Source organism: Hyperoodon ampullatus, assembly GCF_949752795.1.
Source record: "Hyperoodon ampullatus genome assembly, chromosome: 17".
Classification (NCBI taxonomy): domain Eukaryota; kingdom Metazoa; phylum Chordata; class Mammalia; order Artiodactyla; family Ziphiidae; genus Hyperoodon; species Hyperoodon ampullatus.
The window spans coordinates 25,567,337-25,711,515 of NC_136930.1; the positions used below are offsets into that span (position 1 = coordinate 25,567,337).

Below are 144,179 nucleotides of genomic sequence, written 5' to 3' on the forward strand. Positions count from 1 at the left end.
CTTTTATTTCCTTTTCATGTTATATTTCATGAGCTAAGACTTCCAGCATAATGTTAAATAGGAGTAGAGAGAGAGAGGGTACATTTGCCTGTTCCCAATCTTAGTGAGAAAACATTTAGGTTCTCATCATAAGCATGATGTTAGCCATAAGGTTTTTGTATATGAGATTTCACTATAGTTTTTTTTCTCCCTCCCTTCCTTACCCCCTCCCTTTATTCCTTCCTTCCTTCTTTCCTTCCTTCCTTCTTTCTTTTCTTGGTGGGATTATTTACTACGTTGAAGTTACCTCTATTCCAACTGTTCTGAGAGTTTGTATTATTAATGGGCTTGGAATTTTGTCAAATGTTCCTGTATCAATTGACTGTTTGCAAAGTAGATTATAGTGACTATTTTTTAGATGCTGAACCAGCCTTGCATAACTGGAATTGATCACACTTGATTGTGGTGTATAATTCATTTTATACATCACTAAATTGGATTTGTTAATATATTGTTGAAGATTTTGAATCTACAATCGTGAGAGATATTGGTCTGTACTTTTCTTGTAATTTATTAATCTGTTTATGGTATTAGGGTAGCAGTGGACTCATAGAATGGATTAGAAGAGTTATATCTGATTGTACTTTCTTGAACATTTCATGGAAAACTGGTATTATTTCTACCATAATTTGGGGGGGTTGAATTCACCAGTGAAAACATCCAGGCATAGCAATTTCTACTCTGGAAAGTTGTAGATTACTGATTTAATTTCAAACAATAATGCAGACCATCTACTTATCTTTATGTAAGTTGTGATAATCTGGGCCTTTGAAGGAACATGTTGCTATTATGTAAATTATCAAGTTTGTGGGCATGCTGTTATTCATAGTATTCCTTTATTATCCTTTTAATGTTTGTGGTATCAGTAGTGATGAATCCTTTATATATATATATAACCCAAACTTCTCTGGCAGCCTTCTTTAGGTCAGAGATGTAAGTAACAAAGAGTTCTGCATCCCATCCATCTGTGGGTCATTGGGTTCTGTCTTATAATCCATAAAATCTTTTTTTTTCCTGTATTCATTTTTCTTTCCACTCTTTCTGAAACTCCAACTAAATATATACTGTACTGTTTTATACAATCTAACAGGTCCCTGAGGCTCTGTTCAATCTTTTCAAACTTTGTCTTCTTGGTATTTATCTTCAAGCTCACTCCTTTCTCTGTTGTCTCTTAATTGTTTTAAAATTTATACAGTGTATTTTATATTTCATATAGTGTACTTTTATCTCTAATTTTTATGAAATTTTAAATAATATTTTCTATTTTATTGAGATATAATTGATGCATAACATTTTATTAGTTTCAGATGTATAATATAATGATTCAGTAGATGTTACATCACAAAATGATCACCACAATAAGTTTAGTTAATATCCATCATCAGACATAGTTACAAATTATTTTTCTTGTGATGAGGACTTTTAACCTCTTTTAGCAATTTTCAAATATATGATACGGTATTATTTGCTATAATCACTATGCTTTGGATTACATCCCCAGGATTTATTTATTGTATGACTAGATGATTATACATTTTAATCATCTTCACTGATTTCACACAGCTCCTACGCCTGCCTCTGGTAACCACCCATCTGTTCTCTGCATCTATGGAGTTTTATTTGTTTGTTTTGTCCGTTTGTTTGTTTTAGATTCCACATATTGGTGAGATCATACTGTTTTTGTCTTTCTCTCCCTGATTTATTTCACTTGGAATATTGCCTTCAAGGTCAATAGGTCCATTCATGCTGTTACAAATGGCAGAATTTCTTTCCCTTTATATGGCTGAGTTATATATAGTATATGTTATATATAATATACAATCACATTTTTATTTATTCATCTATGGATACTTAGGTTGTTCTTATGTCTTATCTATTATAAAGAATGCTGCAGTAAAGATGAAGGCATAGATATCTTTTCGAGTTTTTGTTTCCTTTGGATGAATATTTAGAAATGGAACTGCTATATCATATGGTAGTTCTATTTTCAATTTTTGAGAAACTGCTATATTATTTTCCAGTATGGCTACATCAATTTAAATTCCCACCAAGAGTGTACAAGGATTTTCTTTCTTCCACATCCTCACCAACACTTTTTTCTTGACTTTTTGTTAATAGCCATTCTAACAGGTCTGAGGTGACATCTCATTATGGGTTTGATTTGCATTCCTGTGATGACTAGTGATGTTGAACAACTTTTCGTGTGCCTGTTGTTTATCTGTATATCTTTGAGAAAATGTCTATTTAACTCATATCCATTTTTAATTGGATTTTATTTGCTTATTTATTTTTATTATTTCTTTTTATGTGCAAAAGTAGTTTGATGAAATTCCACTTGATTTTTACTTTTGTTACTTTTGTTTTAGCTGATGAATCTAACAAGTCTTATTCAATACCAATGTCAAGAAGTTTACCACCAATGTTTTCTTTTTTTTTTTTTTTTTTTTTTTTGCGGTACGCGGGCCTCTCACTGTTGTGGCCTCTCCCATTGCGGAGCACAGGCTCTGGACGCGCAGGCTCAGCGGCCATGGCTCACGGGCCCAGCTGCTCCACGGCATGTGGGATCTTCCTGGACTGGGGCACGAACCCGTATCCCCTGCATCGGCAGGCGGACTCTCAACCACTGCGCCACCAGGGAAGCCCCACCAATGTTTTCTTCTAGGAGTTTTATGTTTCAGGTCTTATGTTCAAGTCCATTCTGAGTTAATATTATGTATGCTGTAAGAGAGTGGTCCAGTTTCATTCTTTTGTATGTGGTTGTCCGGTTTTCCCAGCACCTTTTATTGAACAGACTGTCCTTTCCCCATTGTGTATTCTTTGCTCCTTTGTAGTAAATTAATTAACCATTTATTCATGGGTTATTTCTGTGCTCTCTAGACTGTTTCCACAGATCTGTGTGTCTGTTTTTATGCCAGTACTGTACTATTTGATTACTATAGCTTTGTAATATATTTGAAATCAGGAAGCATGATGCTTCCAGCTTTTAGTCTTCTTTATCAAGATTGCTTTGTCTATTTCAGGCCTTTTATGGTTCCAAAAAATCCTTTGGTTGTTATTAATGTGGAAAGATCATTGTCCAAAATACACACCTTAAAACCTCAAAGGGTTCATAGTAGATAGAAACTCTACCTATGCAATATATTTGGGAAAGTATTTAATCTAAAATCTAATGTAAATAAACACGAAAGTATTCACACTAGAAAGTACTAAGACACTAACACATTTTAAAAATTACTATAAATCAGAGTATTTTAGAAAATAACCCAAAGTCAAAACAATCAAATAATTATATATTAATGTGTTTCAACCAGTAAGGAGATGAAGGTTTGACAAGTATAATTATATTCAATGTACACATTTTTTGTGGACAATATTTAAGATTCTTTGAAAAGTATATTGTTGATATTTCAAAAATATTCCAGATCTTTTCAGTAACAAAATAGTTATATCTAAGAATTTAATAATATTCTGAAATAATGATACCTGACTTTGTATAAATTTAATGTAAATGATTTTATCTTTTCCCTATACCTGATAAGCTCTCTTGAATAATGATTGCTATATTTGGCTTATTTTACCAGATCAAGCATAGGGGAGTTGATCATTGTTATTCCATATGATGCTGGAGTATAAACAATTAGTGGGTTGTTTTCAAAACTGAAGTGTAGACCTGTAGCAATCACGTACAGAAGTTTAGCAGCATGGATTGAAATCGACTAAAATATTCTGCCAAAGAGTTTAATATTAGAGCTACATGAGCCTTGACTACTTCCATTCATAAGATATTTGTAGAAACTTTCCCCTTATTCACAAGGAAGAAAAGTCTTGAAACTCTGATTTAATTTCAAGCTTCAGTTAGACTCCAAACAAAATATGAAATTGAAGTCACATCATCTTCTTACTGCTGAGATGCTCACACAGTGAATATCCCACATTCCCCTAACTATTTTGGGGGTGAAATCCCTGCAATCTATATTCTATCCATGTAATATTTGTAGTGATTATGTGCCCACTAGATTTCTGATGGCTTTGATTATAAGGAATTTGTATTAGGAATTTTTATTATGATATCTCTGAGTTCTATGTCATTTTTTTTTTTTTTTTTTTTGTGGTACGCGGGCCTCTCACTGTTGTGGCCTCTCCCGCTGCGGAGCACAGGCTCCGGATGCGCAGGTTCAGCAGCCATGGCTCACGGGCCCAGCCGCTCCGCGGCATATGGGATCCTCCCAGACCGGGGCACGAACCCGTATCCCCTGCATCGGCAGGCGGACTCCCAACCACTGCGCCACCAGGGAGGCCCTCTATGTCATTTTTGATGACAAATTAATAGGCAACTGATTTCTTGTAAATTTTTCATGATTGTCTAAAACATAGTAAGCACTCAGTGAAAACCCTTTGAAAGAATAAATAAATATATGCTTAGATACCAACAGAAAGGATTCATCAATATCCCAGCTGTTTCCAAATAAGCTGACAGAGAGATTGATTCTAAAGAAAAACCTATTTGAAGGTACAGAGCTGATGCTAGAATGACGAGTAAGGTGAAACCTTATGTTTCTGTGTGATTCTGTACAAAGGATAAAGAACGGGAGCTGCAAGTTATTGGATTGAAATAATATCCAAAACTTATGAGTATATGCAATATTTATAGGAAAAAAAATCCCATAACTTTTATCAAATTCTGAAACAGATGTATGAAATATTTTAAAAAATCATTAAGAACCATATCCATGGAATATTTCCCATTTCTCCACTTCACATTATGTTATTTTATAAATGTCAATTAAAGATTTTGTTTTTGATTGAAGAGGAACATATGTGATGATGCATAGAACATTAAACAAAAGAGGTTGGAAATAAGATTTGTATTTTCCCCAAATTTAATTATATTATTTGAAACCCAATCTTAAGTTTTTAAATGATTTTATTTGTAAAACACACATTTAGTTGTTTTCTTGGAGATTTTTACTCTGACATCCTATAATTTTGATGTTGGCAAATTTTTAACAGTAAATTAAAAAAAAGAATAAATGTACATTATAGTGTGAATAAGCAAATATTCCAAGAGATTTTATAGTATATTCATATGACACTTGTCACTGTCCCCAGAAGTGAAGTAGCAATGATGATTAATGTTTATCTACATATGTTGGGCTTCTGTTTATCTCTGGTGTTTGCTGCAAAATATCAGCCTTAAAACATCAGGGAAAAAAAGACTGACAACTTGGACAAATTATTTTAAATAACGGACAAATTATTTTAACAATTTAAAACAACGAAAGGCCTTTACAAAATGCTACAATCAACACAGTGGTTCTGAAAAATAATCTAATTACAGAAATAAACTAATTTAAAAAAAACTCAAAAGATATTTTCAAAATGTTTGCTGAGATGCTATTTTCCTACATAATGTAAACAAGACAAATGATCTACATGCATTTCAAGGATGTTTTGAACTCAGAATCATAAGCATGGTTAATATATCATCATTTCTCCACATCCTGAACTCTTTGTTTCCCCTGTATAGATCTTTATAATTTTAAATCTGTAAGTGTATTTCATTATTATGAAAAACTGTGAGGTAAATAGGAGGATAATTATTTCCCTCACACTTTGTTTCCTATTGTTATTGATCAGGAGATCAGAACTCAAAGAAAATATGTAATGTTTTTATTGTCAAAGAGTAATGAAGCAGCATTAAAATTAGGATTTCCTCACTTTTTAAGTTGAACAATAATAGGAGATTAGCTTGAGTTTTTGAATAATTATTAAAAATATGATTATCCAGGTTATGGTTATCAATCATATAAATGGCTCACCAAAATTCACACATTTAATCTTATTTTCCTTCATTAGTGATTAGGCCAGAGAGTCTTTGTAACTTATACATTGCCAAAGAGATATAAACAGTGTCAGATTTGTGTGTTTCTTAAAAATACTTTATTTAACTCTTTTAGAGGGACAAGTTTATAGAATTATCCTTTGTCCTATGTCCCTTTGCTCTTCCCACTTCTTGTACCTGAAATGCAAATGTAAAGCCTGATATGAAGCAATCTTTTTGTGACCACATGGATGGGTATGAAAGCTAATACATTAAATGTGGTGAAACAGAAATATTAAAATTTAGATGACTTACCCTAAGTAAGCATTAGCATTTAAGTAGAAAATCATTGCAGAAATAAGGGCCAGAAACTTCCAAAATTTAGTAAAGTACATGAAATTAAAATTCTAGAAGCTCAGTGAGCCCAAAAAGTGTAAATAAGAAGACAGCTATACCTGAGACATCATAGAAAAACCTCTGAAAATAAAAGTTAAACAGAAATTCCTGAAGCAGCTAGAAAAAGAAAAGGATGTGTTAACATAAGGAGCAATGATTTGAATGATCATAGACTTCTCATCAGAAATGATGAGGCAGAAGACAAATGTATAATATTTATATAGTGCTAAAAGAAAATAACTGTCAACCCAGAAATCTATATCCAGTGAAATTATCTATCAAGCATGAAAGTAAAATATTTTTTTTTCTGATAAAAGCAAAGTACAACAATTTCTCTTCAGTATAAATATACTACAAGAAAAGTAGAGGAAATTCTTCAGGTTGAAGGGAAATAATATCAGGTAGAAATTCAGATGCTCAAGAAGGATTGAAGCACAATGAATATGGTGACTATCTGGGCAAATTAATTAAATTGAAAGGAATTAAATAATTTCTTTCAAATCTAAATGAATGTTCAAAGAAAATATATGTAACATTTTCTTGTGAGACTTATAGGTTAAGAAAATGTAATACTTGTGACAATTCAAGCATAAAATTATGTCAGAGTGCATAGGTGAATGGACCTATATTGTTTTTTTTTTCCAGTTTATTGAAACTGTTGACCAAAAACAAACAAACTGCTAGATATTTCTCCAACAAAATTGGATCAGCAGATAATTGTAGTTCAAAGTCTACAACCATGGCATGCCAAATCTAAGTCCGCATCGCAGCAGAGAAAGGAGAATGCTTTTATTGAGGGGAAAAGTAAGTTGGGAAACCTAGAATAAACAAAGTTTCCACGACTTTTTATTGGCTTTGTCCATGCCAGGAAAGAAGAGTCTTTCTTCTTCCTGTTGGGCTCTACTATCCTTGCAGGGCATGAGAGCTCCCCTTTCTGGTCTCTCAACATTATTTAATTGAGGTTTCTGCTTGTTAATTATTTTACATGTCCTCTTTTTGATCAATATCTTTCTCTGAAAGCATCACTGATCAAGAGTCAGGCTTTCTAGTTTGAGCAGATTTTTGTCTCTCAATGCCTTTAAGGATGTTTTCTGGGTATAATGTCTCATGCTGGAGGGATAGTGCACAGATTGGTAACCTATGAGGTCACATTCAAGTAACAAGGAGGGGTAGGAGGGAGAATTTATGGGCACTTTTTATCCAAAGTCCATATGTTACCAAAATGATAGACATTGGATATTATCTGAAGCATTACATCATTATCAAAGGTTTTGTGATAAAACTTCTAATAGGCCTGGTCCAGTTATCTGGATGTCATGTGCTTCAATTATGGGAAACCTTTACATTCAGGTCAACAGATGATGTGCTGATCCAGTCAAAGTTTGGTGATTTCTTTATGTGTGTCATGTGAAGCCATGTCTATTCCTTGGAGTTTGGCAGCACAAAGTTTGGTTAGCAGTACTCAATAGGGACCTCTGCAGTGAGGTTGAAGAAAGTTCTTCTGATGTCTTTCTCAGTAGACAAAATCTCCAGGTTGCAAGGTACGATTATTAAGGACTTCATCTCCCAAGAGTTCACAGTAAAAGGTCCTCTACTGAAACATGCTTATTTTTAATAGAAGAAATTAGGCCTTTGTAATATTGAAATATCCCTCTTTCTATTAGATGTAGGTCAAAATAAGAAGGAGCCAAGTGCAGTGGGCATCCTGTGAATGCTTCAAAGAGTGAGAGTTTATGAATTTCAGGAGGGGTAGATCTGAGATTTAGAAGAACCAACAACAATGCTCTTGACCAAGGTATTTGAGTCTACAAATTTCGAACCTTTAATTGACTTTAAATAATGCCATTAGTGTGTTCAACTAAACCAGAGTATTGAGCATGGTAAGCACAGATAAAGTGTTGAAAAACTGGCAAAACAGCTCAGAACTGTGAAGTTACCTGGCTGGTAAAATATTCAAGAGGAGTTCACCAGGTAGGGATTGCTTTTCAAAAAGGACTTTAGCCACAGAAGAGGCAGTAACCTATTTGCAAGGGAAGGCTTCAGTCCAGTATGAAAAAATACAGACCATAATGAATATTTATATCCATTAGACACAGGAAGTTAATTGTCCACTTAGTAGTTTAAAATGTCTGGAACCAGCATGAATAAAGTTTTCTGGGTTGTATTTTGGAGAGGTGGAACAAGTGAGGTAAGCACATTTTGCAGCCTTGTTAATGTTTTTCCACTGATATCAATTCATTAAGGCTATCATTTTGTCAGTAAACCGATGGTTTAATGCATATACAGTGGTGAGGAGTGGAAGTTTTAGAGTCACCAGTAGGACTGGGGTGTTATTTGGTCCAAACCAGAACTTTCTCTTTTTATTAAACCAACAATTTTTGAATTTCTAATAGTTTCTTTTCTTTTCTGAGGTCAATTGTTGGGTCTCTCTAGTCAGTTTTTCTAAATTATTCTTTGGGAAAATATCCCTTTGGACCATGACAGAGGTATGGTTTCTGTTGGTCCCTTTAAGGGAAGCATTTGTTGTGGAAATATGAGCAAGGCAACTTCATTTAGCTTCCAGAGAGTCAAGTTTAGAATACACCAGAATCTTAATAATAGCTAAAATGACAGGTAAAAGTATTGTGTCTAATAGTTCCTAAACATCAGGGCAATTTTTAATTTAATTTCCAGTGGAAATAAGGAAGCCACATTGTTTCCACAACATTCCAAAATTATGATTTACTCCAAAAGCTCATGTACTATCAGTATATATATTGGCAATTTTGTCCTTGGCTAAAGTGCAAGTCCATGTGAGAGCATGTAATTCTGATTGTTGCACTGAAGTAGTCATAAGAATACATGCTGCCTCGACAACATCAGAAACAGTTGCAATAGCATGACCACCACAGTATTTGTCACTGTTACTTTTTAAATAAGAGCCATCAGTGAACCATGAGAAGTCAGTGTTATCCAAAATAATTTCTTGTAGATCATCACAATGAGTCAGGAGGTGGTCAATCCATGTTAAGCAGTTCTCAGGGACTTCACTGGTGATGGAGGGGAAAAGAGAGACAGGGTTAAAGTTATTACAACATAAAAGACTTACATGAAAAGCAGTTAATAAAAGGACTTCATAGGAAATAGGGCAGCTGACTGAGAAATGTTGAGTGTGGTAAGAATTCAGGAAAGCTTCTACTGCATTAGGTACAAACATGGTTAAAGGGAATCCTACAATGATTTTCTCTAAGGCAAGGGGTATATCCTCGTGTCACAGGGTCCAAGTTGCTGGCTATAGTACTCTGTGGATCTATGGTACTACCATGGTTTGCAATGAGTACCCAAGGGCATCCCCTTCCTTTTCATAAACAGAAAGGAAAAAGGGAAGACTCTCAGTAAAATTCTGAGGCATTACTGTTCAGGTGAATATTTTTTCTTCCCAAGTGAAGGCAAAAATGCATTGGCTAGCTTCATCAACTGGAATACTAAAGAATGAAATGTATAAATCAGTTACAGTATATAATTTGATTCTGGTGGGAATGAATGTTACTAAGGTATGATGGTTAAGGACAACATACTGTCGGGATAACAATGTTGTTCATTGCTTCAAGGTCCTAGAAAAACCCTTGGCCCTTAGATTTTCTCACTGATAAAATAGGGGCACTACAGGGGCTAGTACAAGGATTAATGAGACCTTGACCCTTGTAATATTTTATGGATTTTATGCTTTGAAGGAAGGGCTTATTTATTTATATTGCATTTAGTAATTCTGGGAAGAGATTTTGAGGGATATGTTTGAATGTATTGATTAACTTTAGGAAGAGGTTTTGAGGGATCTATATGAATATTCATGGGAGGTGTGCTGTGAATTTTGCAAAAGGCAGTTGGAGATTTTGCTCATAAAAAAGGTGGTAGCTAATTCAACAGGGACAAATGATCAATGTTTCCAGTATCAGCTCTACTAACCATCAGAGATTGAACAAATAAAAGATGTTAAAGTGTCAGTTAATTTACTTGGTTTTCCCCTTTTGGGAGGAAGAAATTCCAGCATGATAGTTCCCTAAGAAATCTTACCCTAATAAATGGGTAGGAGAGGAACAAAGAAGAGTAGGGTGTGTACCTCTCAAAGAGCCTAAACAAAAGGGAACAGGATCAGAGATAGGACTTCTTTAGGTTCATTATTGATCACACTATTTGAATTATTTTAGGACTCTGAAGCAGGGGCTATTTTAATAGTAGTGGGATTGATCCCTGAGAGTGTAGCTCAGGTGTCAATTAGGACTGGAAGAGATTCATCCACAATCTGGAGAAATGTTTCTCCAAGTTGATTAAGAGAGAGGATTCAGAAGAGTCCCTGTGGTTCCTCAGATCCCCATCATTGAGCATTGGGAGGACATAGGAAGGGCTGGTTAGAGGGCTGAAGACATCTAAAGCATGTAAATTTGAAACGATCTCTTCCAATGTCCTAGCTGTTTGCAATAATAGCCAGGAGGATTTTGGTTTTGTTTAAGACTCTTTATTTGCTGGAGTTAAAGCTTAAGAATTCTGGTGGTCTTCCTTTAAGGTGACTCAAATAGAGTTTGAGATCTAGTTTGCCAGATAACTAAATCTGAAATTGGATATAGTTTCCCATTCCGTCCTTATCCTTTTTACTAATGAAAAAAATTCCCAGTTTAACCCATTAATAAACAAAGAGTTAAAAGCTGCCTAGGTGGAATCAACATCATAATGAAGACCAGAATTTTCTTTAAAAACAATCTGAATTTGATTGTAATATTCGTAAGCAGTTTCATTAGTTTTTTTATGTCAAAACCAGAATTTTGTTCCAATCAACAGGCTTTGGAAAAGCCCTAAGAATTGCTTGATGTAGAAATCAATCATCACCTAGCAATTACCCATGCCTGATTATATGATGAATTTGCTATTTGGTCTCCCAGTTGTAATTCTAGAAAATTTACAGGATTTTACCAGTTAATGGTTCTCATCCAGTCCTGGACCTGGACCTCACCAACAATCATATGTACTATCTAATATAAGTCCATGAAACCAGGTTGATAGTTTTAATGACTATGCTAAAATCCTCAGCAAATCTATGAGAATCTTCATTTACTTTGGGAATGTCTTTGACTATGGATTGTGATTCAGATTTAGTTCAGGGAATATTAAAAATTAGGGGGTTAGCCTCTGAATTCTTAGAAGACTTAATTTTAAAAGGAGAGTTCCTGACAAGTTCAGAGGAAAGGGGAGTGGGGAGAGTTTCACAGAAAATGGGACACTTGGTAAAATAACTTGTATGGGGAATTGAGGAGGTAGAGGAGAACTTAGGGGACACAGAGGAGAAAGAAGAATATGACACCAGAAGAGGATGGATTCCAGGAAAAACAATAAGATGGTACAAGAGGCAGAGCCTGAGACAAAGAAGACAAAGAAGAGCATGAGGTTCTGAGAGCCATTTTATTTTTCTTTAATTATTTGTTTGCCTCAGTTAATCTTAAAATCTTAATTTACAGAGAGGCAATTTTAGACTCCTATAACATTGGGAACCTCAATGTACCAATCAAAGTAAACACTCCACTCAGAGATTTTAAGCTATTGTAGTCCAACTCTGTTTTAAGAAAATTAAGTTTGGGGATTTCAAAAGTTCTCCTATAATGACCACAGATATTCTAAACTACTTTTGGTCAGATCAGTTCATTTAGTTAGAAATCCACATAAGGAAAGATCTGAGATTTTAAACATAAAATTGGTCAGAATCCCTGGGCAGTGGGGTGCCCTCAAAATATTTAGATAGCAGATTTCATTTCTCAGAAGTTTTTCTCTAGAGTGAAAGAATAATTTTGAAGCATATTAAACAGCTTACAACACAAACAGCTCAATTCAAACAGCTTGCAAGCTAATACCAGCCAGTTCTATGAAAACAGAATGTCCCTGGAGGATCTAGACCACAGGCTTTTCAACCAGTTTCCATAGAATAGCTCTATTCTGATAGAATGGTTCACTGGATGAATTGGCATAGTTTCAGTGACACAGCCCCTGACCCTGAAGGAATGGGTGAAGAAATGGCTTCTAAGCAAGCTTTGAAAAAGGCTGATCTTAAAATTTAGACCAAAGTGCCACAAAAGTACTTACATACAGACCAAGGCCTTAACTAAAAAGACAAAACCCTAAAATAGATCTTAAGTAAAGCCTTCAGAGCTTTGAGCAGAGAATGCATGAGTTTTTTCCAGGAGAAAGATATACCTTCAAACTCTAGTTTGGTAAGAAAAGCAGTGAGTGCAATGGGATCAACTGTTGGTACCACAACGTGTTTGGTCATCAGCCTTGGAGCCATGGAAGATCTTCTCTGGTACTAGTACTGGTTACCAAAATGTTGATCTGAAATAGTAAGATATTTCCCTTGAAAATATGTGTTTATAATTGGCATCAGCAGAAAATTGTAAATCAGCATTGAACAGCAACCATGGCAAGACATGTGTAAGGTCCAATGCACTGCAAAGGAAGGAGAAGGGAAATAAGTTAGGAGGGCAGTAGGAAACAAAAAGTACATGCCTTTTCATTGGGTGAGTCCTTACCAGGAAAAAATATAAGTCTTTCTTCTTCTTGTTGGTCTCTTATAACAAAACAGGGCATGAGAGCTCCCACTTCTGGTCTCCAAAATTTACTTAATCAAGGTTTCTGTTTATATAATTAGCATATACATTGTTTAAGTTTAAGGTGTACAATATGATGATTTAATATACTTATATATTGCAAAAATATTACCACAGTAAGGGTAGTTAACATCTCCATCAACTCACATAATTACTTCTGTGTATGTGTGTGTATGTATATGTGGTGAGAATTTTTAGGATCTAATCTATTAACAACTTGCAAGTGTGTAGCAGAGTATTATTTTTTGTAGCACAGTATTTTTAGTTACAGACATCATGCTATAAAATAGATTCCAAAAACTTTATAAATGAAAGTTTTTACCCTTTGACCAACATCTCTTTACATTTTACAAATGTGGTTTATGGAATATTACTCAGCCATTAAAAAGAATAAAATAATGCCATTTGCAGCAACATATACAGACTTAGAGATTGTCATACTGAGTGAAGTAAGTCAGACAGAGAAATAGAAATATCATATGATATCACTTATAAGCAGAATCTAAAAAAATTGATATAAATTAATATACAAAACAGAAACACACTCACAGACTTAGAGAACAATCTTACGGTTACTGGGGCGGGGGGAGAGTGGGGGGAAGGGATAGTTAGGGAGTTAGGGATTGACATGTACACACTGCTATATTTAAAATGGATAACCAATAAGGACCTACAGTATAGCACAGGGACCTCTACTCAATATTATGTAACAACCTAAATGGGAAAATGATTTGAAAAAGACTTGATACATGTATATGTACAACGGAATCACCTTGCTATACACCTGAAACTGTCACAACATTGTTAATCAACTATACTCCAATATAAAATAAAAAGATAAAAAATTAAAAAATAAATGTGGTTTAATATTAATTTTGAGCACATGCAAAAAGGGTAAGAAATTATATCATCTTGTTTAGAGCAATCACTCTCAATCTATTATAACAAGGTAAAATAAAAACTCCAATACACAAATTAAAAGAAAATTTTATGAGGCCACTATCACCCTGAAACCAAAACAAAGACACTTCAAAAGAAGAAAATTGTAGGCCAATATCTCTGATGAATCTAGATACAAAGATCCTCAACAAAATGTTAGGAAACAGAATTCAACAGTATGTAAAAATAATCATAAACCATGATCAAGTGGAAATTTTTTCAAGGATGCAAAGATGGTTCAATATTTGCAGATCAATCAATATGGTACACCATATTAACAAAAGGAAAGATAAAAATCATGTGATCACAATAGATGCAGATTTGACAAAGTTCAACATCCATTCATGATTAAAAACTCTCATCAAATTTGGAATAAAGGGAAAATATATCAACATAATAGATGTTATTTATGGCAAACACAGTTAATGTCATACTCAACAGTGAAAAGCTGAAAGCTTTTTGTCTAAAATCAGGAATGAGAGGATACCCACTCTCACTACTTCTACTTAACATAGTATTAAAAGTCCTAGCTACAACAAGAATAAAGACACAGACATAGAGAATGGACTTAAGGACATGGGGAGGGGGAAGGGTAAGCTGGGATGAAGTGAGGAAGTGGCATGGACATATATACACTACCAAATGTAAAATAGATAGCTAGTGGGAAGCAGCCGCATAGCACAGGGAGATCAGCTCAGTGCTTTGTGACCACGTATAGAAGTAGGATAGGGAGGATGGGAGGGAGATGCAAGAGGGAGGAGATATGGGGATATATGTATTTGTATAGCTGATTCACTTTGCTATAAAGCAGAAGCTAACACACTTTTGTAAAGCAATTATACCCCAATAAAGGTGTTAAAAAAAAAGTACTAGCTACAGTAATCAGACAAGAAAAAGAAATGAGTCATCCAAATTGGAAGGAAATAATTTAAAATTAAATTTTTTTAATCTGCACTATTTGCAGATGACATAATACTATGTATAGAAAATCCCAAAGTCTTCTCCAAAAACTATGAGAAATAATACATGAATTCTGTAAAAATGCAGGGGAAAAGATAAATATACATAAATTTATTATTTTCTATACATTAATAATGAACTATCAGAAAAAGAAAGCAAGAAAACCATATCATTTAAAATCTCATCAAAAATAATAAAATGAATGTTGATAAACTTAACAAAGGAGGTAAAGACCTATACTCTGAAGACTATGATACATTGATGAAGGGAATTGAATATGATAAAAAGAGATGGAAATATATTCTGAGTTCTTTAATTGGAGGAATTAATAATATTGTTAAAATGTCCATACCACCCAAAGCAATCTACTGATTTAATGCAATCCCTATCAAAATACCCATCTCAGTTTTCATAGAACTAGAACAAATAATCCTAAAGTTTATATGAAACCACAAAAGGCCCCAAATTGATAAAGTAACCTTGAGAAGGAAAAACAAAGCTGGAGGTATTACGAGTCCAGATTTTAGACTATACAACAAAGCTATAATAATCACAACAGCATGGCACTGGCACAGGAAGAGGCACATAGATCAATGGAACAGAATAGAGAGCAGAATAGAAATAAACACACACATATGGTCAATTAATTTATGACAAAGGAGGCAAGAATATACAATGGAAGAAAGACAGTCTCTTCTATAAATGGTGCTGGGAAAACTGTAAATGAATACATGTAAAATAATGAAATTAGAACATTTTCTCATGACATATAAAAAGATAAACTCAAAATGAATTAAAGATCTAAATGTAAAACATGAAACCATAAAACTAGGTGAAAACATAGGCAGAACACTCTTTGATGTAAATTGTAGTAAATATTTTTTTTGGATCTGTCTCCTAAGGCAAAATAAATAAAAGCAAAAATAAACAAATGATACCTAATTAAACTTAAACACTTTTGCACAGCAAAGGAAATTGATAAAACATAAAGACCACCTACTGAATAGGAGAAAATATTTGCAAATGATATATCTGTTATGGGTTATTTTATAAAATATATAAGCAGCTCACACAACTCAATATCAAATAAACTACCCAATTAAAAATGGAAAACCTGAATGGACATTTTTCAAAAGAAGATACACAGATGGCCAACATATGAAAAGGTGCTCATCATTGTTAATCATCAGAGAAATGCAAATCAAAATCCCAATGAGATATCATCACAAACCTGTCAGAACAGCTATCATCAAAATGTCTACAAATAACACGTTAGTGATTTTGTGGGAAAAGGGAACCCTCATACACTGTTTTGGGGAATGTAAATTAGTGCCATTGGAATGTATAACAGTATGGAGGTTCTTCAAAAAACTAAAAGCAGATCTACCATATCATCTAGGAATTTCACTCCTGGGTGTATGTTTGAGGAAAATGCACCCAATGTTCATAATATCATTATTCAAAAGACACATGCACCCTAATGATCATAACAGCATTATTTGCAATAACTAAGATATGGAAGCAACCCAAGTGTCCATCAACATATCAATGCATAAAGAAGACGTGGTATACACACACATGCAAACACACACACACACACAAATTGGAATATTACTCAAACATAAAAAATAATGAAATTCTGCCATTTGCAACAATGTGGATGGACCTAGAGGTTATTATCCTTAGTGAAATAAATCAGAGTAAAACATATACTGTATGCTATCATTTGTATGTGGAATCTAGAAAATAGAACAAATGAATGATTTTAGTAAAACAGAAACAGACTCACAAGTAAAGAGAACAGACTAGTAGTTACAACTGGGGAGAGGGAAAGAGGAGAGGCAGAATTAGGCATAGGGGATTGAGAGGTATAAACTGTTATGTATAAAATGGACGGGCTACAGGGATGTATTATACATCACAGGGAAATATAGCTTTTATTTTATGCTTACTTTAAATGTGAATATAATGTATAAAAAGGTTCAGTCTCTTTTATGTACACCTGAAACTTATATGATGTTGTAAATCAACTATGTTTCATATTTTAAAAATTCACATAATCCAGGAGAAAACATGAAATTCTTTTTGTGATTATTTTGGTTTTCATGTGTACAAACATATCTGAAGGGGAGGATAATTTGCCCTCTCCTTTTCTGATAGAAATATTCCTTAGAGTTTGTCTTGGCCATTTACTAAGCCTAGTATTTTAGAAAATACAAAAATAACATGATGATAGTAAATATCCTTAAATAGAGTGAGGAATGATTAGTAGCTCATCTTTCAAAGTATTTATATTTTTTAAATTGTTGCATGTGTGTATGTAATTTGGATACATATTCCTTTGTCTTGTTTCCTTTTAAAATCAAGATGTTGAATTTCATAAGCTGCCTTTTAAATGTATAAATTTGAATATAAGATATACATCTTTTGTCCTATCAATATGTTAAATGATAGAATAAATTTACCAATTTTGTATTAACATTGCATTTCTGAGGTAAAATTCACTTGTACATTGAGAATTTTCACATTTTACTGTTCACTTTTAGCTAATTTTGTCAGATATTATTTTTTAATAATATTATACCATGTTCCTTTAATAAAATGTATATATACCAAATATGTTACGTGGTAATCTGATGTTTAAGCCCTTGAATTTCTTCTTTGAACTTTTTATTTCTAAAAGGTCATATTTCTACAAATTTCTTGAGCAAATATTTATCCAACTGCTTAGTTACATTATATAATTATTTTGTTTTATGCTCTAATTCTTTTGATGTATATTCTTCCCCTCTCATTTGTTCTTTCCTTTGTTTTTGCATTATCTATGGTATAGTGAAATTTTCATTGCTTTATCAGTTATTTTTGAAAGATGGTCATGACTTATTGCATGGCTCTTAACCAAAATTTGTTCAGAGAAAGGGGTCAGAAGCTTGAGCAAGGATTTGCAAGGATCACGTGTATTATTTCAATGAATCTTCTTAACGCATTTTGTCCTATAGGTCAGCGTCTGCTTCACACTAGTTGACAAGTCTTCCTGTTCATGGCATAACCCTTTTGTCAAAAGTCTTTAAGTGTCTTAACTCTACTTCAGCTTTTAGCAGCTGCAGCATGAATTTCTACTTCATATCTCCTTCTTTTATACCCTGTCACCTCAGTTAAATTGAAGGGTTTAGCAAAAATAGTTGCCACCATTCAATCCACAACTCCACACAGAACAGCAAGAGTTTATTTGTTTCTATCTTCAGGTTATTTTATCAACATATGGAGAACTCTGCTATATATAACCAGCAGAATAGTGTATTTATATTCAGCATTGTCCATAGATTTTGTTCAAATAGAAGTGCATTTAAAACCTACTTTTATTAGTTTATAGTTTGACATTGTGACTGGTTCCTAGTTTTATTGAACTTTGAACTTTACTTTTTCTCTCACCATTTTATTAAATTTATTATTTGCTTGGTATTCAGATTGGTAAATACATTAAAATTGTTTATATCTTGAAATTTTAACCACATATTTTTTTGTGCATATTTGTGTGTGTGTGGTATGTACTAATTTCTTTCTTATTTTGTATTTGTGTATGCATTTGCTAAAAAATTAAAAAATGAAATGTTTGCAGAACCATCACAATACTCTCTTTTCTTAAAATTTGCTGGACTCTTTTATATATAGATAATATAGATATGAAATTATTTTATGTACTTTATCTTCCCTACCAACTATTGTGCTCCTTTTTTTTTAAATTTAGAAATACAGGATTATATTTTGGATATTTAAGGAAAATACATAAATAAATAGACTTGTTTTCTGAATTTCTTGCTTGAGGGAAAGCCACATCATTCCATTAAATGCCATGGGGGACAAAGAAGTCCAACTTAATGTTGTTGTCATGTCTAAGGTCATAATTTTAGGTATGATCCCTCACAGTGGTGAAGCATCCAAGAACAGCGTCTACTTCAACAAATGTCTTAAATGGCCTTATAACTTATAACCAAATAATTGGTATCAGAATTCACTATAGTCAGATTCTGACAAATATAAGAACATCAAGAGACACATCTATGGAAGTGAGACAGGCACTTCAAAATGCACCCCAAGACAATACCCATTACTTACCAGGACTATCTTACTTGTCCATCTCACCATACAATCTAGAACCCCACCTTGACACATATTTATAGCTTTAGTGTTCACATAAAAGTCTTACTTAATTTGAATCCATATTCATTCACTCATTTAAAATATGTTTACGAGTGTTACTGTGCATCAAGTCCTGTTCTGGGCAAAATTAACAGAACAAAATTCCTACCATCATAGAGTTTATAATCTGGTAGGGGAAGGAAGAGAGTAAGGACAAAACAAATACATAATATGTCAGATTATAAGCTCTATGAACAGCAAAATAGCTGCAAATAAATCCATAAAGAATGCAGGGACCCCTATTTTCTAAAGAGTGTTCAAGGAAGGCCTATGTGATAAGGTAACATTTGAGCAAAGATTTGGAAGAATTGAAAGTATGAGTGATGAGAATATCAAGGGATGACCTTTAAAGATAAAAAAAAAACAGAATTAAAAGTTTTAGAGTGTTTAGTATATTTAAGGGGTGATAACAGTAGTATCATGGAGCCAGAGTGGAGTAAGAACTTTGGATTATATTTTGAGAGAGATGAAAAAGCACTGGATATTTTAGCAGAGATGTTAGATGGTATCAAGTAGTCACTCTCATTGCCATGAGGAGAACATGTATTGTGAGTGAGGTACAGAAAATATTGTGTGTGTGGGTGTGTGTCTGTGTGTTTCTGTCTGTGCAGTTATGTGGGCAATAGGAAGACTATTACTATAATAACTCAGGAAAAGGAATATAGTGATTTGGAATGTGGAGGTGATGATGATTGATAGATTTTAAATATATTTCAAAGTAGAACAATCAGAGATTTGTTTTGAAGGATACTTTATAGAAGAAAAAGAGTCCTCAAAAATGACTAAATAGTGTTTAAACTAAACAACTAAAGTAGCAGGCTGCCATTAATGAATATGGAAGGTTGAGATCGGAGCACATTTTAAGAGTATGAACCAAACAGTCATGTGGAGTAAAGATATACAAGTTGGCAGTTAGGCAAAGGTCTGAGATGAATACATTGGTATTGATTAGTAACTTATATGATATTTATGGTTATGAAATAAATGAAACTACCTATGAAAGTGTATGTATATAAAGAAAATAGGAGGTCCACAGTGGGTTCTAGAGTGTGCCAAAATTTAGTTAAAAATTATGAATAGGGTCAAAAAAAGAGCATGAAAGTCCAGTGGAGTAGAAGGTTAAACAAGAGAGAATGGTGTCCTCAAATTAAAGTATGTTTCTAAGACAATGGAAGGATACTCAGAAGAGTTTTGCTGGAAAGGGAACATGGAGGTTTGAGAGTACCCAGAATAGAAGGGGGATCACAAAAAGCTTTTATGTTTTGTTTTGTTTCATCTTCAGTTGGGTGACATCAAACCCTGTTCATATCTTGATGAGGATGACTCAGTAAAGAAAGAGAAAAGCAAATTATAATACAGAAAGCACTGAGCAATCAAAAATACAAAGTGAATTAATATCTTGGCTATTGTGAACAATACTGTAATAAATATGAGAGTGCAAATATCTCTTCAATATCCTGTTTTCATTTCCTTCGGATATGTAACCAGAAGTGGGATTTCTGGGTCACATAGTATTCTATTCTTAAAATTTTAGGAACCTCCATAGTGTTCTCCATAATGGCCAAAGCAGCATACATTCCCACTAACAGTGCACAAGGTACTCTTTTCTCCACATCTTCAACAATATTTGTTATTTTTTGCTTTTTGACAATAGTCATTCTAACAGGTGAATGTCTCATGCACAGCATAGTAATTATAATCAACAATACCAGAAAACTACTAGTGCTAATCAATGAATTTGGTAAAGTAGCAGGATACAAAATTAATGCACAGAAATCTCTGGCATTCCTGTACACTAATGATGAAAAATCTGAAAATGAAAACAAGAAAACACTCCCATTTACCATTGCAACAAAAAGAATAAAATATCTAGGAAGAAACCTACCTAAGGAGACAAAAGACCTGTATGCAGAAAATTATAAGACACTAATGAAAGAAATTAAAGATGATACATATAGATGGAGAGATATACCATGCTCCTGGATTGGAAGAATCAATATTGTGAAAATGACTCTACTACCCAAAGCAATCTACAGATTCAATGCAATCCCTATCAAACTTCCACTGGCATTTTTCACAGAACTAGAACAAAAAATTTCAAAATTTGTTTGGAGTAACAAAAGTCCCAGAATAGCCAAAGCAATCTTGAGAACGAAAAACGGAGCTGGAGGAATCAGGCTCCCTGACTTCAGACTATACTATAAAGTTACAGTAATCAAGACAGTATGGTACTGGCACAAAAACAGAAAGATAGATCAATGGAACAGGATAGAAAGCACAGAGATAAACCCACGCACATATGGTCAACTTACCTTTGATAAAGGAGGCAGGAATGTACAGTGGAGAAAGGACAGCCTCTTCAATAAGTGTTGCTGGGAAAACTGGACAGGGACATGTAAAAGTATGAGATTAGATCATTCCCTAACACCATACACAAAAATAAGCTCAAACTGGATTAAAGACCTAAATGTAAGGCCAGGAACTATCAAACTCTTAGAGGAAAACATAGGCAGAACACTCTATGACATAAATCACAGCAAGATCCTTTTGGACCCACCTCCTAGAGAAATGGAACTAAAAACAAAGATAAACAAATGGGACCTAATGAAACTTCAAAGCTTTTGCACAGCAAAGGAAACCATAAACAAGACCAAAAGACAACCCTCAGAATGGGAGAAAATATTTGCCAATGAAGCAACTGACAAAGGATTAATCTCCAAAATTTATAAACAGCTCATGCAGCTCAATAGCAAAAATACATACAACCCAATCCAACAATGGGCAGAAGACTTAAATAGGCATTTCTCCAAAGAAGATATACAGACTGCCAACAAATACATGAAAGAATGCTCAACATCATTAATCATTAGAGAAATGTAAATCAAAACTACAATGAGATATCATCTCACACCACTCAGAATGGCCATCATCAAGAAATCTAGAAACAATAAATGCTGGAGAGGGTGTGGAGAAAAGGGAACACTCTTGCACTGCTGGTGGGAATGTGGATTGGTACAGCCACTATGGAGAACAGTATGGAGGTTCCTTAAAAAACTAAAAATAGAACTACCATATGACCCAGCAATCCCACTACTAGGCATATACCCTGAGAAAACCATAATTCAAAAAGAGACATGTACCAAAATGTTCATTGCAGCTCTATTCACAATAGCCCGGAGCTGGAAACAACCTAAGTGTCCATCATTGGATAAATGGATAAAGAAGATGTGGCACATATATACAATGGAATATTACTCAGCCATAAAAAGAAACGAAACTGAGCTATTTGTAATGAGGTGGATAGACCTAGAGTCTGTCATACAGAGTGAAGTAAGTCAGAAAGAGAAAGACAAATACCGTGTGCTAACACATATATATGGAATTTAAAAAAAACATGTCATGAAGAACCTAGGGGTAAAACGGGAATAAAGACACAGACCTACTTGAGAATGGACTTGAGGATATGGGAGAGGGAAGGGTAAGCTGTGACAAAGCGAAAGAGAGGCATGGACATTTATACACTACCAAACGTAAGGTAGATAGATAGTGGGAAGCAGCTGCAGAGCACAGGGAGATCTGCTCGGTGCTTTTTGACTGCCTGGAGGGGTCGGATGGGGAGGGTGGGAGGGAGGGAGATGCATGAGGGAAGGGATGTGGGAACACATGTATATGTATGACAGATTCACTTTGTTATAAAGCAGAAACTAATAAAAAAATAAAATAAAAATAAAATAATTGAGGGCTTAAATATCCAAAAAAACAAACAAACGAAAAAAAAAAAAAACAATACTTCAAAGTTGCTAAGAGGTCAGATCTTGGTTATTCTTACCACACACACACAAAAAAAGATAATTAATGTGACTTATTAGAAGTGTTGAATAACGCTACGGTGGTAACCGCATTGCAATATATAAATGTAACAGATCAACACATTTTACACCTCAAACTTATAAAATGTTATATGTCAATTATATCTCAATAAAAAAAGTGAATAAATAGGAAGAAAAGAGTCAAATGTAGTGTACATGTATTTCCTCTGTATTCTCAACATACCTGGGAACAAATCCACCACCTAAGGCTGAGTAGAAGCAAGGGAAAGGAAACACTGTGGGGGGAAATTTTCCATTCTAAATGTAGGAAAGTTAGTTGACTAAAGAAAATATTAGTTTGCTTCCATGGCCTGGCTAATGTAAATAGTGCTGCAATGAACATTGTGGTACATGACTCTTTTTGAATTATGGTTTTCTCAGGGTATATGCCCCATAGTGGTATTTCTGGGTCATATGGTATTTCTATTGTTAGTATTTTAAGGAATCTCCATACTGTTCTTCATAGTGGCTGTATCTATTTACATTCCCACCAACAGTGCAAGAGGGTTCCCTTTTCTCCATACCGTCTCCAGCATTTGTTGTTGGTAGATTTTCTGATGATGCCCATTCTAACTGGTGTGAGGTGATAACTCATTGTAATTTTGATTTCCATTTCTCTAATAATTAGTGATGTTGAGCAGCTTTTCATGTGCTTCTTGGCGATCTGTATGTCTTCTTTGGAGAAATGTCTATTTAGGTCTTCTGCTCATTTTTGGATTGGGTTGTTTGTTTTTTTAATATTGATCTGCATTAGCTGTTTATATATTTTGGAGATTAATCCTTTGTCTGTTGATTCATTTGCAAATATTTTCCCCTGTTCTGAGGGCTGTCACTTTGTCTTGTTTGTAGTTTCCTTTGCTTTATAAAAGCTTATAAGTTTCATTAGGTCCCATTAGTTTACTTGTTTTTATTTGCATTACTCTAGGAGGTGGATCAAAAAAGATCTTGCTGTGATTTATGTCAAGGAGTGTTCTTCCTATGTTTTCCTCTAAGAGTTTTATAGTGTCTGGTCTTACATTTAGGTCTTTAATCCATTTTGAGTTTATTTTTGTGTATGGTGTTAGGTAGTGTTCTAATTTCATTCTTTTACATGTAGCTCTCCAGTTTTCCCAGCACCACTTATTGAAGAGACTGTCTTTTCTCCATTGTATATCATTGCCTCCTTTGTCATAGATTAGTTGACTATAGGGGCATGGGTTTATTTCTGGGATTTCTATCCTGTTCCATTGATTTATATTTCTGTATGTGCCCATCGACAGATGAATGGGTAAAGAAGATGTGGTACATATATACAATGTAATTTCATTCAGCCATATAAAGGAACAAAATTGCTTCATTTGTAGGGATGTGGATGGATCTAGAGACTGTCATACAGAGTGAAGTAAGTCAGAAAGAGAAAAACAAATATCATATATTAACACATATATGTGGAACCTAGAAAAATGGTACAGATGAACCGGTTTGCAGGTCAGAAATAGAGACACAGATGTAGAGAACAAATGTATGAACACCAAGAGGGGAAAGTGGTGGAGGGTTTGTGGTGGTGGAATGAATTGGGATATTGGGATTGACATATATACACTAATATGTATAAAATAGATAACTAATAAGAACCTGCTGTATAAAAAATAAATAAAACAAAATTCAAAAATTCAAAAAAAGGAAAATATTAGAAGTTCAGTCAGAGCTGAGGTTTATGGGAATGAACTTAATGTAAGACAAATTAACATGATTTCATTTTTTTCTGATCACTTTCTGTTATTTGAATGCTGACTCAGGCAGACAGATGATAGATATATAGATAGATTGATTGATAGATAAAAATCCCATGGTACAGCTGCCCAAACACTACTACTTTGTCCCTTCCTTAAGGTCATATTTGACTCTGTCCCACATGAAGCGTTTTTCCCAAGCTGCCCTGTTTTCCAGATATTTCAAAGCAGTTTCCAACTCAGAATCTTCTATTACCCTCAGTGGTTTATCTGTGGCATTGTCAAAGGTCTTTTAGACCACACCTTTCTAATTCTACAATTATCTCAAATCTTATGCAGATTTCAGGATAAAACAACTCTTTTACCTCATTCATGCTGTTAGTTCTGATATCTCAAATGAGACCATGATGAATACTAAAAGGAAAGTTTTATTTTAGAGATCTGCTTTTCCAGTTGAAACCAACATTACACAGAATTACCTTATTTTCAATCAGTAAATATAGTAATATTATTGACATATTTTTATTAAATCACCTAGTGCTCAGAGGATTCACTGTGGATATTACACTTTAGGAAGATGGTTTGGACATGAGATATTACTTCTCTCTTTCTCTCTCTCTCTCTCTCTCTCTCTCTCTCTCTCTCTCTCTCTATATATATATATATATATATATATATATATATATATATGGAAGGAGCCAGGTTTTAAAAAAATATTTCAATATATAATAGAGGTAAAATATTCTATATTAGTGATTATTATTAATAATATAACATTCCAATTTTTACACAATTTAATTTTGGGCAGTGTGAAAAAGTGTATCTTAATAATTCAAATGAGTAAAGATAAAATCATCTAGCCTTTCTTAAATTAAAAATTATCTGAAGCAGATGTGTTTGAATATGTTCTTTCAACTTTGTTAAATTGAACATTTAGAAAATAAATTATTAGCACTATGAGCAAATAAAATAATGAGAACATCTTCCTCAATAAGATGAATATCAGTTAAGTATGAAATTGATGTTATTATTTCTGCTAATAGAATCTTGGGACCCGGTGATATTAAACTATAAAATACCTATTACTGCAGCCTCTATACTTATGGATATGTTTAATTCTATGTCTTGAATAAAAGACCAAAATTTGTTTTAGAAGCATGTGATTTATGATGTTGTGAACTGGAGAAATGTAATAAAAATAATATTCTTAAATTTTGTTTTGTTTTTAGTCTTGTGACATTCAGCAGAAACATTTCATTGTTTTAATAGTTACATTTTTAAATAGCCTGACTCTTTTCTTTATAATGGCATCCAAATCATTGGAAGCCAGCCAGTTCCAAATGTTTGTAATTGTTGGAAATGAATATTTTAAAATGGAGAAAGTAGATAGCTAAGGAGAAAGGCAATAAAAGTATCTTGTAAGTACACTTGTTTGTGTGACAACAAAAGCTGAAATCAAATTTCAATTCTTTTGCAATTTAACTACAAAATTATTGTAGTAATGCCATAATAGGTGACCTGTCATTGCAACTCTTTAACTGCTAAAAATATGTGACCTTCTGTAGAATTCATTTTGTCAGCCACTTTACATAGCAGGCAGATTAGAAAATGAGATTTGTAGTGTTATTAAAAAATTTCAACTTCTTTGACAGTTCAGAAATATAAAGATCCTTCTGTTCATAAGAGAATACCTCATAATCATATTCCAGGTAATGAGCTTTCAATTAATCATATGTATTTAAACACCCCTTAAAATGAAACCTCCCTCCGTCTTTTGATTTTATCACTGTATATTCAAAAATTAAAATATTTCAATTATTTTTAAAATGATTCACTTTACAGAGACTTGAGAGAGAAGCTAATTTTCATATTCTGGTTTTATTCCATTGTGATCATTGAAATAATTACATAGGAGCAGTCCCAGGACAGAGGTGTTTCTTTGGTTGTGGGAGGAAATAAATGACTTTTTGTCTATTTGTGCCATATTAGCCTAAAGTTAAATATCTGAGGGGTGATATACAAATGTGCATATTTTTAGAAAGAACCTTGGTCCTTAGATCATAGGCCTCACTCCATAAATAACTAATTTGACTTAAACACCACACAGTGCTGTTACATAATGAAAATGCATTGTATATTTTTCTTAAATAAAATATTAAAACAGATTGAATCAATTTATTTGCTCTACATTATATGTCTTCACTGATTTTAATATTCTATCATAAAAACTATCATTCTGTAAATTATTTTGTTTTTTTTCAGTAAGATTCCATTAAGTATTTACAAAATTTTTATTTGAATTAGGGAATTGTCATATTTTTCTGACAAGACACATAAGCTGATGGTTGGTTTGACAATGAGCACTTTTTTATCTATCATTCATTTTCCATGATGCATAGTACATACAAATAGTATATAAAGAGTTTCAAATGATATTTACTTTCCCTGAAATGATCCATATTCCTAAGTGTGAATATAGCTGAATCTATAGCTTCAAGCTTTTGTTGAATTGAAAGTATGAGAAAAAGCAACAATCATGAAAACAATACTGTATTTAATATTTATAATAATTTTTAAATATTTTTATTTTTCCAAGTCTATCAGATTATATCAAGTTAAATAATTATAATACATTGTCATTTAAAGGTTTGGTAAAATAACTTTGCTATATTTCTCAGTTAGAAAACAGTGAATAACCCTAAAGAGATAATATGTATTCTTTTGAAAATAGTTTTAGGTCTTTTCTTTCAAGAATAAAAAGATGAAAACACTTATTTTGTTGTCATTTTATTATCAAAATTAAATAATGAATTTTGACTTAATACTACACTGTGATTACTTTGTAGGGAGGAGGGCATGTATTGAAATGGGTACAACATTGAGTGCTACTGCTATCATGGAAGTTCTTTAGTTCCCATCAACTGATACACATAAATGAAATTTCCAACTAATAATATCTAAAAAAAATAAAAATGAATATACTGACATTTTTATTCTAGCAAAAGGTGATAGTGATCCATAAACCATCCAATCACCTCATTCAAATAGGCATTTAAAATAAAACATATTTTATACTTAATTCTTATTCATTAATATTTGCTCTATTTATAATATTTGGTTCAAATATTTACTAATAGTAATACTAATGATAACTCAATCCACAAGAAATTCTTTAAATACTAAATCCACATAATAACAAGCATTAAAAAGAAAATATTAATAAATGAATATACAACTCTACATTTTTTGGCAAGAAATATAATGGGGAGACTAATTAATTGTTTATCATCACAAAAATACATTAAATAAATATGAATTTCTATGAAGTAAATTAAATGAAAATAAAGTTTAAGTAGTATATTAATGAAGAGAATATTTTTAATAAGTTTTAGAGATATGAAATCATTATTGTATATGGCCTTCAATATAATTTATTTTTTATTTATTTAACATTTTATTTTATTTATTTTTTTTCCAAAATTATATATATATATATATATATATATATATATATATATATATATATATTAGTTTCTGCTTTATAACAAAGTGAATCAGTCATACATATAAATCTGTTCCCCCACCACTTCCCTCTTGCGTCTCCCTCCCTCCCACCCTCCCTCTCCAACCCTTCCAGGAGGTCACAAAGCACTTAGCAGACTTCCCTGTGCTATGCCGCTGCTTCCCACTATCTATCTACCTTACGTTTGGTAGTGTATATATGTCCATGCCTCTCTTTCGCTTTGTCACAGTTTACCCTTCCCCCTCCCCATATCCTCATGTCCATTCTCAAGTAGGTCTGTGTCTTTATTCCCGTTTTACCCCTAGATTCTTCATGACATTTTTTTTTCTTAAAATGCATATATATGTGTTAGCATACAGTATTTGTCTTTCTCTTTCTGACTTACTTCACTCTGTATGACACACTGTAGGTCTATCCACCTCATTACAAATAGCTCAGTTTCGTTTCTTTTTATGGCTGAGTAATATTCCATTGTATATATGTGCCACATCTTCTTTATCCATTTATCCAATGATGGACTCTTAGGTTGTTTCCAGCTGTGGGCTATTGTGAATAGAGCTGCAATGAACATTTTGGTAAATGTCTCTTTTTGAATTATGGTTTTCTCAGGGTACATGCCTAGTAGTGGGATTGCTGGGTCATATGGTAGTTCTATTTTTAGGTTTTTAAGGAACCTCCATACTGTTCTCCATAGTGGCTGTACCAATCCACATTCCCACCAGCAGTGCAAGAGTGTTCCCTTTTTTCCACACGCTATCCAGCATTTATTGTTTCTAGATTTCTTGATGATGGCCATTCTGAGTGGTGTGAGATGATATCTCATTGTAGTTTTGATTTGCATTTCTCTAATGATTAATGATGTTGAGCATTCTTTCATGTATTTGTTGGCAGTCTGTATATCTTCTTTGGAGAAATGCCTATTTAAGTCTTCTGCCCATTGTTGGATTGGGTTGTATGTATTTTTGCTATTGAGCTGCATGAGCTGTTTATAAATTTTGGAGATTAATCCTTTGTCAGTTGCTTCATTTGCAAATATTTTCTCCCATTCTGAGGGTTGTCTTTTGGTCTTGTTTATGGTTTCCTTTGCTGTGCAAAAGCTTTGAAGTTTCATTAGGTCCCATTTGTTTATCTTTGTTTTTAGTTCCATTTCTCTAGGAGGTGGGTCCAAAAGGATCTTGCTGTGATTTATGTCATAGAGTGTTCTGCCTATGTTTTCCTCTAAGAGTTTGATAGTTCCTGGCCTTACATTTAGGTCTTTAATCCATTTTGAGCTTATTTTTGTGTATGGTGTTAGGAAATGATCTAATCTCATACTTTTACATGTCCCTGTCCAGTTTTCCCAGCAACACTTATTGAAGAGGCTGTCCTTTCTCCACTGTACATTCCTGCCTCCTTTATCAAAGGTAAGTTGACCATATGTGCGTGGGTGTATCTCTGTGCTTTCTATCCTGTTCCATTGATCTATCTTTCTGTTTTTGTGCCAGTACCATACTGTCTTGATTACTGTAACTTTATAGTATAGTCTGAAGTCAGGGAGCCTGATTCCTCCAGCTCCGTTTTTCGTTCTCAAGATTGCTTTGGCTATTCTGGGACTTTTGTTACTCCAAACAAATTTTGAAATTTTTTGTTCTAGTTCTGTGAAAAATGCCAGTGGAAGTTTGATAGGGATTGCATTGAATCTGTAGATTGCTTTGGGTAGTAGAGTCATTTTCACAATATTGATTCTTCCAATCCAGGAGCATGGTATATCTCTCCATCTATATGTATCATCTTTAATTTCTTTCATCAGCGTCTTATAATTTTCTGCATACAGGTCTTTTGTCTCCTTAGGTAGGTTTATTCCTAGATATTTTATTCTTTTTGTTGCAATAGTAAATGGGGGTGATTTCTTGATTTCATTTTCAGATTTTTCATCATTAGTGTACAGGAATGCCAGAGATTTCTGTGCATTAATTTTGTATCCTGCTACTTTACCAAATTCATTGATTAGCTCTACTAGTTTTCTGGTAGCATCTTTAGGATTCTCTATGTATAGTATCATGTCATCTGCAAACAGTGACAGCTTTACTTCTTCTTTTCCAATTTTGATTCCTTTTATTTCCTTTTCTTCTCTGATTGCTGTGGCTAAAACTTCCAAAACTAAGTTGAACAAGAGTGGTGAGAGTTGGCATCCTTGTCTTGTTCCTGATCTTAGTGGAAATGGTTTCAGTTTTTCACCATTGAGGATGATGCCGGCTGTGGGTTTGTCATAAATGACCTTTATTATCTTGAGGAAAGTTCCCTCTATGCCTATTTATGCAGGGTTTTTATCATAAATGGTGCTGAGTTTTGTCGAAAGCTTTCTCTGCATCTATTGCAAGGATCATATGGTTTTTCTTCTTCAATTTGTTAATATGTTGTATCACATTGATTGATTTGCATATATTGAAGAATCCTTGCAGTCCTGGAATAAACCCCACTTGATCATGGTGTATGATCCTTTTAATGTGCTGTTGGATTCTGTTTGCTAGTATTTTGTTGAGGATTTTTGCATCTATGTTCATCAATGATGTTGGCCTGTAGTTTTCTTTCTTTGTGACATCCTTGTCTGGTTTTGGTATCAAGGTGATAGTGGCCTCGTAGAATGAGTTTCGAAGTGCTCCTCCCTCTGCTATATTTTGGAAGAGTTTGAGAAGGATAGGTATTAGCTCTTCTCTAAATGTTTGATAAAATTCACCTGTGAAGCCATCTGGTCCTGGGCTTTTGTTTGTTGGAAGATTTTTAATCACAGTTTCAATTTCAGTGCTTGTGATTGGTCTATTCATATTTTCTATTTCTTCCTGATTCAGTCTTGGCAGGTAGTGCTTTTCTAAGAATTTGTCCATTTCTTCCAGGTTGTCCATTTTATTGGCATAGAGTTTCTTGTAGTAATCTCTCATGATCTTTTGCATTTCTGCAGTGTCAGTTGTTACTTCTCCTTTTTCATTTCTAATTCTATTGATTTGAGTCTTCTCCCTTTCTTTCTTGATGAGTCTGGCTAATGGTTTATCAATTTTGTTTATCTTCTCAAAGAACCAGCTTTTAATTTTACTGATCTTTGGTATCATTTCCTTCATTTCTTTTTCATTTATTTCTTATCTGATCTTTATGATTTCTTTCCTTCTGCTAACTTTCAGGTATTTTTTTCTTCTTTTTCTAATTGCTTTAGATTCAGGGTCAGGTTATTTACTCGAGATGTTACCTCTTTCTTAAGGTGGGATTGTATTGCTATAAACTTCCTCCTTAGAACTGCTTTTGCTGTGTCTCATAGGTTTTGGGTCATCGTGTCTCCATTGTCATTTGTTTCTAGGTATTTTTTTATTTCCTCTTTGATTTCTTCAGTGATCACTTCGTCATTGAGTAGTGTATTGTTTAGCCTCCATGTGTTTGTATTTTTTACAGATCTTTTCCTGTAATTGGGGTCTAGTCTCATAGCACTGTGGTCGGAAAAGATACTTGACACAAGTTCAATTTTCTTAAATTTACCAAGGCTTGATTTGTGACCCAAGAAATGATCTATCCTGGAGAATGTTCCATGAGCACTTGAAAAAAATGTGTATTCTGTTCTTTTTGGATGGAATGTACAAAAAATACCAATGAAGTCCATCTTGTTTAATGTATCATTTAAAGCTTGTGTTTCCTTATTTATTTTCATTTTGGATGATCTGTCCATTGGTGAAAGTGGGTTGTTAACGTCCCTTAATATGAGTGTGTTACTGTCGATTTCCCCTTTTATGGCTGTTAGTATATGCCTTATGTATTGAGGTGCTCCTATGTTGGGTGCATAAATATTTACAATTGTTATATCTTCTTCTTGAATAGATCCCTTGATCATTATGTAATGTCCTTCTTTTTCTCTTCTAATAGTCTTTATTTTAAAGTCTATTTTTTCTGATATAAGAATTGCTACTCCAAGACTAGATATCAATTCCAGGAAAAGAGCTGTAAAAAATACAAACACATGGAGGCTAAACAATACACTACTTAATAACTAAGTGATCACTGAAGAAATCAAAGAGGAAATTTAAAAATACCTAGAAACAAATGACAATGGAGACACGACGACCCAAAACCTATGGGATGCAGCAAAACCAGTTCTAAGAGGGAAGTTTATAGCAATACAATCCCACCTTAAGAAACAGGAAACATCTCGAATAAACAACCTAACATTGCACCTAAAGAAATTAGAGAAAGAAGAACAAAAACATCCCACAGTTAGCAGAAGGAAAGAAGTCATAAAAATCAGATCAGAAATAAATGAAAAAGAAATGAAGGAAACGATAGCAAAGATCAATAAAACTAAAAGCTGGTTCTTTGAGAAGATAAACAAAATTGATAAACCATTAGCCAGACTCATCAAGAAAAGAAGGGAGAAGACTCAAATCAATAGAATTAGAAATGAAAAAGGAGAAGTAACAACTGACACTGCAGAAATACAAAAGATCATGAGAGATTACTATAAGCAACTCTATGCCAATAAAATGGACAACCTGTAAAAAATGGACAAATTCTTAGAAATGCACAACCTGCCAATACTGAATCAGGAAGAAATAGAAAATATCAACAGACCAATCACAAGCACTGAAATTGAAACTGTGACAAAAAATCTCCTAACAAACAAAAGCCCAGGACCAGATGGCTTCACAGGCGAATTCTATCAAGCATTTAGAGAAGAGCTAATACCTATCCTTCTCAAACTCTTCCAAGATATAGCAGAGGGAGGAACACTCCCAAACTCATTCTATGAGGCCACCATCACCTTGATACCAAAACCAGACAAGGATGTTACAAAGAAAGAAAACTACAGGCCAATATCACTGATGAACATAGATGCAAAAATCCTCAACAAAATACTAGCAAACAGAATCCAACAGCACATTAAAAGGATCATACACCATGATCAAGTGGGGTTTATTCCAGGACTGCAAGGATTCTTCAATATATGCAAATCAATCAACGTGATACACCATATTAAGAAATTGAAGAAGAAAAACCATATGATCATCTCAATAGATGCAGAGAAAGCTTTCGACAAAATTCAACACCCATTTATGATAAAAACCCTGCAGAAAGTAGGCATAGAGGGAACTTTCCTCAACATAATAAAGGCCATATATGACAAACCCACAGCCAGCATCGTCCTCAGTGGTGAAAAACTGAAACCATTTCCACTAAGATCACGAACAAGACAAGGTTGCCCACTCTCACGACTCTTATTCAACATAGTTTTGGAAGTTTTAGCCACAGCAATCAGAGAAGAAAAGGAAATAAAAGGAATCCAAATCGGAAAAGAAGAAGTAAAGCTGTCACTGTTTGCAGATTACATGATACTATACATAGAGAATCCTAAAGATGCTACCAGAAAACTAGTAGAGCTAATCAATGAATTTGGTAAAGTTGCAGGATACAAACTTAATGCACAGAAATTTCTGGCATTCCTATATACTAATGATGAAAACTCTGAAAGTGAAATCAAGGAAACACTCCCATTTACCATTGCAACAAAAAGAATAAAATATCTAGGAATAAAGCTACCTAAGGAGACAAAAGACCTGTCTGCAGAAAATTATAAGACACTGATGAAAGAAATTAAAGATGATACAAATAGATGGAGAGATGTACCATGTTCTTGGATTGGAAGAATCAACATTGTGAAAATGACTCTACTACCCAAAGCAATCTACAGATTCAATGCAATCCCTATCAAACTTCCACTGGCATTTTTCACAGAACTAGAGCAAAAAATTTCACAATTTGTATGGAAACACAAAAGACCTCGAATAGCCAAAGCAATCTTGAGAACGAAAACTGGAGCTGGAGTAATCAGGCTCCCTGACTTCAGACTATACTACAAAGCTACAGTAATCAAGACAGTATGATACTGGCACAAAAACAGAAAGATAGATCAATGGAACAGGATAGAAAGCACAGAGATAAACCCACGGACATATGGTCACCTTATCTTTGATAAAGGAGGCAGGAATGTACAGTGGAGAAAGGACAGCCTCTTCAATAAGTGTTGCTGGGAAAACTGGACAGGGACATGTAAAAGTATGAGATTAGATCATTTCCTAACACCATACACAAAAATAAGCTCAAACTGGATTAAAGACCTAAATGTAAGGCCAGGAACTATCAAACTCTTAGAGGAAAACATAGGCAGAACACTCTATGACATAAATCACAGCAAGATCCTTTTGGACCCACCTCCTAGAGAAATGGAACTAAAAACAAAGATAAACAAATGGGACCTAATGAAACTTCAAAGCTTTTGCACAGCAAAGGAAACCATAAACAAGACCAAAAGACAACCCTCAGAATGGGAGAAAATATTTGCCAATGAAGCAACTGACAAAGGATTAATCTCCAAAATTTATAAACAGCTCATGCAGCTCAATAGCAAAAATACATACAACCCAATCCAACAATGGGCAGAAGACTTAAATAGGCATTTCTCCAAAGAAGATATACAGACTGCCAACAAATACATGAAAGAATGCTCAACATCATTAATCATTAGAGAAATGCAAATCAAAACTACAACGAGATATCATCTCACACCACTCAGAATGGCCATCATCAAAAAATCTAGAAACAATAAATGCTGGAGAGGGTGTGGAAAAAAGGGAACACTCTTGCACTGCTGGTGGGAATGTGGATTGGTACAGCCACTATGGAGAACAGTATGGAGGTTCCTTAAAAAACTAAAAATAGAACTACCATATGACCCAGCAATCCCACTACTGGGCATATACCCTGAGAAAACCATAATTCTAAAAGAGACATGTACCAAAATATTCATAGCAGCCCTATTTACAATAGCCCAGAGACGGAAACAACCTAAGTGTCCATCATCGGATGAATGGGTAAAGAAGATGTGGCACATATATACAATGGAATGTTACTCAGCCATAAAAGGAAATGAAATTGAGCTATTTGTAATGAGGTGGATGGACCTAGAGTCTGTCATACAGAGTGAAGTAAGTGAGAAAGAGAAAGACAAACACTGTATGCTGACACATATATATGGAATTGAAGAAAAAAAAATGTCATGAAGAACATAGGGGTAAGACAGGAATAAAGACACAGACCTACTAGAGAATGGACTTGAGGATATGGGGAGGGGGAAGAGTAAGCTGTGACAAAGTGAAAGAGCGACATGGACATATATACACTACCAAACGTAAAGTAGATAGCTAGTGGGAAGCAGCCGCATAGCACAGGGAGATCAGCTCGGTGCTTTGTGACCGCCTGGAGGGGTCGGATAGGGAGGGTGGGGGCGAGACGCAAAAGGGAGGGGATATGGGAACATACGTATATGTATAACTGATTAAATTTGTTATAAACCAAAATAAATAAATAAATAAAAAAGAATTGCTACTCCAGCTTTCTTTTGATTTCCATTTTCATGGAATATCTTTTTCCATCCCCTTCTTTCAATCGGTATGTGTCTCTAGGTCTGAAGTTGGTCTCTTGTAGACAGCACATATATGGGTCTTGTTTTTGTATCCATTCAGCCAATCTGTGTCTTTTGGTGGGAGCATTTAGTCCATTTATATTTAAGGTAATTATTGATATGTATGTTCCTATTCCCATTTCCTTAATTTTTTTGGGTTCTTTATTGTAGGTCTTTTCCTTCTATTGTATTTCTTGCTTAGAGAAGTTCCTTTAGCATTTGTTGTAAAGCTGTTTTGGTGGTGCTGAACTCTCTCAGCTTTTGCTTGTCTGTAAACATTTTCATTTCTCCATCAAATCTGAATGAGATCCTTGCTGGTTAGAGTAGTCTTGGTTGCAGGTTTTTCTCCTTCATCACTTTCATTATGTCCTGCCACTCCCTCTGGCTTGTAGAGTTTCTGCTGAGAGATAAGCTGTTAACCTGATGGGGATTCCCTTGTGTGTTATTTGTTGTTTTTCCCTTGCTGCTTTTAATATGATTTCTTTGTGTTTAATTTTTGACAGTTTGATTAATATGTGTCTTGGCGTATTTATCCTTGGATTTATTCTGTATGGGACTCTCTGTGTCTCCTGGACTTGATTAACTATTTCCTTTCCCATATTAGGGAAGTTTTCAACTATAATCTCTTCAAATATTTTCTCAGTCCCTTTCTTCTTCTCTTCTTCTTCTGGAACCCCTATAATTCGAATGTTGGTGCGTTTAATGTTGTCCCATAGGTCTCTGAGACTGTCCTCTGTTCTTTTCATTCTTTTTTCTTTATTTTTCTCTGCATCAGTTATTTCCACTATTTTATCTTCCACCTCACTTATCTGTTCTTCTGCCTCAGTTATTCTGCTATTGATCCCATCTAGAGTATTTTTCATTTCGTTTATTGTGTTTTTCAACGATGCTTGATTCATCTTTAGTTCTTCTAGGTCCTTGTTAACTGTTTCTTGCATTTTGTCTATTCTATTTCCAAGATTTTGGATCTTGGAAATAGAATCTTGTATCATCTTTATTATCATTATTCTGAATTCTTTTTCAGGTAGACTGCCTATTTCCTCTTCATTTGTTAGGTCTGGTGGGTTTTTCTCTTGCTCCTTCACCTGCTGTGTGTTTTCCTGTCTTCTCATTTTGCTTATGTTACTGTGTTTGGGGTCTCCTTTTTGCAGGCTGCAGTTTCATAGTTCCCGTTGTTTTTGGTGTCTGTCCCCAGTGGCTAAGTTTGGTTCAGTCGGTTGTGTAGGCTTCCTGGTTGAGAGGACTAGTGCCTGTGTTCTGGTGGATGAGGCTGGATCTTGTCTTTCTGCTGGACAGGTCCACGTCTGGTAATGTATTTTGTGGTGTCTGTGGACTTTTTATGATTTTAGGCAGCCTCTCTGCTAATGGGCGGTGTTGTGTTCCTGTCTGGCTAGTCGTTTGGCATAGGGTGACCAGCACTGCAGCTTGCTGGTCGCTGAGTGAAGCTGGGTGCTGGTGTTGAGATGGAGATCTCTGTAAGATTTTCGCCGTTTGATATTATGTGGAGCTGGGAGGTCTCTTGTGGACCAGTGTCCTGAATTTGCCTCTCCCTCCTCAGAGGCACAACACTGAATCCTGGCTCCTCAAGTTGGGATGATTCATTGTCTATTCATGTATTCCACAGGTGCAGGGTACATCAACTTGATTGTGGAGATTTAATCTGCTGCTTCTGAGGCTGCTGCGAGAGATTTCCCTGTCTCTTCTTTGTTCTCAAAGCTCTGGGTCTCAGCTTTGGATTTGACCCCACCTCTCCATGTAGGTCGCCGGAGGGCATCTGTTCTTCACTCAGACAGGACAGGGTTAAAGAAGCAGCTGCTTCGGTGACTCTGGCTCACTCACACCGGGGGGCAGGGAGGGGCACAGAGTGCAGGTGGAGCCTGCAGTGGCAGAGGCTGGCGTGATGTTGCACCAGCCCGAGGCACGCCATGCGTTATCCCAGGGAAGCCGTCCCTGGATCCCTGGACCCCGGCAGTGATGGGCTGCACAGGCTCCCTAGAAGGGGGACGTGGACAGTGACTTGCACTCGCACACGGGCCTCGCGGCGGTGGCAGCAGCCCCAGCTTCCCATGCCCTTCTCTGGTTGTCCGTGCTTTCAGCCATTGCTCGTGCCCATCTCTGGAGATCCTCCAAGCAGTGCTCTTAATCCCCTCTCTTTGCGCACCAGTAAACAACAATGGAAGAAAAAGTCTCTTGCCTCTTCGGCAGGTCCAAACCTTTTCCCGGACTCCCTCCCAGTCAGCCGTTGTGCACCAGCCCCCCCAGGCTGCATTCACGCCGCCAACCCCAGTCCTCTCCCTGCACTCCGACTGAAGCCCGAGCCTCAGCTCCCAGCACCATCTGCCCAGGCGGGCGAGCATACCAAACTCTTGGGCTGGTGAGTGCCGGTGGCACCGATCCTCTGTGTGGGAATCTCTCTGCTTTGCCCTACCCAGGTACGTAGGGAGTTTCTTGCCATCTGGGAGGTCTGATGTCTTCTGCCAACGTACACTAGGTGTTCTGTAGGAGTTGTTCCATGTGTAGTTGTATTTCTCCAATATAATTTACAAAGTCAATATTGATAGTATTTCAGGTACTCTGTTTTTTCAATAATATACATGTTTGATGAAATATTTTAGAAATCAATTTGAAAATTTCAAAAAATATTTTTGTGTTTATGTAAGTAAAGGAAATTTGAAAACAACAGGTATAAAGTGACAAATTTAATTAGCTCTCTACTTTTAGTTGTGATAGAAAATTGTCTGAGTTGATTTTTAAATATCACATGAATTTAAATTCTTAAATAAAAATTATTACATTGTGGAGAAACCAGGCGAAAATGCAAAAATTATGTATGGCAGGGAATGCTAATACTCTTTGATATCTATATGTTAGCTGAACTTTCCAAGTCTTGCACTTTTTGGGGGACCAAGTGATTAGTTTTGACAAGTGAAATATAAGTGCCACTTCTGGGCTGAGGTAATAAAGGGCTGATTTGCTTTTTTCCATTTCATGCTTTCCTTTTTCCAGTGACCTTAAGGGCCATTTGTCAGAGATGGCATAGCTTCATTTTGGCGGAGAACCTACAACCTAGAGAATACTTTGTGCAAGAAATAACATTTGTGATATTAAGCAACTTTGAGTTTAAAATGTTTATTACAGCTGTGTGCATTATTTAGACTAATATCAACAATGGTAATTTGAAGTGGACTATCCAAATAGGAGAACTGTATTTAGTGTTTGATCAGTGAGCAGCAAGGAGAATGTTGTTATAGCCTGGAAAGATGAAAATCCATATTACTTATACTAAATTATTTGGTAAACATACCATTTATTATAACTGGTGGAACTGAAAGTCTGATATGGAATGTGAGACAATGAGAAGAGTTACTAATGACTTGGAGTTTCTTAGCTAAAGCAAGATGTAATACCTATTTATTGAAACCAGAAACACCAAAAGAGGCACAGTTTTGTGTTGGTGAATATCAGGAATTAAGTCTGGGTATATTAGGTTTAATGTACTATTTAAACACCCAAAGAAATAAAGTTCAGGGATTATGGCTTAGAGCTTTCAAAGATGTAGAGGTTGTAATATGAAGGAAAATCAGTGAAAGAGACTAAGAAGGGGCAGTCAGTATGATAGGAGGATAAAACAGAAAGAGAAAGAGAGAGAGAAATAGGAGACAGTGTTATGGACGTATATTTTAATGATTTTTGATGCAAAATCAGTGAGAGATAAAGGGTCTTATTTGAAACTGGAAGTAAGAGACAAAGAATTTCATATATATTAATGTGGGGAAAATAACAGTATATTTGTAGTCTGGTGGAAATATTCCAGTAGAGAGAAAAAAATTAGAGATTCATAAGAAAAAAAGTGTATTAGAGCAATTCCAAGTGTAGCCTGAAGTTTCAGATATAAGGATTGGCCTTAACTACATGCATGGAAAGTTTATAATAATACAGAGGAGGTAAAGTGTCTGGGTGAATGCAGCTGAATGTGGGGAATGCTGGAAACACTATTATGGTCTTCAAACTTGATTTTAGTTTAAAGATACCTTAAATGCTTAAATATTTGACTCTGGAGTAAATATTTTCACACATAGTTTGCCCATGTGGAAGGCAAAACAATTCAATGAGGCCCCAAAGGAAACAAAGAGTAGAAGGTATATTAAGAGAAATTTCAGTAAACCATGCAAAATAATATTATACTAATTAAAACTGATATGGAATTCAATGGCTTTGGAAATAATTTAATGCTATGTGTTACAGTGAGATTTGTGCTTAATGATCTCTATATTTCTTTCTTATGCACCAAACTCTTTCTGTGATTTTGATACATGGGAAATATTTAATAATTTAAATATATTACCAGTAGTTTTGTCTAGGTTGTTGCTGAGTGCTTTGCTAAGCCTTATTGGTTTCTTTAATCCTATATTCATTTTTAAATAGTTCCTTTATTAATGGTTCTTTATTGAAATATTTGGGTCTTCCAAATGTCTTTTTTATCAGAAACTTAACAGTTACATTCTTTATCTACTAATTTTAAAGAATTCTCAAGTTTTCAATATTTTCTGCTCTTCGTTCTCTGGTGTTTTCAATAGCATGGTAGGTTAATGAATTGAAAACATTATCAAATTACGTAGCTCCACACACGATGGCAATGTTGAGGCCTCTGAGAAACTGATAGTCCCTCACTTGTAGTATAATAAATTGCATTACCACAGCAACCCAAACCTATATTTACTTTCCTCTGAACATTTAAACTAGAGAGCTTTCATCAAAAATTTTTTTAAATTGAAATTTGGGTATATATTCAATAATAATTTGAATATTTCCTTTGTGAACTACAATATAAAACAAATTAATACAATAAGACAAGGATACATAATCAATTGATTCATTCTATGTTGACATTATTATTCCCTTGATGTATATGCTTTACATAGAATTATCAACAAGGTAATAATTTAGGTCATTTTTAAAGTATTTAATCAAATTATTCTCTTTTTTCTCACTAAAAAAAGGATTTGATATTACAAATGTTTTGCTGCTTACCCACATAGTATCAAAAATAATGAATCCTAGGAAAAAACACATTTTACTGGATTTTATAAAGGCTTCTGTCAGGTTGAGAGGGAAAACAATGCTAACAGTAGCTATTCTATTCTTACAGTATTCATTTCCAGTTCAGAACTTTTTAACCTGATGCATTTTATGAGAAGAATTTGAAGAAAAGTTTGGTGATAATATCTTTTCTAACTCTAAAGCAGAAAAGCCACATGTAACTTATGGTTACTTCTAACTCAGACACTTATTTTTTTATTCTTAAGTTATTCAGTCCAGAAACATTACCATAAAGAAACAGTAATAAGCATAAAATAAAGATTTTTGTGCATTTTTCCTGACATAAGAAGGGTGGAATACTGTATTCCTGCTGATGATGCTAAAATATTCAGTTTTTCTCATTCCCAACAACAACAGATAAGTTGAATAACATAGACTCAATACAGTGAAGAAAATTAAAATAAATGAGCTAGAGAGAAATTAATTGCCAGCAAGTTGGGAAATGGAGGCTAACAGAGAAAAAAATGCCATATAATTTAGCAAAGTAAAATCATGGAGAGTAGAAAGAAAGGAGTAAATTCAATGAAAACCTTAAATTAAGGTCAATAAACCCTACAGTGAAAAGGCCAAAATGGAAAACGAGTCTCTTTCAGACAGAGTTTGTGAATAACCTCCAAAATACATAATGCCTAGACAGTGACACTTCGGGTAATCTACAAACGTGGGATAAATAAGGGCAGTCTTAATGTTGCTTTAGAGGAGAACAATTAAACCAAGAATGAGACAGAAAATTAGATGAGTGGAATAGATGCATTCCTTTCTCTGGAATTAGTAATCAGCTCCCGATGGAGATGGACCTAGAGATCAACATTCATATAAATACATATAAGGTATCCTTGACATACTGGAAATTTAATTTATGCTCAATCAGCTTAGGAAATTCTTGTTATGTTTTATCAATATTATATATATATATATATATATATATATATATATATATATATATATATATATATATATATATATAAACTAACTTTAAAAATGTCATTTTGAATTTCTAGTGGGAAAAAATAGCAGTAGGTAACAGTAAGTATTGTCAATTTCTGAAATCTCTGAAAAGACGGTGGTCTTACCTTTTGCTCACTGTCCTTGTGCACAAGCAGGATTCTTTCATTACTTAATAGATGATTCTTATAGAAAACTTTAATTACCTAACAAATTAAGAGAAAGATAGTCATCAATTACTTAATTATCCAGCAGGTAGAAAAAAGAGAAGTTTGGAGTCCTCCTGGATGTAAGAATAGTAACTGTGTCTCAGTAGATATTAAATCAAAGGGGAAACAGGTCGAATCAATTTTGTGAGCATGCAGTTTTATTTTGGAATCTTATTGTAAACAGTGGTTAATAAAGTCCAACATCTCCCCAAATATGTGGATTTCTTATAATAAAAAAAAATCTCTTAGAACTCTGAGAATATTTTTTCTGAGACTATATGCATTGTGGATTCTATATATTTTAGTTGGACACAAACCAATCTGTAGTAAATTGAACACTTAACTTATTTACAAAAATGTCAGGACTGCAATACAAATAAATATAAAGCTAACAAAACATTTACTCTGCTCTCACTTTCATCATCATGATAGGAAAATATAACATACTATCATATTCATATATGCAAATATATTCATTATATGAATTATATCAATTAGTAAATGCAAAATTAATAAATTCCACCATATGTTTTCTGTATTAGTCTCTCGGATTCTAAATTGATATGACCTCGTGTTTAAGACAAGGCTTTACTCTCATTCTGTCATTAAACAATGTTAGTGTGCCATAAAGACTGACTCAGAACCTGAAGTTATTTCAACAATGTGATGCCAACATTGGAGGCTTCATGAAGGGCTGTCAGCCCTCTCTCCTGGAGACACTCACTTTAGCATCACTTCAAATTCAAAATGATCTAAAATTTAACCAGTTTCTGAAAGTCACAAATTAGTCATGAGAAAATATGGATGAAATTGTATCTATCACTATTGACCTATTCAGTCTACTCTTGCTTTCTATTTTCTTATTCTATTGTTTTCTCCTTCATTCTATATATCTATTTCCTATAATGAAACAGAAATTATTCTGAATAAATGGATTTGGTGACCTGATTTGGGTCAGATTTGCATTTTATATAACACTGTGGTGGAATTTTTATAATAGGACACAATGAAATCAGATTTGTTTCCTTTAGTGGATTTATAATTTGCTAACACTGGTATTTCTTCCCTGATAGCTACTGCAGAAATCTCATATATGCAGAGCTAGCAGACCAATCTGAAAAATACCAAATATCATGACAGGAAACTTTGAAACATAGACATTCTCTGCTCCATTAAATTATCCTTCAGTAAAAAGTAATATTTTGCTCTCATGCAAAAGCAAGTGAGATATATTTAATTCTGCCTTGCATATCTAGCAATACTGATCAGAAGGCAGTCAAAAACAATGAGGAAGCTAATTAGACCAAATAAGTAAAACAAATTCAACTATCATTATTTTATTTTCTCTCAAGTTCATCAAAGAACGTTAGATATTTAAAATGTAATTCCTTAAATTTCAATAGATTGCATAGGATGGTAATACAGATTCACATTCAGGAAATCACAAAGTTTTATTAATTTATTTTCTTTCACCCACATGACCAGTGTTTTGAGAAGATTTCACTTCAATGTGAATCTCAGAATTTCAAAGTTTTAGATTTGAAAATGGGAAAATAGGAATATATATATATATATATATATATATATACATACACACACACACACACATTCCAACTGGTGTAGTCAAGTGAACTATTAAGACAGCAGTAAAAAATTGACATTGGCCTTGCTTGCCAGTTACAATTAAAAATTTATAACTTGCAACATTTTTCATACTGAGTAGTTATCTTGGCCTTTAAGATATGGTTAGTCATAGTTGATATGGAGTACTATTAAGTATTTGGCTGATCTTGAAAGATAAGCTTGAGAAATACTAGCAACTATGCAAAGTTACACTTTTCAATATCTAAGAAAATTTGGTAATGAATATTATTATTTTGTATAAACATATTTGTCTTTTTCACTTATAATATAAGGCTATTTCAAAAACTAGCTATGTTGAAGAAACTGGGATCACATTTTTTTTTGACATTATCAATACACATTATAATTTTACTTCATTTTGTTTTCTGGTTCATCTTAGACTGTTATGGACCTGGAATTTGCCCAAAACCTGTATTCCACAAGAGTCTTGCCCCTTTCTGATGGCCGCCTATCTCTGCTGGACATTTTTCTCTCTGTATCATTTCCCAGTAGGCCGTAGCTCTGCTACAGCACAGTGCTAAAGCTGTGCTTCATTGCATCCTTAAAGTTTGGCCCTCTGCCTCTACTATCCATGAGCATATTATTTTACTGAACTGAATAGTAACTATAGGCATTGAAAATGCATAATTTTATCCAAGATTGTTATTGTAATAAAATAATACACCTAGTCAGCCTATGTTATATGTTAAAATATTTTTATAAAGTTTTTATTGAAATGTCAAAGGTTTCTCTTCAAAGGTATTGTGAAGTTAAGAATTGAAGGTCAAAATAGTTTTTATTCTGAGCATCAGTCTTTTAAAACCCTGTTATCAGCAAGATCTCTTTTAAAAATAAAGATTGAAGGTCACAAATGTTATTTGATTGTGCTTGGAAATATAGAACAGTGTATGAGATTGGGAATTTTTTTTCCCTCTTCATTGCAGTCTGATACACTTGTAGTTTTGAAAAGCCTGTTCCCACAAGATATAAATGACCATTTCTTCAAGGTCATTCAAATAATATTTAGTCTTTAGTAATGAAGACAAAAGAAATACACACAAAGACAGAAGCATATTTCAAAATAACTTTACAATCATATTCAACTACTGTATTAAATAGCAAGCTGTGTTTATTGTTGACAAAGCTAATACCCCTTACTATCGAAAGACAAAACTTGTTCACACTTCCATAGGTCCTTTACATAGTATTCTTACAATATAAGAACTGAAACATTTTCACTTTTACCTCTGTAAGTTGTTAGTCAGAAATATTGATGCCTAGAAATGTTACTATCATCATTGTAACTCCAAAATTTAATTTCAGACTATAAAATTAGTAATGAAACAAAACCATTAATGATTAGACAACTCAGCTCTCACATTTCTTTTCAAATTGTTTGACACAGTCATTGAGTTTTTTTCTGCATGAAATGGATTGAATCTAAATACAATTATTTCAAGAGGCAAGTTGCATTTCCAACAGATATTTTTCATCATTATAGATCAGAATTTTTCTATATGCAATAATATTTTAGAGCACTGTATACCAAAGATGATTGTCTTAAATAACATTAATATTTTGTCTGTGCAATTGAGAAAATGTAATGTAATATGTGTAAGTGACATGGCAAAAACACATAGAAAATGAAAGGCCGCATCTTAAATAGAATTCCATATCTGGAAATTCTTGATCATTTAATTTTTCTACTAGAATTCATTGACTTGTATCTCTCTAACTCAAAATAACAAAATAAATATGACCAAAGTAAAACTCCATTTACTGGTATTTAATAATTCAGAATGACATGCTTCAAAAATTGTTGATCTATTCAATGAATATTTCCTTAGTGAAAGGCTTATTTCATATTAGTGAAAGCAGATTATGAGATATTAAAATAATACACTGTGCATGACGATAATAGGTACTTCACAAGAAGGTACTGAAATATTGAACTGTAAAGTAAGAAAATAACTTTGCCATCACTCATTCTTTCATTTAATCATCAAAAATTACTGGGTGTCTTTCATATACTAATCACAGTGTTTTTGATGGTGAAAAAATAGATAAACAAGTGTTCATTATCATTAATGTTTATAATCTAGAAAAAGAGACATACATAAAAATCAATACAACTAATGCAATGTGGTAAGTATCTATACGTTTTGTTGGGGGGAAAAAAGAAGGATGAAAACAACTTGAGATTATCCAAGAACCTTCAAAAATAGAAGAATTGGATCATGCAACATGAGCAGATTTTCTACACACTGATGGGGTTATTCAGATTTTTAGAGCCCACTATCACGTATCAAGTAAAAGTAGTGAGGGTCATATTTTTATTAATCAATACTGAACAGAGAAAGATATTAGTTTATCTGAAATCAAAACATTCTTCCAGTAGGCCTACTCAAAAGTTAACAATTTTTTTATTTGTAGATTCGTTTTATTTTATATTGGAGTATAGCTGATTAACAAAGTTGTGTTAGTTTCAGAAATACAGCAAAGTGATTCAGTTATTAATATACATGTATCTATTCTTTTTCCAAATTATTTTCACATTTAGGTTATTACAGAATACTGAACAGAATTCCCTGTGCTATATGGTAGATCCTTGTTAGTTGTCTATTTTAAATACAGCAGTGTGTTTCCATACAAGTTGTAATTTTTTTTGTTCTAATTCTGTGAAAAATTCCATTGGTAATTTAATAGCATTTGCATTGAATCTGTAGATTGTTTTGGGTAGTATAGTAGTCTAGTCATTTTCACAATATTAATTCTTCCAATCCAAGAACATGTATCTCTCCATCTGTTTGTGTCTTCTTTGATTCCTTTCATCAGTGTCTTATAGTTTCTGGGTACAGGTCTTTTACCTCCTTAGGTAGATTTATTCTAGGTATTTTGCTCTTTTTGTTGCTATGGTAAATGCGAGTGCTTCCTTAATTTCTCTTTCTGAGCTTTAGTTTTTAGTGTATAGGAATGCAAGAGATTTCTGTGCATTATTTGTATACTGCAACTTTATGAAATTCATTGATTAGCCCTTGTAGTTTTCTGGTGGCATCTTTAGGATTTTCTATGTAGGATATCATGTTATCTGCAAACAGTGACAGCCTTCATTCTCCTTTTCCAATACGTATTCCTTTTATTTCTTTTTCTTCTCTGATTGCCATGGCTAAGACTTCCAAAACTATGTTGAATTATAGTGGTGAGAGTGGACATTTTGTCTTATTCCTGATCTTAGAGGAAATGCTTTCACTTTTTCACCATTGAGAATAATGTTTACTATGGGTTTGTTGTATACAGCCTTTATTATGTTGAGGTAGGTTCCCTCTATGCCCACTTTCTGGAGAATGTTTTATCATAAGCGGGGGTTGAGTTTTGTCAAAAGTTTTTCTGCGTCTATTGAGATGGTCATATGGTTTTTATTATTCAATTTGTTAATATGGTGCATCACATTGATTGATTTCCATGTATTGAAGAATCCTTGCATCCCTGGGATAAACCCCACTTCATCATGGTGTATGATGCTTTTAATATGTTGTTGTGTTCTGTTTGCTAGTATTTTGTTGAGGACTTTTGCATCTATGTTCATCAGTGATATTGGTCTGTAAATTTTTTTGTGTGTGTTATCTTTGATTTTGGTATAAGGGTGATGGTGGCCTTGCAGAATGAACTTAGAAGTGTTCCTTCCTCTGCAATTTTTTGGAACACTTTGAGAAGGATGGGTGTTAGCTCTTCTCTAAGTGTTAGATATGATTGCCTGTGAAGCCATTTGGTCCTGGACTTTTGTTTGTTGGAAGATTTTTAATCACTGTTTCAATTTCATTACTTGTGATTGGTTTGTTTATATTTTCTATTTCTTCCTGGTTCAATCTTGGAAGGCTGTACCTTTCTAAGAATTTGTCCATTTCTTCCAAGTTGTCCATTCTATTGGCATATAGCTGCTTTTAGTAGTCTTTTATGATCCTTTGTATTTCTATGGTGTCTGTTGTAATTTCTCCTATTTTATTTGTAATTTTATTGATTTGAATCCTCTCCCTTTTTTTCTTGATGAATCTGACTAAAGGTTTATCAATTTTGTTTATCTTCTCAAAGAACCAGCTTTTAGCTTCATTGTTTTTTGCTTTTGTTTTTTATGTTTCTATTTCATTTATTTCTTCTCAAACCCTGAATAGCCAAAACAATCTTGAGAAAGAAAAATGGAACTGGAGGAATTAGGTTCCCTGACTTCAGACTATATTACAAAGCTACAGTAACCAAGACAGTATGGTACTGGCAGAAAAACAGAAATATAGATCAATGGAACAAGATAGAAAGCCCAGAGATAAACCCACACACCTATTATCACCTAATCTATGACAAAGGAGGCAAGAATATACAATGGAGAAAAGACAACCTCTTCAATAAGTGATGTGAGGAAGACTGGACAACTACATGTAAAAGAATGTAATTAGAACACTCACTAACACCATACACAGAATGGATTAAAGACCCAAATGTAAGACAGGACACTATAAAACTCTTAGAGGAAAACATAGGAAGAACACACTTTGACATAGATCGCAGTAAGATATTTTTTTGACCCACCTCTGAGAGTAATGAAAATAAAACCAAAAATAAACAAATGGGAGCTAATGAAACTTAAAATCTTTTGCACTGCAAAGGAAACCATAAATAAGACAAAAAGACAGTCCTCAGAATGGGAGAATATATTTGCAAAGGAAGCAACTGACAAGGGATTAATCTCCAAAACATACAAACAGCTCATGCAGCTCAATATTAAAAAAAAATTAAAAATATTAAAAAAAAAAAAAAATCAAAAAATGGGTGAGTGGGTGAGGGCTTCCCTGGTGGCACAGTGGTTGAGAGTCTGCCTGCTGATGCAGGGGACTGGGTTTGAGCCTGGGTCAGGGAAAAGCCCACATGCCACAGAGCAGCTGGCCCTGTGAGCCATGGCCACTGAGCCTGCACGTCTGGAGCCTGTGCTCCGCAATGGGAGAGGCCACAACAGTGAGAGGCTCGCTTACTAAAAAAAAAAAAAAAAAAAAAAAAAAAGGTGGAAGACCTAAATAGACATTTCTCCAATGAAAACATACAAAAGGTCAAGAGGCACATGAAAACATGCTTGACATCACTAATTATTAGAAAAATGCAAATCAAAACTACAATGAGTTGTTACCTCACACCAGTCAGAATGGTCATTATCACAAAATCTACAAACAATAAATGCTAGAGAGAGAGTGAAGAAAAGGGAACCCTCTTGCATTGTTGGTGGGAATGTAAATTGATACAGCCACTATGGAAAACAGTATGGATGTTCCTTAAAAAACTAAAAATAGAACTACCATATGACCCAGCAGTCCTACTACTGGGAATATGCCCTGAGAAAACCATAATTCAAAAAGAGACATGTACCACAATGTTCATTGCAGCACTATTTACAACAGCCAGGTCATGGAACCACCGTAAATGTCTATCAACAGATGAATGGATAAAGAAGATGTGGTACATATACACAATTGAATATTACTCAGTCTTTAAAAGGAATGAAACTGAGTCTTTTGTAGAGACATGGATGGACCTAGAAACTGTCATACAAAGTGAATTAAGTTAGAAAGAGGAAAAACAAATATTGTATATTAACACATTTATGTGGAATCTAGAAAAATGGTACAGATGAACCTATTTGCAAGGCAGAAACAGAGACACTGACGTAGAGAACAAATGTATGGACACCATGGGGGTAAAGGGTGGGTGGGATGAATTGGCAGATTGGGATTGACATATATACACTACTGTGTATAAAATAGATAAGTAATATATTTATATGGCACATATTTGCCTTATAGCACAGGGAACTCTACTCAGTGCTCTGTGGTAACCTCAATAGGAAGGAAATCCATAAAAGAGGTTATATATTTATACATATAGCCATTTCACTTCACTGTATAGCAGAAACTAACACAACATGGTAAAGCAAAAATACCTCAATAAAAACATTTTGAAAATAAATAAATAAATAAAGCAGTGTGTACATGTCAATCAAAAACTCCCAAACTTCAAATTCTCCCAAGTTACCAAATTTTAAAAATAGTCAATCTACTCTCATTTCCTGTTCAGATGGGTATGGTCATATCAATATTCAGTAGAGATATTCCCAAACTCTGTCTTGTTTTTCCTTATTCCAGTCTCTCCCCACAATCATCTCTCAAAGAAAAATTATCTCATAGAAAACTCTAAAATGTTATAATTTATCCTTTACAACCAAGTTAAGAAATATAGAATTTATCCTATAATAAAAAGAGTTAGACTCAATGGAGGCTTCTAAAAAAGGTAACACAGTAAATTGCTTATGGAAAGTGTCACCAGGGAAGGTTTTTCTCATGTGTAGTGAATGATTTTGACTTTCATTTTACATGTTATCATGTTTAAAATTATGTATAATGTGCACACATTACATTTAAACAAACATGTAGATAAAAATTATGTGAATAAATAAATTTAATGTCTGCATCTTTTACATCAAATTCACAAAAGAAATAATTGATTGGTTAACAGTAACCAAAAAGGGTGATCTCTCTGAATCTTAAGGGGACCATGAGTTATAAATACAAATACGTAGTTCCTGTTTCATTAGAATCTGTAAAACAATGGGACTAAGCAGCCTCGTTTTAGGAACCTTGAACAGAGAGACAGCGAACAAAGTGAGTTTTGTGTATCTAGGTCTCAAGAATGTCAAATGACAGAAGCAACCAACAGATGTGGATGCTCAATGGTGTTAAGGAAAAATTAAACCAGAAAATATTGTTGCCATAGGGAGTTAGACTTTTGTTTGTTTGTTTCTTTCTTTGTTTTGTTTTATTTTTAACGTCATTATTGTAGTATAATTGCTTTACAATGCTGTGTTAGTTTCTGCTGTATAACAAAGTGAATCAGCTATATGTATACATATATCCCCATATCCCCTTCCTCTTGTGTCTCCCTCCCACCCTCCCAATCCCACCCCTCTATGTAGTCACAAAGCCCCGATTTCATCTCCCTGTGCTATGCAGCTGCTTCACACTAGCTATCTGTTTTACTTTTGGTAGTGTATATATGTCCATGCTACTCTCTCACTTCGTCCCAGCTTACCCTTCCCCCTCCCCGTGTCCTCAAGTCCATTCTCTACATCTGCATCTTTATTCCTGTACTGCCCTTAGGTTCTTCAGAACCTTTTTTTTTTTCAGATTTCATAAATATATGTTAGAATACAGTATTTTTTTTCTTTTTCTGACTTACTTCCCTCTGTATGACAGACTCTAGGTCCACCCCCCTCACTACAAATAACTCAAATTTCATTTCTTTTTATGGCTGAGTAATATTCCATGGTATATATGTGCCACATCTTGTTTATCTATTTGTCTGTCGATGGACACTTAGGTTTTTTCCATGTCCTGGCTATTGTAAATAGTGCTGCAGTGAACATTATGGTGCATGTCTCATTTGAATTATGGTTTTCTCAGGGTATATGCCCAGTAGTGGGATTGCTGGGTCATATAGCAGTTCTAGTTTTCATTTTTTAAGGAACCCCCATACTGTTCTCCATAGTGGCTGTATCAATTTATATTCCTACCAACAGTGCAAGAGGGTTCCCTTTTCTCCACACCCTCTCCAGAATTTATTGTTTTTAAATATAAGTTAAAATACACTCTGTGGACTAATGGAAATATTTCAAGGACACATTGAAGAGGATACAGATCCTCTGCTCATAGGCAGGAGTTAGAGAGAATTTTGAAAATTACTATTATTGACTTAATTTTATTCACAGCTTGCTAAGGCCTCCTAAAACTGGATTGTTTATCTAATCTCACAATTTTTTTTAAAAGGATAAGCATTGGAAAAAATGACTAAACATCAATCCAATTTGTCCCCCCTCTAACTGTAACAATATTGACTCCTTATATCCTTCAGGATAAAATATGAAATACTTATAGCACTTCCCAATATGATGATCTCTGTTCTGTCTTTGATCACTTTATTTAAACATCTCATGGCCTCACAGTCATCATAATCCTAACAAACAATATGTCATCATATTAACTTAAAAATTATAGTGACCATTTTATACAAATAAATGACTACACTTTTTGCAACACCATAGCTCTTAACAAACTTGGATTTCAGAAATAACTGAATATGGATTTCAGAAATAACTGAATAACTGTCTTGTACCATGATGCAGTAGAAAAAAAAAAACATGAGTTTTGAGATCAAAGCAACCTAATTTCAAATAATGACAGAAAAACTTGCTAAATCTGTAAATATATAAAAATTAGCCATCTGGAAAATGGTGATAATAATAGGGAATTTCTAAAGTGGTTGTAAAGGTGAGTGTTGAGACACACACATATGCACATAGCATCTGTCACTGTGTTGGCCACCCAGTATATATTCAAAAACCTACTGTGCCTTATAATCTTTCTTAACTTAAGCATTAGCCTCAAATGGATTCTTAAGGCTGCCCACCAAATGTGCAATATTTCCCTGGTCCATTCCTACCCCATCTCTCCTTTCTCTTCAATCCACAACACCTCTCTCCCATCCTCAGAGTTGATGAGAAAAAAAATTTAACAAGACATCTTCACACCTGTCTACAGTAGTACATACATACCCTATGTACTCTCTTGTTACTGTGGTTGCAGCATTGAGGTAATTATGTTACAAGAAAAGACAAAACTTTCTAATTGTGTACCAGTTCCTTACTGGCAATTCAAAGACATCCCTTCAGTAATTGTACTTCCTCCTCTACATCATAAATTGTCCTGTTTCTGAATTCATCTAAACAGCAAGCCAACATGAGAAATGTATGCCCATTACAAAGAAATACTGTTGACTCTACTTCTCTTTCCATTTTTATCCTGTACATTTACTTGCCCTTAAAACCACAGTCCTGAAAATGTTCTCTACACTCATTTCCTCTCAACCATGCTATCTTGATATCAATTAATGAGTTTTTTGCCATATCCTCTCTACTGAAACTGGTCTTTTCTAGCCCATGCTGACCTTCCTTTGGTGAATCAAATAGCCAATTCTCATTTTATATCTTATGTGATTTTCAGCAGGATTCAGTTGATCACAAATTTCTTCTTAAAATATCGTCTTCATATGGCTTCCTATTGTGGGTGTGGGGGAATATTTGTTTTTGCTTTTATTTTTGCTTTTGTTTTGTTTTGTTTTTTCCTGACCACAATGGGCTACTTCTTCTTAGTCTCCTTTGGTGGTTCTCAGTCCGAATCCTAATATTGAAAAGACCTCATCTTTAAACTTCTGATTCAGTCAACTTCAGAATCCTATACACAACTGCCTGATGACACTTCCATTTGAATTTCCAAGTGTAACCCGTAATTCATCTTTGTCCAAACCAATGTTCTGATCTGACCCCAGCCCCTAATATCCTTTTTATGCAGTCTTTCCCATTTCTGTGGTGACAGCTCTATTTCTTCAAATACCTAGTCCCAGCATATTAGAGTCATCCTTGACTCCTTTCACACCATCATCCAATCTGAGAGCAAATTATGCTGCTTCTATGTTTAAAATGTAACCTTACAAACATTGAGGACATTATGTTAAGTGAAATAAGTTAGAGAGAACAAAAACTCTATGATCTCACCTATATGTGGAATCTAAAAAAAAATAAAATCACAGAAATATAACAGATTAGTGGTTTCCAGGGCAGAAGGTGGATGAAATGGCTGAAGGTTGTCAGAGTGTACAAAATTCCCCTTTAAGATAAATAAGTCCTGGGGATGTAATGTATGACATGATGAATATAGTTATGGATACTTTGTTGTATATTTGAAAGTTCCTAACAGAGCATATTTTAAAAGCCCTCATACACATATACACACACAAATTAACTACACAAGATGTTAGATATCTTAACTAACCTGATTGTGATAGTTATTTTTCAATTAAGTAAAATTACTGTGTTGTAAGCCTTAAACTTACACAATGATATATGTCATTTATGCCTCAATAAATCTGGATAAAAATTAAAATAAAAATGAGTAAACAAAATAAAATAAAACCATAACTTTTCACCCCACCTACCATGATTTGTCACCATCCTCTCTCACAGTGGATTAGTCTTGTAACTTCTTAATTAGTCCCTATGGTTCCAGTCTTTCTTAAAGTATATTTCCAAGACAGAAGTTACCTGGATCTTGTTATAATGAGAGGGAGAATGTATTATTCTTCTAATCAAATTATTCTAAGAGCTTCTCATCTCACTGTAAGTCAAAATCAAAATCACACAATGGCCTACAAACCACTTCAGAAACTGATTCCATTGTACATCTCTATTCTTCCACTATTTACTTAAATAAATATCTTATTTCCTCTCCACTTTGTACTTGCTATTTTCTCAGCCTGGAATTTCTTTATTCCAGTTGATCCACCAAACCCACTCCCTCACTTCTTTCTGGTCTTCACTTAAATGTCGGTCACTCAGTGAGACTTTCCCAGACTACTATATTAAAATTACATCCTACCTAACTAATAACATCCATTACTCCATTTTCATTTATGTTTCTCTAAGGCAATTATCATTATCTAACCTGCTCTATATTTTACTTACTCATTTGATTAGATATAAACTCCTAATAGAATTTAAACTCTACAAGGGTAGTGATTTATTACTTTTAAGTTCACTGATGTCATCCATACCCTACAATGTGCCCTAGCTTGTAGGGGATCTGCTGTAGATATTCATGAAATATATTATGTAAATATAAAATTTCAGTCTTTCATAAAGTTTATTAAGAAAATCACTAATCACTGTGCAAATATACTTTAAAAATTCATGGTGTTAGAAGGGTTAATATACTTTCTATTTCAGAAGTGACATCAGATATTCTGTCCAAGACCACAGGACAACTTAGTAGCTGAGACAAAAATCTGAACTCATGTTTATGAATTCCTATTTAGGGATCCCTTCAATGCTAGAAATTTTTCTATTAAGAGTGAAAACATTTCAAAAGTTCAGAAAGCATTGATAGGACTTAGAAATCTTAAATTATTAATAGGGAAGTATCTCTGTTTCAATTTGGAACATAAATTGGAGTTACCTTTAGAGCATTAAAGTGAAGATAATCATTAGGAAATATGGCTCTGGAACTAAGGATGATGATAAAGACTGAGTGTCAGGTGGACGGTTTAGATTTATGTTAACCTTGCACAGATTTGATTAAAGAAATAGAAGCAAAGTAGATCAGAGGAGTCAGCATCAAATGAGAAAAGAATAAAGTCTTAGATGAAATTATCAGCTACATTACAATTTTAGAGATAGTCAAAAAAACTATTGACCAGAGAAATAATTAAAAATTATTTAGTTACAGGATATCTAAATGTGGAGAGTTTCAGGAGGAATTGGCTATGAGAAATACTGAATGCTACAGAGAGGGAAATAAGATGATGCGGACAATAGTGGTCCAGTGGAATGGTCGTCAGAAATCTTGAGTTGGTTAGTTTGATGAGGAAGATGAGAGAATGGATTCTACATATATATCCAAGACTTTCAAGTTATTGCCTGTGTTTTTTAATCATTTTATTTTGTAAATGTCCTTTACAGCTTATGGTGTGTTATGGACTGAATGTTTGTGTCACCCCAAAATTCATATGCTGAAATACTAACCCTCAATGTGATGGTATTGAGAAGTGGGAGATTTGAGAGGTAATTATGTCATGAGGATGGGACCTTCATGAATAGGATGAAAGCCCTTATAAAAGAGACCTTAGAGGATTACTGCTCTTATGAAAGAGACCCTAGAGGGCTTTCTTGCCCTTTCCACTACGTGAAGACATGACAAGAGGTCTGCAACTCAGAAGAGGGTTCTCACCCTGATCTCAGATGTCCCACCTCCAGAATTGTGAGAAATAAATTTCTGATGTTTATAAATCACCCGGTCTATGTTGCTTTGTTATAGCAGTCTGAACTGACTAAGAATATAACTACCTAATTCCCAAGTCAAAATTTGGAGTTACCAGATTCTTAAAATTGCAAGAAAATTAGTAAGTAAACCTATATTGTAAAAATAAAACTGTAGAAGGAATCAATCATTTAAAAAGAATAGACACAAATAAAAATAGAACCATATTATTATTTATTTAATATAATCATAAAAACTCGGTAAAACTGTCAGGGAGATTTTGTGTCATTAATTATTAATACACCTATTTGCTATGATCAACACTTTTAGAGAATAGACCATTCTTGATAGTATATCTACTTAAGACAAGAATTCATTAAACCAGATCTAATGCCTCAGCTGCTTTAAAATTATCCCAAGAAGTGTCACAATAAATAATTATTTTACATTTTAATTGTTAGACAAGTTATAAATGAACAATTTATTTCATTAATAGAAAGGACTTAATGTTCTTCCCTTCTGGGATATGGAGAGCTCATCCAACAAGGTTATTAGGATTTAAAAATTCATTGTTAAATTTGTGAACAACCTAAAAACTATTCCAGATTCACATTCTATCTATTTTGGGGAGAATAATACAACTGCAATTGAGTTTAAAATTCTATTGCTATAAACACTTTCGTTCTGCCTCACACCCTCATTCATCATTAAAATGATATAATTTTGCATGTGAAAAAATGAATTCCTATAAAATTATATAACACCATAATTATTGGGCCAAAGTTTTAATATATTAATAATTCACTGTTAGTACAATTACTATAGGATATTTAAGTTTTGTATAAGTGTCAAAGAGCTAAAATCTATCATTTTCTTCCCTAGTATTAAATAGTGATTAAAAGTGACTAAAAAGGCAGCCATTATTTTCATTATAAATAGCATAGATAACATTTTCAAATCAACATTTTCAAATCATTCCAATATAATATTCTTTTAGTTTGCTAGAATTCCAAGGTAATAATAGAATGTGGTAAAATATTTCTACTAGTAGAATCTGACTAAAGTATAAGTGAAAACAATCATAAAGCAAGCAGAAATTTGACTGGCAGTTATCTGGCTTTGAACCTGAAAACATTTTAATGCTAGCAATTTTTGCCTATTTGAACTACTTACTTAGGTCATTAAAAATAATTTCAAAATCTATTGAAATATATAATTTACTTCCTTTTTTAACAGCTGTCATAAACACCAAATTCCTCTATGTTTTTTTAATGGTAATATATTGCATATAATTGAAATATAGTTGGTTGGAAAATTAGACATTTATACTCATTGAATTTAATAATACATTTTTCACACGAAGATCACACTTATACCATCTTAACAGTTTATTGATTTGCTCATGTAATTGACTGGTTTACAATACATATGTGTTCCAATGTTATAAAAAGGAGATATAAAATTATGCAGATGTGGTGAGGAAAAGGTTAACTGTATTTCTTGTTACCTTCTGGAACAAAGAGAAATGAAGCAGGTAATGTCTGCCAGTTTGGTTGAAGCTATACTTTATAAACTGGAATGGTCACACTTTAATTAATGGCTATGCCCTGCATTTAGTAGAAGGACTAGGAATTTATATATAATGCATTCATCATGCTTTCACAGAAAATGAAAACCACAAGATAGTATAGAGAACACAATATATTATGAAAAGCCAGGTAATTTTTCTACAAAGGGTGAAGAGTAGGTTGTGTACCCAGAGCTCAAACTTCTGCAACAGTCCATACATACAGCAAATGACACTGTTTCAATTATCATGAATGGCTCCTTAGTGCAATTAATCTTTATGTCATTTAGTTGTCTTAAGTATAAACCATAGGCTTTTAACCAAAACAATTACATAAGTGTACTAGGGAAAGTACAAGCTGATTGCATGATTTGGGGGGTGGAACCAAACATTAAAAACTAGTTCATTGACATTTTCAAGTAATGATAGGAACTATTGGAGCAGTTTGTTTAAATGATTTCATGAATAAGATTTGAAACACTAAACAACCAATTTAAAACTTTTTTATGTTACTTAATTTGAAAACATATTTTATAAATGTCTCTTGAAGATATAGTTTATATTATAAATAGACCACCTCATTTTAAAATCAAACTCCTCATTAATCAGTTTTAGCCCTAATACTCACTCTTATTAGATAATAAGAAGCATGTTCAGGGTATGGGGCAAGGAGAGAATGTTAACCAAAATTCAGTTAAGAACATTTTCTTATTAATCAGTGAGCACAAAAAATTCAGCAAATCATTTATGAATCAAAGAATGGGAATTTAGAAGGTCTATATCTGGCCTTCTCACAAATAAGGGAATCAAGAATGTATCACTAGCATTTTTACCATGAGCAATTAGAAAAATGGAATTGTCATCTATTTTGATCGGGAATATCAAGACTGTTTCTGTACGGAATATCAGGAGGTGAACTTGAAGTAAGTCAGGGATATTAAGTTTGAGATTCCACTTAGTCAAGTGAACATATCTAATAGATAATTATACATGCAATTTATGATTAAAGTGAGAATACAAAATTACTGATGTATATATTTAGGAGTTGTCATCATGCAGATGGTATTTAGAGCCGTGAATTGCATAAGATCACCAAGAGACTAGTGTAGATAGACAAAAAAGAAGATTCCCAAGGTCTTTTTGTGCTAAGAATTCTTAAACATGACAATCTACTAATAAAGGAAAATGAGAAGAAATGGCCAGTGAATTAGTAGGGAAAAAAGAAAGAAAGAAACACAAATTATGGTGTCCTGGAAGCCAACTAATTAAAACATTTCATGAAAGAAGAGTTCAACCAGATCAAACAGGTTGTGGAACACAGAGTGACCATTGGATTTTGAAATGTACAGGTAGTTTGTAACCTTAATAAGCCTGGTGGCAAAAGTTTTATTGGAGTGGGTTTGGGGAACTATGGAAGAAGATAAACTAGAATTGTATATGTGGATAATTTTTTGTGGAGTTTTGCTATCAATCAAGTGAAAGAAATAAGGTAATTGTTGAAAGGGAAAATAAAGTCAAGAGAGGGTTTTTGCTGTTGTTTTCTTTTGTTACCTAGTTAGTTTTAAATATGGAATAAATAGCAGCAATTTTGTATGAAGATGGGAAAGATTCAATCAGTAAAGGGAAAAGAATTGATAATATAAATAGCTCGATGCAGTGTAGCTGCATTAGTGCAGCTTCATCTGATGAATTCTTCTAACCATATAAGTGAAAATAAGTGACTTTTGAAAGGTGAATTAGGTTAATATTTTCTTTTAACTGATAGTTTATTTTGTTTACTTTCGTTATCTTTACACATCTAAACTACCATTTCCCCATGTGGCAGTTACATTTTTTGGGTGATAAACCAGTGAGTAAATTCTCATTCCTCTTACTGCAGTGACTGTACCAGGTAAACCAAGCCTAAAATAATTGGTGCATGGTATACCCCTGCGTAAAGGGATTAAGTCTAATCATTGTTCATTCAGTGCAAAGCTTGTTCTGCATAAGATGGTCTGTTAATTGGAGATCTGTAATTGCTGAAGCCATTTGCTAAAGTGGGAGAAGCCAATCCGAAGAAGTTGATACAGGTGGATCACAAGCTTAGAGAATTTTAAACAAATCATGCCAAAGCCTTGAGCAAACTGTGCCTAGGAAGTTTAATTATATGAGTCAAAACATTCTCTCAATTGTTTAAGTAAGTTTGAATTGAGTTTTATTTTACTTGGAATTAAAATTACCTTAAATCAGTGATGGGCAGAAAAGCAAACCCCAATTTATATAGTGAGCACTTGTTAATTATGCAGTGATGGTGATCCAGGTAAATTGCTCTCTGAGAACAAAGCACAATGTGAACTGCTAATTATGCCTGAAATAACAAAATTTATGACCATTTCTTACAGTCATATTTTTTCCCTACAGCGGCTAAAGGGACTGAGAAAAAGAAAGTTGTTTCTTGGCTGAGGATAAAAACACATGAACAAAAAAGAGAAGAGTTTTATCTAGTAAAGAAACAATTGATTGCCCTGGAAGGCAAGAGATACAGGTCATAAACCTTACTTTTCCATTCTGCTTCAAACGTCTTTTTTTGGTAGATCTTTTAAGTGAAAAATTTAACTAGATGACTTTTGATTCCATTTAAATTTAAATAGACTTTGACACTAAGTAGGGTCTTGTTACTTATTGCTATTGATTTTCATTAATAAGGCACTGCTTTTAGCAAATTCTAGTATTAGCATAGTTCTACAACTATTGCATGATCTAAGAAATAAGGAAAATAGCTTGCAGATGTACATATAGCTTTCAGAGGATTGACACTCAAACACTTAATTCACTAGATGTTATTAACAACGTATATGTGCTCAAATCTATATAGTACGTGGAATTGAAAACTGAAGGAACAAAAATTCCTCACTTAAAGAAGTTCACAGCCTAATAAAATATCAAACATACAAGCATTTAAAATATTCCAAATGCTTTGTGTACTAGATGTATTTAAAAGAAGCATGCTGGTCATAATTGAAAGAACACTTAACTTCTGCCTGATAAGGTCAGGTTAACCTACAAAGAGATGGACGCATTTAAGATGAGACAAAATATAAGTAAACATTCATTAGGGGAAAAAAATCAGGAGGAAAATTGTATTCGTTGTCATTAAACTGTACTCTCCTCCAAAGCATGATAATGACAGTCATAGTTTTATCTCTGAGGAATAGCATTGCAATGGTCACAGAGTAGATACCTCATAATTGTTGCTTGAAGAATACATGGATTGCATGGAGGGTGATTTAAAATGCTAGAAAGGGAGGGGAGAAACAGGGAAAATACCTAAGAAATTTAGAAACTATTGTGGAAGAACTATGGCTATTGTATGGTGCTGCAGAAAAATAGAAGGTTGAGTGTACTAGGAAAGAATATTGTTGTATTAATGAAAATTTATGACAATGCATAGTTACGACCTGTCAGAACATGAAGGTTATGCCATGGAGAGTCTTACAGAGTAGGTTAATTAATGTTGATTGTATCGTTTAAGTAATGAGTAGCCATTGGAGAATTTTGAGAAAAGATGACATGATCAAAAATGTTTCTTACAATGACTACATGCACAGCATTCTGGAGTGCATTAGAATGGTAGAAAGGTTAAAGGAGGGAAGAACATTTAGGAAATTGTTGCCAGAAAAATTATCACCGTCTAAGCTACAGCAGTGGCAGTGAATCTATGCAGAAGGGAAGAAAACCTGAAGTGTCTACCAATTTAATAGATAGTAAAACAGATGGAGCATGTTGATTTATTGCTACAGTGGACAAAAGAGATGGAAGCTTTAAGATGACTTCCAGATTTTCAACTCGTACAATTGAGTCGATAGTATATTCTTTACCACTGTAAGTACAAGAAGCGATGCACATGCATGAGAATTGGAATTCTATTTGGAGTTTAGGACATAAATCAATAATTTATCTAAAATATTTCAGAGGTGGATTTTCCAAAGTAGAGATGCTTTCATAAGTCCTGAAATTATTTCACCAGTGAAATCTTTTTGACATGATAAGAAAGAAAATCATTTTAGGCTATTTGTGCCCCTGGAGTGCTACAAGGCAAAGTTTACAGAACAGTTTTAATTCTGCTAATTTTCAACTGCTTTTAGTATATACTCATTCATTAAAAAAAAACCTGCCTGAGAAAAGGCTCATCATCCGATAAAATGCAGGAGTCTTCCTTTTATGCTCCATCTTCTTCAGTTTAAAAAAAAAAGCTTATATCTTAGTGACTAAAATGATAATTTGAAATATCAATGTTGGAGTTGAGGAAGTGAGTGATAATCACTGAATAACAAATTGTTGTGAAATACATGTGGTTTCCAATTATTTGCATTAAAAAGAATTCAAGGAATATATATTAAAGTTTCAGCATATAGCACAGAAAGAGATAAATAATTGAGTGATATTGTCATAAAATCTTTTGAATTTTTTCTACTTATTATTTTCAACCAGACTTGTTAGCAATTACATTATTTAAATCAAAACAGCTGATGATGCTGTATTCTGCCTTATTCTTGCAGGAGGCAATAACATTTAATAGGTAAATAATTTGAAAAAGAGACCTGCTCATCACAATAATATGCAGTTTCATAATTTTATACTTATATTCAATAATTATTTATCAAAAATGTAATATGTCTGATGTATAATAATTTTAATGATGTCTAATTCCAGAAGATGCATTTAAGATTCTTAGACACATACACACACACACAAAATTCTTAGACACATCTCGTCAAAGGACATTAAAAAATATTTTCAATTTAAATTTCTATCTATACATAGAGGATATAGTTGTAGGGATAGCAGTAAGGATAAGTAATAAACAGATATTGTTGAAGATGATAATAAAATAATCCAAAAAACTTTAAGGTATAAGAGCATATTATATTAGGAAACAATTATTTGTAGAAAGTGCAATAAAATTAAAAATTTAAGATAAAAAGAAAATGGTGTAAAATATTCAATTTTCAAAGAACTTTATTAAGTAATAGTAGTATTATCAATCTGGCATTTAGAATTGAGCTTGTTCTTTCTAAAACAACAAATAACTATACTGTGAAATACCATCTCCAAAAGTCTATGAGCAGTGTTCCTATCCCATTTATTTTTATCCCCTATCACAATTCTTACTAAGTGTCTTAGTTATGTATTATTATGTAACAAATTATCCAATTACTTAGTGTCTTCAATTAACAACGATTATTATTTCACAGGTACTGTGGGTCAGGAATCTAAGTACATCTTAGCCAAGTCTTCTGAGTGTGGGTCTTACTGATGGAAATCAACTCAGAACTTGACTGGAAATGGTCCACTTCCTAGCTGACTCTTCTCTTTGTTGGATAGATTTAGTTTCTTGTGGGTTATTGGACTGAGGGCTCAGAGGCTCACAAGCTGTTGACTGTCCCTCTGTTCCTAGCCATGTGGGGCTTTCAAAGATCATCTCACAACATGGCATCTTGCTTCATCTGATCAGGCAAACAAGAATGCATAAGACAATAACAGCAAGAAAGAGAGAGAGAGAGCCAGAAAGTCACCTTCTTTTGTAGCTTAATCATGAAAGTGATATCTCATCTTTTTTATTGTATCCTATTGGTTAGAAGCAAGTCATTAGGTCTAGCTCACACTTAAGGGATGAGCACAAAGGCAGGAATACTGGGAGGGTGAGGTCATTGGGAGACATGACTAAAGCTGCTTACCACACTATGTCCTCAACTGATAGATGTTTAAATGAAGTTAACTCAATAAACATTGATTGGGCATCTGTCATGCACCAGGATGGAAAGAAGCAGAAATTAACATAACTTTATTCTGAATCAAATGCAATCTCTACATTTATTTAGTGTAAAAAATGTTACAGTGAATCATTTTGGCCCTAGACATAAAATATTACACTAACAGAAAAGCTAGACAATACAATTGGTTTAGAGACTTCATATTATCATATCAAATTACCTTTGCCAAAAAGGTGGGAGAATGTTCATGGTGCCAGTTCTTTGGGGAATTTTTTTTAATTTATTTTTTATGATGAATAATTAATAGATATGATTATTTTAATAATGTTATAATAATGAGTATAATAGCTAATGTGTACTAATATAATTAATATAATAGTTAATATTTGTTAATATAATACATACAATAGCTAATATTTATTCAGTACTGACTTTGTGCTAGGCACCATGTTAAGTACGTCTATATATATACATTTTTTTTAACATCTTTATTAGAGTATAATTGCTTTACAATGGTGTGTTAGTTTCTGCTTTATAACAAAGTGAATCAGCTTTTGGGGAAATTTTAAATCCACAAGAGACAGCCAGAGAGGTATCAAACAGTTAAGGTTTATTTTTTTGGGAGGAGGGGCCTTTTTGCACCATGCGGGATCTTAGTCCCCCACCAGGGATTGAAGCCGCATCCCCTGCAGTGGAAGCACAGAGTCTTAACCACTGGACTGCCAGGGAAGTCCCTTGAACAGTTAAGTTTTAAAGTAAGAATTATCCACAATCTAGTAGGTACTTCAGCAATTATATTTCAGTGTCTTACTTAATGGTTCAGTGGTTCTAAAAGTGTGGTCCAGGTACTCTGAAAATTTTTTCATGGCTTCTTCCTGTCTAAAATTATTTCCATAATAATATGAAGACATAATTTGCCTTTTTACTCTCATTCTTTAAAGAATATATAATAGAGTTTTTCTGTGATCCAGTTGACGTGTATTGTCAAACATTAAAGATAATAGGCTAAATATTTTGAAAGATAGTTATCTTTCACAAAAACATTTATGTTAACATGTAATATGCTTGCTATTTTAAAATGAAAAAATAAATATGTTACTTAAATTTCTGTTTTAATTTTTAATATGGTAACTATTGATAAATGTAATTGACATAAACTAAAGCTCTTTGGGTTTGTTAATAATTTTTAAGAGTATAAAGGATTCTAAGACCAAAGTTTGAGAATAAATAAATTAGACAATTCTTAAAGAACCAATGGGTTTCTAAACAACTTAGATGAAAATCACTGTTTTGAGAAAAATAAACTTATATTATTAGATTTATTTTCTTATAATACAATGTGCTTTAGTTAAGTTTAAAATTCAGATGTTATCACTTCAATAAGCAAAGGTATTATTGGAAAGTGGCAATCATTTTTTTAAATAAGAAAATCATTTTGAGTGTGAATATAATATCAGTGCCCCTCATTAATCACAGCAAGAATATTTACTAAATTAATGTAACTGGAAATATTTAAAAAAATATTTTCCTATCTGAGTAAGACTATAAAAGCAAGATCATAATTATATAAGAAAAAACAGTATGAGGGCAAAGTATAATGACTTCTAATGAATTTTAGGTGTACATTTTTAATAAGGCTTGCACTTTATCTTCTAAAAAACTGTAAGGGCTATAAAGGGAATTGGGGGCAGAATTATACTAGTTTACTCTTCTGAATATACACTACTTCTTCACCATATTAAAAAAAAATAAAAAATAAAACCTCCAGTATCTCTCGTAATATATATTTGGAGGATTCTTTTCTTTAATAATAAGTTTTAATGATATGCTATGGTAGAACATTATCGTCAATTGGTATTTTAAAAATAGGAGCAGAGAAAGTCATTATACTTAGCAGAACGGTAGTGTTTCATTGATGGAATATAACAGAAAAGACCCAATGACAGATAAAAAGCCTAAGTTTTATTTCACTTTATTAAGAGCCACTGAATTTAAAATGGGAACAGGACCAGCAACAGATAACAAATTACAGCTCAAATAAATTAAAGTGTTAATTTTATATTGCTCTAGTCACAATTCCATTCAAGATCATTCTCATTTGCCTCATTCCAGGATCAGCATATATAATTTCATTATGCATCATAAATGTGAGAATATTTTTTTTGTGAAAAATCCAGTTTAATAGTAGATGAACCTATAAAATAATACTTGCCTCCCTCAAGCACCTAGTCCATAAAGCAAAAATTACAGTAGGTAAAACTCATGCCATTTGGCCTTCAATTCTGATTAGAATATAGAAATTTACAAGAGATCATCATTGTCACACTAACAAATAAGAAAAACTATCTAATTAAAAAAAAAGTGAGCTAAATATGCAAAGAAACTTAAATTGCAGAAGAGAAGTCCATGATTGCTGACTATTGTAAACAAGGCTCAAAGAGGAACCAACACTATACAGATTAGGGTAAAGAGTTACTGGCATTAACTTTTAACAGATATTTAATAGCCGTGTTAAGACAGGCCTGACAGATTAGAAATTTGAGGAGCCCCAAATACAGTAATTCACTAACCAGTTCTTTCCTAGGGGGCCTTTACCAAGTGAAGAGCAGGAACATATCAAAAGTAGAGGCAAGAAAGTAGGACGAAGAAAGAACCCCCAGGAACAGGAGTCTTTGCAAAACTGAAGGTCAGCAGATGGCCGAAGGCTTTGAGTAGAGTAGGAACTCTGAGAAAAATAACCAGAGGAATATCTAGTTGTTCCTTGCAAGTGCAAGGCAGTGGCCTATTTATAACTGTAGGCAAGTCAGAAGAGCTAATGGAAACTCACCAAGGTACATGGGCGTCTTTTCTGAATGCACAACAGTGGCTCACCCAAGGCTGGGTGTAGTATGGGAAAATTGAAATAAACTACCCAAAATGCAGTGGTACTTTCTAAGTACATGGCAGCAGTCTGAAAGTGACCAGGGGTAGAAAAAGGCAACTGAGAGAGATTCCCCTAAGAGGAACACAGGGACTTTGCTGAGTTCACAGCAGGGGCCAAAGAAGGTAATGTAAAGACCCAGATAACCAAGAGAAATACCCCTGAGCACAAGAAATCTTCAGTACCTTAAAGCAGCACCCAACAAAGGCCGTGGAAAGGCAATGAGACAAAGAGAGAATTTGTAAAAGTACCTGAGCAACTACAAAAGGGAAGGAAAGAGAGATCACTGTAGAGTCACCAGTACTCAGATTCCAATCTTCGCCTAAAAGAAAATTTTGATGCCATCTCAAAATATTTGAAGCTAGTTTTTAACTAAATCAAAATAAATACAAAAGTAAAAAATACAGAACTAACTTAATTATAAGTTAAATTGATTTATTCTTTGACCCATACAGCCTGACTCTCTTTCTGTGTTGTAATATTATTCAAATCTAATTCTGTTTTCCAGGGCATTTAAAATTTATATGAAGCTTAAAGAATGTCTCTTCAAAAATTACTTAATTAATTGACTTTCACATTGCATTTGAAAAAAATCTAATAGGGAAAACCTAAGCAAATAATGGAAAATCTGAGTGAAAAAATATCACAAGCAGGCAGTTAAGAAAATTCATTATGTCCTAGACCAATTCACATAATCAATACATTTATACTAATTAATAGTATTAATAAAGTATGTCTTTGAAAAACTAATAATTATTATTTTTATTGAAATGTATTAAGCTGGGCTTCCCTGGTGGCACACTGGTTGAGAGTCTGCCTGCCGATGCAGGGGACACGGGTTCGTGCCCCGGTCCAGGAAGATCCCACATGCCGCGGAGTGGCTGGGCCAGTGAGCCATGGCCGCTGAGCCTACGCGTCTGGAGCCCGTGCTCTGCAACGGGAGAGGCCACCACAGTGAGAGGCCCGCGTACCACAAAAAAAAAAAAAAAAAAAAAAAGTACTATGCTGTGGAACTGGGTTAGATTCTGTCTTAGTCCATATTAATTAATATTCTCTGGCCACTCCCTATATAAGGAATTTTGACAAAGTTCTAGCCTCATATCTATAAAGTTTATACTGCTTTAAAATTACCCTCATATACAACACAGTTAATTATAAACCCACAAAACCAAATTAGTAAAAATGAAATATATTGGATATACCAAAGTAATTCAAATTCCATCAGGCTTTTGTTACAAGACTTTTTGGTCAGTTTCTTGAAAAGTATAATTATAGAAATATAGAATGTTGACACGTTTAGTTCCTTGTTGCAACACCCATATTCTGCTTATCATTTTAATGGCAGGGAAGAGAAAATCCAGGGCAAAACTGACTTTTGACATTGTGACTCGTTATTCTACTTTCGATATGAAATAATCATTTATGTGATTTTATAAGCCTGTAGTAGTTTCCTGTGCTGCTGTAACAAATTATCACAAACGTGGTGGCTTCAAACAATAGAAATTTATTCTCTCACAGTTCTGAAGGCAAAAAATCTGAAATCAGTATCACTAAGCTGAAATCAAGGGCCACAGGATTCCTGGGAAAATTGGTTCCTTTCCTCTTTCAGCTCCTGATGGCTACTGGCATTCTTCAACTTGTATGTCTGCATCACTTCAATCTCCACCTCTAATTGCCTTTTCCTTCTTGGTGTATAGTATCTCTCTGCCGCTCTCATAAGGTCACTTGTGATAACACTGAGAACCTTCCTGGATAGTCCAAGATATACTTCTCATATCAAAATTCTTAATTTAACTACATCTCTGATGACTTTTTGGAAAGAAAAAAATATGATGATGTTTACAAGTACCAGGGATTATAACATGGATACCTTTTGGGAAGGCCTTTTTTCCCCTGTCCCATTTTCCCCATTCTCTTACTTTCTTTCCTAGGATCACTTCCCAACTAAACTGCCTGGAAGCGAGTCTTGTTTCAAGGTCTGTTTTGGGGATAAACCCACCTAAGACAGCTAGTTTGGCTAAGAGTATGGACAGTTTCTACTATAACTGGAGATAACGCAGAGTGTGGACACAGGCACAAGAGGTGGAGGTGTGGGCAGAGGCCCTGGTATTTCCCATCTAATTGTTTCTGTTTTCTCACTGAAATAGGAAGAAAGTGATACTGTGTGTCTCAGGATATGTTGGAGTTTAGAGGAAAGAGGGGACTAGTTTAAATGGTCAACTTCAATAGTGGTAGAAAAAATGGGTTGGTAAAACATGGAATGATTTCTCAGAAGCATGAAAGGCCTATGCAGCATCAGTGATCATTAATCATAAGCATAATCTTAATTATATTTCCTTTAGATCTAAGCTGCTCACTATGCCTGGAACATTCTATAATTCAATCCTTTTCTAGTATTTACCTTTAAATGTCCTTTTTTGTTTTTATGTCACTTATGATGTTTATAAATGATGTGGTATTTTCTCTCACATCCACAAATCTCTGGAAATAAGAGACAGCAGAACACTGCTTAAAGAATTGTTTTAACAAACCCTTTTACCTCCTTTTATTGTATGTAACTAATAAAGAAGAATAATGGGGATATTTGGAATATTTTAAAGGTTTTATTTTTGAGCTGCTTTAGTGGAGGCATTTTTTTAAATTGAAGTATAGTTGCTTTACAATGTTGTGTTAATTCCTGCCATAGAGCAAAGTGATTCAGTTATACGTATATACACATTCTTTTTAAAATTATTTTTCATTATGGTTTATCACAGGATATTGAATATAATTCCCTATGCTATACAGTAAGACCTTGTTGTTTATCCATTCTACATATCATGGTTTGCATCTGCTAACCCCACCATCCCTCCCCCACCCCCCCTTGGCAGCCACAAATGTGTTCTTTATGTCTGTGAGTCTGTTTCTGTTTCATAGATGGGTTTATTTGTGTCATATTTTAGATTCCACGGGTAAGTGATATCGTATGATATTTATCTTTATCTGGTTACTGCACTTAGTATGATAATCTCTAGGTCCATCCATGCTGCTGCAAATGGCATTATTGCATTCCTTTCTATGGCTGAGTAATGTTCCATTGTGTGTGTGTGTGTGTGTGTGTGACTGTGTATATAAACACACACACACACACACACACACACACACAATGGCTTCTTTATCCATTCATCTGTCAATGGACATTTAGGTTGTTTCCATGTCTTGGTTATTTTGAATAGTATTGTTATGAACATAGAGGTTCATGTATCTTTTTGAATTAAAGTTTCGTCTGGATATATGTCCAGGAGTGGGATTGCTGGATCATATGGTAATTGTATTTTTAGTTTTTTTAAAGGAACATCTGTACTGTTTTTCATGGTGGCTGCAACAACTTACATTCCCACTAATAGTGTAAAAGTGTTCCCTTTTCTTAGTGGAGACACTTTAAAATCTACCACAAGGCTTATTACTTCATAAACTTCAATTTATTTTATGTTTCTTTATGTTATTTCTCTCACATTCTCATTATACTGCTATATAGGCTTATGATGGACTTTCAGATAACATATTCCAAGACAGCAAGTCTCTCTCACCATTCGGAGTCTCCCAATTTCCTTTTGTAATACTGGTATCATAAAGGTAATATATTCAATTAAAACATCATGTTCCACATTGAAAATATGAAGAAAAAACATGTTAATTTGATATTTAGTAATTTAATGCACCATTATTGCTTACCATGGTGTGCTAAATACCATAATAAAGATAAGTATAAAAATAAATATGACCAGGCTCATCCTGAGTGATGCCTTAATGCTAAGAAAGGGCAGAGGATTTAGGAAATGGAATGCACCTCTAGTTATGAATTTGTGACTTCATGTATTAGTATAAACTTATTTACTGTCAAGGACACTCCAGAGCTGTACATATTATTTGTTGGTCATTCTATAAGGTATATACTCTAAATACATTTGGTCAGTCATTGATTGAAGAGTAAGATCTTCTTTAGAAGTGATATAAAGTTTCCACATTCATTTTTAATCTACATCATTTTCTTCCCTTTATATTCAAGCATATTTCAGAGAAAGTTCTGAACTTTATCAGAAAATGTGGAAACATGTATTGTATCTCATAGTACATTAAATCAATATAGAACTGGGTATAAGGTTTTCTTTACATTCAACCAATGAAAGAATTTTGTATGTTCTTGGATGTTCCTGAGATGGAAAGTGGGTTCCCAAGAAGATTCTCTTGGTCTAAAAGCCTTGCAACCAATGAATTTGATTAAAATGATAACAAACTATAAAATCTTCCTTTTACAGAGGTTGTATGCCCTTTGTGTGTCTTCTTCTATTAATAGATTTTTTTATCACTCTTTGTATCAGCTCTTATTTATTACTTGCTTGTAAAAGTATGACCATGATAATATTGCATATTTCAAATAGCAAATCTTACTGCCAGGAATAGGTACTAGAAAGAAAATCTACAATTACAATTACCCAAGCAATAATACAAAAATAAAATAAATGGTATGAAGGTCATCTGCTATTAAGAACATATATAATGTTTGATGTTAGTAGAGGATGATATATTTGAAAATTATATTTGAAAAGTCTGGTTTCCTCTTAGATTTTAAATTAACTACCTTGTATTTTACATTTTTCTTCATGGCCTTAGTATGTACAACCCAGAAGTCCATTCTCTGATGCTCATAAAGCAGTTATTTATTCAGGAAGACTGTAGTTGGGCCTTATATTCGTCTTCATAACAAACTCTATTCTTGTTATACTTCTAAAAAATCAAGTGATTTTAAATAAATGTTGTAGGCTTCCAGTTCTTGCAACATTAAGCCTAGGATATTGTACCAATTTGGCAAGGGCTGATTGTTCCCACTATTGTTTCATGTTCAAAAAGGCTTGGTAAGGATCATTATTAGGCTTAGGGTGCTAAGAATATCTAAGTTTAAAAGATAAAGACTGACTCCCTTATTATGCTCATTGAATTATCCTTCCACACCTTATGACTATTTAAAACTACAAAGGTATAACTATTTACTATGTTCTATTCTTTTTCAAAAAGCACCCTAAACATGAGTAATTCTAAGCCATCACAGTACAATAATTTTATAATTATACAGATATATATTATTTTGCATGATAAGCTCCATTTTAATATTTAACATCACAATTAATTGTTCAAGGTTCATTGCCCCACAAAATAATAAATTTAGCCCCATAAAGAAACTATACATTTAGATAATTGTGCAAATAGATTTCATTTAATTATTCTTAAAACTGTTCAAGTTCACAGCTCAGTTAACAGGTGATGGATTGCACATAATTTGTTCCGTTTTTATGGATTATAGACTAGAGATAAAATTACCTCAGGAGACTTTTTTTTTTCCACCCATGGTTTCACAATCTGTTATTCTAAATGTAAACTGATTGAACCAACAATTCCCTTTTGTCACAGCAGCTTTCTGGCTTTCAGTGTTTTTCTGCTTGTATAATTACATATTTTAAGAAGATATGTTAATCAGTAACCATATTCTGAAGTCTCAAGGGATCTAACAGAAATTTGTTGCAGACAGTATGTTTTAACCATTTTAGTCAGTACTCACAATTATACACTTAGGTTATTTATTTGGTACAAAAGTGGGTTCACAAAATCTTTCATTTGCTCATTTCCAATCATCTAGTCCTTTACGATCATACATAGACTCACATGAATTTTCAGTTGGGAACAGAGTTCAGAAATCTTATAGTATCATCAATTTATTTTAAGCATAAGGAAATTGAGACTCAGGTTGGGGGGAAGGAGCAATATGTTAATAGAAGACTCATTTCAAATTTGAAATTTCTCACTTACTGGATAGGTTGTTGTATTGACTTCTCACTGTTGCCAAAACAAGTAACTACAAATGAAGTAGCTTAAAACAATGCAGATGTATTCACTCAGAGTTTTGGAGATCAGGAGTCCAAAATTAAGGTGCTCCTTCTGGAAGCTTCAGGAGAGAATCTGTTTCCTTGCTTTTTCTATCATCTAAGGGCCACAAGGAATCCTGCAAGGAAGACAGAATTTCCCATTAAAAACATAAATTATGTATCACAAATAGTCATGTAAAAATAGAGAATTTTAAAACATGAAGGAAGCTCAGGAAGAATTGGAATATTTTCTCTATTTTACCTCTTGGATGATGATTTGAAATAAATATTGTGATAAAAATTCTAAAATGCAGAACTGTTCATTACCATCTGGGGAGGAATGGAGTTTCATTAAAGTATATGGATAGTATTGATATGAGAAAAAGAGTCCTAGCCTAAGCAGTCAACATCCTCTGAACCAAAACCAAATGCGTGAACCCAATCAAAGAAGTAAGAGTCTGTAACCAAATCTAGAGTCTGCCTTTAAATCCAAAACAGTTTTAACAAAATGACTATAATACAGTCCCCCCACTCTACCCAAATATATAGAAACTACTTTCTGATTCAGACAAAGTTGTTCTCAACTCCCCCTTTGCTCTTTCAATGCATCCTAGTCCCAACAACACCATGTCCTTACCCTTAGCTTCATCAAGTTCTTTCTTTCTACAGTCATTTGGAGATGATATGCCTAGTGTGTAATAACCCATTTTAGGTGGGAGTGGAACACTGTAATTTTTGGAAAACATGTACTAGAGGGAGTAATAGGAAAAAAGTAGCCCTGGAAGCAAGGGAAGATGAAAACTATGGTCATTTTAATACTCTCTTACAAAATGAAGACTACCTATCTCTCATGCAAAGAATAAAGCAGGGGAAAAAACTAATCTGTTTATTGTAACCACAAGTCATTTAATGTACCATTATTATTTTTTAAAGAGATGAGAAATATATATCATAGCAAACAACCTAGATTGTCCATATGGCAGGGAAAAACATCCTAGGGAGAAATTTACACCCTCTTTCAGAAGTCTGTCAACAGTTACATGCCCAGGTGAAAAGGAGAAGCTCTTCAACATGGAGGATTGGGGAGGAGATGTCCTACCCTCAGAATAGTGTGTGTGTGCATGTGTGTGTCTGTATGTGTGTGATTAATAAAGCTCCACTTTCTTTCCTTTGTTAATATTTGCTGGATTACATTTACTCTCCCCTTTTAGTTTAACTTATTTTGAGCTAGCTGTCCACCATTTGCAATTTAAAAAGCATAGTCTCCTTTATCTATTTGTGAATGTTGTCTCCTTATCTATCTGTGAATGCTCTATTTAAAAAGCTTAATCTCCTTTATCTTTTATGAAAAATCCTCACTTGCTAGATAAATATATTTCTCAATGTCATTTTCACTTAACAACATATTTTAAAACAATTTTGTGATCTCCACAGTGAAAATATAACATCCTCTTATAAATTCAATTGTTCATAGGTTGATAAGAAATTCTTCAACTCTGACAATGGAGTGGTTTTAGAGCCACATTGGTCTATTAACAATCTCATTGATTTCATATACTTCACTATCACTAGAGAGAAGGGCTGAGGACTAAGTATGGTTGGTGGTTCATGACCTAACGCTGATCTCAAAATCTTGTTTAGATACTGTTTCAAATAGATATACTCCCTGGAATTTAAAATTTACTGCCTAGAGACAGTAGTCTGGAGACTGACATATTTTATGCAAAAATGTAAAGAATGGATAATTATATTTAATGAACTTTCTTTGCCAAAGACATAAATAGCCCAAGGATAACATTTCTTAAGCTATTTTCGGCTTTTGCATTATTGGAAAATTCTGTAGTACTGCAGATGGCAACTTAAACTATTTGCCACAAATCTTTAAAAACAAAGTGTTTGTCATTGCTCTGCTGACAGTTGAATGAATATGAAAGAGAAAATGCAATTATATTTTGCAAATTCAATGAAGGGAATTCTCAGAAAACTTTCCATTTAGGCTAATTAAGTAGAAGTACTTATGGCTGTATCAAGTTCTACTAACAACTAACTTAGGTAAAGGTAGATAATATAATTTTGCATTCAAGTTTATGTCATGGAGACAGGCTAAAGTGACTACACCTTATTGGACTGCAGATTAAAATTAATGATTTATATTTCTTCAGGAACTTTTTTCAGTGTTTCTGTATTTATTGTGACCAAGAGGACCTCAAAGTTCCCTTCAGCTTCACTAAATCTTAGACAGGTCTCTTCCTTCTTATAGGTTCCTGACCTCTCAATTCTTAGAGCATTTGCTTTATAAAACCTGCAATTGCAAATTCTTTCTCTTGCTTTTTGAGATATAAATCTTCTCCCAGCCTCTTCCCAGTTTTATAACCCAGGAATGTCTTTCTCAAGAACCTTGGAATCATCCATTAAAAATACAGTCATCTAAGGAGATAATGCTCTGATCTCACAGTCTCTGTAGGAAGGTAGCAGCTTGTAAGGAATAATTAGCAAACAATGATGGCCTAATCACATTGACCAAGTCTTCTCTAATGTCCCACAGTATTTTTCAGTTAGCTTACCTCAGGGTTTAAAAAAACATACAGCCTTTTGTTTCAGGGGAATTGAGTTCAATCTCTCTTCTCTATTTCAATAGTTTTAAATGAAGAATCCCTTGCCTGTTTGACTATATAGTGCATTTTTTTTTTTTTTTTTGGCAGCTGAAGAAGCCCCACTATTTCAACTACAACAAATGGCTCCATAGCGATAATAGTTATATGCTAACTTGGATGCTCTCTTGCATGACACATTCTTCCTCCCTCATGCAACCTAGTCAACAGTTCTCAATTTTATTTTAGAGATTTTGAATAACTTTTTAAAAGTCACAGTTTTGTGGAAATGAAAATGTCCATTCTGTGGATGCACAGAATAACTCAAAGGAAGTATCCCATGTTAACATGTGTTCAGGAATTTCAAAATTGAAGCTTCACCCAAGTGTACTGATGCAGCACTATGCTGCCAAAAGTCACACTGGTTGTCCAAACTGAATACCAGCCTTGAAAGCAAACATACGCTTGGCTGATTTGAATTTTTAACTTCTTTCATCACCTCAGTTCACCTTCTAGCTGAAAGTGCTAGTAAAAAGAATAGATCAAAAATGCAGGCAAGAAGATGAGAAAGAGAGCAAGAAATATAGACAAAAATATATTTCAAATAATATAATATATTTAAAGAGAAGAAACAAAAGCAAGTAAAAATAAGAATTAATATAAATTTTAGTTTCACACAAATGCATTATTTTACTTTTCTTTTCTCTTACACAAATATATCCTTAGTTAAACAGAGTATATGCTTTGATGAATGCCTTTAAAAGTTAAAATAGAAACTAGAGTAGTTGAGGAAAGAGAACATCTTGGAATTTTATTTAACATATTACTTTTTTGCTTAATTGGAAAATAATCATTTAGTTGTTATGTATTATTGTTAATTCCAGTATCATTATTAATTACAGCACTGAGTTATTGAAAATAGACCCTGAGTCTGAAAGTTGGCTGTAATAATTACTTGCTTATGCAAGTTGCATATGCTTTTTTATTTACTTTCCTCTTCTAAAAAACTTATGCTCCTTTTCCATCTTTGTATCCAGTGCAGGAATAGCTATGAAACTTTCAATAATGAAGGAAGTTAAAAATATTTTTTAATTACTATTAAAGTTCCTGAAATTTCTTTTGCTTCTATTGATACTTTGGCAGATGCGATTTAGCACATATTATGTGTCTTCCTCAACTTCTTTCATTATGCCCTCTGGGCCACACCCTTGAAGCTTCAGTGTGACACTAAGACCCTCTGTAACCTTTTTCTCACTTAACCATAATTTGTACTCCAACTTCTTACATAACAGAATAGAATCAGAGAGAAAGAGACACAGAGAGAATGAAATAGGAAAATTATATTTAATATATATGTATATACTTTTTTTTTTTTTTTTTTTTTTGCAGTACGCAGACCTCTCACTGTTGTACCCTCTCCCGTTGCAAAGCACAGGCTCCGGATGCACAGGCTCAGCAGCCTTGGCTCATGGGCCTAGCTGCTCCATGGCGTGTGGGATCTTCCTGGACCAGGGCACGAACCTGCATCCCCTGCATCGGCAGGAGGACTCTCAATCACTGTGCCACCAGGGAAGCCCTAAAATATTTTATAGTTAAATTTTATTTTATTTTATTTTATTTTATTTTATTATTATTATTTTTTTACTATATCCTAATGCTTCCATCTGGTAGGAGAAAAGAATTTCCTGGATTCATATACACACAAACACACACAACTCAGACACACACACACATGCACACACCCACTGTTTTAGTAAATAAAATGGAGAAAGGAGTAGTTTCAGTATAAGACACATATGTCAATGTGAGATTTGTGACAGGAATTCTTTGGTATTCTGAAAACAGGGCTCGGAGAACTGAGAGAAATAAACAAGTTAACTGTTTCATGAAGGGAGTACATTTTAAAGATTTTAAACTGAATTCTTCAGGATTGAATGATATGATTTATGTTCTAAGGTTAGAAAATTATTGCTTAGATGCAACAGAAACTTTGAAAAAGAAAAGAAATGGTAGCAAAATGAAATGTGAAATAAACAAATATCAGCATTGTAAATTTATATGTATTGACTATACCTAGCCCTAAGCAGAGAAGGAAAATTAATACTGAAAAAGTAATGCTTCAAAATACACACCTTTGCTGTGACAAATATGGGACTAAATAATATTTTTATGAATACTATTGACTTTCAGGGTTCATATGAGATGAAGTACTTTCAACGAATGTCAAATAAGTGTTACTATAATATATGTGCAAATTAGTCAATAAGTGATGCTATTCCCCTTTGTCCTTTGGGGAGCAAATTTTCTATGAAGAAATTTTACATTTAAAGAATTATGTCCAATATACTTAACATTTTTGAGGTGGAAATTGGTATAGAGATAGTGGAACACATATACATAACACAGTATTCCACCATTTTCCAAGTCAATTTGGTTAGGAATAAATGGTTGGATTCTCCATAGTTAAGAATTTGCAATATCTGTGCTGCTTGTAATTTTAAAAACAGGTAGCATTGTTGCTGAAACTATCTACATGGAAAAATGAACCCAGCAATTTATTTCTTTAGAAATAAATAAATAAACAAGTGGTACACATGGCTAAGAAAGAGTAGGTTATGTAAATAACTCAAGTAAAAATTACTACACATCTCTCAGCGTGTTTTTGGTAGGAAATAATTGTAAAGATATAAGTAAGTTATAAATAAAAGTAAAATAAGGTGTATTTTAAACATCCCACAGGAAAGTCTCACATGTAACATCACATAGAAAAATAATAAGAATAGTAGTTTACTACACAAATTAAGAGTTTATTGACCAGCAAACTTCACTGACTCCTTCTTATTGTGAACATCAGTTTCCTTTTGGGTCCTTGTAGTAGCATCAGTTTGCTTTTGGGCCCTGCCCTAATTCTTCCAAATATCTTAAACCACCCAATCAGAGATTGTTAGAGCTAATAAAGACTGTATATGTCAAATAGTCCATACAGTTCAGGCTACAGTTAGGACAGTAATGTGGAGAGCTTTAGGTTCAGATTAATATAAATAATTTAGGAATAATCTAGGAAAGCCAACAAGGTTTATGGACTCCTGTTCCAGTGAAATTTCTGGGATGCTATGCTGCCTCATTTACCCTATGATCTTGTGTATTTCTCTTTGGAGGTTTTTAATTGTTGCAAGAAAGAGACTGGTGAAAGAAAAGGTTGTTGAAAGCAATAAAACTGTATCACCAATGCCCAAGAAGGTGGGTCAAAAACAAGTGAGAGTAAATCAATACTAAAGCTAAGTTAAACAAGACACAGGCAGGAGACTATTAATGGATGCTTTAGTCAGTTTAGAAGTTCTTACTGCAAAGAAAACAAAACAAATACAGAATGAACACAAATAAGGAAGAATAAACATTCTAGAACAACTACATTTCTAAGGCAAATAGTTTTTAAAAACAATTCTAGCTGTTTAAAACAGGGTTAACTAAGGTCATTTCAAAACACAAAATCTAAAACTTGAAAAACCACAACAATATGTATAAGTGGATTACTAAAAATTTGTCAGCAAGCAGAAATGTGTCTTTTGCATCATAAATAAAATGGATTGTATAAATAGTGAATGCAACTTGATGCATGCACCAGTTCTATATGAATGTGTTGTTATAAAATATTGTCAAAAGCTTAAGTTGAATGAAAATATAAATATTTAAAACATAAGACATACTCTAATGATACATTGATTTCTTTTCAGGTTGATAATTCTTTTTTATTGCAGTGTAGTTGATTTACAATATCATGTTAGTTTCAGGTGTAAAGCACAGTGATTCAGTTATAAATTTATTATATATATATATATATATATTCTTCTTCAGATTGCTTTCCCTTGATACATTGATTTTTAAGAGCCATGTGTGATCTAGTCAGAGTGATTGTATAAATTGATGTAATAGAAATTTCATTGGCCTGCATATCACAAAACATGTATTCTAAACATACCTATCCAGCAAATGAGTTACATGCCTTGAATAATCAGTTAATTTCTGCTACATTCTGCTTTTTATTTGTCCATAAAGGAGTCTTGCAAATATTTGATGCTTAATCTACACCAGAAAACATGGGGAGGCTATATTTGTTGTTTATAAACTGAGTGCTGTGGGACATTGTGGTACCTCAGAAAATAGATAGGGACACCTAGGTATATTTAAAATTTTCAAGGAAAAACATCTACACCTTTTGCACAGCACACAAATTAATATTACCATGTCCTTTTGACATAATTATTTTAAAAAGGAAATTCTTAAGTATTTCTTTTGGCTGGGGGACGGTGAAAAAAACTATCAAGACACTAGGAAACTAGGAGATCTGAGAATTTGTAAAATATATGATCTTTGCCTTCCTATCCAAATCCAAACCTGAATGACTAATTAAAAGTTGATTTAGGGGCTTCCCTGGTGGTGCAGTGGTTGAGAGTCGGCCTGCTGATGCAGGGGACACTGGTTTATGCCCTGGTCCGGGAAGATCCCACATGCCGCGGAGCAACTAGGCCCATGAGCCATGGCCACTGAGCCTGCGCGTTCGGAGCCTGTGTTCCGCAATGGGAGAGGCCACAACAGTGAGAGGCCCGCGTACTGGAAAAAAAAAAAAGTGGATTTAGTTGTTTGGAATGCAATATGTCCATTTTAAGTGAAATATTTGCATTTCTTCCTAAAGTTGGAAAATTAACACTTTGGCTTTATTTCTCAAGAAGCAAGGTTTCTTTTTTAAAAATTACTATTGCAAAATTAAGAAAATGCATTTCAGGTAATTAAGAGAAGGTACATATACACAGGCAAGTAATTGTTACAATTATAGCCATTAGTTACAGTGCACCAAATGTGATTGACCAAGAAATTTCTAATGCAGATAAAAGCAAGCTCCTTATTTTAAATAAAACTATAAAAAGAAAGAGGAAATTATCAACATATAGAGCAGTATTGATTTATTTTTGTTGTTCAAAGTAATATCTTTGTTATGAAATATTTCTACCCAGTTTTCCTCAGTAACCCTGTCCATGCTGTTAGGATCACTGTGGATGGTACAACACAGCTAAGAGGTTGGAAGTCACATTATACCACTCCACCATGCAGTTGCTTTGGAGGTGTTTGTTTTCTTTTGTTTTACTTTTTTTTTTTAATTCAGAGTTTATTTCCAGGTTTATTGAGGTATAATTGATAGATAACATTGTGTAAGTTTAAGGTGGACAATGTGATGGTTTTATGCACATACGTATTGTAAACTGATTACTACAATAAGGTTAATTAACACCTCCATCATCTCACATAATTATCCCTTTTACTGTGGTGAGAACATTTAGGATCTACTCTCTTAGCAATTTTCAAGTAAACGTTATGGTATTAACTTTTGTCACCATACTGTATATTAGAACCCAAGAACTTATGTATCTTATAACTGGAAGCATGTACCCTTTGACCCTTGGCAACCACAAATTGACTATTTCTATGAGTTCAGCTTTTTTAGAGTCCATATATAAGTGAAATTACACAGTTTTATCTTTCTCTGTCTGATTGATTTCACTTACCATAATGCCCTCAAGTTTCATTCATGTTTTCACAAATGGCAGGATTTTCTTCCTTTGAATGATTTTTTTCTGTTTGGGAGATTATATATATATATATATATATATATATATATATATATATATATATATATATATTCCATTTTTGTAATCTATTTATCCATCAGTGGACACTTAGGTTATCCATGTCTTCACTATTGTTAATAATGCTGCAATGAATATGTGAATAGGTGTGAAGTGATATCTCATTGTGATTTTTATTTGCATTTCCTTGATGTTTAGTGATGTTGAGCACCCTTACATATATCTGTTGGCAATTTGTATGTCTTCTTTAGAAATATGTCTATTCAGATCTTTTCCTTATTTTTAATTGAACTATTTGAGGGTTAATTTTGCTATTGAGTTACATAAGTTCCTTATATATTTTAGATATTAATCCCTGATTAGATATACAGTTTGTAAATACTTTTACCATTCTGTTGGTTGGGGTCTCCTTATATTGATTGTTTCTTTTGCTGTGCAGAATCTTTTCAGTTTGATGTATTTCCACTTGTCTATTTTTGCTTTTGTTGTTTGTGATTTTGGTGCCATATCCAAAAAAATTAATTGCCAAGATTGATGTCAAGGAGCTTTTCCGTATGTTTCCTTCTAGGGGTTTTATGGTTTCAGATCTTATATTTAAGTATTTAATCCAGTTTGAGTTAATTTTTGAGAGTGGTGTAAGACAGGGTTCTAGTTTCAATTTTTGCCTTTGGCAATCCAGTTTTGCCCACACCATCCATTGATGAGACTATTCTTACTCATTGAGTATCTTTGGCTCCCTTTTCAAATATTAGTTGACTGTACATGCGAGGGTTTATTTTTGGACTTTTGATTCATTTTGCATTGATCAATGTGTCTATTTTTATGCCAGAACTGTATTGTTTTGATTATTATAGCTTTTTAGTATATTTTTTTAAAAAAATCTTTATTGGAGTATAATTGCTTTACACTGTTGTGTTAGTTTCTGCTGTATAACAAAGTGCATCAGCTATACGTATACATATATCCCCATATCCCCTCTCTCTTGCGCCTACTGTAGTATATTTTTAAATCAAGAAGCATGGTGCCTCCAGCTCTGGTCTTCTTTTTCAGGATTGCTTTGGCTATTTTTGTGGTTCCATACAAATATTAAGATTATTTTTTTCCACTTCTGTGAAAAATGCCATTAGAATAGTGATAGAGATTGCATTGAGTCTATAATTGGCTTTGTGTAATATGGACATGTAACAATATCAATTCTTCTGATCCATTAATATACATTATCTTTCCATTTATTTATGTATTCTTTAACATCTTTCATCAATGTCATAGTTTTCAGTGTTTATATATTTTACTTAACATTAAATTTATTCCTAGATATTTATTGTTTTGATGCTACTGTGAATGAGATTGATTTCTTTCTTTTTCAGATAGTTCACTGTTAATGTACAGAAACTCTACTGATTTTTGGAGGTTGATTTTGTATCCTGCAAATTTTCTGAATTCCTTTACTAGTTTTAACAATTTTTAGTGGAGTCTTTATGATTTTCTATGTATAATATTGCATTTTCTGCAAACAGAGATGATTTTACATCTTTCTTTCCCATTTAGATGCCATTATTGCTTTTTATTACCTAATTGTTCTCACCAGGATTTCTAATACTGTGTTAAATAGGAGTGGTGAGAATGGGCATCTATATCTTTTTCCTGATCTTGGAGGGAAAGCTTTGTGCCTTTCACCATATGATGTTAGATATGGGCCTCTCATATAGTCCCTTTATTGTGTCAAATTATGTTCCTTCTATACACAACTTGTTGAGAATTTTTAATCATGAAAGGAGGTTGAATTCATTACATATTTTTTCTGTATCTGTTGAGATGCTCACATTATCAAATGTGATGTATCATATTTATTGATTTGCTTATGTTGAACCACATTTGCATGTCAGGGATGAATACTACTTAATGATGGTGAATGATGTGCTGTGAACTCAGTTGACTTTATTTTGTTGAGAACTTTTGCTTCCATATTCATCAGAGTTATTGACCTACAGTTTTCTTTTCTTGTAGTGTCTTATCTGGCTTTGATATCAGGGTAATGCTGGCTTCCTAAATAATGACTTTGGGGTGTTTCCTCCTCTTCAGTTTTGAAAGAGTTTGAGAATAATTGGCATTATTCCTCTTTAAAAATTTGGTAGACTTTATCCAGAAAGCCATCCGGTCCTGGACTTTTCTTTGTTGGGAGGGATTTTTTTTAATTGAAGTATAGTTGGTTTAAAATGTTGTGTTAGTTTCTGGTGTACAGCAAAGTGATTAAGTTATACATATATTTTTTTCATAGTCTTTTCCATTATGGTTTGTTACAAAATATTGAACATAGTCCGCTGTGCTATACTATAGGATCTTACTATTTATCTATTTTATATATGGTAGTTTATGTCTGCTAATCTTAAACTCCTACCTTATCCCTCCCCTACCCTCTTTCCCCTTTGATAACCATAAGTTTGTTTTCTATGTCTGTGTTTTTGTTTTGTAAATAAGTTCATTTGTATCATATTTTAGATTCCATATATAATTGATATTATATGGTATTTGTCTATCTCTTTATGACTTACTTTACTTAGTATAGTAAACTCTAGTAAATCCATGTTGATACAAGTGGCATTATTTCATTATTTTTTATGACTAAGTTGTACTCCATTGTGTGTGTGTGTGTGTGTGTGTGTGTGTGTATATATGCCACTTTTTTATCCATTCATCTGTCAATGGACAATTAGGTTGTTTCCATGTCTTGACTATTATAAATAGTGCTGCTAAAAACATTGCAGTGAATGTCTTTTCAAATTAGTGGGGTTTTTTTTCTTTAGATATATACCCAGCGGTGGAATTGCTGAGTCAAATGGCGGTTCTAATTTTAGTTTCTTGAGGAACCTCCATACTGTTTTCCATAGTGGTTGCACCAATTTACATTCACATCAACAGTGTACAAGAGTTCCTTTTTCTCCACATCCTCTCCAAAATTTGTTATTTCTAAAGTTTTTGATGATAGCCATTCTAACAGGCTTGAGGTGATATCTCATTGTGGTTGTGATTTGCATTTCTCTGATTATCAATTTTGAGCACTTTTTCATGTGCCCAATGACCATATGTATATTTTATTTGGAAAACTGTCTATTCAGGTCTTCTGACCATTTTTTTAATCTAGTTGTTTGGGTTGTTTTGATATTGAGTTGTATGAGCTGTTTGTATATTTTGGGTATTAACCCCTTGTTGGCTGCATCATTTGCAAATATGTTCTCTCTTTCCATAGGTTGTCTTTTCATTTTGTTGATGGTTTCCTTTGCTGTGCAAAAGCTTTTAACTTTGATTGTGTTTATTTTTGCTTCTGTTTCTTTGCCTTAGCAGATAGATCTAAAAATATATTGCTGTGATTTGTGTCAAAGAATATTCTGCCTATGTTTTCTCTCCTAGGATTTTTATGATTTCTGATCTTACATTTAGGTCTTAAATCCATTCTGAATTTATTTTTCCCAGCATTATTCTTGCCTCCTTTGTCATAGATTAATTGACGTATGTGTATGGGTTTATTTCTGGGCTCTTTATTCTGTTTCATTGACCTATGAGTCTGTTTTTGTGTCAGTACCATGCTGTTTGATTACTGTAGCTTTGTAGTATAGTCTAAAGTCTGGACACGTAATACCTACATCTTTGTTCTTTTTTCTCAAGATTGCTTTGGCAACTCAGGATATTTTGTGGTTCCATATAAATGTTATGATTATCAGTTCTGTGAAAAATGTCACGGAGCTTTTCATAAGGATTTCATTCAATCTATAGATCATTTGTGTAGTGTAGACAATATTAATTCTTCTAATCCATGAACATGGGATATCTTTCCATTTGTTTGAGTCATCTTCAATATCCTTCATCAAATCTTTATAGTTTTCATAGAATAGTTCTTCTACTTCCTTGGTTAAGTTTACTCCTAGATAATTTGTTCTTTTTGTTGCAATTTTAAATGAGATTGTTTTCTTACTTTTTCTTTCTGATAGCTCCTTATTAGTGCATAGAAAAACAACAGAGTCTCTATATTGATCTTGTATCCTGCAACCTCACTGAATTCATCTATTAGTTTTCACAGTCCTTTGGTGGAGACTTTAGGGTTTTCTATATATAGTATCATGACATCTGTAAATAGTGAGAGTTTCACTTCTTCCCTTCCAATTCAGATGGCTTTCATTCCTTTTTCTTGTCTGGTGGTTTTGGCTTGGACTTCCAATAATATGTTAAATAGAAGTGGAGAGAGAGCATGGTGGTGGTGGGATGAATTGGGAGATTGGGATTGATACATATACACTAATATGTATAAAATAAATAACTAATAAGAACCTACTGTATAAAAATAAAATAAAATAAAATTCAAAAAACAAGAAATGAAGAGAGTAGGCATCTTTGTCTTGTTCGTGATTTTAGAGGGAAGATTTTTCAGCTTTTCACCATTGAGTATGATGTTATAATTGTGATTTTGTGATATAATCGTGATTTTGTCATAAATAGCCTTTATTATATTGACATATAGTCCTTCTGTATTCACTTCGCTGAGAGTTTTTATAATGAATAGATGTTGAATTTTGTCAAAAGATTTTTATTCATCCATTGAGATGATCATGTGATTTTTATTCTTCCTTTTGTTAATGTTGTATATCACAGTGATTGATTTGTGAATATTGAACCATCCTACATAACTGGAATAAATCCATCTTGATCATGGTGTATGATCCTTTTTATATATTGTTGAATTTGGTTTGCTAATATTTTGTTGAGAATTTTTTGCATCTGTGTTTATCAGAGATATTGGCCTGTAGTTTTCTTTTCTGTAGTGTTTTTGTCTGGTTTTGGCATCAGGGTAATGGTGGCCTCATAGAATGAATTTGGGAATGTTCCATCATCTATACTTTTTTGAAACATTTGAGAAGGATATATATTAGCACCTTTTTATATGTTTGGTAGAATTCCCCTATGAAGTTGTCCAGTCCTGGACCTTCACTTGCTGGGATGTTTTGTTTTTGTTTTTGTTTTATTACAAATTCAATTTAACTACTGTTGATCATAGGGTGAAAACTATAGTGCCAAAAATAACTTAATAAAACAAATTATCTTGTTTTATTAACTCAATATACAGGTATTAGGTATCAGGTTTAAGTAAACAAATAAAAGAGAGCACAGAGAATTAAAAGTCAATATTCAACTGAACCAAAATGCAAAATTATTGATAAATATTAAACTTTTACTTGTATAAACAAATTCTATCTCCAGATAGTCATACAGTACTACAACATGTTGCCCCAAGCTAGTCTCCAAGAAAAGGCAGATATTCTACAAAAATAACAAATAGATTTATAAAAGAATTAAAACATTGAGGCTAAACACTGACAAATTTAACAATATCATATATTAAGTTCAGCATATAGTAACTTAAAATAAAAATCTCTGATTAATAAAAGGAGAAATTCTAATCAAGAAGTAGAAAATTGTATCTGAAAAATTGAGAAATTAAAAATATGATCAGTATTGATTTAAAAATGTACAAAAGGGGCTTCCCTGGTGGCACAGTGGTTGAGAGTCTGCCTGCTGATGCAGGGGACACGGGTTCGTGCACCAGTCTGGGAGGATCCCACATGCCGTGGAGCGGCTGGGCCCATGAGCCATGGCCGCTGAGCCTGCGTGTCTGGAACCTGTGCTCCACAAGGGAAGAGGCCACAGCAGTGAGAGGCCCACGTACAACAAAAATAAATAAATAAATAAAATAAAAATGTACAAAGTAGAATTGATAATTAAAACAAAATGTTAAAAATTAAATTAGAATATTTACTTAAAAAGTAAAGGAACTATTAAATACCAGGCCTATGGCAGTAGATTCGAAAATATGAATAAAAAGGACAGTTTTAGAAATGCAATTTTTCATAACTTGGCAAATTTGTCATGTCATAAAATGTTCTCTATCATAATATATTATAAAAATGTAATAATTGAAAGAAGAGATAGTGAACCACACAAATCAACCAAAACAGGAGAGATAAGAAAATGAATCCTAACCAAATATCATGCCTACTTATTTTCTTGGAAAATTCTGCTAAGCTGCTTAATAAAATGAATTATCCCCATGCTATGCAATTTATTTTGGTGCACAGAAAATGATGAAAAACTTTTTTGAGGAGACTTACTGGTGAGTTCACATGGAGGATATGTCTGGACTATAAGTCCCCAGGACAGAGTCATACAGGTAAGTTTCATGTGTTCAGATGATCAAAGCTAACATGAATTAGCATCTTGCCACAGTGAATGTGTTCTGTCTTGTTACAGAGGTACAGGTCCCAGGAAAGATTCTATTAGAAGCTGCCTTCTTAAATTTTTGTGATAAACAGTTGGTAAGTAAACAGCTTCAGTGAAACTAACTGCTTTTAAGTGAAGAAGTTATTGACATCCACATCCACTTTCCCAATGGCTGAATAATTTCTAAAATATTTAATGGAACATGAAAATAATCCTCAGTTATCCATCAAGACCAACAATGACTGCCAGACTGTAGGTAATCTGTAGATTAAGTACTAGATCAGAGGGTTCATGTGGAGGTTATATCCAGACTCTGAATCTCTAATAGGATATGATCATAGATATAAATAAGATTAAATATATACAGCAATGTGAATGCATCCAGAGGTCAGTCATTACATTAAGTAACTTAATGAGTCAACCTGAAATGATACAGTAGCCATTAGCTACAAATGGCTATCAAGCACTTGAAATGCAGCTAGTCCACATTAGGATGTGTAATGGCTTAAAATACACACCTGCATTTGCAGGCTTACTATGGAGAAAAAGTAAAAGGAATAAAGGGAGGGAGGGAGGGAAGAAGAGAGAATGGAGGAAGAAAGAGATAAAGAATATTTCAGTAATAATTTGTGCACTGATTACATATTAAAATGATAGTATTTTGGCTATATCAAATTAAACAAAGCACATTTCTATAATTAACTTCACTTATTTATACCTTTCTAGGCAAATTAAAATTACATAAGTGGCTCTCAATATACTTCTATTCGGCAGCAGTGCCTTAGAGGCATTTGTCTCTAAATTGAAGATTTCCTCAGGGTTGCTCAAGTTTCTCCAGCTTCCCTGTCCCCTCATCTACATCTTGTCTGCAAACCCTAAATAGACTACCCTTTCACTCTGATTTTCAACTTTAATTATCAAGATGTAGGTTATTGACTAAGCTAATAAGTGTGTGATTTGCATCAGTTCTAAACAATATTTATCCATTATGCCCTAGTGATGAAGTACAAACCAAACAAAGTTCTAATTTAAGACTATAAACAAAATTCAGTTACAATTCCTTGAAAAATCTTTAATAAAATACTATCAAGTACAATTCGACCATATGTCAAAAGATCTATCAAATATTTTCAGTAACATTTCTCCCATATTGGAAAGATTATTTTTATTAGGAAATTTTTTTACAATTATGAGAACAATAAAAATATTTAGATTGATCCTATTGTTAGCTGTCAGTTAGACATAACATTCAATATGTATTTCCTGTTAAATTTATTTGTTTGAAATAGCAGATAACTTTCTTAGATAATATAGATAACATTTATCTCAAACAAAATGGTTCTAACATAATGAAAGTTGAAAAAAAGAGGCAATTCCATAATATTAAGAATGAGAATTAAAGTCTCCCTTCTCATTTAATACTTAACATAATTTTTGTCATGATTGCCAGTTAAATAATGAGGAGATATAAACCAGAGAAAAAATTGGATCTAAATAGGAAAAAAATATTATTACTTGTGGATAAGTTGTAAGAATTAAAATGGAAGCATTTTAGGGTAAATGAATATTCAATAGTAGCTATATATAAATTAAATATAGATATATCAATAGCTGTCCTAAATTTTGACAGTAACAACATTCATTCCTCAAAGTAACAAAAAATTAATATATCCCAAATATTTTAGAAGAAAGGTAAGAAAGTTTGATGAAGAAACTAAGGATAAAAAAGAAGGAAAATAAAAAAGTATACTGCCAAAGTCTATATATAAATATTTTCAATTAATAGAAAATGATAATTAGTTAATGAGTGGAAATATACTGTAAAGATAAAAATTATTTCCACAGTAATTTGTATGTTGATGAAAATCTAATAAATATCCATCTGTTTTATTTTAAGCTGATCCTAAAGTTCCTCTGGCAGAATATATGGGGGAGACTAGCCAAAATAAATATGGTATTGAGAAGAATTAAGCAGAGATTTTCCTTACCAAATGTCAAAGCACAAAGCCCCAGTAGTTAATTAGGTCTGTCTGGCAGAGACTACTATTTTTCCTTCCAAAACTTATTCTCTGATTCTTCTTTAGCATGAGGAATTTTACTTAAGTACATAGTTGTTCAGCTTCATTTGCATTTCACATCTCCTGTGGCTAGACTTGTCTCTGTGACCAGATTTGGTCAATGAGTTTTAATCAGAAGTGAAATGTATGGTTCTTGGGTTGTGCTCTTGAAACGCAGGAAGCTTGGCAGCTCTTCTTTGAAATAGTTGTTGGAGACTTTCAGTATGAAGCTGTTTGCTTAGGATGGCGAGCAATAAAATAAGGAGGCTGCATGTCCAGTGTCATAGAGACGTCATATCAGCTCTGAGCTGCTTATACAAGGACTATATATGAGACAGCAATGCATTTCTCTATTTTAAAAATCACTATTATTTGGCCTGTGTAACTTGATGCGGTATCCTAATTAATATAGTGTGACAAAAAATAATATGTTAACTCAGAACTTTAATATATGATAAAGACAGCCACATACAAATAGAGTGAGATGTTTATTATATAAAATGATGTTTTTAAACTAAGCTATTTGTTAAAATAAGAAAGTTAAGTTTATATATCATATCATATACTAACTAAATTCAGGTAGTTAAAAAGTTAAACATAAAACACGAAACAAACAAGATAAAGATAGCAAATATTCTTCAGCTATCAAGAGAGGATACTATTTTTCAATTTTAAATAGACAGAAAGGGTTATATATATACATATATATATATATATATCTCCACAAAATTAAAAACTTATTATTTAAAATCATATGCAAAATTAAGAGACTGAAAATACAAATGTCCCAGCAATCACTAATATATTTACATTATAGATGATCATTTTATTAAAACTTATATTAAAGGAAGCATAATCCCTCTATACCCCATTGTACATATAGAAATCATCAGTTATAGTAATGTCAAGAACATGTTTTGACCATTCTCCTATATTTGTTTTGCAATAAACAAATATCTCACACTGAGGATCATGTAATAATATTGTTTGAACAGAGAGGAAATGATAAGTACGGTTTTATGATTACCTGGACAAATTGGAGTTTAAGTTTAAAAAAGTCATACAATATTAGAAACAGAAAGAACTTCAAGAGTGTTTCACTGTTTTTAGAGAAAAAAAACAAAATGTTAAATGTGTTCACAGTCTCTGCTACATAAAATATATGATTTTTTTACATAAATAAAATTGGCATTGTATATATTGTATTTTACCATCAAGCATTTAGTATTTCTCTGGATGTTTTTTAAATCTCTGGAATGTTAAAAATATCAGTTTGTATAGAATCTTGTTATTTTCCCAACACTGTATTAAGAGTCTTCATATTTAAGCTAGGTCAATAAAGATCGTAAAATAACTTCGTGTCAAACAGATTTATAGAATAGGAAAGTTTACTTGACTGCAAGAAATCTTTTCCTGCTAAAAATGTCTAAAAACTAGGATATAGCTGAAATTAATGAATTTGTAGAGTTGATATTGAAATTATTATGTTCATATTATGAATAGAAAAGTTTTTCTTGGAGTGAAATGGTCGATTTTTTTTAACATCTTTTTTTGGAGTATAATTGCTTTACCAAGTTGTTTTAGTTTCTACTTTGTAACAAAGTGAATCAGCTATCCATATACATATATCCCCATATCTTCTCCCTCTTGCGTCTCCCTCCCACCCTTCCTATCTGACCCTCTAGGCAGTCACAAAGCACTGAGCTGATCTCCTTGTGCTATGCAGCTGCTTCTCACCAGCTATTTTACATTTGGTCATATAAAAATACTAGGAAATGTCCAATGTCTTACAAGACCCAATACCATTGTCTGAAAAACCTAACTGTCTTTACTGAAGGCCAAGTGGGGATGAATTTTATTGCTTTTAGAAAGGACATTAAAAAAGATAGAAATATGATCAGGGAATAGCAATTTGTTTTCACTCGAAATAGAGAGCTAATACAGACTAATACTATCATTCAAGTTAGAGGTTCATATATTAACACTTCTTAAAATATCCATCTACTGTGCTCCCTATTCAATTGTATTTGATGAATAAATAGATGACTGAAGAAGGGCAGGAGGGAATAAGAGGGGCACAGGAAGGGAAAAGGTGGTCATAGTTTTAATAACAGCATAGGGGGCTTCCCTGGTGGCGCAGTGGTTGAGAGTCCGCCTGCCGATGCAGGGGACACGGGTTCGTGCCCCGGGCCGGGAAGATCCCACATGCCGTGGAGCGGCTGGGCCCGTGAGCCATGGTCGCTGAGCCTGTGCGTCTGGAGCCTGTGCTCCACAACGGAAGAGGCCACAGCAGTGAGAGGCCCGCGTACCACAAAAAAAAAAAAAAAAAAAATAACAGCATAGGAACACTAAGAAAACTAGTGAATTCGGCTCCATTTTAACACGAGTAACTAGTAACACTAGTAACTCTACCAACAAGTCAGAGGGTGTTATCTTTGCGTTTTAGCCAGGAGGCATGGAGGTTTTGTATAAACAGGTATAATGTTCTCTCAAATAGGCATATAGATGAGTTACAATTTGTATCAGAACATCTCATTATTTACCTCTTGGGGAGAAACATTTTGAGTTAATATAAAACATAGTTTTACTTTAAAGTAAATTTCAAGCTTCATGGGATTGTCAGAGGAGCAATCCAAGGGAATTATTAATTCAAGAAATATAATGACTTGGTCCAAAATTGCTTTAAAAATATATATTTCTTGAAAAACTGGGCAACAAATAAATCTCGGTCAGTGTTCATTAGCAAACATTTTCTTATATTATCCTCATGTTGGTTTCCTTGAACATTATTCTATCAATTAGCAGCGTTTCCACCTGAATGTTAATGATATGTGAAAAATACATCCATCATTTTCTTCTTAGAAGTGAATTACCTAATATTTTATTTTAGCTAGTTATTTCCAATAACCAGTCTTCCAAAAATCTGATACAATTTTCATTTACTTAAAACTTATAGAAAAAGTTCTTAAAATTCTCCAAGGTCACTATATCAGTACATTATGCAAGCAAATGTCTAAGTTTGAATAAAATAATACAACTAAATAATTAAACAACCACAGCAACAAAATAACTAAAGGTCATACTATAGGACTAATTTACACACATTTCTTTTCTTTTAGATGGAGTTTATAACCCATCAGTCTTTTCTTTCTTAAAATGTAAATTTATAGGGACAAAAGGATATTTGCATTTAAAATAGTACCAACTCTACAGCAAAAAATTCATGCTTCTTAACTATCAATTTATCTTGAGTAAGTAATTACTTTATGTACACTTTTCTCACCCATTAATAAATATAAAAGATGTCATATAGTATCATATCACTAATTCATCTAAAGAATGATGAATGTTATCAATCACCCAGTGCATGTTAATGGGATACAGAACTCAAGATAGCAAAATCAAGGTGGAAAAGAAGTCAATACAAAAAAAGAGAACTATTATTTATCAGGTATAAAATAAGGGCCAGAATTTATAGAAACTACTTTCAGAGTATATTCCATTAAATTCTTACAACCACCCAACTAACGTGTGGAGAATAAATATCTTGTCCATGATCACATAGCCAACACAAAGCAGCACTGAGATTCAAACCTGCATTTATCAAATTTCATACTCTCTCTCATTATATATATATATATATATATATATATATATATATGAAATAGATATCAAACAAGTATACTTACCTAAATTCTAAATAATAAATTAAACATAACATGCATGGCTAATACTTTTTAATACTTTTTAAAATTCTGCACTAATAAACAAATTTAATTTGTAGGAAGTTGTTTGAGCCTCATATAGACTCATGAACACATATTTTAATCAGAGTTTACATTTACTGTATTCTATCTTTTCTAAGTTTCTTACTTGCTATGAAGAACTATTACAAAATTCAGTCTTCCTAGATTGATAAACACATTTCTATTCACCCTAATTCAATCTTTGGATTGCTAAAATTTTACCACATTCCCTACAAACTTTATCATTCTAAATGGAAGAATTCTAATTATATTTTGTTCCATTTAGTTTATTATAGTCTCAGAAAGAATTTGCAACACTGGGAAAGAACATTTTCTGTACATCTTTAAACGTCTTTTGGGGTCAAGTGTCCTTATTAAGAGTACTTTGCCTTAGGCTCTGCTGTGCCATGGGGTCTGATAAATAGGATTCCATGAAGTTCATGGGAAGCCTACAGTGCAGACCACTTACCAAAAGAAAAGTTCTCAGAAGTGTGTCAAATCTCAGAAGCCAAAACTCAGCTTAGGTGATATCTGTGAGTGAGTATTCAGATGCACTTCTTAAGATTCTAGACTTTAGCTTATTTTATTAACAGACATTTTTCTATGATGCTAATATGTACCAAATATAACATTTTATCAGATTAGGTAGTATATATATATATCAAAGAATAATCTGAAAACGAAAGGCTAGACTTTTTATGCAGTAAATTGCCATTTATTTCATGTAATTGGCTTCAAAAGAAAACATATATTCTTGACTTTAGATTTAAAAACAGGTTACTTTTTTACCAGAAAATATTATTTAATATGCTCTGGGCATAATTTCAACTTCAAGGAACCTATACTAGTATATAAACTTTCCTTAGTTTTTAACATATTTATACATGTATAATAAATATATTAAACAAAATAAGACAAAATATTCTATGAAAAAAGATTATTCAATTATATATTTTATCTCATTTTAAAATACAATCAAGTAAATAGAATGATAGCCTCTTTAGTTTATGGTCATTTTATGAGACTAACACCTGTCCATAAGCAAAAAATAGAGCACTGTAGGAAGTAGACACTGCACTCTCAAAAGGGACTCACAAAATCTAACACTACAAGAACTAGGGCAGAAGCAGTAATTTGAAAGAAGCCTGGGTCAGACCAACTTGCTGATCTTGGAGAGGCTCCTAGAGAGGCAGGAGACAATTGAAACTCACCTTTGGGACAAAGATGCTGGCAGCAGCCATTTTTGGTTGATGAGGAAACTGGTGTTGGTAACAGCCATTTTGAATTCCTCCCTCTAGCTTATGACTTCAGGACCTGGCCCTGACCACCAGTGAGCCATCATTAGCTCCATATGTCCCCAGAGCATGCAGCCACCATGGAAGTAGTTGGCTCCACTCATTAGTTGTTCAACACTAGCTATGAAACCCCACACCTCTCAGCTGGATACCATGAGACCCAGTTCCACCCACCAGTGGTCCAGCACCTCCCAGGGAAGGAAAAAACTCTTACATGCAAATGGAACAGAAAAGAAAGCCAGCGTAGCAATACTTAGGCAAAATCAAAGACTCTAACAAGTGACAAAGAAGGACATTACATAATAATTGAGGAATCATTGTAAATATATATGCACCCAATGCAGGCACACCTAAGTACATAAAGCAAAAATTAGTAGACAGAAACAGAGAAATTGACAGTGACACAATAGTAGTATAGGTCTTTAGCACTATAATGACATTAATAAAGAGATCATCCAGAATGAATATCAATAAGGAAATACAAACTTTAAATGACACATTAGATTAGATGTACTTAGTAGATATATATAGGACATTCCATCCAAAAGCAGCAGAATACACATTCTTTTCAAGTGCACATGGAACATTCTCCAGATAGATCATATGCTGGACCACAAAACAAGTCTCTGTAAATATAAAAAAACTAAAACCATATCAAATGTCTTTTCCAATGATAATGCTATTAGACTAGAAACCAACTACTAGAAAAAGAATACAAAAAAATGCAAACACATGGAGGCTAAACAACCTGCTAATAAACGACCAATCGGTCAATGAAGAAATCACAAAGGACATCAAAAAATACCTGGAGAAAAATGAAAACAAAAACTCATCAATTCAAATTCTATGAGATGCAGCAAAAGAAGTTCTAAGAAGGAAGTTTATAGCAATACAAGCTTACCTCAGAAAACAAGAAAAATCTCCAAAAAACAACCTCACCTTACACCTAAAGGAATGAGAAAAAAATAAGATCATTATATCATTTCTTTTTAGATTCTGCATATAAGGCATATCATATGATATTTCTCTTTCTCTGTTTGACTTACTTCACTCTGTATGACAGACTCTAGGTCCATCCACCTCATTACAAATAACTCAATTTCATTTCTTTATACGGATGGGTAATAGTCCATTGTATATACACACATATTCTTTATCCATTCATCTGTTGATGGACATTTCATATTCCATTGTATATTCACATCTTCTTTATCCATTCATCTATTGATGGACATTTCAGTTGATTCCATGTCCTTGCTATTGCAAATAGTGAGGCAATGAACATTGTGGTACCTTTCTCTTTTTGAATTTTGTTTTTCTCAGGGTATATGCCCAGTAGTGGGATTGCTGGGTCATATGGTAGTTCTACTTTTAGTTATTTAAGGAACATCCATACTGTTCTCCATAGTGGCTGTATCAATTTACATTCCCACCAACAGTGTAGGAAAATTATCCTCTCCACACCCTCTCTAGCATTTATTATTTGTGGATTTATTTTTTTTTTATTTTTATTTTTTTTTTTTGCAGTTCATGGACCTCCCACTGCTGCGGCCTCTCCCGTTGCGGAGCACAGGCTCCGGATGTGCAGGCTCAGTGGCCATGGCTTATGGACCCAGCTGCTCCACAGCATGTGGGATCTTCCTGGACTGGGGCACGAACCCGTGTCCCCTGTATCGGCAGGCAGACTCTCAACCACTGTGCCACCAGGGAAGCCCTATTTGTGGATTTTTTGATGAAAGCCATTCTGACTGGTGTGAGGCGATATCTCATTGAAGTTTTGATTTGAATTTCTCTGAAAATTATCAGTGTTGAACATCTTTTCATGAGCCTCTTGGCCATCTGTATGTCTTCTTTGGAGAAATGTCTATTTTGGTCTTCTGCCCATTTTTTGATTGGGTTGTTTCTTTTGATGATATTAAGCCTCATGAGCTGTTTATAAATGTTGGAGACTAGTCCCTTGTTAGTCATATCATTTGCAAATATTTTCTCCCATTCTGTGGGTTGTCTATTCATTTTGTTTATGGTTTCCTTTGCTGTGTAAAAGCTTTTGAGTTCAATTAGGTCCCATTTTTTTATTTTTGTTTTTATTTCTATTAGTCTGGGAAACAGAACAAGAAAGGTATTGCTGTGATATATGTCACAGAGTGTTCTGCCTATGTTTGTCTCTAGGAGTTTTATAATGTCCAGTCTCACGTTTATGTCTTTAATCCATTTTGAGCTTATTTTTGTGTGTGGTGTTAAAGAATGATCTAATTCCATTTTCTTACATGTAGCTGTCCAGTTTTCCCAGCAACATTTGTTGAAGGGGATGTCTTTCCACCACTGTGTAGCCTTGCCTACTTTGTCATAGATTAATTGGCCATGGGTGCGTGGGTTAATTTCTGGGCTGTCTATCCTGTTCCATTGATCTATGTTTCTGTTTTTGTGCTAGTACCATACTGTTTTGATGACTATCTCATTGTAGTATAACTTGAAGTAAAGGAGCCTCATTCCTCCAGCTCTGTTTTTCTTTCTCAAGATTGCTTTGGCTATTTGGAGTCTTTTGTGTCTCCATATAAATTTTAAGATTTTTTGTCCCAGTTCTGTGAAAAATGTCATCGATAATTTGATAGGAATTGCATTGAATCTGTAGATTGCCTTGGGTAGTACAGTCATTTTGACAATATTGATTCTTCCAATCCATGAACATGGTATATCTGTCCATCTGTTTGTGTCATCTTTGATTTCTTTCATCAAAGAAAGAAATATTATCGTTTATGATTACAGGTCTTTTACCTCCTTAGGTAGGTTTATTCCTAGGTATTTTATTCATTTTTTTGTGTGTGTGTGATGATAAATGGGATTGTTTCCTTAATTTCTCTTTCTGATCTTTTGCTGTTAGTGTAGAGAGATGCAACAGATTACCTTGCATTAATTTTGTAACCTGTGACTTTACCAAATTTATTGATGAGCTCTAGTAGTTTTTTGGTAATATCTTTAGTATCTTCTATGTATAGTATCATGTCATCTGCAAACAATGACAGTTTAAATTCTTTTTCAGTTTTGATTATTTTTATTTCCTTTTCTTCTCTGATTGCTTTAACTAGGATTTCTAAAACTACTTTGAATAAAAGTGGTGAGAGTGGACATGTTTGTCTTTTCCCTTATCTTTGAGGAAATGCTTTCAGTATTTCACCATTGAGAATGACGTTAGCTGCTGTTCTCTCATATATGGCCTTTATTATGTTGAGGTATGTTCCCTCTATGCCCACTTTCTGGAGAGTTTTTATTATAAATCAGTACTGAATTTTGTAAAAAGCCTTTTCTGCATCTATTAAAATGATCATATGATTTTTTATTCTTCAGTTTGTTGAAGTGGTATATCACACTGATTGATTTATGGATATTGGAGAATGCTTGCATCCCTGGAATAAATCCCACTTGATCATGGTGTATGATCCTTTTAATGTATTGTTGGATTCGGATTGCCAGTATTTTGTTGAGGATTTTTGCATCTATGTTCATCAGTGATATTGGGCTGTAATATTATTTTATTTTTGTGGTGTATTTGTCTGGTTTCAGCATCAGGGTGATAGTGGCATCATAGAATGAGTTAGCAAGTGTTCCTTCCTCTGCAATGTTTTGGAGCAGTTTGAGAGGGATAGGTGTTAGCTCTTCTCTAAATGTTTGATAGAATTCGCCTATCAAGCCATCAGGTCCTGGACTTCTGTTTTTTGGGAGTTTTTTAATCACAATTTCAATTTCAGTGCTTGTGTTTGGTCTGTTCATATTTTCTATTTCTTCCTGATTCAGCCTTGGGAGACTGTACCTTTCTAAGAAATTGTCTGTTTCTTCCTGGTTGTCCATTTTATTGGCATACAGTTGGCTGTAGTAGTCTCCTATTATCCTTTGTATTTCTGTGGTGTCAGTTGTAACTTCTCCTTTTTCATTTCTAATTTTGTTGGTTTGAGTCCACTCCTGTTTTTTTCTTGATGAGTCTGGCTAAAATGTTATCTTTTATTTTTTTATCTTTTCAAAGGACTAGCATTTACTTTCATTGATATTTGTTATTGTATTCTTTGTCTCTGTTTCATTTATTTCTGCTCTGATCTTTATGATTTCTTTCTTTCTACTAACTTAGGTTTTGTTTGTTCTTCTTTCTCTAGTTGCTTTAGGTGTATGGTTAGGTTGTTTATTTGAGAATTTTCTTGTTTCCTGAGGTAAGATTGTATTGCTATAAACTTGCCTCTTAGAACTGCTTTTGCTGCATCCCATAGGTTATGGATTTTTATGCTTTCATTTTCATTTGTCTCTAGGAATTTTTTGATTTCCACAGTTATCCATTGGTTGTTTAATAGCATATTGTTTAGCTTCCACGACTTTGTGTTTTTTTTAGTTTTTTTCATGTCTCATAGTGTTGTGATCAGAAAAGATGCTTGATATGATTTCAATTTCCTTAAATTTACTGAGTCCGCCTTGTGGCCCAGCATGTGGTCAATCCTGGAGAATGTTCCATGTGCACTTGAGTAGAATGTGTATTCTGCTGCTTTTAGATTAAATGTTCTATAAATATCAATTAAGTCCATCTGGTCTAATGTGCTATTTAAGGCCTGTGTTTCCTTATTGATTTTCTATCTGGATTATATGTCCATTGATAAAAGTGGGGTGTTAAAATTCTCCACTATTATTATGTTACTGTCAATTTTTCCCTTTATGGCTGTTAGTACTTGCCTTATAATTGAGGTGCTCCTATGTTGGATACATTTATATTTACAATTGTTATATCTTCTTCTTGGATTGATCCCTTGATCATTATGTGTGTCCTTCTTTGTCTCTTATAACAGTCTTTATTTTAAATTCTATTTTGTCTGATATGAGTATGCTACTCCAGCTTTCTTTTGATTTCCTTTTGCATGGAATACCTTCTTCCATCCCCTCACTTTTAGTCTGTGTGTGTCCCTAGGTCTGAGGTGGGTCTCTTGTAGACAGCATATATATGGATCTTGTTTTTGTATCTACTTAGCCAGTCCATGTCTTTTGGTTGCTGTGTTTAATCCATTTACATTTAAGGTAATTATTGATATGTATGTTCCTATTACTATTTTCTTAATTGTTTTGGGTTTGTTTTTGTAGGTCTTTTCCTGCTCTTGTGTTTCCTTCCCAAGGAAGTTGCCTTAGTATTTGTTGCAAAGCTTGTCTGGTGGTGCTGAATTCTCTTAGCTTTTGCCTGTTTGTAAAGCTTTTGATTTCTCCATCAAATCTGAATGAGAGCCTTGCTGGGTAGAGTAATCTTAGCTGTAGTTTCTTCCCTTTCACCACTTGAAATATATTGTGCCACTCCCTTCTGGCTTGCAGGGTTTCTGCTGAGAAATCACCTAATAACTTTATGGGAGTTCCCTTGTATGCTATTTGCTGTTTTTCCCTTGTTGCTTTTAATATTTTTTCATTGTCTTTTTTTTTTTTTTTTTTTTTTGCCATACGTGGGCCTTGCACTGTTGTGGCCTCTCCAATTGTGGAGCACAGGCTCCGAACATGCAGGCTCAGCAGCCATGGCTCACGGGCCCAGCCACTCTGCGGCATATGGGATCTTCCTGGACTGGGGCATGAACCCATGTCCCCTGCATCGGCAGGCCGACTCTCAACAAATGCGCCACCAGGGAGGCCCTCGTTGTCTTTAATTTTTGTCAGTTTGATTACTATGTGTCTCAGTGTGTTTCTTCTTTGGTTTATCCTGCCTGTGACTCTGTGCTTCTTGGACTTGGTTGACTGTTTGCTGTCCCATGTTAGGGAAGTTTTCAGCTATTATCTCTGAAAATATATTCTTGAGACCTTTCTTCTTCTGGGACCCCATAATGTGAACATTGGTGCATTTAGTGTTGTCACAGAGGTCTCTTAGGCTGTCTTCATTTATCTTACTTCTTCTTTTTTTATTCTGTTCCATGGCAGTGATTTCCACCATTCTGTCTTCTGGGTCACTTATCCATTCTTCTTACTTAGTTATTCTTCTATTGATTACTTTTTAGTGTATGTTTCATTTCAGTTATTGTATTGTTCATCTCTGTTTATTATGTAGTTCTTCTAAGTCTTTGTTAAACATTTCTTGCATCTTCTCAATCTTCACTGTCATTCATTTTCTGAGATCCTGGATCATCTTCACTATCATTATTCTGAATTTTTTTTCTGGAAGGTTACCTATCTCCACTTTATTTAGCTGTTTTCCTGGGGGTTTATCTCGTTCCTTGATCTGGGACATAATCCTTTTCCTTTGCCTTTTCATTTTGTTTAACCATCTGTGATTGTGGTTTTTGTTTTGCAGATTGCAGGAGTGTAGTTCTTCTTGCTTTTGCTGTCTGTCCTCTGGTGGATGAGGCTATCCAAGAGGCTTGTGCCAAGATATCTAATTTTAAAGCTCCATAGTATCTCATATCCTTTGTTGATATGTCTTTGAAAATAGGTATACTCTAATTAGTTATTGTCAAGGTGACAAGTTTGAGCAATATAAGATATTTTAATACTTTCCATATTTCATCTGGACAATTATTGTAAACCTTATTTTCCATATATTATCCATGTTATCCCAGAAGAGTTACCAATATTTAGATCATTGATAGATTTCAACTCTCTTACTATAATGAAGCAAAAGTATCAATTTTTCAGTATAGTCAAATCAATACCAGAATAATATAGATATTCAAACCTTGATCAATATAACTACTTTAATAATTCAATCTTAAATTAGGTCTGGTAAACTATTAAAAAGTTATCAAAAAGGACACTAGCAAAAGAAGAGATGTCATACAAGTAAAAAAATATAATGCTTTTTCTCCAATTAATGGAACAAATGCCTAATTCCATTCATTAAAAAATCAACCCTCAGAAAAGGGAGAAAATATTTGCAAACGAAACAATGGACAAAGGATTAATCTCCAAAATATACAAACAGCACATTTAGCTCAATATCAAGAAAAAAAAACAATCAAAATAGAGAAGAAGATCTAAATAGACATTTCTCCAAAAAGGCATACAGATGGTCAAAAAGTACATGAAAAGTTGCTCAACATAAATAATTATTAGAGAAATCCACATCAAATCTAAATGAGGTATCATCTCACACTGATCAGAATGGCCATCACCAAAAAAATCTACAAACAATCAATGCTGGAGAGTGTGTGGAGAAAAGGGAACCCTCCTACCACATTGGTGGAGATGTAAATTGGTGCAGCTACTATGAAGAACAGTGTGGAGGTTGCTTAAAAAGCTAAAAATAGAACCACCACATGACCCAGCAACCCTGGGCATATACCCGAACAAAGCCATCATTTGAAAATATACATTCACCCCAATGTTCATTGCAGTGCTATTTACAATAGCCAGGACATGGAAGCCACCTAAATGTCCACCAATAGAAGAATGGATAAAGAAGATGTGTTACAAATACACAACAAAATGTTACTCAGCCATAAAAAGAATGAAATAATGCCATTTGCAGCAACATGGATGGACCTAGAGATTGTCATACTGAATGAAGTTTGTCATACACAGAGAGACCAATATCATATGATATTGCTTATAGGAGGAGTTTAAAAAAGGAGTACAAATGAACTCATTTACCAAACAGAGGTAGAGTCATGGTTGTAGAAAAAAAAAAAACTTATTGTTACCAGGGGATAAGGCAGGGAGAGGGATAAATTGTGAGACTGGGAGTGACATATACACACTATTTTATATAAAAATGTAACTAATAAGAACCTGCTCTATAGCATAGGGAATTCTACTCAGTACTCTGTAATGGCCTATATGGGAAAATAATCTTAAAAAAAAAGAGTGGATATAAGTATATGTATAACTGATTTGCTTTGCTGTACACCTGAAACTATCACAACACTGTAAATCAACTATACTCCAATAAATATTTTTTAAAATGCATTGTCTAGACACCAGTATAAAGCTAGTTGAGCATCCAAGACCGAAGTGGGGACTAGGGGAATATTTTGAAGAATATGAAAAAATCACACTAAAGAGCACTTCTTTAATAAGAAGAGAGTTTTTGTATCTCAAGTTTATAAGTTCTTTCCTTTGGATAATACTGGCCATATACACCCTAATTGTGAATCTGTAAACCAAGATTCTTTAGTATGATCATTCCTTTTGTTAACAATTTTTTTTTCTAAAACTTTCCATTTATTTAAGAATAAGAAGCCTGACACATTACAAGAACTACATTTTTAAATTACAATTTAGAATATTTTCCCTTATCCAGGATTCAATTAAATGTTCTGTATTTCATCTATTTCTTACACTTTATAACTATGTTTGCTATCAAATATTTTATTATTTTTGTGCTTGTAAATAGATGAGGCAAGAACAGCCTCTAATAGTTTCTTTAAAACCAACTGTAACCCATTCCTGCTGTTGAGTGAAATAAATTGAAAGGGTATTATTAGTTCTTGGTTAATCCTTTAATTATCTGAAAAACCTTAACTGAGGTGGTCAGTACACCTAAAATTGACTTGCAAGAATGGCTAATCTGGGTCAGTACCTTCATTAATTACTAGTTAATTGGTTATTTAAAATATATGCATTAATGCTGAACAATGACATGAATTGTTTTCATATGTTCTTATATTTCTCTCCTTTTACTTCCTTTAGGTTTTCTTTTTCACAAGTTGAATTTACTATTCAGTAAATACATAATTTAAATTTCAGTGCAGTGCTTTTAAATCTACTCAAAATGTTGACATTTATTGGTAAATTACTTTTCATTCATGAAGCAATATAAATCACACTACTTATACCCATTAGGAATCACCCAATATTTTGGTATTCCTCACTTTCAAAGCATATTTTCTGTTTTCAGTTTACCATTTGATAGAGTGTAACAACCATTTTGGTTTACCAAACAGAACACATTGTGACTAGAAAACTGTTGGCAATATTTTTAATAATTGACTAAAACCCTGTGAACATTACTGTTTAACAGGAAAAAAAAGCAAAGCTGGTGAATATCTGTTTCTCCAAGAGATAGTTGTTTTGGTTTTTTTTTTTTTTTTTTTTCTCCTCCAGATAAGAAAGCATCTAAGAAGTCTGGAAATAAATATGACTGTTTGGGAACAAAAGAGTTGTTTGACTTTATTATTATATTAAGATCAATAAGTGGCATGTGCTTTGGTGTTGAATTTAATAAGCCTTTTGCAAAAGTCAGGAACAATCATGGGTTGATAAGTACTTAAAAGGGATTTTGGTGCTGGAAATGTGTCTTCTCCTCTGAAAAATATTAGATTTTTATATTAAATGAGTATTATAGTTTTAAATATCTGCTAGAGCCTGGGATAGATCTCTCCTTCTTAAATTCCTTGGTACTGATGTTAAAAATTTATGCAACTTATTCCAAAAAGATAAAGTCAACAATTGAAGGTTGTAGAAATGTTTTTGTATGAAACTAAACACTACACATTAAAAAAGGTACTTTTGTGAGGTAATGGATGTGTTAACAAACCTTATTGTGGTAATAATTTTACAATATATGGTGTGTCAAATTATCACATTGTACCCCTTAAACTTACACAATGTTTGGTGTCAAGTAGATTTCAATAAAGCTAAAAGCAATGCTCAAAATTTGCAGTCTGCATATTGATTCCATTCACATTTAATTCACCCAAGTAAATCAAATGGCAAAACGTGGAATTCAGAAGTCCAGGGGATTCAGTCTCTCCTGCATGAAAGGACAAATAATATTGCACAGCACTGATAAAATCTATTGCAATGCTTGTAATTTGATTGCGGTTAAAGGAACATAGATTATATTATATTGTTATCTTGAAAGAATCTGAAATTCAGTTTGTAAACTAATAAATTATATTTAACTACATGTGAATTTGCTCTTATATGTGTAGAATATTAAATGGGTTTTATGGGGCTTCCCTGGTGGTGCAGTGGTTGAGAGTCCACCTGCCGATGCAGAGGACACAGGTTCGTGCCCCAGTCTGGGAGGATCCCACATGCCACGGAGCAGCTGGGCCTGTGAGCAATGGCCACTGAGCCTGCAAGTCCGGAGTCTGTCCTCCACAATGGGAGAGGCCACAACAGAGAGAGGCCTGAGTACCACAAAAAATAATAACAATAAAACAAATTAAAAATGGGTTTTATATTAACTAGATCAAATCTCACATAACCTTGCTATATTCAACTATCATGTTCTGAAATATGCATTAAAATATGACTATATAAGTGGATTTGTTCAATTTATAATGAAATTATGACTTTTTTGCATTATGTATATGTGTATAGGTGGAGGCCATATTTGTTGATATCTAATTTATCCACTTATTTCTATCATAAAATTTTGTGTTTATAATTCACCACTTTTTATATTATTTCTTTCTTTTCTAACTTTCTCTTGTAGTGGTAAAATGTTTTATTGCCTCTCCCACCTTTTTTTTTTTTTTTTGCGGTATTTGGGCCTCTCACTGTTGTGGCCTCTCCCATTGTGGAGCACAGGCTCCGGATGCGCAGGCTCAGCATCCATGGCTCACGGGCCCAGCCGCTCCATGGCATGTGGGATCTTCCCAGACCGGGGCATGGACCCATGTCCCCTGCATCGGCAGGCGGACTCTCAACCACTGCGCCACCAGGGAAGCCTCTCTCCCACCTTTTTAAAATATATTTTGCTTATTTGGAATCTTAGAATTTTCTTTATATTAGTTTTGTTTTGTTTTGTTTTGATTTCTTTAGGTTTTCCCAGGCAGGTTTATTTTTAATGAAAGAGGTGTATGTGTGTGTTTGTGTATGTACACATCTCCTCTTCTGAATTAGAAAGTTTTATGACTGAGAAGAGGCAGAAGAGGTGTATGGAGAAAGTCATCAGATGTGTGGGTTTATTTCTGGGCTCTTTAATCTGTTCCATTGATTTGTGTGTCTACTTTTGTGCCAGTACCATTCTGTTTTGCTTACTGTAGCTTTGTAGTATAGTCTGACGTCTAGAAGGGTTAACAGCTCTACAAATGAATCTATACACAAAATAGAAACAGACTAACAGACATAGAAAACACATTTATGGTTACCGAAGTGGGGAGAGAGATGGAAAGGGACAAATTAAGAGTATGGGATTAGCAGATACAAGCTACTAGATGTAAAATAGATAAGCAACAAGGATTTACTCTATAACACAGTGAATTGTATTCAGTATCTTTTAATAACCTGTTAAGAAATGTAATCTTCAAAAAAAAAATAAATAACTGAATTGCTGTGCTATATACCTTAAACTAACAAAATATTGTAAATCAACTATACTTCAGTAAAAAAAAAGTCGTGAGAATTATCTATCACAATCAATGTAAATTCTTCCCAGAGGGAGATTGTATTATCTGAGGCCTCAATCATTCCTACAATGTTGGGCCATAATGTCCCACCAAGATTAAAAATAACTAGTAGTACAATGGAACTAAAGACATAAATAAAAATAGCAAAAATAATAAAACTAGATGAACAACATGGGAAAATGTAATACTGGAATTATCAGACTGACAATAAAATAGCTCTGGTCATTTTATCAAAGGATATAAAGGACAAATTTGTCTATTCAAGAAAAAAATCTGAACTAAAAAAAATAAATTATAACTGAACCTAAGAACTCAAAGGATATATTTCAGTTTAGATTAGTACAATAAAAGTAAACTAATGAACAAAACTAAGTCAGAATGAAATATCTAGACTAATGCAATAAGAAAAATAAGAGTGCAAGACACAGAAAACAAAGTAAAAGAAAATATTCAGGAGAAGGCCTTATATACACGTATTGATGTGCAAGAAGAGGAGAGAATGGGGCAGATGTCAAGTTTGAAGAAGTATTATCTGAGAAAGTTAAAAAAAAACAATGAACAACATGAAGCCACAGTTTCAAAAATCAGTGAGAACCTCCTCCCTCCCCCATAATAAGTCTTCAGACTTATTGTTACTCATGATACTATGTCATCTATGGTTCTGCCAGGGAACACTGCCTTTCAATAACTCTCCCAAAGATTATCACTGAGCTTGTTTAACATTGATCACAAATGCAAGTTTCATCCAGAAGGAAAACCTAAATGATATTCTGTTTTCTGTTTATATTAAATTTATGGTTTGAAATTTTATAGCATAGAAATAGAATCTACTATTCTGCTACGTTTTAAGATACAAATATTGTCTTTCTTCAGACAAAGGGTAAGATACAAATATTGTCTTTCTTCAGACAAAGGGCATGGATGCTTATTGCCCATTATAAAAGTTCTGTATCTCTGTGTGTGCAGGTGTCATCTGCTCTTCTTTGCACAACCAGTAGAAATTGGAGATCAGTCAGGGAACTGACATAAATATTTGTATACTCATGCTGCTTGCTCTGCTATGAGTAAAAAAGATTTTTTTTGATAACCAAATGTATGATTTATTTTCAGAGAAAAATAATTAAAACTGAGATTTTCCAACTGAGGGGAAAAATAAAAATATGAGATCATACCCTGATTACATGTTAGTTACCACATTCCCTACAGTGAGGATGTGCTCAAGATGTATTTAATGATAATATGAATGAACATTTGAAATTTAAAAATCACAAACTACTTGCCAATATTGTAAATTCATAAACATTGAAATAAATACCTACAAGGAAGGAAATTTTAAAAACTGAAGCCTTTGAAAATGTTTATAGGTCATCCCAAATGTTACAAATAGCAGAGCAAATAAGTTGACATTACTGCTAGTTTCCACTTAATTTCTTCATAATATGTCAATCTGGTGTTGCATTAGTGAAGATACTTCCTACAACCACATGGGTACCACAGAGACTGTGATGAATCAGTTTACAGAAGTGAAGATCATCAATAGAGGATCCTAAATGTCGATAGCATTCATCTGTCTTTCTGAGGTAACACCTCACACCAATCAGAATGGACATTTTCAAAAAATCTACAACAATAAATGCTGGAGAGGGAGTGAAGAAGAAAGAACCTTCTTACATACTGTTGGTGGGAAAGTAAATTGATACAGTCACTATGGAGAACAGTATGGAGGTTCCTTAAAAAACTAAAAATAGAACTATCATATGACCCAGCAATCCCACTACTGGGCATATACCTTGAGAAAACCATAATTCCAAAAGATACATGTACCCCAATGTTCATTGCAGCACTACTTACAATAACCAGGACATGGAAGCAACCTAAATGTCCATCAACAGAGGAATGGATAAAGAAGATGTGGTACATATATACAATGGAATATTACTCAGCCATAAAAAGGAATGAAATTGTGCCCTTTGCAGAGATGTGGATGGACCTAGAGACTGTCATAAAGAGTGAAGTGCTCTGAAACAGAGCCAGACTGGTTTCCTATCTCCCAGGAGTTTGCTCTTTAGTTAAAAGGGTTGTCAATTCCAGAGCCTTTTCAACTGCAGGATCTTCAGGTTCTGATGAGTCTCATGTGGCCACTGCACCTACAGATATCTGCTATCGAACAGTTTTTCCTGATGAAACTATGGGACCATTTGGACCTCAGGATCAGAGATTCCAGGTTCCTGGGGACATAGGTTTTGATTGTCACCTCAATGGGACTGCATCACAGAAGAAAAGCCAAGTTCATAAAACTTTACCTGATGTTCTAGCAGAACCTTTATCCAGTGAAAGACATGAGTTTGTTATGGCACAATATGTGAATGAATTTCAGGGTAATGATGCACTTTTGAGCAATAAATTAACAGTGCAGAAACTTACTTTGAAAATGCCAGAGTAGAGTGTGCAATCCAAACATGTCTGGAATTGCTGCAAAGAGATTTTGAACCACTATTTCCAGAAGTTGCCACCAACAAACTAATGATTTTGACTGTAACACAGAAAACTAAGAATGATGTGACTGGAGTGAGGAGGTAGAAAAGGAAAAAGAATGCTCTTAGAAAAGTTCATCAACTGTGTTAAGGAAATTGCTATGTTGAAGGCTACTTGGCTGACTTTTTGACCCATCATCTGGTTTGTCAGTTTTTGGACCATATACAAACAAAGACTTTTATCTCTGACCCAGGCATCTTATTTTATTTTCCAAAATCCTTGAAATAGTAAAAGACTAACCTATTAGCTTGTAAGTATTAGAATAAAATGTTAACCTTTCTCAGATCTTGACAGTCTTCTTTTGAACTCTTTCAGTTATCACTGCATTCCTAGAATGAGATATCTTTAGATATTGATGACACCATTGTTTTCCACCTTACCACCAGTATGGAGGACTGGCAAAGGGACAATGGACTTAGGGAGGAGTGGGCCTCTTGGTGCAATAATTGTGCTCTTCATTTTTAGTAAATTTTACAATCAACTCATGAGAGCACAATAGCTTGGAGACAAGAAAATAAATTGATCAGAAGAGTCTGCTGACATTGCCAAGTGACATTCTTAAAGAGTGTCAGAAGATATAGAATGGCTACTCCTAACTGAATGTCTGAGCTGTGGTGCAGAGTATGAAGAGAGTGTGGGGTGACGACACTGTGTTTCACTGCTGGGGTCCACAGGGTAAATAATGCATGCACTCTTTCAGGAGCGCTAAACCAGAGGTTGCACTGGGGTCTAAGCATAGATTGGCCAGAGCTGATAAATGGGTCCTCACACACAGCTCAAGAGCAAAGTTGTCTTCAATCCTCCAGTCTAGGGTTCTAGCACTGGTAGTCCAGAATCCTGAGGGCATCCTGGGTTTTATGTGAGAGTCATCAAAATTCAGTGTATCATAGTAATATCACAGACCAAACTCCCATGATTTTCAGAAAGAAATAGCACATCATCTAGCAAGAATGACCTACACTCCAGGGTACCTGTGCCACTAGGTTTGGCCTTAGGGGCCTTGGAAATCCTTGTAGACATGAATCCTGAAACTTTAGGACATCTGATTGACCCTAGACACAGATTTAGATGAGAAAGAATCCTAAAGATGAAAAACTGGGATCTGTGTCCACTTGAGACCTGGTCCTAGCTTGAAGTGCTCCACCTGGGAGGCACTGCCAGATCAGGTAAGTCCTAGGCAGAAGAAAAGCACTTAGACACCAAAGCTCACTGAGGGACAGGGCCAAAGCAAGAGCCTCACTTTCCTAGGTCTAAGAGTAATAATATGAGAAAGCTAAATCCTCATCTTCTATAATGTGAAGTACTACGATGACAATTAAAACTAAAAGAAAAAATACCTAGCAATAGCATGTTATTTAAAAATATTAGGTAAATAACATAACAATCAACTAAATGACATTCAAAGTAGTTGCTTCTTGGGTGTAGGAATTGGAAAAGAAGATATAGGCTAAAGAATGTTCCTTTTCATAAGTTTAGCTTAGATTTATTTTTTACTTTTTATATACACTTGATCAAAATATCAATGCAAAGGTTTCAATGTTCACATAAATATAATTAATTAATAATTGGTGGCTTTTCTTAATCATAAGAGGAGAAATGTTTTTTGCCTTCCTTTTTTATCTTATCTTTGAAAGGGAAAAAATAAAATGATTCTGATATAGTATGTGAATCTGTATTTTGAAAGGGAAGGACAGAGTATAAAAGTTACTTATCAAGTCCATACCAAAGATGAAATAACCCTGATTTCAGAAACAATTGAAATATGTTCAGATTTTATCATGTCCAAATGTAAGATGACTCTAGCAATTGTAAAGTAATAATTAATAGGGCAATAATCAAGAGATGTACAAGTGGTAAGAAAACAGAGAGGAGAGTCAAAAAAAAAAAAAAGTCCAAGTTTGTCATATCCTGAAACAGGTGTGTAGGCTTATTTTACAAGTAATACAAACTCTAACTGAGACGGAACTTTTAATGTAAGCTGGAAGAGCTAGGGAAAATCTCAAGATAAAGTAGAAGTTTTGAAAAGGATAAGATGTATCATACTTTAAAATGTATTTTTTGTTATTCAAAAAGGTCATTTTATTTGTGAAACATTCGTACAATTGGTCTTCTCAATATCTTTCTTAGATTTTATGCTCCATAAAATCTCTGCCATATTTAATACTATTGCTTATTCCAATCTCTTAAAGCTCTGGCTTTGGTAAGAATGTATTATTTTGTACTTCTCCCACTTTTTTTTTTTTTTTACCAACTTGAATCTTCTTTTCATTACTAGACTCTAAATGGCCTATTTTTATTTTGTTTTCTTCTTTATACACTTATTGCTTCAGTGATCTCATCCTTTCTCTTTTTTAATGATCATCACTTCTAGGCAGATGACTCCCATATGTATATTTAAAGCCTGACTAAAATCCCTAGTACAGAGAAGTGTTCAATAATATTGCAGAATAAATAAAAATTTTAATGAATACAAATTAGTGAAGTCTGTGGGTATTAGGGCTAATTCAAAATGTAGCATTGATGCCATAGGTAGAATTTATTCTGAGTGAATCATTTTCTTCCGATCTCAAAAGCTCATATTTTAAACAGACAGATTGTTTTCTTTGACTTTACGCTTGTCAACGTCTCTTCCTCTGATTTGGGGGCATGGCAGTTATAAAAATTAATTTGGTTCATAATTAACTGTTACTGAGAAAATGAATAATAGAAAGAATATAGATATTTCCCCTGAGTGTTTATCAGGCTAAGAGATTTTTATTGCTTAAATTATATGACCTGTATAAAAAAATGAAAGATAGGTATTTCTAACTTCATTTTATTAATATGTGAAAACCAGATATTTAAGGAGGAATTACTTGTCAAAAGTGGCAAAATTTTTCAGTGACAAGACAAGGATGAAGGCCACTGTTAAGTTTTTCTTTTGTAACTATACCATACTTCTTCTGAGCTAAAAAGATCAAGTTTCAAAAGGGTGTTGCATGAATAATGTACCAATTATCATTTTAAACTGTGAAATGTAATTACCTAATGTAATTAAAAGCATATATTAATTTGGCCAATTCTTATTCTTGTAATGAATGGCAAATTAGGTATTTAATGTATAATTATGTAAAAATTACTAACCTCATTCTTCAATGTCTTTTCTTTTGGGAAAATCTCTGAATATTGCTTACCCAAACGTATCAGTGAAATCTGCAACAGAAAATGAAAAGACAATAACATTTGAAAAAAGTTTATAGTTAAACCACAGTCTAGTTGTTGAGATCTGGAAGCTGCTAAAAAGGAATGCATTCATATCTATCTATCTATCTATCTATCTATCTATCTATATATATATATATATAATACCTATAACATACAATTGCAACTTCACAGTAGCTTCACTAATGTTACAAGGTATATTAAAACGAACCTCAGCTCCTTGCAGTCATGGACAAGATACTATCCATCTTCTGGCACCACCAGCCTCCAAGATTAACCATAAAGTGGAAGAGAAAACAGCAGGCAAATAGCAGTCCATGTATCAGAGGAGGAAATGGGTTTGATCAAGCGCCAGCAGTGTCTGGCAGTCTACTCTGGAGCAACCACATATACATCTCGTGCTTTATTCCATCTGTAGAGTGCATTCACCCCTCCACAAGGGAGAAATCCTAAAATACCACCATTTAGTAACTGCATTCAGCCGTGGTCCAAAATCTCTAGGAAAATGTGAAGTACTTTTTACTACTAAGTCAGAATGCAATTCTTCTTGGTGTGATCAACCTATGATCTAAAACACGCCCACCCCCCATCAATTCTCACTAATATACTATGGTAAATAGGGATAGGACAACTGATAAAAACTTACAATTAGAGAGAAGGCATTGAGAAGATTTTCAGCAGTTCGGTAGAATTACCAGGATCTTGAGAGGTGAGCACTGGGTCCCTGAACTGGCAGTGAGGGATATTCTCTGATTACTTCTGTTTCTAATCTTTGAAAGGAACACTTTTCCCATTTTTTTCATGAACCCTAGCACTGATATTTAGGAAAAGCAGTGAGTCTTCTTTGACCACATTTGAAATGGTTCTTGGATGATGTCAAATTTTTTTAAATAGTTAGAATTTTAGCAACAGGACTCATAGTTCCTTTGAGAATAAAATTCCCCCTGCTGTAGAACTTAATGGGCTTCTGATCTACTCTCAATCAGTTTTCAGTGCCAATAACCATATATAAATACTTCTATAGCCATAATACTTAAATCTGCATCATTTCTTTGCATCCTTGCCCAATATTTATCTCTATTAATTTAATAGCTTCTACCTTGAGGCTTTATAGTTTGAGTGGAAAACTAAAAATCTGGATTTTAATATGCTTTTGCTGTTTTCTCAAAGGTAGTTCCCTTTTCTTTTGCTTAAACACATACACTTTTCTAAGACTTCAAGGCCACAAATCCCCAGACTACTTTCTACTCTGGTTTCCTTTCTCTTTCTTATTTCACTGTATCTAGCAGTCTCTGAACTTACCTCCTTCTTGCCAAGTATAGCTAATAATTGTCAACACAAACTAAGGTTTTAATTCTTCCAACCATTTCCCCTAGAGCTCTTGGCATGGACTTTCTTCCAGGCTGTTGCAGGTGATGGTGTCATGAAGTGTTTCATAACATGTATTATAAATTTTCCAGCTTTGAAAATCAGTTTCTACTCTGTCCAGTCTCTGATCACAAAGTGGATGTCACGTAGTCAACATTTTTGTTCAGTAGGACACTATTCCTGGTATCAAAACTATCAGTTGGGGTATGTTAAAAATGTTTAAAACAACCCCCAAATCTCAATTGTTTAACCCAGTCATTTGCTCATGAAACAAACCACTGTGATGGGCAGGGGGGCTCTGCTCCTGTAGTCTTTTAGATATTCCAGGTCCTTCTATACTGTGGGACCACTATCTTTAGTACATGATGCTCAAGATCATTATGGGATGTGAAGAGAGAAAGGGAATAGTGTACAGCAGGTTTTCATGGTCCCAGGCCTGGATTCATTTTTGCTAACATTTCATTGACCAGTACTCAGTCCTATGACCTTGATCTTATTTAGGAAGAATGGGCAACACAACTGATCTCTGTGCATTGGACGAAAAAAGAAAAAGAAAATGGATATCACTGAACAATAGCAGTCATTCCCAAGAAGGAATCTTAGAATATGTTTCATGTTAGTTATTCAAAAGTCATTTGGTGACTTCAGTAGAAAAAAAAAAGAAGAAAAATCAGTAATTTTATGTTATGGGTTGTTTTTGGCCATTTTTCTAAACTTCTTTACTTAGAGTTTTTATAAAGTAAGCATTCTTCCCAGCTTGCATTTTCTTATTGGGCAGTTTAGTGAAACATGTTCCTGATTATACAGGGACCCTCTGGAATTTGGGTCAGGGTACTCTGGCATTCCGTAGGACTGCTCTCTTTCCAGTGTCACCTGTGTGACCTGTCTTTTCTAGGGTTACATATCTGAGTAAAAGGCACAACCATCCCCTCTGATTCCCAAGAGAAAATTAGGGTTTCTTTTCTTAGCTCTTTCTGCTCATATATACCAAATCTTATTAATCATTAGGTCCTTTTTATTATATCTCACTAATTGCTCTTGAAATGACTGACATTTCTTATCCTCACTGCTACCTCCTCTTAACTGGTCTCTTTAGCTTCTACTCTTTAGCAAATATGCAAATAAGATCACAAAGCTCTTCAAATTGCTCATGTTAACCTCAAAATAAAGTATATACTATTTAGCACAGCATTCACATTATTGTTATGTGTCCAGACCACAGTGCCCTCTTTCTTATCTATTATCATGCCCCAAATTATATTCCAACCTCTGGCTATTGCTCCTGGAGGCTGCTGACTTTTTTGTCTCTCTTTCTTTTTATGCCCATAGTGCTATTTGTTTCCCCATATTTCTACACTGTATTTTCCTTGTCTTCTTGTTTGTCTCCTCAATAAAACCTGCCAGATCCTTGAGGACAACCTCAGTGTTTTATGTATCCTTCCATTGTAAGTCCTTAATATATTCCCAGGCACACTGTAGGCACTCAATACTATTTGCTGGATAATTGAATGGAACCTCACCCCCATGAGTCACCCAAGTGGTGCAGGGAGCTGTGGACATCTCTCTAACACAGGCCTCTTTATAAACATCCTCAAAATGCACTGGATAAACTGTTGCCTTATGCACATAGCCCAAAAACAAGATTTAAGTACTTCAGAACCTCAAGGGTGTTTTGAAGTATATATTTGGACATCATACTAGAGAGTATCTATATTAGTGCGTAACAAAAAGCCACTGAAATAGAAACTTCACGGCAGAATCTGTTAGCAGCAGAGAGACATCTTTGTCTGTTTTTTGTTGAAGAAGAGGGGAGTGAGATGAGAGGGCTCCAAAACCTGGAAAGAGCAAAGATGCCTCTACCTTCTTTTCTTCTCTTCTCCCTAAAAAGTATTAGGGCAACTTTAGAGGCTAGTGAACATGAAGAAGATGTAATCATGGGTAATACAAGTGGTAGGTATGAGCATGTAACGTGTCTTTCTAGAAGAGAGATATCTTGCTAAGGAAACATCATAGCAAAAAATAAAATAGCAGCGGCTCTGAGATTAGTTCTCAAGATTCTTTCTGACTGGGCTTGTTTCTTGCAAGTTCCTGAAACCACACGTACTATTAACACACACCATGAGAGCTAAACAACACAAAGCCAAAGCACAAATTCAAGTTCAGTGAGTCTTAAGGTGACTCAGAATCAGTGATTAAAATAAGTGTAACAGGTGATTTTAATGTAATTGATTAAAATTTTATTTTAAATATAAGGTTGTCATATATATAGCATAAGAATGGAGTTAGACCAGTGGGATTGAAATATCTTAATTACTAATTTCTTTTTCTTTGGGAAAATACATATATTTCTACACCTTAAATGTCCTTCTAGGCTTACTTTTATTTGTGGCTTGAAAGTATTCTAAGTAAATTGGTTACAAACACTTTATGAGCAACTGTATGCATATTATGATTCTTCCTCAACAAATACAGTTTACATATTTCTCACAAAGAGAGTGATCTGCTGGGTGAAGTAAGGTAAGTTCCTCATTTCATTTGTCCAGAAGATTTAGATTTTGTCTCTTAATGAAGATTAAGAAAGGGTCATTATTATAGCAAATAAAACATCTCCTGGTCCACTAAGGCCAGCTTCAGAGGAGCAGAACTAAGTATGGCCAACGAATACTATCTTCTCTGTCAACCGATATAGGGTACCTTACACTTCTTATCAGCCAGGAATTCTGAGATACTGATTATGATTTGCCTTATTTTTTTTCTTATGTTATCTTTATCTGAATGGAACAATTCAATCATTCTATCTCACCTTTTTAATAGGAGAGTGGACAAAAAAGGAGCAAAATATGTCCCTCCCCATCTTTTTCCTGTTTCACACAGAAAATTGTGCATATTCATCAAAATATTCTTTTTCAGAGTCTCAAATTAAGGTGTGAATCACCAAGACAAGGATCCATTAGTTATCAAATACCAAATTATAATTATTTTTTGATTCCTTTCCCTTCAATGGGTTCAAATGAGATAATAAATTAACAAGTGCCTGAATTAAGACATGGTTAATTATCAGGTAACAAATTTGCAGATTACCCTTGATAAATATTTACTGATGAAATAAACACTAGAGAAATGAGTGTGGATTTGGAGTCAATTCCTTTATTCACAATTTCATCTTCTTTGAGCTAAACGAAAAGGGATTTTAAGGTTTACTTATTGGCACATGAGTTCCAAGAAGTTAAGTTAAATTTCAATATTTTTTCCTGATCCTTAGAAAAGTTCTGAATAATTCAGACAACAAAATGAGGGTAAAGTGAATGAATGTTAACAGGTTTGTTTTTCTGCTTCATTCATTTATTTATTAAACATTTCTTAAGCACTTGCTGTGTGACAAACTCTATGCCAGATTTAGTGGTACAGAGAGGAATTAGGTATGGACTTACCCTCGAGGTTTTAATTCAGTGAATATTCACTCTAAAACAGTGAACAAGATGAAGCTAACCAGGTAATACAAGAAGCTCTTTTGAATTCCTTCTTGTTCCAGGTCCTACAGTGAGGTTTTATTATATTTTTAATTGAATTTTTAATCAAGGTAACTATAGATTCACACACAGTTGTAAAAATAATACAGAGAGATCTCTTGCACAAGTTGCCCAATTTCTCCAAAGGTAATATTTTACATATCTGTAATATAATATCACAATCAGTATACAGACATAAATACAATCCAACAATGTTATTCAGATTTCCCCAGTTTCACTTGCAATCATGTACATGTTAATTAAATTCCATAGAATTGAATCACATGTTTAGGTTCATGTATTCACTGCTAGAGTCAATATTCTAAACGGTGGTAACATCACAGGATCCTTCTCGCTGCCCTTTTGTAACTACTTCCACCTCACAACCACATACCACATCCTTAATTCCTAGCAACCACAAATTTGTTTACCACGTCTATAATTTTGTCATTACAAATGACACTGTAGTTATATAGAAAGGCTTAATATCAGGTAGAGTGAGTCCCCCCACCTTATTCTTCTTTGTCAAAACTGATTTAACTGTATTATGGCCTGTGCCTTTCTATGTAAATTTTGAAATAAGCTTACACTTGTCAATGAAAAAATCTTATGGGGGTATTTGTAGAAATTGCATTAGACACATAGATCAACTGACATGTTTACTATGTTGAAACATCCAATCCACGGCCACAATGTGTCCCTCCATTTACTTAGGTTTCTTGTATTTCTTTCATCTCCATTTTGTAATTTTCAGCATGCAGAAAGATTCTTAAATATTTTCCTAACTGAATACCTAAGTCTTTTATTTTATTGGAGTGATAGCAAATAACATTTAGTTTTAAAAATTCTTTGTTCATTCTTAGTAGGTAAAAATGCAATTGATATTTGTGTGTTGATTTTATATCCCCAAACCCTGCTAAACTCACTTATTAAAAGTTCTAGGATAATTTTTGCAATTTTTTTGTGGATTTTCTACATACACAATCATGTCATTTTCAAATACAAAGAGTTTAATTTCTTCCTTTTCAATCTGTATGCCTTTTATTTTATTTTTGTCCTACCGAAGTGGATAAAAGTTTGAATAAAAGTGATGAGTGTGGACATTCTTGGTTTATTCCTGATCTTAGGAGAAAAGCATGCAAAATTTTACCATTAAGTATGTTATTAGCCACAGGATTTTTTAAATGTTTTTTTATTGAATTTAGGTAATTCCCTTCTATTGGTAATTGTCAAGTTTTTTTTTTAACGAATGGGTATTGGAATTTGTCAAATGTTTTTCTATATCAATTAATAAAATCACATGATCTTTCTTCTTTGTCTTATTGATACAATAGATTATGTTTGATTTTTGAATAAGCATTGCATTTCTGATCATCTGTATTATTCTCTTTTATACATTGCTGGATTCTGTTTGCTAGTATTTTGTTGAGGGTTTTGCATATAAATTCATAAGAGTTATTGGTCTGTATTTTTATATTTTTTTGTACTGCCTTTGTCTGGTTTTATTATAACAGTAATACTGACCTCATAAAGTGAATTGGGAAGTTTTCCATCCTCTTCTATTTTCTTGAAGAGATTGCATACAATTATTGTATTGATAATTTCTGTTTTAAATGTTTGGTAGTTTTGGCCAGTAAAACCAACTGAATCTGGTATTTATTTTTAGGAGTATTTAAATTACAGATTAAAATTCTTAATGGTTATAGGGCTACTTATATTGCCTATATCATCTTTATTGAATTTGGTAGTTTGTGGATTTTGAGGAAATAATCACTTTTTTCTAAGCTGTCAAATTTATGAGTATAAAATTATTCCTAGTATTCCTTCACTATCTGTGTAATGGCTGCAGGATTTGTAGTTATATCTTCTATTTCACTCAATACTGGTGTTCTACATCACTCTTAATATCACATCTTCTTTTTATTATTGTCTGCCTTGACAGAGCCTTGTCAATTTTATTGATTTTTTCTAAAAGAATTAGTTTTTTGTTTTTATCAATTTTTCTATTTTCTTATTTTTAATTTTATTGTTTTTAATCTTTATTATTTCCTTTCTTCTGCTTGCATTGGATTTATTTTGCTCTTCCTTTTCTATTTTTTTAAGATTGAAACAGATTATTGATTTAAAATATTTATTTTTTTCTAATGTAAGCATTTATTGCTATAGATTTCCCTCTTTAGAACTACTTTAGCTGCATTACACATTACTTTTTATTTTCTTTTTTGTTCAATTTATGTGGTCTTAAATTTCCTTTGAAACTTTTCTTTACAAATTGACTAGTAGTTTACTGTTTAATTTCTAAATGTCTTGAGATTCTCCTAATGTATTCTGTCATTTATTTCTAGTTTGATTTTGTTAATGTCAGAGAACTTACATTTAAGTTAATTATGGATATGTTAGCAATTAAGTCTGCCATTTTATTGTTTATTTTTTATTTGTTTTATGTGGCCTCATTCTCTATTTTTCTTTTCTTGTCTTTCTATAGTTATTTGATCTTTTCTAGAATTTTATCTATGTTTATAGTGTTTCTGATGTCTCTCATTGTATAGATTATATAGTGAATGCTCTTATTATCAAAATATACATATATGACATATAGCCACTGATTTATATTAACTTTTTACCACTTTGAAGATGCACAGAACTCTCACTTCCATATATGCCCTTTAACATCTTCCTTTTTAAATATCATTATTTTGAGTATCGAGGTATAATTTTTTTCAATCATCCAATATAATTTATGAAACATGTGGAAAAGAACAGTCTATTTTAGGTTATTTTGATATTTCTTTCATCAACAGAAAGAACAACAGACTATAAATAGGCAAAAAGACAGTTTATCTGGATTCTTAGAATTTCAGTGTGAGAGTTATAAGTTATGAAGAAACCCAGAACAGTATCCTACCAGAGGAAAATGGGTAGAGGGTTTTATGGGGAAAAGGGAAAGTTAATGCAGCTTTATGTAAGTTGCTTACCAAGAATTTGGATTGGAGGGTAAAATTGTTCTATATATACAATTGGGTTATGGAATACATCTCATCTGTTACTATGTTTTCTTTAGTCCAGAAAAATTCCAGTTCTCAGCATTATTTTTCCTTTTGGCAACTCAGCAAGCTTTCAGCACTTTTAATTGAGAATGCTTAGCAAAAGTTCAGCACAAGCAGCAACATTGGAGGTCCTTAGGTCACATCTCAGTCATTCCTGACATAATTCTTTTCACAACTTCTTCCTTTATGATGTTCTAAGATTTTTCTTTTACCATTACTTTTCATTTGAAGAACTTCCTTCAGCCAATCTTTAAAGATAGGTCTGCTAGTGACAAATTATTTTAGTTTTTCTTCATATGAGAAAGACTCTTCATTAATGGATATAGATTTTGTGATTGACAGGTTTTTTTTTTTCAACATTTGAAAGATAGTGTGTCACTTCTTTCTGACCTCCATGATTTCTGATGAGAAATCAACTGTCATCACAAATGGTATTCTCCTATAAGGATAGCATTATTTCTCTTTGGCTGCTTTCAAGTTTTTTGTTTGTCTTTAATTTTTTAAAGTGCAAGATATATCTTGACATAGATTTATTTGGGTTTATCTTGTGTGAGATTTGGTCAGTTTCTTAGATTTTGGGTTTGTGACTATCACCAAATTTGGTAAGTTTACTGCCATTATTTCTTCAATAATGAAGAAAATTCAGCCTCACTCTTTTACTTCTTTTTTATGGTATTCTCATCATAGAACTGTTGAGACTTTTGTTCTTTTTACATCCCTGAGACTCTTCATTTATTTTTTTTCAGTCTGTTTACTCTTTGTTATTACAGTTGGGTAAATTGCATTGTCTAATCTCAAATTTCTGACATCTCCTCTCTACTAGCAAGCCCACCAGTGGAATCTTATTTATTTTAGTTTTCAGTTGTATAATTTCCACTTAGTACCTTATTACAGCTTCTATTTCTTTGCTAAGTGTTCCTCTGGCTGCTTATTTTTGGCAGGGTCTCAACTATCTGACTTATCAGTGTCAGGATTCTTGAGGTTGCCAGAGGAATTACTGCTCTGTTAAGGGGAAGAATTATCTTATATGGGCTGTCTTCTACTGCTAAGTTTGGGGCCAGGGAAGGCTGGATCTGCAAGCCCTTCTTCTGTAAGGTGGAAGAATGTAAGACCTCCTGCTCTTGTGCTGTTTCCCTGGACTTGGATCCCCAAATCAGTTTGCCTTCCTCTTACTATCTTTCACAGTTCTCTTTTTGTTGCCATTTGCACCATATTCAGAGTTTATACTTCTGCTTAGTTTGAATTAGCAGGGGAAAGTGCATCTATATTATTTTTTCTGGACTAGAAATTTTCATTATATTTTAAAAGCTGTCTAAATTACAAACTTCAGATATACTTATATCTGAATATAAATCTTGAGGTATATTTTAAGCCTCAATGCAAATATCACTTTATCCCCACTTTTGCTCCAATCTCATAGCAGAAAAATAAAATACATATAGAAAGTACATTTATAGTCTTCCAGTCAATCAGTATTTTGTAAGTAATTTAGTTCTTTTTTCCATGGGTAATTTATTTTTTAAACGAACAAACAAATAAATTACTGGTTACATTTCAGGACATTATACTTTCAGGGTAAGTTGATACAATGCTGATTATGTTTTTAATACTAATTTAATTCCATTATAAAACAAAACGTGCTAATTGCTTTAAAATAAAAGTTTAATACTAACTTTTAGTGGAAAGAAAAAAAATAAGTCTGCCCATATGTAAATTGGAAGAGCCTCTCCATTGGTGAAAATAAAAAGTGAATTTAAAACAACTTTTTTTTTTTTTTTTTTGTGGTACATGGGTCTCTCACTGCTGTGGCCTCTCGCATTGTGGAGCATAGGCTCCAGATGCACAGCCTTAGCGGCCATGGCTCACGGGCCCAGCTGCTCCGAGGCATGTGGGATCTTCCCAGACCAGGGCACGAACCTGTGTCCCCTGCATAAGCAAGCGGACTGTCAACCACTGCGCCACCAGGAAAGCCCCTTAAGACAACTTTTAAAAGGATAGAAATATAGCAAAAATTACTAGAGAGGAAGAAATTTAACACTGGGCTTAAATTTACAATTTGTACTGGGTTTAAATTTAAATTAGTACAATTTGGAATTGTAGTTGTTAGTTGGATGACTCTGCTTATGTTCCACCTACTTTTTTCCCTGCTCAGAGTCTGTATGCATAATGATTAAGGTGATCTAGGTTTCTAAGGTGAAGTAGACACTATAACCCTAAAACATGGTCTTATTTTCACATTAGGCCTAATTTAGCCATTCTCTCTTATTCTCATAGATTATCTCACATCTCTATTAAAGCACTCATTGAGTTGCACTTAAAATTTTGTTTTATTTCTGTGTTTATTTAGAAGTCTGTCTTTCCCACTAGCATAGGACTTCTTATGAGCTAGAATGAATCACCTTTGTGTCCCACATCACTATCATTTTGCACAGTGCCTTATATATAAAACCTGCTCAATTAATGTTTGCTGAATGAACACATATGGAACAAAACTGTAGATATCATGGAATTTCATCAGAGACAAAGAGGGAAAAGTAAAATTAACCAGTATTTAATACATTAATCCTATAGCAATACTTTATTATTTGCATATCCATCTTTTTTTAGAATTAGATGTTAGCTCAAATTGAGATTTGAGATATGAAATGTCTACTCTCATCATAAAAATTGATTACTGATGATGAATTGATGAGGAAGCATGTGTTCCTGACCAAAACCAAACTGGTTGAATAGAACCTATCTTTTGGCATTTAGGGAAAAAAGGAGAAAGAACTAAGTCTAACTACCACCTTAATACATGTTTACAAAATTATACTCTGAGAATAACTACTGTCTCATGATCTTCTTCCAAAGAGTATTTTGGTATTTAAATAAATGTAGAGGTGTTGAATGTACCCTGAATTTAGATGTCCCTGGAAAATATACTAGAAACAGCTGCTTCAGAAAAACTAAAAACAAGGAGAACTCATTCTACATAACCCAACAGAAGAAAAGCTGGCAAGTGAGTAGCAGATTGTTTAGCATCAATAAACAGTTGATGACATAAGATAAAGAAAGAGAAAAATGCCATCTTTTTCATACTATCCCTCCCCACATTTTTATGTTACTTTTTTAAGCTAATCTTGGTAGTGGTCAATTTGGTTATAACTTTAGGAAAATGAAGTGGCAACATAAAGTAAAATAGCTCTGGAATCCTTAAGACTGATAAATATTTTACAGGTAAAGTTTTGAAAATCACTAAATGTCAAACAATAAGAGTTAGTTTTTTGTTTGTTTGTTTGTTTTTTAAAGAGACTGTATTTATTCTTCTAATAGTAATCCTAAATACTAAAGATTTTTTATACTTATCCTGAGAGGAATAGGATCATAGAAACTAAGTATGAATAAATCTCAGATTATTCTCAGTTTAGGAAAAATGAACTGCTCTTGACAAAAATAATAAGTGCTATAGAAATATCCTTAAGTTTGTTTAAGCTTTAAACCCAAGAAAAGCAGAACATTTGTCTTAAAGTGGGAGTCTTTTAGTTAAACAGTTAAGTTTGTAGTGGGGTAATTTTTAACAGCATCTCCTGATTGTTATTTATTACTGCTGCAAGATCTGGCAAAAGCTCTTAGGGCATGAAATATGATATAAGCTTGACAATATATAATTTATATAGAAAATACTTCTGGAGAAAACAAGTAGATGGATGTTTATAGAAGTGATCTTGTGTGACAGCAATATATCTTGAAATATTTGAGATCCATAGCAATTTTCTTCTCATTTCAAATACTCCATTTTTACTCTACTGTTTGTTTTTTAAAAACCGTCAAGGTTTTCTGTGCTTGAAAAAGTGAAAGGCTACTAATGTGAAACTGCAGTACTGCACAAAATATTATTTATAGGCAAACAAATGTTATCAGTAAAGTATAGTACCAACAAAAATAATGCCCAAATGAAATTTTGCTTGTCTGTTGTGAGATGAAGGCTCCAAGTGAAATCTAAAGAAATATGACTAATTTACAATAAGAATGGATACACTAATCAAGGTGTAATTAACTCAACTTTGCACCAAGTGATGTGGAAAAACTCATATACTCTATAGGAACAAAACCCTGTTACATAACTTACTGAACTAATAGGTTTCCCTGTAATATAAGGATAATATTTTATCTTTAAGAAACATAGTTTTTGGACCCCATGGAACTAGAGAGTTAGCACCGTATGCAGTACCTTTGGCTGCATCTCTATCTTCTGTCAGGAGCCTTTTCAAAAACAACATGTAGCAAGAGTTTCAAGATGGCAGAGGAGTAAGACTTGGAGATCACCCTCCTCCCTACAAATACATCAGAAATACATCTACATGTGGAACAACTCCTACAGAACACCTACTGAATGTTGGCAGAAGACCTCAGACTTCCCAAGAGGCAAGAAAATGTCCATGTACTTGGCCGTGGTGCTGACAGGGTCATGGTGCTCTGGCCAGGTGTCAGGCCTGTGCCTCTGAGGTGGGAGAGCTGAGTTCAGGATATTGATCCACCAGAGACCTCCTGGCTCCACATAATATCAAATAGCAAAAGCTTTCCCAGAGATCTCCACCTCAACACTAAAACCTAGCTACAATCAACAACCAGCAACCTACAGTGCTGGACAACCTTTGTCAAACAACTAGAAAGACAGGAACACAACCCCACTCGTTAGCATAAAGGCTGCCTATAAATCATAATAAGATCACAGACACCCCAAAACACACAACTGGATGCAGTCCTGCCCACCAGAAAGACAAGATCCAGCCTCAACCACCAGAACACAGGCACAAGTCCCTTCCACCAGGAAGCCTACAAAACCCACTGAATCAACCTTAGCCACTGGAGGCAGACACCAAAAACAATGGGAATTACTAACCTGCATCATATGAAAAGGAGACCAAAAACACAGTAAGCTAAACAAAATAAGAAGACAGAGAAACACACAGCAGTTGAAGGATCAAGGTAAAAAACGTAAAAGACCAAACAAATGAAGACGAAATAGGCAGTCTACCTGAAAAATAATTCAGAGTAATGATAGGTAAAGATGATCCAAAATCTTCGAACTAGAATGGAGAAAATACAAGAAACATTTAACAAAGAACTAGAAGAACTAAAGAGCAAACAAACAATGATGAACACAATAAATGAAATTAAGAATTCTCTAGAAGGAATCAATAGCAGAATAAGTGGAGCAGAAGAACAGATAAGTAACTTGGAAGATAAAAGGGTGGAAATAACTACTGCAGAGCAGAATAAAGAGAAAAGAATGAGAAGAATTGAGAACAGTCTCAGAGACATCTGGGACAACATTAAATGCACCAGCATTCAAACTATAGGGGTCCCAGAAGAAGTAGAGAAAAAGAAATGGACTAAGAAAATATTTGAAGAGATTATAGTTGAAAACTTCCTTAATATGGAAAGGAAATAGTCAATCAAGTCCAAGAAGCACAGAGAGTCCCATACAGGATAAATCCAAGAAGAAACATGCCAAGACACATATTAGTCAAACTATCAAAAATTAAACACAAAGAAAAAATATTAAAAGCAGCAAGGGAAAACAACAACAACAACAACAACAGAAATAACATACAAGGGAATCTCCATAAGGTTAACAGCTGAACTTTCAGCAGAAACTCTGTAAACCAGAAGGGAGTGGCAGGACATATTTAAAGTGATGAAAGGACAAAACCTACAGCCAAGATTACTCTACCCAGCAAAAATGTCATTCAGATTCAACAGAGAAATTAAAACCTTTACAGACAACCAAAAGCTAAGAGCATTCAGCACCACCAAAACAGCTTTACAACAAATGCTAAAGGAATTTCTCCAGGCAGGAAACAAAAGAGAAGGAAAAGACCTACAATAACAAACCCAAACAATTAAGAAAATGGTAATAGGAACATACATATCAATAATTACCTTAAATGTAAATTGATTAAATGCTCCAACCAAAAGACATAAACTGGCTGAATGGATACAAAAGAAGACCTGTACATATGCTGTCTACAAGAGACCCACTTTATACCTAGGGACACATACAAACTGAAAGTGAGGGGATGGAAAAAAGATGTTCCATGCAAATGGAAATCAAAAGCAAGCTGGAGTAGCAATTCTCATATCAGACAAAATAGACTTTAAAAAAAAAGGCTATCACAAGAGACAAAGAAGGACACTACATAATGATCAAGGGATCAATCCAAGAATAAGATATAACAATTGTAAATATTTATGAACGCAACATAGGTGCACCTCAATACATATGGCAAATGCTAACAGCCATAAAAGGGGAAATCAAAAGTAACACAATCATACTAGGGAACATTAACACCACACTTTCACCAATAGACAGATCATCCAAAATGAAAATAAATAAGGAAACACAAGCTTTAAATTATACATTAAACAAGGTGGACTTAATGGATATTCATAGGACATTCCATTAAAAACAACAGAATACATGTTCCTCTCAAATGCTCTTTAAATATTCTCCAGGATAGATTATATCTTGGGTCACAAGTCAACTCTTGGTAAATTTAAGAATATTGAAAGCATGTCAAGTATCTTTGCTGACCACAGCACTATGAGACTAGATATGAACTACAGGAAAAAATTCTGTAAATATACAAACACATGGAAGCTAAACAGTACACTACTAAATAGCCAAGACATCACTGAAGAAATCAAAGAGGAAATAAAAAAAAAATACCTAATAACAAATGACAATGAAGACACGATGACCCAAAGCCTATGGGATGCAGCAAAAGCAGTTCTAAGAGGGAAGTTTATACCACTACAATCTTACTGCAAGAAACAAGAAACATCTCAAACAAACAACCTAACCTTCCACCTAAAGCAATTAGAGAAAGAAGAGCAAAAACACCACAAAATTAGAAGGAAAGAAGTCATAAAGATGAAATCAGAAATAAATGAAAAAGAAATGAAGGAAAAAATAGCAAAGATCAATAAACTAAAAGCTGGTTCTTTGTGAAAATATAAAAAATTGATAAACTGTAAGCCAGAGTCATCAAGAAAAAAAGGGAGAAGACTCAAATCAATAGAATTAGACATGAAAAAGGAGAAGTAAAAACTGACACTGCAGAAATACAAAAGAATCATGAGAGATTACTACAAGCAACTATATGCCAATAAAATGGACACTGTGGAAGAAATGGACACATTCTTAGAAAAGCACAACTTTCCAAGACTGAACCAGGAAGAAATAGAAAATATAAACAGACCAAACACAAGCACTGAAATTGAGACTGTGATTAAAAATCTTCCAACAAACAAAAGCCCAGAACCAGATGGCTTCACAGGAGAATTCTATCAAACATTTAGAGAAGAGATGACACCTATTCTTTTCAAACTCTTCCAAAATGTAGCAGCAGGAGTAACACTCTGAAACTCATTCTATGAGGCCACCATTACCCTGATACCAAAAGCAGAAAAAGATGTCACAAAGAAAGAAAACCACAGGTCGATAACATTGATTAACATAGATGCAGAAACCCTCAACAAAATACTAGCAAACAGAATCCAACAGCACATTAAAAGGATCATACACTATGATCAAGGGGGGTTTATCCCAGGTATGCAAGGATTCTTTAATATAAACAAATCAATCAATGTGATACACCATATTAATAAATTGAAGGATAAAAACCATATGATCATCTCAATAGATGCAGAAAAAGATTTCAACATATTAAACACCCATTTATGATAAAAACCCTCCAGAAAGTAGGCATAGAGGGAAGTTACCTCAACCTAATAAACACCATACATTACAAATCCACAGGCAACATATTTCTCAATGGTGAAAAATTGAAACCATTTCCACTAAGATCAGGAAGAAGACAAGGATGTCCACTCTCATCACTCTTATTCCACAAATTTTTGGAAGTTTTAACCACAGCATTCAGTGAAGAAAAAGAAATAAAAGGAGGGCTTCCCTGGTGGTGTAGTGTTGAGCATCTGCCTGCTAGTTTGGGGGACGTGGGTTTGAGCCCTGGTCTGGGAGGATCCTACATGCCACGGAGCAACTGGGCCTGTGAGCCACAACTACTGAGCTTGCGCATCTGGAGCCTGTGCTCTGCAACAAGAAAGGCCGCAATAATGAGAGGCCTGCGTACTGCGATGAAGAGTGGCCCCCGCTTGCTGCAACTAGAAAAAGCCCTCACACAGAAACAAAGACCCAACACAGCCAGAAATAAATAAATAAACTAATTAATTTAAAAAAAAAGAAATAAAAGGAATCCAAATTGGAAAAGAAGAAGTAAAGCTGTCACTGTTTGCAGATAACATGATAATATACATAGAGTATCTTAAAGACTCTACGAGAAACTATTAGAGCTAAACAATGAATTTGGTGAAGTAGCAGGATACAAAATTATTGCAAATAAATATCTTGCATTCCTATACACTAATGATGAAAAATCTGTAGGAGAAATTAAGGAAACACTCCCAAGTAACACTGCAACAAAAAGCATAAAATACCTGGGAATAAACCGACCTAAGGAGAAAAATTACCTGTATGCAGAAAACTATGACACTGATAAAAGAAATTAAAGATGATACAAACAGATGGAGAGATATACCACGCTCTTGGATTGGAAGAATCAACATTCTGAAAATGACCATTCTACGCAAAGCAATCTACAGATTCAATGCAATCCCTGTAAAACTACCAATGACATTTTTCACAGTACTAGAACAAAAAATGTCACAGTTTGTATGAAAACACAAAAAACCCTGAATAACCAAAGCAATCTTGAGAAAGAAAAATAGAGCTGAATGAATCAGGCTCACTGACTTCAAACTATACTACAAAGCTACAGTGACCAAGACAGTATGGTACTTGCACAAAAACAGAAATATAGATCAGTGGAACAGGATAGAAAGCCCCGAGATAAACCCACACACATAGGGTCACCTTAATTTCAATCAAGGAGACAAGAATGTACAATGGAGAAAAGACAGCCTCTTCAATAAGTGGTGCTAGGAAATTTGGACACCTACATGTAAAAGAATGACATTAGAACACTCTCTAACATGATACACAAAAATAAACTCAAAATGGATTAAAGACTCAAATATAAGAACAGACACTATAAAACGCTTAGAGGAAAACATAGGCAGACACTCTGTGACAAAAATCACAACAAGATCCTTTTTGACCCACCTTCTACAGAAATGGAAATAAAAACAAAAATAAACAAATGGGACCTAATGAAACTTAAAAGCTTTTGCATAGCAAAGGAAACCATAAACAAGAAGAAAAGACAACCCTTAGAATGGGAGATAATATTTGTAAATGAAGCAATGGACAAAGGATTAATCTCCAAAATATACAAGCTGCTCATGCAGCTCAATATCAATAAAACAAACAACCCAATCCAAAAATGGGCAGAAAACTTACATAGACATTTTTCCAAAGAAGATATACAGATTGCCACCAAATGCATGAAAGGATACTCAACATCACTAATCATTATAGAAATTTAAATCAAAACTACAATGATGTGTTACCTCAGCACGATCAGAATGGCCATCATCAAAAAGTCTACAAACAATAAATGCTGGAGAGGGTGCAGAGAAAGGGAACCCTCTAGCACTGTTTGTAGGAATGTAAATTGATACAGCCACTATGGAGAACAGTATGGAGGTTCCTTAAAAAATTAAAAATAGAACCACCACATGACACAGCAATCCCACTACTGGGCATATACCCTGAGAAAAATATAATTCAAAAAGTGTCATGTAGGGCTTCCCTGGTGGCACAGTGGTTGAGAGTCTGCCTGCCAATGCAGGGGACAAGGGTTCTTGCCCCGGTCCGGGAAGATCCCACAGGCCGTGGAGCTGCTGGGCCCATGAGCCATGGCCACAGAGCCTGCACGTCCAGAGTCTGTGCTCCACAATGGGAGAGGCCACAACAGTGAGAGGCCCGCATACTGCAAAACAAACAAAAAAAAGTGTCATGTATCACAATGTTCATTGCAACACTATTTACAATAGCCAGGACATGGAAGCAATCTAACTGTTCACTGACAGATAAATGGATAAAGAAGATGTGGCACATATATACAATGGAATATTATTCAGCCATAAAAAGAAATGAAACTGAGTTATCTGTAGTGAGGTTGATGGACCTAGGGTCTGTCATACGGAGTGAAGTAAGTTAGAAAGAGAAATACTAATATCGTATGCTAACAGATATGTATGGAACCTAAAAAAAAAAAAAAAGTTCTGCAGAACCTAAGGGCAGGACAGGAAGAAAGATACAGACATAGAAAATGGACTTGAGGACATGGGGAGGGGGCAGGGTAAGCTGGGACGAAGTGAGAGAGTGGCATGGACATATATACACTACCAAATGTAAAGTAGATAGCAAGTGGGAATCAGCCGCATAACACAGGGAAATCAGCTCAGTGCTTTGTGACCACCTAGAGGGGTGGGATATGGAGGGTGGGGGACAGATGGAAGAAGGAAGAGATATGGGGATATAGGTATACGTAGAGCTGATTCGCTTTGTTATAAAGCAGAAACTAACACACCATTGTAAAGCAATTATACTCCAATAAAGTTGTTAAAAAAAAAAAGAAACATATAGTTTTAAAACATGCTTGCATTTCTTTGGACTTAAATAGTTCAAATTCACTAAGTTGTTCTTTTGGTAGTTTTACTGTAATATTTTTCAAAGAATTGTGAAAATCACAGACCTGAAAGCCAGCCTAGAGGTCTCTTAAGCTATTATTTTTCCTCAATTGTGTTTAAACGTGATGGTGGTGACTGACACTGATGGATGTAATAAGAAAAGTTCTCTGAGAATTCTTCCTGCATTTAATGTTTTGTTATTACTGATGTTATGTTCTGTTACATTACATAGCATCATTTTCATTAAAAACCATGGGAATTTATTTCTTTAAGAATCAAGAATAGTGTTTTTCTGCTGAGAAACTTATTTTGCTTTTATACTTTCAATTCTGTGGGTGAAACAGGTATAAAATGCCTTTGAAACCCCAAAAAAATAGCAAGGATAGGTACTCTGTAAAAATATAGAATGGCTAAAAAGGGTAAATTCAGCTAAAATGCAAGAGAAACATCTCTGTCAAATTTAAGGTGACAGTACCATACTGTCTTGATTACTGTAGCTTTGTAGTATAGTCTGAAGTCAGGGAGCCTGATTCCTCCAGCTCCATTTTTCGTTCTCAAGCTTGCTTTGGCTCTTCGGGGTCTTTTGTGTTTCCATACAAATTATGAAATATTTTGTTCTAGTTCTGTGAAAAATGCCACTGGTAGTTTGATAGTGATTGCATCGAATATGTAGATTGCTTTGGGTAGTAGAGTCATTTTCATAATGTTGATTCTTCCAATCCAAGAACATGGTATATCTCTCCATCTATTTGTATCATCTTTAATTTATTTCATCAGTGTCTTATAATTTTCTGCATATAGGTCTTTTGTCTCCTTAGGTAGATTTATGCCTAGATATTTTATTTTCTTGTTGCTGTTGTTGCAGTGGTAAATGGGAGTGTTTTCTTGATTTCACTTTTAGATTTTTCATCATTAGTGTATAGGAATACCAGAGATTTCTGTGCATTAATTTTGTATCCTGCTACTTTACCAAATTCATTGATTAGATCTAGTAGTTTTCTGGTAGCATCTTTAGTATTCTCTATGTCATGTCTTTAGTATTCTCTCTATCATGTCATCTGCAAACAGTGACAGCTTTACTTCTTCTTTTCCAATTTGGTTCCTTTTATTTCCTTTTCTTCTCTGATTGCTGTGGCTATGGTACTGGCACAAAAACAGAAATATAGATCAATGGAACAGGATAGAAAGTCCAGAGATAAACCCACACACATATGGTCACCTTATCTTTAATAAAGAAGGCAGGAATGTACAGTGGAGAAAGGACAGCCTCTTCAATAAGTGGTGCTGGGAAAACTGGATGGGTACATGTAAAAGTATGAGATTAGAACACTCCCTAACACCATACAAAAACATAAGATCAAAATGGATTAAAGACCGAAATGTAAAGCCAGAAACTATCAAACTCTTTGAGGAAAACATAGGCAGAACACTGTATGACATAAATCACAGCAAGGTTCTTTTTGACCCACCTCATAGAGAAATGGAAATAAAAACAAAAATAAACAAATGGGACCTAATGAAACTTCAAAGCTTTTACACAGCAAAGGAAACCATAAATAAGATCAAAAGACAACCCTCAGAATGGGAGAAATATTTGCAAATGAAGCAACTGAGAAAGGATTATCTCCAAAATTTACAAGCAGCTCATGCAGCTCAATATCAAAAAAGCAAACAACCCAATCCAAAAATAGGAAGAAGATCTAAATAGACATTTCTCTAAAGAAGATATACAGAGTGCCAACAAACACATGAAAGAATGCTCAACATCATTAATTATTAGAGAAATATAAATCAAAACTACAATGAGATGTCATCTCACATCGGTCAGAATGGTCATCATAAAAAATATAGAAACAATAAATGCTGGAGAGGGTGTGGACAAAAGTGAACACTGTTGCACTGCTGGTGGAAATGTGAATTGGTACAGCCACTATGGAGAACAGTATGGAGGTTCCTTAAAAATCTAAAAATAGAACTACCATATGACCCATCAATCCCACTACTGGGCATATACCCTGAGAAAACCATAATTCAAAAAGAGTCATTTACCAAAATATTCATTGCATCTCTATTTACAATAGCCAGGAGGTGGAAGCAATCTAACTGTTCATTGACAGATGAATAGATAAAGAAGATGTGGCACATATATACAATGGAATATTACTCAGCCATAAAAGGAAACGAAATTGAGTTATTTGTAGTGAGGTGGATGGACCTAGAGTCTGTCATACAGAGTGAAGTAAGTCAGAAAGAGCAAGACAAATACCATATGCTAACACAAATATATGGAATCTAAGAAAAAAAAATGTCATGAAGAACCTAGGGGAAAGACGGGAATAAAGACACAGACCTAATAGAGCATGGACTTGAGGATATGGGGAGGGGGAAGGGTAAGCTGTGACAAAGTGAGAGAGTGGCATGGACATATATACACTACCAAACGTAAAATAGATAGCTAGTGGGAAGCAGCCGCATAGCACAGGGTGATCAGCTGGGTGGTTTGTGACCACCTAGAGGGGTGGGATAGGGAGGGTGGGAGGGAGGGAGACACAAGAGGGAAGAGATATGGGGACATATGTATATGTATAACTGATTCACTTTGTTATAAAGCAGAAACTAACACACCATTGTAAAGCAATTATACTCCAATAAAGATGTAAAAAAAAAAAAAAAGAAAGAAAAAAGCATAGGAGATTTCTTTCAGCAGCATTTCAGCATCCAGTCTTCTTTGTAGCTGTCAAAAGGCTTTTGAAGGAAGTGGCTTTCTCATGTCTAGATCACAGCCAATTCAATGTGATAAGAGACTAGCTTATTTATTTTTAAATATTTCTCAATATCCAATGCAATGTTTTGCATATAGTGAGTATTTTAAAAATACATACTGATTTTAAGGGGTTTTATTTTTTCTAAAACAGATATTCCCCCTACTCTATTATTTGGTGGCCTAAAAAATGGATGAAAAAATTGAAATCTCAAGGTCAGAAATATGGCTTCAATTTTTTAAAATATACCTCATGTTAGTAATGGTTCTGTAGATTTATGCTTTTTGGTAACTGAAAGAAATATGAATGACAATTATAATCAGCCTCAAAAGGGTTTTTTTAAAAAATAACTGTTGAACCTACCATAATTTGATGGTATTGGAAGACTACAGAGATATTGTGTGGCCAATGATTGGCAGGGATAACTGGAAGCTCCAAGCCAGGCATTCCATCATGTCAGAGCCCCTGCAGGAAGCAGGCAACAAAATCAACAATCACTTTTCCATGTACAGCACTTTATCATTCAAAGACATCTCTCAAAGTAATACTTTACAATACTGTACAGTGACTGAAAGAAACAGCTAGCAATACCATGCAAACAACTGCAAGCTAAATAGGGGGGAAAGTGATTCATATTGATTTGATTGAAGAGAACAGAACATCTTTGGGTTGCTGATTTGGAGAAAAAGATGTAAACTAGTCCATACATGAGACCCTACCTAGGGATGTTTGCTCAATGATCATTTCAGTTGAACTATGCAAATAACATCAAGAGATTCTCAGGTTTAGCAGAGATAGTTCAGAGAAACAAGTAGAAGAAAAACTTCCACAGCTCTTTTTTTTTTTTTTGTCAGAGAGAGAGTAAAAAGTAAACGAATCACCTAGAAATTTTTATGACTGCTCTAAAGTTGTTCTTCTGGTACAAAAGCTGGAGATTTTAAGTACAGCAAACCAAAAAAGACAAAAAAAACCACTGCCTATGCCTTTATTTACATTTAGAGATTAAAGAGTATGGTAAGGGCATCTATTAAAACAAGTATTCTCCCCAGATAGCATTTAGTAATTGTGCATTTTATTGGTGAAAAAGAATATACTTGTGTTTTACAGACCTAAATTGAGCAAGTTAAATTCAAAGCTATCCAAAAGAGCAAATCAATGGCATGACCCTTAGACTTTAGTATACTTGCTTTAGTGCAAGATTTCTCAATCTAGATTTTACTGACATTTTGAGACAAATAATTGTTGGGGCGTGGGGGATTTGGAGACTGTCTTATAGAGTGCAGTATGTTTAGCAAAATCTCTGGTCATTTCCCGTTAGATGCCAGTAGTAAAAAGTGTCTGCAGATATTGTCAAATAGCATTTGGATGGTGGGGGGAAGGTGAGGGGGCACGAAATTTCCCTCTGTTGAGAAACCACTGGTTTTAGTGCTCTAAGAGATCAGGTTTTTTTAGCTATTTTTTCTGACATCCCAATCGTAAGTACTGTTGCTGACTTTGCAAAGTCTTTAATATGGCTAATTTTATAAGCACATTTAACTTATCACACCATGTTGTGATTACCAACTTCCTAGTGTGCTGCCTCACCTAGATATAAGGACTGCAAAGCCAGACTCAACATCTCCCTTGCTGATTATGGATTCCACAAGGACAACATAGGGCTTGGCACATAGGACATAAGCAATAAGCAGTAAGTATGTATTTAGTGAATTAATTACATTATTTGCCGTATGTAATAAGTTCAAGTACAAAAATTAAGAACACAGCATGGACAAAATAGTTTGTGAATGTAGGATATGCATATTTGTTTTACAGAGAAATAGCTTAAGGCTCTGATAAGCAGCACAGCAACTGAAAGGTAATACATGGTTATATAAAGGCTGAATATAATGGCTAAATTTATCATCTCTTTGTTCCTAAGCATAAACATCATATTATCCTCCTGAGGCAAGGAGGTATTAACTCAGGCCTCCAAAATTAAATAATTTCAATAAAAATAGATTGGTCATACTCATGCTATTAGAGAATGTGGGAGTATACTGTTATAGGTATGTTAACCTCTTTTATAGTGAAACTCACAGCATCACTGTGGGGCGAGTGAAATCATTTTATCAAGATTATAAAACATACTCCAGAGGGAAGTGTTATCAGTTTATTGTAAGCTTGCAAGTAAAAAATTATAGAACTATGTCTTTGGTGAGGTCTTAATTTCTTTGGTTTGTTTAGGGGATAAGAAAAAAAAAGAATGAATAGCTCATATTTTCTCATATAAAAATGTAAAATATAGCTGCACAATATAATGCTTTATTTTGAAATTGTACTTCTACTACAAAAGTTAATGGCTATGAACTGTTTATTTTTCTATAGACCTATTTTCCTTTTCTTGAGTTGAATGAAATCTTAAAGAAAAGATTTTTTGTGTGTCTTTTGATGATAACCGAAAAAGATCTCTCTTGTACAGTGTATTCTCTCAAGGATTACCCTTCTTATCCTAGTTTAACTTTAGGCAGGTGAATTCATGCTGTTTATGTTTTTTTTTCTTCTTCCTAATAATTCTTCTAGTAGTGTGTGGCTAACCATATCATTAAAACAGTATACTTTATAATATTTGTGGACTATCTCAATATTTTTATAGTCCTTACCTTTATCTTTTTCAGATTTAATTGAAAAACTGCCTTAGGATGGCTAAAACAACCAACCTACTTTTAAAGCAATTTTGTTTAGTATTGAATAATTCACTAATATTTTTTCTCTTAATTTTTATTTAGTTATAGTTATCTCCAAAAGTCCTTTTTATGTCTTTGTACCATTTTATAGCTAAGATAATTTTAAGCCATTGTTACTCATTTATTTAAAAAATTGTCCCTATATTTTTTTTCAAGAGATAATTGGTTAAGCACCTATTATAGTGTGATATTGTTTTGTATAAAGATAAATTAAATATAGCTTTTGTCTTTATGTGGTTATGTCTACTAGTTTATCCAATAATAAAAGTGTAAATGTTACAGCTTGAATTTTTTAAGCATTCAAATGTGCCAGGCACTACTGTGGACATTTGATATATGTTAACAAACCTGGAGAATGTTCTAGCCACTGCAGCATTATCTTTCTCCTACATTAATAGATTGGAATTATTTATAATGATTATAAATCATTTGGCTTCAGCCAGCTTGAAAGTTTTAACCCCTTGGTCTGTAGTAGTTCCTTGTAAGTTCATAAAAGCATCAATTAAATACTAATAGTTAGCCTTTCATCCACAGTCTAGTATATTACCTAAAACCCCTATCCTCTCTGTAAGTCTACAGAGACTAAAGTATGGGTATTGTAAGTTACCTAGAAAATTTCATGTCTACTTATTTAATCACATGTATTTTCTATGTTTATTATATATGCCAAGCAGAAATATTAATGATATGTTTAAAGTGATTAGAATACATGAATAAAAATTATGTTCAAACAAACCAATATTTGGAAAATAAATCAGGGAACCACAGAAATAGAAAAGAAAATCTGGACGCACAAAAGGGGGAGTGATATCATAGAAAAATTAAGGGGACTCCACAGAAGTGTTGATACTGAAAGACATAAAAGATACAGGTGGAAGAGTCTAGATGGGAAAGAGAAAGCAGCATGAAGATACAGCATGAATAAAATCAAGAGTATGTGAGAGTTCATGACCAGGTTTGGTAAAGAAAAGTAAAAGTTATACAAGAAGTTGTACAGGAACAGTTATAAGATATAAAGCCCTAAAAATAGTGAATCCTTAGAATGAAAGATCTTTTGAATTTTAATCCATCCACAATGTGAAATTATGCAGACTTTCAGACAGTGACATGATCAAATCAGTGTTTAAGAAAGATAAAGTATGGTAGGTTTAACTGGAAATCAACTGGGTTGGAGAGGAAAACCAAAGAAGGGTGACAATTAATAAGTGAAGTGAACATATGTTTCTTGCCCATACAGTATATCCTGCTTCCCCCTTCCTAATAGTACCCTGTTGTTCCACACTGAGGAATCACCTCTCCTCCATTGTGGAACAAACAGGTAATCTATATGGAATTCCTCTCTGCCTGATGCCAGCAGTGGCCTCTGACTAGTGTAAGCCCCATATTCCTTTGCACTGCAATGTTTCTGAGAAAGGTTATTCCCAAGCTTAAGTTGGTAAATGCATGGCACTTTCCTAACCTCAGTGATTAGTTCTCATGATAAAATCCAAAGAAACTCAGGAATTTTGCACAATTCTTGGGTGAAGGAGTTTTCTTTTTTTCTCTCTCTCTTGATGTGAAAAATGAAATATGCAATCCTTCAGCCTTACTATGAATCTTATACCCAGATGAGCTCAGGATCATGAGAACTGCTTAAAAACTGAGTCAAAGTCTTCACCAACCTTTGTCTGAAGCTTGACATTTCTTTGAGACATTCTGTGAGTTATTTTCTTGTAAATAAAGTTCCATATTGATTTTTTAAGTATTGCCATAATCGAGATATTAGGAGTTCATGGACAAGATAGACAAACAGTACACTACTTCAATATTCAATTTTGAGATTTAAAATATTTGGGCCAGCTGTCTGAATATATAGTAGTCAAATCTTGAGTTTGTGAATAAATATATATACAAATGTTATCTTATTAGCTCAAATATTTTCACTAGTGAAATTTTTTCTAGTGACTGCACTGAATAAAGAAATCCACTTCACAGAAACTTCTTAAAGTAGTGTAAAACCACTGGATGACCCATAAATATTCATGTAACATACATAATATACACAAACACAGAGACACACATAAATTAAAGCCCAAGAAAACCTTAAAATTATTTGAATATTATCTCCATGCTTTATTGTTCAAACATGTCAGAACTGGTGATCCTGGCTTTTCATAAGAGTTATTGTTTTGATCCAAAATTTCCTTTCCAATAAGATTTTTCTTATGAGACTTTTAAGACCCCAGTATTTTTAATTTTAGTTCAGAATGTTAAAGATAATCCACTGTACACAAGGTTCCAACTACAGAAAGTAATTTTAAGGAGACAGGTCCAATAATGAATAGATATAAGTACAAATTCATGACAATTATTATAATAAGAACAGAGTGTTTCAGGCAAGATGTCTAACACAAAGTTGTGATTCCTTCCCTTGAACCCAACCTCAGAGATTCTACAGATGGAGAGGTAGTTCAATAGATACCAGAAATCACCTCAGAATACCAGAGAAAACCTTGGGCATAGAGAAGGAAATGGACTCTGGTAGTGGAATGAATGTGGAACCTAACTTGAGGTGTACCAGGGCCACAGATGGGGGATGCATTCAGTGAAGGAGTTCTCCCAGCTTTTCCCTGGGTGCCCTGGAGATCATTCAGTTATTTCTTCTGCATATGAAAGCAGCAAGTTCTGCAGAATGTAGTGAAAAATCATCAAGGTTGTGCCAGGGGTGGAAAGCAAGCATTAAGCTTATAAAGACCTGTTTGTCCTCAAGGATTTTCTCTTCCTCTACTTCTTTCCAGGTCTAGGCTAGGCAAATCAAAAGAGAGTGACAACCATTGGGAAAGTGCAATGGTTTCCTAAAAGGTAGACTTCTCTGAGTGACGGCACAAACTAGAAGTTGATTGACTCCAGATAATAGCAGTATATGCTCTTTACACCAAAATGAACTTCGTCAGCACAATCAAAGGAAAAAAAAAAAAACTAGATAACTTTCTATGATGGGAAGGTAAAATCATGCCAAGCAACATCAAGTGCTGGTGAGGAGTCAGGAAAATGAAAACAATTCTTGTACTCTTGGTGGGACTGCAAACTAATGGAGCTATTTTTGGAAAGGAATCTGGAACTAATTGGTGAAATTAAGGATATGTATATCCTGCGAAATAGCATCTTACTCATTGTTTGTTTTCAAACAGTTCACAATGGAAAAATGTACAGGGTATTCATTATTATATTTTTTGTGACAGCAGAAAATTGGAGGAGTGTATATGTATACACATATACAGTATATACATACATTATATTGTATTTATTTATTTTCTTAATGTTTAGTCATAGGTTATCTACATACTTAGGGGTATAGATATGTAGGTAGAGAGATAGATAGATAGGTAGATAGATAGATAGATAAAAGTAAAGCCTTAGAATTACATATAGGGCCATCAATGTGTCTTAAAAGTAACTTTTAAAGAAGAAAGTACAATTTAATAGATGAATAGCACCTTACCATTTATATAAATTTAAAACATACAAACACCACCTTATATATTTTTTAAGGATATATTGAAGTATTGAAGTTGAATTGGCAGTGCATACAATCCATATATTGAAATGGACATCTATGAGTAGGAAAAGGAATAAAAGTTTGGCTAGATAGATGATGATAAGGACCATAAAATATTGTGTCAATTATGATTACATCAATTGTGTGCACTTCAGTCCAAAGACTTGAAGCTAAATCCCAAATCAAAACCAAAGCTGAAGGTAAAGCCCTAGAGCTGTGGGAGCTAAATACTGTAATGTACCTGTGACTTAGAGAAAGGTTTACTGAATTCTTAAACCTTCTTTTGAATAAGTAGGAAAGGTCTATATGGCTTTAATAAAACAAAGAAACATTATGTGCTAAGAGATTGAGTCCCAGGGATGAGCACATCTGAGGATCAGCTAGATGTTTAGTAAGGGCAGTACTGCAATGCAACATTCTAAGGCTAACCATCAACACTGACTGCAGATTTAAGGGCACAGTCCCAGCAGGGCTGCCTGCACCTCAGACAACAGTCACAACAAGTTCAGGGATCCACAGGTCACCCACACTTCTGACCAACTGGCTACAGATTGGCTGCTTCAGTGACCCTTTCAGGTTTGATAATTCTCTAAAATGAGTCACAGAACTCAGGAAAGTGTTGTACTTGTAATTACTTTTATTATAGAACATAAAAATCAATACTAGTCAAAAGAAGAGATAATTGGTGAGTGAGAGGTATTTCCAAGTAGAATTGTGACATGATTAGCACCCTGGAAGTTGGAGTAGACTGGGGAGACTGGTGGCATACCTCCAAATTAGTAGAATTAAAGTTAGTACAATTAAAGTGAGATCACAAGGCACTACCATGGGGCATCAAAAGAAGAGGCTAAAACCAGAGCCATTTAAGAATCAGAAATTCAAGACAGATTCACTTAAGGAAAATACTGAGATCCCTAGCTTGGGAGCTGTTCAACCTCACATCAATGTGCAGCTTTGCTCTAAAAAGATGTTTTTGCTTAGGTCAGAGAAAAGCATTTGTTTCATAAATATATGGGCAAAGTTAAACCATTTGCATTATCGATTTAGAAAACAGACTTGGGAGTTTTAACCTGCCAAAAGAGTTCCACTTTGGGGAGAACCATTCACAGGATAGTACCTTAAACGATGATTTTTTGTTTTTCCTAACTGCTGAAGGAGCCTCCTCTTGGCATTCTGCTTTGTATTCTGACAGCTTTAGCTTTACCCTCTTGACAGCTTCTGCAGAGGTACAGGCTTTATGGGTAAAAGGACATCATATACCAAACATAAGTGACCACTGGAAGCATAACACAGTCATTTTTTGAAAAGGACCATAAGATTCGTTTTAGCTACTTATAGACAGGAAAGGGTTCTGCAGAAAACCAACTGTGTTGCACCTTCTTAGAATTCTTTTAACAACGACACCAACACTGCCTTGCAAAAGGTGTAAAGAAGGGAATTCTCCCTCAACTAAAAGGAAAATCTAGGATTTCAATTCTTTTGAGGGATAATTTGAGCTCTAGAAGGAAAGTTTTTTTTTTTTTTCCAAAATTGCTAACATAAATAACGCCCTTAGTTTATAACAGCTGCATACTCCTATGCTGAGAATGAATGCATTAGGCAGCTTTGGAGCGCAAATGTATGTTTATCAGAGATCAGTACAAAAACTGAGAATGTTCCAAGAGCCAGACAGCTGGCAAGACCCCTGAGAGAAAGGGTAAGGTTTCCTTTGGGAGTGAACTGATAACATATCAGTGGGGATGGTGGGGAATACCTAGCATTAATATGTTTAAAAATTGTCATGCTTGCACTTTTACCAGCTAAGGACGCAGTGTAAGTGACAATCAAATAAATGTTTTGTGCTCATTTCATTTCAGAACATCTAGACTATATGTAAGTGAAAAAATGTGAGATTACATAACAGTACCATTTTTAAATCAAAAATCAATAATTAAAAAAAAAGTTTATATAGAGGTTGTCTTTAGAGCTCAGAACATGTTTTCAGATGCCTTTTTAAAGGCTTAGTTTGTTCCTGAGATTTAGACTACATTGTAAGAAACAAAGATTCTCACTCAGAGGCTGCAATTGATGCTTCCCCTCTGAGAATGCCTTCCAGGACACAGGCAACAAGATAAAGCCCCAGCTTTTCCTGCCTTGTTCCTTCCTACCTTTTCATCCTGAGCCTTGATAATTCTGTGTTATCCATTCTCTTTAAACATTATTTTCCAGGACTTTTAACCATGGATTGCAACAATGTAGAAAAAATGAAATTTTCAATACCAGTTCAATGATGGGTGTGATAGTACTAAAGCCACTAGAAGTCATTTTGCATGATTTATATTATATTTTGAGAGCACTCTATGTTGTTACTGCCAAACCATATTTTTATGTTAACTAAAATAGACACATATAAAGGTAAATGAACTTTTCTTTTCATGGTCTGATCTAGTTCTACATTTTATAAAAGCTTATTTATTAATTTGTTCATTTTGGGCAAAGTTCATACCGTCATAATTTTAGACCTATTTTGGTATATGTTACAAAGATTTTCATATGTTTGAAATTTGACATTGGATAATTAATCATCACTTAACTGCACATTAGAAAGTAAGAACTATATGAGCCATCAAGGGCAAGCTTCCTATTTCAGGTCAAAAACTGAGCAAGAGTGCTTCCCTGGTGGCGCAGTGGTTGAGAGTCCGCCTGCCGATGCAGGGGACACGGGTTCGTGCCCCAGTCCGGGAAGATCCCACATGCCACGGAGTGGCTGGGCCCGTGAGCCATGGCCGCTGAGCCTGCGCGTCCGGGGCCTGTGCTCCGCAACGGAAGAAGCCACAGCAGTGAGAGGCCCGTGTACTGGAAAAAAAAAAAAAAAAAAAAACTGGGCAAGATCATTTCTATCTTTGGAATTGGACATTCAATTTCAATGTGTATTCCGTATCAGCATTTTATGACAATTTAAGTTTCTTGATATTCCCCAAACATCTCATGTACATTAGCATTGTACCTTTACTTATGCTTTTATTTACCTTACAGAGTAGCCTTTCCATCTGGCAAAATTCTACCATCCTCTAGATCAAACATCATCTATTCACTGTGGGTTTCCTTCTCACCAAACTTATCTCCAACTTTTAATTTCTAACGGCCAAAAATTGTTACATTTGCAATCACAAGAAGGAAAAGGAACTAGCATACTCTTACTTACTCGGTACCTCACTATCTGATAACATGTTATCCTTCTTATACCTGAGGCTCCTGAATTTCACGTGGTTAGGTAACTTGCCCATGGTGACACAGAGAGGAAAGAGCAGGGCCAAAATGTGATGTTAATTGATAGAAAATAGAGCAAGTTTGTGCTCCTCATATATACAAGAGATGGTAGTTTTAATTTATTTAGCCAAATTTCAGGTTACGAACTGAGCCTGCTTTGCTCTTATACTGTCTGCTGGTTAAAGGGTTATTTATAGGCTTCTCTCTCTCTCTCTCTCCCCCTCTCTCTCTCTCTCTTTTCTCCAACCCTTAAAACTGGGAGGTTAAGCTGATCTCGTACTTTTTAAGAAGATGACAAGAGAGTGCTTCCATTGCTGTCCTCTTTAGACCACCTTGGACTCAGCAGATAAAGGTTATGGTCAGATTTGAAATGAAGTCTTCTAATAGAAATGTGGGGAAGATGCAAGAGGTCTCTTAGCTCTTTAATAATAAAATCCAGTCAAGATTACCTGAGTTTCCTGCACTTCTATATTACTTTGCTTGGAAGTCAAATCTCCTTAATAATACACTAACATGCAGATTTTCTTTGCCAGTGTGCCTTAACTTTACATCTCCCTCAAGGAAACAGTATTGGAGAAAACTTGATTGGAAAGATACGATTTGTGAATCCCTGCATCCCTTGGCCAAATATAGTCTAAAAAGTATTTGAATTCAACCATTACTTCCAACACTCCTACTATGCAAAAATAACCCCAATATGCACTTGTCCCCATCTTGTGTTATACCCCCATCAGGTTTTTGAGGTTCTACTGATTTTTATATCTCAGTATATACCCTGGTGACTGACAGATAAATGTATGAACAAATGCAACTGGAATTGAAGTAGATTTATTCTACTTCAAATTAATATATTATTAATTTGATTAATATATTATTAATATATTATTAATTAATATATTATTAATTCTACTTCAAATATATATATTATAAATACTGTATGAATTACTTATTAAGTATATAGAGGAAGTATAATATAATGTGTTCTTTCTGTATAAAGATGATTTAGTTTCCTTCAGAAAAGTGTCTTTTCCACTGGTCATGAGGATGAACTGAAACCTATATATTCCTTCATTTGTTCTTCTTGTGGCCAGTTGCAATTATTTGAAACATATAGATAAAGTAAGGTGTACAGTGTAAATTCATGGAACAGAATGGCTATCATTGTATGAAGCGTGCCGTCTCATATGGTGGATGAACCCCTGACCTTGGCCTCATTAACACCAAGATCTAATGGGCTGAGATAATGGGCCCAGATTATAACACCAGCAGGGATCAAATCTAATTTAATGTGGTCATTCCTTGTTTTCATAGAACTGATGTTTAAAGTGAAATATCAGGTATATACATTTTCCAAGATTTCTGACACAGTCCATACATGTTCTGGTGTTTGGGCCTATAAAGTGAACCTCAGCTTATTAATCACTTATACATATTCATTTCAAGTAGGTTACTGAGCTGCTGCCAGAAATGGTATTTTCAGGTAGATATAGTCCCATTAACAGATTTGTGGTTAGTTGGTCAGGTGCCAATAGGTCAAGAAAAAGACAAGTCTTAACAATATAGGAGACAAGGAGAAATTCTGATTTTGGAAACATAATTAGCTTGAGAAGACAAAATATAATAATCAGTGAATTTGACCCTTCTAAGCTGTTCTAAATTAGCATAAAACTTCAAAATCATTTGATCCAATGATTACCTTACCCCCACTCAAGCAATTGAGAAAATACATATATATGTGCATATACATATATGTATATATATATCAACAAAACTAGTCAAGTGGTGACAAACCATAGCAACCTTCGGGCCATATGTGGAGATATGGCTCATGGCCTGTATTTGTAAGTTTCTTTATCTGTTGTCTATTGTTGCTTTCATGCTACAAAACAGACTTAAGTACTTACAACTGAAACCGTATGGTCCTCAAAGTCTATAAAATATTTATTATCTGACCCTTTGAAGAAAAAGTTTGCTTAATGCTAAACTTTTAATAGTCATTTAATAGATATTAGCCAACTAAAAATTTAAGTTTTAACTTTCACCAGAATGACTTATATTATCCCTGTAATGAGAAATGTGTAGAGATCTGTTTCTAGGACTTCAGTGCTAGTCTCTATGCCTTCTAGGTTGTTAATCATTTAACTTATTTTGGCCTAAATTCCTTTAGCTATAAATATCTTCCATTGGGTTATATATTCTCTGGAATATTTTCTGTGCTTTAACTTTGTAAATTTAGTTTTGAGAATTTTAAAATACAATTCTTTAATTACCTTAGAAAACAACAATCTCCCCCAAACTGTACTATCTCTCTGACAATCCATCCTTTGCAATCTGGAAGGAGGTTTGGGACTTCACCACTAACACCGAACACATAGAACAGATCTGGGAACACAAGTGTAGCACTTCTGAAGTCTTTATGAGACCCAGAGGAGTAACTTGGATGGACTAAATGGATTATGAAGGGAGAGTACGGCCTACTACCAAGTTCTACAAAACTCATGTCTCCTCTGTCAGTATTGACTCTATATAGATTCTACTCGTATTTCTTAGTGAAGTCAATGGATGGGCTGTCATATGCTCATCTCCCCTAGACTTCCCAAACTATGATACTCCATGATAGAGATCCAGCTTTATTTCTATTAACTTATTTGCTATAAAACTGCAAATATTCTAGGTTCTTCCTCATAATATGGGATGGTTAACATATGGTAAGGTAAGGGCATGGAAGTTTTACCCATCTCACCCAGATAGAGGCTAGTTAGGGTTACTTCTAAGGCTCTAATATAAGATTTGCATATTTTCCTTCTTTATTTCTTATGTCTACTCAACAATGGAATTGTAGATGAATTAATAGAGATGAGGATACCACAATATAATAGTGAATGAAGAAGGAAATTGAGTTATATCATTTCATTTTAATAATTTTACACCTTAAAAAATAACATGGAGAACTGAATCCCATTAGCCTACATATGAAGATTTTCACCACTTATAGGAACCAAGAGTCTTGATAAATATTTGACTATTGTTTAGTAAATCAGCCACTGTATTTCATTTTGTAACTCTGTCATCTTATGTATTTTTTGCATTTGGGAAGAATTAAAATCATGTACAAAAGCCTCAAAGGCTTCGTCTTTGCTCAGATATCTCCTTCTTCCTAACCTTTTGTTCAAGATCATTAAAATTTGTCTTTGCTTGAGAAAAGCTAATG

At 33.9% G+C, this 144,179-nt stretch overlaps 1 pseudogene across 1 annotated transcript; it reads left to right on the top strand.

The window, feature by feature from the left end:
* The first annotated feature begins 60,328 nt into the window (after positions 1–60,328).
* LOC307065310 (methylmalonic aciduria and homocystinuria type D homolog, mitochondrial-like) lies at positions 60,329–107,097 on the top strand (annotated as a pseudogene). The gene is made up of 2 exons: positions 60,329–60,384; positions 106,403–107,097. The product of its transcript is annotated as a methylmalonic aciduria and homocystinuria type D homolog, mitochondrial-like (transcript).
* The last annotated feature ends 37,082 nt before the right edge of the window (positions 107,098–144,179 follow it).